This window comes from Phoenix dactylifera, chromosome 16, assembly GCF_051530095.1.
Source record: "Phoenix dactylifera cultivar Ajwa chromosome 16, Ajwa_hap1_PhDact_Kaust_v1.1, whole genome shotgun sequence".
NCBI lineage: Eukaryota > Viridiplantae > Streptophyta > Magnoliopsida > Arecales > Arecaceae > Phoenix > Phoenix dactylifera.
The window spans coordinates 19,080,146-19,219,052 of NC_143205.1; the positions used below are offsets into that span (position 1 = coordinate 19,080,146).

Consider the following 138,907-nt stretch of genomic DNA (forward strand, 5'->3'; position numbering starts at 1 on the left):
TACATCTAGACTGGTTGACTTGGGACAGTCCCAACGACTATATTAACTTAAAGTAATTCTATTAGACCTTATAGAATACTTGTACAAAGCTCCTTCTAGCTTAAGAAATCCTTGTATATTAGTCCAGAAACTTTTAATCGTCTACCAATACCCTCCATCCTGCCTTGACTTCGCTTTGGTCTCCCCCGCTGCTTTTCCTTATCTTTTTTCGTAGTAGTCTTATTTAATTTTAACTACTAAATGAGTATTAAATTGCACCAGTTTACCGCAATATTTGCATTTGATAAGTGATTATCATGAAATAGTAATTGCTGCACACCAACCGCAGCATTTGACTATGATTATTTTCTTTTTTCAAACTTCGATTCTAAGAGAGCTTGCATGATTTGGCGTTCCTAGGTTGTCAACAATCTCTTGCCACGTGACAATGCAAGTGTGTTATTTGAAAACATAAATGAGATTGCGATTGAGCCTTGGTTCTTCGAAATTAAAAAAAAGGTCTGACTAAAAGGAATCATTTTGATCCTTAACCCCCCAAAAAATGATAGAAATAAAGTAAAAGAGGAAAAAAAAATGTCCTTAAATGAATCATATTTCTAGCGGAATCTGAGGCAAATTAGTCGAGATCTTCAAATGACCACCATCAATCTGGCATCTAGTTCGGACCGGTCCCCAGCAGATGAATATAGCAAAGGAGAGTTGTTTTTTTATGATAGTCTCTTTCTCAGCAACTTTGATTGAGTCCTAGGCCTCATGAGTCGTCCATGCCACGATGAGCGTCTTTTTTATATCCTTTTTATTGATGGACCCAACTAGCATTAGTAACATTTTCGAAGCTTCATCGGGATGCTTATTGATTAGACCAGATCCATCGCTCAGCTAGTAAAACCATCCAACCATGAAACCACATGCATAAAGCCGAATAAAATGAATACGCACAAACTCATACATATTGCTTTATGATTGGACTGATCCACTAGCTTAGTAGTGGATTTAGTCCAACCAATAATTAGTATATTAAAGAAATTTTTAGTTAAATCAAAGATCTATCGCTGAGCTGATGAATCGATCCAACCATACACCAACACGGAGAAAGAAGCACTAGGACTTTTTTTTTCCTTCTCTTTTTTATTTCATGTTTGGCAGTGTTTATTTATAGTTGGACTGATTAAGACCAGGTCCAACAAATAATTTATCTCTTGAAATAATTGGACAGCCATGATGGTGGATCTCACAAACCAAGAGTTGGTAACTTAGCAAATGATGGAACCTATTTCCACAGTGTATTTTATCTCGTTAACGATCGGCGGAACACACTTCCATGGCGTAGGGGAATAACTGGACAATGCAACTACTTCAAAAAATTGGGTTCTCAAGGTCACACTGTTAATTCTTCTATCATTTTTATAAAATATTTAATGATGCTCCCAGTATTATTCTCTAAAAGAAAATAATGATGGTGTCGAAGGTTGAAATTTGAAAGCACAACAAAATAAAATAATTGAAAAAAAAAGTGGTGCCTAAGCCTAGCTCTCAACAGACTCATCTTCTTATTTTAAACAGTGGTTCAAATTGTTTTCCACAACCATTACTTTAGGGCTTAGTAGCCGACTGCAGCTCAGCTTTGCATAAAGTTACTTAGACTCGGCCTTATAGCGAAAAAAAAAGAGAGGGGGCGGTGGTAGGATGAGATCAAGACGTAACCGTATATTTTATAGATGAAGACAGGGTTTTCTTTATCTAGTTTTTCTTAAGCCATATATGGATATCGGCTTATTGTCCATAAATCTGATACAAGTATGAATACCGAGTATCAACATGATGTAATAAGTACAGTCATGATTACTTTAATATTTATAAGAGATTAGCCTTTTAGTTAATTTTTCATCCGTTCGAGTATATTTCTTAAATGAGTTATTTACAAAAATTTCATATAAAAATACACATTGTAAATTTTCCAAGTTCTGTTTATATTCATTTAAAACATATATAGGTATTATAAATGTAGCAATTATAAATGTAGCAAGTGAATCTGCCGTTTTCACTACCACAACGGCCTAGGTATTAGTATATCTAATACATAATCCATATGAATTCAAAATGACTATGGACATATTGTTTAAAAAAAGAGCACTTGAATCCATTTTCACCAAATAAATGTGCATACCAATATCAATATACAAAAATCACCCCTATGAATCTTGACATCAACATTATATTTTTCTCCTGGTTTTTCAACCATCTTTCGATTTAGATATTTATTGAAAATAGATCTAATATGTCCATCTAACTTCATAGTGTAATTGCATAATGATATGTATGAGAAAAGTCTTTCGGAATTATGAAAAGAAACTACAACGTGACACGTGACAACAAAACAAATACAATTGAAGTCCACAGCCATAGCCTATATTGAAGGATATCTGCGGCTACAAATTTTTCCAGAAATATTGGCAATTCTTCCAAAGTTTCCATGCTTGAAATTACACTACATATTAAGAAGAGATTCAGAGCCTATTTGGACATGCATTCAATCAGGAACTTTCATTTGGAACAGCCAGAAAGCTATTCAGAGCACTGTACTATTCATATTGGCTTGATGGCCAGTCACAGACATACGATTGAAGTGAACTCGCATACTTATACCATATCTCAAGAGGTATAGCTTCATCCCCTCCATGACCATGGCCTTGTATGACACAAGGCCAAATCCCTTTTTATCTCCATCGGCAGAAGTATATGCACCCCAATCATATAGAAAACTTAAAATTCATGGCCTATTTTGAACATTTGAAATTTTTTTAATGAACAAGTATGTTGCTGAATAGCTTAGCAGGTAAAAACAGAGATACATCTCAAAAAATTGGGTGTGAACCAACGATTAAAGAAGTTTTTCCGAAGATGACAAAACATATTAACTAGCAAAGGTGAGCAAGACCAGAGATGCATATCACAGAGAATGTAACATATCTCGATAGAGCAATTATTATGTAAAAATATCCTCTGAAAGTGTCTTTGGTGTCTTTGGTAATTACACATCAACAATGGCCGTCCCGTAGATACCCCTTAGCTAAATCAGCACCTATTTAAAAAGAAAATGGCAGTAGATTCTAAGGACAAATACAAGCAAAACTGAAATGAAAGATTGGTCAGACTGAATCCAACTACAGCCAAAGTGGCAAGATTAGAAAGGATTTTCCATGGGTACCTGTTGATCTGAAGAGAGGCTTTGAACAAGCAGCTAGCCACGAGCATTTAACAACTGTCACTTGCTGGTGCTGAGTTTAGGAACCAAATATATAGTTAGTAAAACCAGCTGAAACCAGATATACTAGATGTAGTTATTCATTCAACAGGTGTTCTATCTCATCAAAACCGTTAGCTGCCACAATTTCATTCTGATGGCTAATTCCTGTCTGTTTATAAAATGCTTCTTTTTGAGCATCCCATTCTTTCACAATCTCCTTTACCATGTCCCCCACCATTTTGTTATTTTCTGCTATATGCTTGATGTCTTCGATTTCCACCATCTGGCTGGCCTCTTTAAACAAGAAAAGACAAGAAAATAAATATATCAAAGAAAAAGGTACTTGGAGATCTAGAGTAATTTTTTTAAAAAGTAAAAAAAATAAGCTTTTTTAATCAAATAAAAATGATTTGCATTAACACGAACAGATAGCAAGACGATTTGGAACTTTACAAGCCATGTCGCAAAATATAAATAATGTCAGAAGCTTTTAGGATTATGTCATGTGACATGCAGTTTTGATGGTGGAATTGTAGGATGGATAAGGCTGCATGACTATCAGACTGACTAGCAGATGTTGAAGATTTTATGATTGTATGATTAAATAGTAGGTTTTACTCCAATTTCATATGAAGTAATTCTGACAGACAGATCGATCAAATAATAGTTTTGCCCTATTATGTTTTTGCTACAACTAAGGGGCACTTAAATGTGCCTTTCCTATATATATATATGTATACTCATATCATCGATATGGAACCTCCCATGAGGATTTTTTTTAATTTTTCTGGCTTTTCTTTTTTTGGAATTTATTCAGACTTATTTGACTGAAACTCTAAAATTCAAAGCGAAACCGCTGAAATTGTCAAGCTTCATCCAGGGGACTGAAACCAAGTTTTAAAGCTTTGGGCAAATAACAATTAAGCATAATGCTTCGCTATAACAGCTTAGATGTGACAAATCACAAAAGTCACAAGCATGGCACATCCCATGCCAATTCAATCATTACATTCCTTGCATTGCAGCACCACAAAACCTTGTAACCATGGTCTTGGAGAAGCATTGCCAAGCTAGGTAAAAGGAACATATAATTTTGAAGTCAACCTTTGGGAGCTATAGTAGCTCCCGTGGAGGCACATAACCCATTCATCCTTAGAATACCATACTAAAAGGAATCCTAGACAAAATTTTCAATTATAATTGAAAGATGACAATCTAATTTCAACCATAAGTAAAAGATGATAATCCAGAAAAATGGACTCTTTATCCAGATTGAAAAAAGTTAAAGAAGTCAAGTGTGCCTCAGTTAGGCTTATGATTCTTTTTTCACATTGTCAATAAGAGTCATGATCAGTGGTTCAGGATCATTTAAAACTTGCCAGCAGCAATTGCTAGTTAACGAACTAGGCAAATTGCAATATTCACACAATCAAAATTTAAGAACTTTATTTGATATACAAAAACAGTTGATCCTGTAATTTCTTCAGCTACTGTGCTATTAAAGTGTTTAGGAAATCGGTAACGAAATTACCTTTGATAGCCAGTTCTTTCGCTTTCGCATATTCTGTTGACATTTTCTTGAGTGTTTCCAGCTCCAATTTTGTGCCCTGAAAGGGCAAGGGTCCAAAAAATAAGCCACATTGAAGAAAGAGAAGCAATAATTTCCAGATAAACAGCTATACCAAAAATTCTATAACAATATAACATTCCAAAAGGATAAAAAAAGAAGAATCCAAGCTTTTCTATGGTAAGGGACTCAAAGTTGACATGCTAACTTATGTTCAAAAGTTAAACATGGTTATCAAAATCACAATCTCAGATGTATCTGCAATATTCCAATTATATGAAGTTAAACATGAAGATAAGGTTCATAACATAAGTTCAAACTTACAGTATGGCTGAACAAGGAATTAGAGTTTCAAGACAAAACAGCACCTTAAAGAACTTAAGAACCATGGTTGCAAGGCCTTGTTATAACCACCTGTCTCAACTTTGATGAATCTTTGCCAATCATCCACTACTAAAGGGTACCCCTTGTATCACACAAGCTTTTTATGGTCCTAACTAACAACTTCAGTCCATAATCCCTTCAGCTTTCTTTCTCATCTGTGACACAAATCTGAGCACCTCAATCTACTGGCATCACCTTATTCTTTATTTAAATGCCTATACTATCTTTATTGATTCTCCATTTCATTCCTCAACTGGCTGTTTATGGAATAGAGAAAATTTGGTGAATCCTATTATTATTTTTCATTAGCAGATTATCATAGCCAGAAAGAAGCATCTTGCCACCAAGGTGGTAGCCTAGTGGTACTGGGCGGAATTCCTAACCTCATGGTCCCAAGTTCGAGTCGCTGCGGCATCGATTAAAATGTGGCTTTGGCCACTGCTTAGACATGAGGTATAGAAACGCTTCTTGGACCGCTAGTAGCCAGGGTGGTGCCAGGTGTGACGTATTCATACGTGGGACTCGAGCCAGAGCCCAGAGGGATAGCTGAGCCGGGCCCACGAGTGGGGAGGGCATGAGTAAAATCGGTCGGGGTGCCCAACACACGGCCATTTCTACCCGCATCGAACACTCTCCTGGCGGGGACCCAGTGGGGGCTGCTACGCGGGGGTGGGCTTGTCCCTTCCTCCCCCCTTCCCCTTTTGATTAGCAAAAAAAAAAGAAGCATCTTCAAACTTTTCTTTGCAGACTTTATCATAATCACAGAGGAGTCTCAATTTGGAGAAAATAAACATCTTCAATTTCTACTTGTTCTTGCTTACTAGACTTATAGCAGATCACCATGTGAAAGCACACTCCACAAGTTCGATGGTGTCAAGATCTGGCTTTTTGATCATCAGAAAACCCTACAACTAATCAAGAAATTCCAAGCTATCAACTTGTCCTTTTGAATTCTGAGATCCTAAAACTTGTACCCTCAATTACACTCTAACTTGCTGATTATTCAATACTATGAAAATGCTCTGTCATTGGGCTCATCAAGAATAGTGCCATGGCATGCAGGGGGGGAAGCCAGATTTTGTCAACCAACAATCTGAGCAGCAACCCAAACACCAATAAATCTAAAGCTCCTCACAAACAATCCCTAAACATTACTATCATGGTTTGATCATGCCCATTAAACGCTTAATTGCTTCTCTCCCACTGACTGGAATAAAATTGATATTTTGGCTTGTAATCGTCAAGTTACGGGGCGCAATGATGGGGTTTTTTTCAAGAACAAAACCTCCAAATCTGGAATTCATGGGCTGTTTTAATCAGCTGATATTGGTCATGTTTCAGTGAAAGATGAAATAAGAGAAGAAACTTGTCAAGAACATCTTTTTCAATGATAGGGTTTTTCAAGAATGATGGAATCTTGCACAACAGGTTGATGAAGCTCTGACATAATACTAGGCCTCCATGGGCACAAATATTTTGAAAGTTGACAAACAGTAACCCATGAAGGTATGAAGTCAATCAATATGGCAACAATGAAATCCTTATTACTAAGAAAAGTACAGAATCACAGAGATTTTATGATTATACATATACTAGAGTATGCTAAACATGTAAAGCTATAAATAGTCCAATCAACGTTTTAAATTCTGGAAGATGGAGCTACCCCAGTTTTCCCATGAAATAAGACACGCCGCCGTCCCGCCCCTTCCCAACTCTTGGGACACAGGATGTCCCAAGAGGTACCAATCAGGATGCTAGAACAATGGCGGGACGGTCCTATCCCGACACATGGGATGGTACCCCATCTCGGTGTCCAGCGGAACATCCCGCCGGGACTTGAATCCTTGTTTTTAATTATCTCTCATACTCTTCACAGGGTCCATACCATTCAATTTATATAAGCAATAAAAGATATATAAAGAACATTAGAAAACAAACCTTTGCTGATGGATTACAAAATGGGAAAAAGTTCTGATGATATAAAAGTAAACTAAGAGCAGGTTGAAAGTAAAAGTTACCAAAAATGCTACTTTGTGTAGCATAACATTAATAAATTTTTTTTGGGCATGCTCCAAGTCAATAATGTGTTTTGGCTAACCAATGCTATGAGACTGATTCACCTATATCGACTGTGACATAACTATCCCAGGAAACATCAAGCAACAGCAAGAATCGATTTTAAGTGTATCTAGAAGCCATGTTTCTGAAATTTCAAAAATTTGGATGCTTTATTCTTGTCTGGTACATGGGTCCTCAAAACTCCAAATTACCGTGTCGCAATCTGACAAACGAATACACAGTGACAGCTAGGTTCAAACAACTGACAAACTTTTACACTTCAAATCCATAAATAAAAATACTATATACAGTGTATTAGTATAGTCTTCTAACAATCAATAATGGACAGTTGTTAGCAAGATGGCATGCATCGACCAATCAGCTATTCTGGTCCCATGTTTGAATTCTTCTGGGACCTCATTGGATGATGATCAGATTGTTCTTGTCTATAATTATGCTTCAAATATAGACTCTCACTTAGTATTTTACTGAAGAGTAAAATCACTTACAAGGTCCATCCGCAGATAGTCCTCAATATGAGTATTTGCTAGTAATCTGTCATTGCAAAAGAAAGAAATCAGAAGCTGCCTGCTACTACGAATACAATATTAGAGAAAATCTCAGTGATGTGGGGTGTGCGTGTATTAGAGAGAGAGAAGGAGAAGGAGTTACTTTTCACATGCAATTTGTGCACGCCTGTTCTGTAGCTTTGTGATTTCATCAACTCTCTGAGTTACAGAGCCACCAACTATATCAACAAAACCAAATAAAAACATATTGCCATCTAGCATCCTTTTGACTAGAGCAGGTACAATGCCTATCTTATTTTCTTTTGCATCAACAACCAGAGCTTTTAGCCTCTTTAACTCTCCTATTACAAGAAATAGGAATTCAGGTGAAAGGTAAATAAAAGATGCATGAAATTCTCAATCTAAATAATTCAGTTTTACTGGCAAAAAAATAGGATTCGGATTTATGAAAAATTGCTTATGATCATAAAATGTAAGTAAATCATAAGCATAAGAATGACAAGTAAAGGAATCTATCAAAAGACAATATTTATTTTATTTCCTCAAAAAAAAAAAGTAGACAACGTTTATTTGTCTCTACTCTCAAGTAAAAAAAACTTCTTTGTAAGATAGAATAAATCCAAGAATGACTTATGCCTTTTATCTGCCAACACCAAATACATAGGATAGAAGAAATTTTGCAATATAGCATGATACATTTACATTTGAGAATTACAAGAAACATTAGCAATCTCCATAAGATTTAGTTAGGAACAAAATAACTCATCAGCTTAAAGCAATCAACTCTAATTGTTAATGTAACTGAATTTTTTTTTTGTTTGAAAAAAAATCCAAGTATGAAGCATACCAAGAGACAAATAAATCTTGAAGTGAGGTTTGTATGGTTGAATCTCATAAAGACAGTAAAGGCAGTAAAGTCCACCCAATCTCCGCGACAGAAAACCAGTAGAAATCATATGACCTGCATAAGACAGTAAGTACTCACTAAAATCCCGAACAAAGGAGAATTTACAGTAACCTTAGTGTAAAAAAAGAGAACGAAAGACAAAAAAGGTATACTTCCTTCAAGTCTCCAACCATGATATCAATATAATTTTCTGAAACTCGGCCCTGACTCATGATGTTAGGAAATAGCAAGAGAATAGGAGAAGATTGATAACATACTGATGCAATGGGCATAGAGGGATTGCATAAATAAGGCTGAATTGGAAGTTGGTTTGGCTTCATAGATGTAAGAAAACTTCTTAGCCATCCACACCTTCTTCATATCTGCCAGCGTGGTAAAGTTTCCCTGCCAGTTAAAAGCATGAACCCAATTTCTTTTGATTTTACTGAATCAGAACCATTTAGCTGTAAATTTAGGAGGAAAACTGCAAAAATGAGAACAGACTAGGTGAGGACCTCGGTGAACTCATCTAAAAGTTCGTCAATGTCCAGCTTGAAGGGTGTAAGGTCCATATCAATACACCATCAGAACTGTAATCAAAACCTGCAACCCATTTATTGATTATCTACAAAACCTCCAACTCTTCAATAAATATAAACACATAATGAACAATACTTAGAAATTTGATGTAATTAAGTGTCTACAAACTGAGAAACGTTTAAACTATGAAAATACTATATCGTCATTGCTACTCATTATTCATGAGGCCATTATAGCTTCAAGCAAGAGCTCACAAGTAATTTGTCACATACTTTACCAAAAAAACAAAGAAGACTGACACACATGCCATAAATCAGGGAGGGTAGAACAAATGAAATGAGAAGAGTATTTAAAAGAGAGCAGAAAAGATTTTTCTTGCATAGCTTAAAGATAAATACAAGGATAAATTAAAGATAAAGATAAAGATATCGATAAGTTGGTTGATCGGCCAAAGATCCTTTCCTTCAAGTTATATCGCTCTATTTATACATAATATGTCAAGCAGTATGGTAACCACCCATTTCCAACGTTGACAATTGTCCACGTCCAGACTCCACTTTCTTAGTTTCAACTACCAGGACTACCATCCTCCCACTCACCATGACTTGTTAACTGTCCAGTCCTATATTACCTTCAATAACTACCTTTTTGATCTTGTCCTGTGTCACAATCCCTTTCACTAGGTTAATGTGTAGTGAGCCATTGTTCACCATGCACAATCAAGCCGATCCAACATTATCTTCACTCAACTCTCTAATGGCTACTTGGTCTGATGGTCATCTTACTTGGTTTGTTAAGTGACATTCAAGCCGCTTCTTGGTTAACCAGTTTGTTCCTCAAGCAAGACCGAATGGCATCAATGCTTCAGCCTTCAGATATTTGAATTAGGTACTTCGTTCAAGACTTACCTTGATTTGAAATCCCCTTCATTGTATTCTGTCTCAGAGTGCTGCATGTGTCAGGATATGGTGAAAACAAGAAGAGTAAGGAGAAGGAGAAACAGAGAGAGCAAAGAAGGGTGAGAATGAGGGAGAGAAAGCAGAGAGAAGAGAGAGAGAGAGAGAGAGAGAGAGAGAGAGAGAGAGCAGAGAATTAAGCATGAAGAGAGGGAGTCATACATCTCTCTTTGGTTTGATATTTTCCTTTTGTTTTTCTTTCAAGAAATGGAATGAAACAAAGAGTAGTCAAAAATGGAGGTATTCACATCCAGTGGCTAGTCAAAGATGTTTTCCACGGCCATCCAGTGGCTGGTGAACTAGCAAGATCAAATCCGTGATCTGATCATTAGTAGCCTAGTTTGCCTATATGTGTTTGTGTAGAGGTAATATGAGGGCATCCACATAACACTCCCAATATGGTCGGTCTTGACTGGATGATGGGGGGCCGACAATGATGACTTGAACTATTGGAAATGGTCAACTATCTCTAAACTACTCGCTGTAAAACAATTATGTGATTTGAAGATCCTTGGTCTATACATTCAGTGGTTAGAAAATGGCCAGTGCCGCGAATTGGATATTTTTAGCAACACTTTTAGTAAGGAAATTTTTAAGGAGCAGGTGCACGTTCACGATTGGGGGGAGATTCCTATGTACATGCCTTACCCTAGGTAGAAGATCCTGACTACTAAGTACACCTTCAGTGCCAAGCATCTTACCAGTGGATTAGTAGGGTATTGACTACAAAGAATACATATATCAACTAGAAAATCACCCATAAAATGCATATATAAATGAAAGAATTCAATTCAGGATGTCGAGAAGATAAACAACATGAAGTATGATAAACAACGCAAGCTCCTGAAAAAGAATCTAGGTCAAATCATTCATCTGGAAATGACATCGAAGTGCTATCACGGCATAAAAAATCTTGTTGCAATCATTAATATAATACTTGCATACTTAGAATCATGTTGTTCCCTGGCTCTGATGCCCCACTAGTCTTGTGGCAAGTCCATTTGCATGCTTTCACAATTGAAGTAGCTCAAGAACCGATAATCCCCAAAAAGTTTGGCATATTTTAAGATCACTCTTTTCTAAGTTAATTACAGGATCATGCATGTGTGTAAGGTCTGGATTCCCCTTCCAACTAAATGACAGATACCACCACTCACAGCTGCTAATCTGCAAATTATTATTAAAAAAACAGGCATCTTACGGTCAAAAAGAGAGAATAACCAGCAAAACATCGCCAAATAATCATGAATTAAAACAATGTCATCATGATTTTAAAGAGAAACAAAAAGCTGTGCAACACCCAAAAACGGCGTGGTGACCACTAATTCTATAAATTAACCCTGCTAAAAACCACACGAAACAGACAAAGCTCCTCAATAAACCCCAATAATCACGGTACTTCAGACCAAAATCGAAAATCGAGGATTAACAGAGATAAAGAACAATATTGAACTCAAGAACGGCGATTTAAAGGACGGGATCAGGATGCTTACCTGGAGGACACAAAGGTCAGAGGGCTTGGACTGCTTCTTGATTTCGATCCAAAGGGAGAGATTTATGGGGATGGATGGGATCGCGGTCGGATTTCGTGCGACGCGAGGTGTGGAATCAGAGGAAGAAGAATAGGGCAGCGGGGGAAGGTATCCGCCTCCGCGTGGGGTCGCGTTTTTCGTTATGGAGCCGAGACGGAGAATCGGAAAGCCGACCGGTTCTGGGACTTGGTCGATGTGGGTGCACGTGTCAGCAGATTGGGATATGGCTGGTCCGTCTTGTGTTGAGAGCCAAATTTCGGATCCAGTGATGCATCCGTGACCCGACAGCGGGGGGGCGTGGGTATGATCTGGGTTAGATCTCATCCGTGATGCACGCGGGCTGTTGGATCTGGTTTATTTTAGGGAAGATTTCAGAAAAGGGTTTTGGATCAGTTCGCCTGGCTTACGTGGCATCCAACGATTGGTGTTGTACACAGATGATCCGTGAAGTTTGTCGAGTCCCAATCACCGACATTCTCATCGAATTACTGAGAGCAATGATATGGCAGGTAATGTCTCGCATTGTTCTTCTATTTAATGAATCCCTTTATTATTGCTAGTTTTATTACCGATAAAAATAATTAAGGTTATTGGCTGGATATCTAAAAATTTGGGCATTGCCATTTTCTCAAAAAAAAAAAAAAATTAAAAAATGGCTTCTTTCTTAGATTTGTATGGACTGGAAATATATGGAAAATGATTAATCTTGCTATGTATTAATGCACTCTCATAATCTATCATGATTAGAGGCCAGCTATTGCCCAGATGTTTATGTTTATAATCATGTTTGTAATCTATAACAATAAGAGGTTGAATTTTCACTTGAGAGAAGCATAGAAATTAGAAAGATAACCAGTTATCTGATGTTAGATCTCAATTTTGCCGTCCATATCTCTATTTTCCTTAAAATATATATATATATCTTTCGCCAATAGCATAGCCTACCAAACCTCCTGAACATAAGATGTAAATGATGGATGTAGAGAACTATTGATTTAGTTTTTAATGATATAATTGTTATAAAAAACAATAATGGAACAAAAATCTATTTTATTTTCATTGACGATAATATTATTTCAGAGGGCAGATGATGTATCTAAATCTTTAGCATCGGCCAAACGAGTTGCGTGCGCTCATTTGAGGATTGGTGCATAAACATATCATATTCTGAAAATAAATGATTGTGACACGATTTGGCAAAATACCCTAAAAAGAATGTAGGAATTATACTCTGTTCAAGATACGTAGTGCAAAATGAAAAAAAAAAAAAAAAAAAAAAAAAAAAAAGAAGAAAAGATACCACTAATAAAGAGGCCTAAAATGTTGTATACTTTATCAAAGTTAGTTTATTAAAAGTTCTCTTTCATTGCAGAAGTAAGACCAAATCCTCCTCTGTTTTTTTCCTAAGCCGTGCACTAGGATCCAGTAAAGCAAAAGCTAGGTATGTTATCTGATTCCGAGGGCTTGGGGTGTTTTCCAGGATTAAAATTTCTATCTTGCTCCGACCGGTTCACAGAGCAGAGCAGTTTTTAACCTGGAGGGATGCAGCACCGATCTTTCATACATATATACAGTTGAGAAGGAAAAAACAAAATCACCAGCAATTATGTAAATTATGTAAATCTCCAACACTGTGACATTTATGTCTTCACATGATCACATCTCCAAACTGAAGCCGGATCATGAAAAATGACCACCCAAAAGCACCAAAATGACTAACAGTAAGTCACCAGACCAATGATTGTACATTGGAATTAACTAAACAGAGCAAAAATATCCATAGAGCACCCAACGAATTAAAGGGAAAAATAATTGGAAGCAAGAACACAACCGTTCAGTAATGAACAATACAACGCACTCAACGGTATCATTGTGAGGCAGTGCAATGAAGGCAAGCACTGAAGATATTCAGGACATTTCACTGCCCCAAAAGTACTGAGTTTTAGAACTTTACAGTTGGGATTTAGCAGTTAGATCCCATAACACCTACCCCAGTACAGAGCAATGCAGTTCTTTCTCTATATTGCTTGTACTAATTGCTCGTTGCTCGTTTGCAGAGATAAAGGCGGGGGAAACAGAATCATATGCTCGTCTGCAGGTAGTTAATAGTTGCATCTGCTGTGCTGCTCCCCCACAAAACCTTTATAAAGGTAAGTAGCTGAGCTGTTCTCCCACCTAACCTTCAAAACTGCAGTTAAGCTCCACCTCTTCGGTTAATGGCAAGCGTGAAATATATGAGAATCATCGACCCCATGCTAGACCTGTAAGACAATTTCAGAAATTAAATAACAAAATCCAAATGCCTTTTTTCTCATACATGAATCAAGAAGAGGATGATTATTGGGTGATCATATATTCTTCTTATGTCTTTATGGAGGGGCCTCAGCATTCAAATTATCCAAACTTCAAGATCTATTTGATATCAACACCTCTTCATCAACAAAGCAAACAAAAATCATGCATAGGTGTCAATAGTATATATTACATAAATGTGCGCTTCGGCAATTTGAGTTGCACATCATCTATTCTCTGAAAAGAAGATGGGACCATGGGGTACTAATATTCTCAATGGAGCTCAACCAAGGGGACCACAATGGCGGTAGAATGCTTGCAATTAAATACTAACTAGATGCAGTGCTGCAATTGAGTTCTATTTCTCTTGGATGATGTAATGCACCTTAGCCTGTAATTACTTAGGATTTAGATGAAAAGTAACAACCAAGGGGGCCATCACACCTCAAGGGACCACAAGTAGATGGACCAGCAGAAATGATGCCAGCTACAAATCTACTGAATTCCCTTCAAGCAATAATGCCGATGAAGAGTTTGCAAATGTGATGGTATTTACAAGCATGGTAATGAGACGTTGCAGGTGATGCCATGAGTCACCCTCATCAAGTAATGGGAACACTTTTTAAGGTGCATTTAATGAACACACCTTGATACAATCCCACATATAACAATAGAATGTTTTCCAACTCTTACACCTTTTTCCCTTTTTTATTAATTCATTCTGAAAGCTTGGGGTATTTAGATTGTTTGCCTGGGGTATCCTATCAAGATCAAGATATTTGTAGGTCTGGGAATTAAAATTTGTAAGTCCACACAGGCCATAGGGACTGGAGCAGGGAAGCACTTCTGATGCCTGCTGGGGGTGATCATCACAGCAGGGATAGTCTAAGGGCAGTAAAGTTCACTAACTATTCAACCTGGATTTATTTAGTCCAACTGTTCAATCAAATAATTATACACAAGACACCAGTTCCCAAGCATAAAAAAACCATGGTTAGAAAATTAATTCTAAGCAATAATATGGGTAAAGGATCCATGAGTTGAACAGATGAACTATATCAACAATAGAAACTGGTCCTCCACAATAAACAAAAAGCCCATAGTGAATTGATAAATCTGAATTGACCACACAACCTTGGTGCAATGAGAAAAGCCTTAATAGCACTTACATAGTTGCAAAGAAAAGAAGAATTTTCCTCGGGTGGATGGTCGTTAAGCGATTGAATCTTTTATACCTTCCTTCACCAGAATCTGTGAGAACAGGGCTATTAGCTGCAGATGGTGCAGGTACAAGAGCTCTGTTCGGTACCAAGGGCTGCTTCAACTGCTCCAGCTGAGAAGGCACCACTGCAGAAGTGAAAGGTAATCAAGTTAAAAACTTTGACAGCATTGATACTGTTTGATGGTCACATATGTATATCAGCTTTTGTGTCATATCTAATATGTTAGTTAAGGGCTTTTTGATTTGCAGACTAGAATCAATTGGATGTGAGCTCACCAAGATGAAGTGACCCATCAAATATATGCACTAAGATTTGCAATATGGTTACTTAGAATATTTCAAGCTTAAGTGCATGATATATGAAGAATGTTCAAGCTTAAGGTGGTTTGTCAAGAAAGTCATGTGGTTGAGGGCCTTGACGCATGACAGGTCTTGAATTATGGGGGAAATATACGTGCTGCTGGCACCAAGATCATGTGCATTGGAACAGTGTAACTTACTTAGCAGGAATATGCTATACAATGAAAAAGATACACCACCCACCTTTTCCATGCTAATAGCATGAGTCCAACAATGATAAAAAGATTCAAGAAAAACAATACTTAGAGAAAAATTGAACTTGTACCTTTAACTACGATCTTTTTAGATGCATCATCTGTTTCTTGCTCCTCACCCATTCGTCTCTCCATGCGGCATGAACCCTTACGAGAAAGAGCCTTCTGTAGATCACCCCCAGCAAAACATACCGTTGTTAGACATAAATTCTTTCTTATGGTAACAAAGAGGTTGATGGAATAATATCAAAAAGGAAGCACTCACAGTCATTTTTGGACTTCCAGAGCAGCATTTATCAGGCTGCTGTGTAAGACTTTCAATATCCAAAACTACACTTCCTGCTTTATCCATGGCTATAAACTGGTTCTGTAAAAAATGAATGCCATATTCAAAAGATACCCCCGAAGAGCAAAGTGTTAAGGTACTACTAAAACTGTGCAATGGTAATTAGTAGTAAAGGTTTAGCATCAAACTCCTATCTTTTACAATCACACCCTAAATCAATATTTTGCAAACTCTTTTCACATCTTAGTAAAGTCAAATAGTCTACTTCCACAACCACTAATCTAAACCTTATAATCATTTCTTCCAATTACTCAAACAAATATTCCCATTTGCTCCTCTTAGAATCAATGATCCTGAACCCAGCTTGTTTTATTTCAATCTAGCATGATATTCTCAAATGGATTCCTTAGGAAAAAAAAAAATGATATTCTCAAATGGCAAGCTTCTCCCATTCTGTCTCGTCGTTGCCATCCTAGAACCTCTTTAGATTGTTCCCTCATGTTTTTAGATCCCATTAACCGAATTGTGGCCTTGACAACACAAGACCAAACCATCATAACCAGGGCTAAAAAGGGCAAACCAATGCATGAGGCTCCCACCATTGCAAGTCTAGGGAGGGTTTGTACACAACCTTATCCCTGCTTATAGAGAGGTGGTTTTCATTTTTCGAACCCATGACCATGCACCAAAGCTCATCCTCAGCCAGATGTGATATCCTTAATAGCCGGAAACTTCTACTTAGAGTATCGTACCCACTTCAAAGTCTGTCTAAGAACTCACTCCTGTGTTCATTCCATAAATGTTCTTTTGCTAATTCTTTGAGAGATCCACTTCTCTATATTACACCAGAATCCACTTGATGCTCCTCCACTCTCTACTACTTCAGATAGCTAAGCCTCTATCACTTTCTCCTTACTATTGTTCGCATTTTGTTTCTGTTATTGCAGTCCTTTCTAACTACATCCCTCCTTATCCACGTCAACATCATATTTACAAGAGTCTCATAGCCTATAGTTTGTCATGTTACCATTTAGAACATCAATTGGAGAAATTTACTGGCCATAAAGAAGCCATAAATGAATCAATTGAATCGGGTCCTACTCCTATAAGTACAGGTTTTAGTCTTACCTGCATTAAAACCTCATCCATTTTCAGCTTTGCCAAGTAAAAGTTCCCAGGAGTAGAGTCCACCTCAACTGCCACCAAATATGAACAGTTTGATTAAAAGGCTTTGACATAAAAGAAAGCTTTAAAAAAGAATATATAAGCAGCTCGGCAAGAGGCACAAATATTACTTGTATATCAAAACATCTCATTCATTAAAGTTCCTGTATACCAAAGTATAGATCGAATAATGCAATGACTCATTATATTTCTGGACTGATATTTCTGGGTCCTTCACTAGGAGAAGCCTATCAATCCAAATCAACTAATGGATGAACTAAATGCAGAGAAAAATACATATTATTACCAGTGGAGGGCCTAGCTAATCTAAAATCTATGGGTATTTGGTGTAGCGCACCAATGACATCCATCAATAATTAGGAGAACTCCATGAGATTAAAGTGAATGTTATAAGGCTTTATCCGTTAAACATGATCAAATTAAGCTGGTCCATTGTAGATTATATAACAGCTGGAATTAGAATTTGTGTTGACAAATCCATCCAGCTTTTTGAGATCCAGGAGTGCCTCGAAAGAGGGATAAGGATACGAAACAGATAAGCTCGACATACCTCCAAACGTATTCTCTTTCACAAATATTACAGAATTTCAGAAAAAGTTGGCCGCAATTCCTCCACCATCCAGAATCCCATCCTCGGCTTCAAAGCTCTGTAACCTTTTTTTATTTTTTAAGAGAGACAGAGAGAGAGAGAGAAGAAAAGAAAAGAAAAGGTCATCATTTGGATAAAAAAGATATTAGAAAGAAAATGTTTTATAAAAGGAGACGACAATGAGATAGATGAGGAGATCCAACAAAGCAGCGGGGAAAGTTTTTTTTTAATAGAGAAAAGACGAAAGTGACACGGAATGGAGAAAAAAATTGGATTCTTTCTATCCATTATTGGGAAAAAATGAAAAGAAAATAACAGCACTAGCAGAGAATCATCTAAAACAATCGGAATAAAAAAAAATATTTTTTCCATCAAATTTCTTTTGAGATTTTCTTGTAGAAAATAAATGAGGGGAAAAAAAAGCCTTCTGTTTTATTATAGAATGCAGATTGCTGCAAGAAAATATATGGGGAAAAAAATGACGGAGAGAAAAAGAAAGTACGCATGTTCGCTAACTTGGGGGAAGGGAGAGACCGACGAGAGAGACAGAAAAGGTTGAGCGGCTCCCTTCATTACATCTTGGAAGGATAGCGCGGAGAGAAAGAGAGAGATGATGTCTAATGGCAATCAAAGCTCCCCAGAAATCGAAGTCCCTGCGCTCTTTTATTAAAGAAAAAACGATTTTTTATTTAAAACCCAGCGGATTTCCCAAGGAACCACATTTCTCTTCTTTTCTTAAGAGTCTTAAGATAAAAATCATACTTTTTTTTACCAAAAAGAATCTTAAGCTTCAACTAAGAAAATAGATCTGTTCCATAAAAATCATACCTTTTCTCCTCGAAGAAAAAAGATCGGTTGAAACAATAGAATCGGACCAAAATAGAAGAACGGAAGACGAAGGAAATAGCCGTTGGATACGATTTTTTTTTTTTTTTTTGATCCGCTTCGCGGGCGTAGCTTTCTCGAGATGGGCGACAGTTCCCGGGCTTTGCCTTCACAGGAAGGGAGAGAGAGAGAGAGAGAGAGATTTGGACAGAGCACCGCAGCAGAGAGGTCAGGTGTCTCGCCCTGTCGCTCTCTCTCTTTGTTATAAGGGCCCTCTCTCTCTCTCTAGTCTCTCTCTCCTCTTGACAATTATATGGAGGAATTATGATGAGAATTTGAGAATAGATTGAAGTATTGGATTGACCTGGATTCAACTTAAATTTTGGATTACACGTGTCTTCTGTTTTGGTCGAAAGTCTAAACTTGTTCTCCAACTAAAAATAGGTACAAGGTGAATGAATCAGAATCATATGAGAAATGCCAAAATTAACCCATATTGTCGACTTATGGTGACAGATAATTCAATGAAAGATAGGTTGTTGGTCTTTAGGCAATTTAGATTTAGGTTAGGTTGGCTCAAGCTGTCGTTGTGGACACCCCAACCAATGTATACTTAAAATTTGTGCCTGTGGCTAGGTCTTAATCTTGCACGACTTGGGTCAAGGCAGGTTGGTCCCCTTCAAGGATTCCAGCTCGGAATCAACTAATCCTTTCAATCAATCAACATGTATGAAAGGCAAATCTAATTTGTAGCAATAAAAAATATTCTTGCAATAGCTATACCCACTCTAATATTGATACCAGTATATAACATGAATTTTGGCAATATATCCTTGACTAAAGTGTCTCTAACCTACCGAGCCCATCTCACTTTTTTCAATATTGAGCATTTCTTCCCCCCTCATCCATTTTATGTTTTAACCATAAGATCAAATATTCGAATTCTTCTTTTAACATTTATTTATTTCCATTTATATATTAGTTTTAATAAGAATAAAATAATGTATGTTACTTATGCCATAATCTAGCCGTAACTTATTATCCATATGATTTGCATTCCAATTATAAGTCCAAGTCAATTCAAGTTCGACTGGAGTTAGAAACAATAACAGCACTAGGAGACCCACCTATCCCTGGATTATGAGTTGGTAAATGATTGATTTTTTTTCTGATGTTAATTGAATTTTCCTCATAAACATATTTGGCAAGCAGATATTAAAGAGAGATAAGATGCAAAAATTGATAAAAAGCAGGCAATTTAGAGTTCATGGTGCAAATTCTAGTATATAGAGATCCAACTTTGCAGGTAGGTCCCATATAATTCTCTTTTTTTTAAGTAAATAATCTTTAAGATCCACTTATGTAAGATTCCTCACATATTAAGTCATTTCACGGCATAGGACATTTGGAATTTTATTTTAAAGATATAAATAATCCGGTGCTTCACGTGACCCCCAAAAGGCCACCCTTGCCGGTTGGGTGGGTAACACATGAAAGCAAGGGCGGCCACCCCAAACACTTCGATGAGATTCAGAGCACCGTCGGTGAGAGCAGGTGAGTCATTGCCGGAGGCTTTTGGCCTCCCTGCCAACAATGGCAAATAAAAAGCATTGACCCACTTCCTTCACCCACCTCTGCAATTTCCATCAAAAAAAACTACCTCATGCAATGAACCACTTCTTTGTCTTGAAATCAAAATTTTCTATTTGCCTCGGAGTTTTCTCCCACACCAACCACAATTAGGGCATTAACAAGCCGAGCTAAGTCTGGCTCTAATTCGGTCTCGAGCCAAGCTTAAGCTATTCGTGTGCAATTTACTTAGGTTAAAATGTAAGGTTATTTGAGACTTTCATTTATATAATTTTCAATTTTGATTATATTTTACTATTGTAGTTATAATACATTCTATTCTGCATAATATAATATTTATGTTATGCAATAATTTAAATAATATGTAATAGTAATTCAAGTTGAGTTTGAGCGAGCTAAGTCTAGCTTCGGCTACAAAAACTTGGAAGATAGAAAGAGCCTTAGCTTCTTTACATGCACGGTTTGCGAATTTGAGCTTGGGAAATGTTGATTATAAAACCAGTGGGCCTCATTAGCTCTGGGAATTCAAAGGGCCTACAAGCCTCGCATGGTAGAAGACAGATGGATCATTGAATGCCATCAAATAAGTCAATGGCATCAAATAGGCTCATTTGGAAGTTCCTACTGGCTCACAGATGGGGGTAGCCTGGAATCCAAACTCTCGAGCAAATTACGTGTAAATAAATAGTTTCTGCCGATTCTGAATTATTTGGGTACGGTCATTCAGTTGTTTCAAGCTCATAAGACGACCTTTGACCTTTGCCTCTCCGATCATAGTCATTTGTCCTTTTTATTTTTTTAAGTGGAATACATGTTGGAAGAGAAATAATATTAGCCCACTCGTGCTGATGGAGTTTAAATCCAGCTAGTAACATGCAATGACCGTGTCCATGTTTTCATAAGAGATCCACACCTGTATTAGTTAGTATAATAGTTCACTCTTAAGTAACAATAAATAATAAATAAATAAAAGAAGCAGCAGTAGCAATAGCAGCTAATCACTCAACCTATGAGGCAAGACATGTTGTAATAATGAAATAAGCATTCTTTGCCTATTTTTTCAATAATAATCAATTCTCAAACTATTTTTCAGCTCCTACACAATACACCCTTCTTTTATTATTTTGCATTCTTTTTGATATATTTTAGAATATGGTTTCTAATTTCTAAAACTTTCCTATGCCTCCCCTTACAAAACATGTTTAAATACTTATAGATGCATGCTTCCATATTATATACTATTGTAATTACAAGTAAAAAAATAGTGCATTTACGCATACAAGTTACATAGATAAATACTTATATATGGATAATGCACGTGTTCATGGAATGCGATTATAGTTTTAGTTGCTCGTTAAACTACCACGACACTTCTCCTTTAATCGGGCTCGGACCGGTTATGTATAGAATATAAATGAAGTTGAGTTGAGTTGTGGATGATGTGCATGCTCATGATTTCAACCTGCTAGAAGAGCTACCGACTAATTAAATTGTCCCATCTTCATCAGCTGTACATATTTTCGCCACTACTAAGGCCTTACTTGCTCGATAGCAATTTAAGAACAGCATAAGTTCGCATGCTAATTCGAATTTGATGCAGGTTATATTTGGAGTAGTTTACCCTAAATATATGTGGAGTAGTTTTTGGTTTACCCTAAAACATCTGCAATTGGTTTGGGTTAGGTTAGATGGTTGGACCCTATAAGCCAAACCAAACAATCCAGAAATAAAGCTGGCATTTTCTGATCCGACTGACGCATAAGTCTAAGCACACAAGGGCCCAATCCGGGCCATGGCATTGATTGGGTTCAAGCAAACCCAACTCAAATTACACCTAAATGAATGATCATGTAAGTTGTCCTGTATCTAGTTGCAATTCAAATCCATGGTCTTTGGTCCGGGCCAGCCTCCCAAGTTCCAAGGAAGTTTCAATTGCTGTCTGTGACCGCGAGAGCTCGGATTTGTGGTATCGAGATGGCAAAGCATGAGAACGTGGTTGACGTGAGGATCGGAGTCTTGCCGTGAAGGAAGCAGCATCTCTGCTGGCCTTCACATGTTTGGGGTCCATTCATGCCATTTCACGGTCGTACGGTCAGTCGGCCGATGCACTTCAAACTTCAAAACATGAACTGGTTCTGTCGAATTGCGCCGAGAATTTCAAAATATAGCAGTCCAGATTCCAATTTTATCAGCTTTTAAACCTCACACGTCAAGAGCAGTGGAGTTTTCAGCTTCTGGACAGGGGTTGTATCTAGGGATCCTCGGCTGACTGACTAAACGTCTGTCTTATGTGACGAATCATATAATTTTTTTCTGCTGATCTCTCTGTTCAACTTTTTATTATTCATATTTAGTTACTCAAGATTTACACTCACTTTTATTCATTAAAATAAAAATACTCTTTCCTCTTTCTTGTATTCCAGGTAACAATGAAGCTGTTTGATAATTCGCCAGTCTGGTATCACTTGCTTTCACCATTTTATTGTATAAGTCATTGAGGACTTGTTTGGTTCACGAGAAATTTTTTTTCCCACTATTTTTTTTTAAAAAAATAATTTCTGAAAAAATAATTTTGACATGTTTGATTGATCATTAAAAAATAATACATCTCAGAGTATCTTATATTTAGTTGAGCATCTATTTTCTTAGCAAAATTATATGAAATACCTACTGTTGGTGGAAAAATGGACCACCCCACAAATGTAATTATAGCACCTAAATCCATCAGCAAGCTCGAGCTCATCCTAAGTGATCGGGCTCTTCCGCTCTCGAGCTCATCCTAAGTGATCGAGCTCTTCCGCTCTCGAGCTCATCCTAAGTGATCGGGCTCTTCCGCTCTCGAGCTCATAGACCAGAGAGCCGAGACCAGAGAGCCGAGACCAGAGAGCCGAGACCAGAGAGCCGAGACCAGAAGGCCGAGACCAGAGAGCCGAGACCAGAAGGCCGAGACCAGAGAGCCGAGACCAGAGAGCCGAGACCAGAAGGCCGAGACCAGAGAGCCGAGACCAGAAGGCCGAGACCAGAGAGCCGAGACCAGAAGGCCGAGACCAAAGAGCCGAGACCAGAGAGCCGAGACCAGAAGGCCGAGACCAGAAGGCCGAGCACAGCAGGCCGAGCCCATGCCTTAGCCAAATATCCAATTTCCACCTAACCCTCTAAGGGACCTGACAACTCCACTATAACCTGCCACTATCTCCAAGCCATCAAGGCATAAGATCTTCGCAGGTATTCGGCACGACCTGCCATTAATGCACGAGACTCTCTCAAGTCTCCGATGCACTCAGTCATTTAATGAACACGGCCCAAGACGATCTCCGGATCACTGAACCATCAGAACGTATGGCTCTCCCTGACCGCCGGTTCATTCGGTAATAAATGCACTTACCATCCACGGACCCCAGGCCCACCACAGCCGGCGGTTCAACCACTCCAACAGGTCCGATCGACCGTGACAACTCCCTGATTCCGGTCTGATCCGGTCCCGTTCTCCATTACGCCATTAATGGGCCAAATCGTGCCCAATTATTACAAAACAGGACAAACCTCCTGTCACCTCCCAGGTAACAAAAATCCTCCTATAAAAGGAAACCTGGGGGGAAAAGGGAGAGAGGACCAAAAACAAGAGGAAAAACCCGGAGCTGGAGAGAACCCTCCTAGACCGGGGGAAAAAGGAAGAAAACAGCACAGACACAATTGAACACAATATTCTCTGTCTTCTCCACATACTCTCTTCCCTGCTCTCTCCACATACTGGCCCCCTCTGACTTAGGCATCGGAGGGCCGGCGCCGGGGAGCCCGGCCACCGGCTTTTTTGCAGGACAAGACAGGACTGGACGCACCACCCCTCTTCGGACGCTCCCACGCCCCCGCAGCGGAGGACGCAGCCGGCCGGCGCACCGCCGTCCGCCCCCTATAGCAGCGGAGCTCCTCCTTCCCCGGCTTCGCGGCGGCCCCCGGGTCCAATTTCCAGCAACAGTTGGCGCTAGAGGAAGGGCCCGAGTTCGCTGCCATGAAGCTAAGAAGCAAAGGGGCTTCCAATGCCTCTCAACGTCCTCCACCTAACCCGGAGCGTTCCGTCCGAAACTCATCACCTCCGACCGAGTCAGTTCATCAAGTTCGGCCGGAGCAGTTCGATGCCCTGGTACAACAGGTGCAGGCCCTGGCTACCGCTGTCCAAAGCCTGCAGCCCAGGGGCATCCCAACGGCACCGCCTCCTCCGGCTCCAGTTCAACCGGAGCCTCCCACAAGCGGACTTCACCTTCGAGGTCAGGACTCCCAAGTCCAGGCCTCCCTTTGGAGAGAGCACCCAGCCGGAGGCCACGGAGGCGGGCCACAGCCTTCGGAAGCTGAATCGGTTCCAGGACAACCTGCGCTCAAACGAACCGCTGCAGCGATCCTCCAGAACGATGAACTCGACCGGAAGGTCGAGAGGCTGGAACGTCAAATCCAGGCACTCCACGGGAGGAAGTCAGGACATAACGGCGACTTCGAGTTCAATACGAAGTCCCCCTTCTCCCAGCAAATTGATGACGAACCAGTCCCGCCGCGGTTCAAGATGCCCCAGGTGGAGCCTTACAACGGCAGGGCCGACCCCCTCGACCACCTGGAGAGTTATCGGGTCTTAATGGCCCTACAAGGAGCCTCGGAGGCCATGATGTGCAAAGCCTTTCCAGCAACGCTCCGAGGACCGGCCCGGCTTTGGTTCACCGGGCTGAGCAGCTCGGCAGGCAGTTTGCCAGTAATTTTGCCGCTAGCCAGCCCCAGCGGCGGACGTCGGACTCCCTCCTTGACATCAAACAAAAGGAGGGAGAGTCCTTCAAGGAGTACTTGGATCGGTTTACTGCCGCAACATTGGAAGTCCGGGAGCTGGACCAGTCAATCGCCATGTCAGCACTAAAGACTGGAGCCCGGTCTTACAGGTTCCTCTTCTCTATCGAGAAGAACTTCCCTGCGGACCTCACCGAAATGTTGGCTCGAGCTCGCAAGTACGCCAAGGCTGAGGAAGCCATGGCCTCTCGGCGGGAGGAAGCCGAACAACCTGCCAAGATGCAGAAGAAGCACCAGGAGCACTCCCAACTAGAGGTGATCAAAACTCGGGTCGGGCCGGGCTCCACAGCAGAAATTAGGCCCGATGGCTATGCCCAGACCCGGCCCGGCCCGACCGTCGGGCTTAAATTTTTGTCCAGGCCCGACCCGACCTTATAAATCTGGTCCCAGGCCCGACCCGACAGGCCCGACCCGACAGGCCCGACCTGACCTCCCTCCCTCTCTCCCGCTCCCACCCCCCCCACCCTCTCCCTCTCCGAGTTCCGACTCGGAACTTCCGAGCTCTCCCGCTCCCCCCCCCCACCTCTCCCTCTCCGAGTCGGGCTCTCGGCGAAGGAAGGGGGGGCGGCTCTCGGCGAGGGAAGGGGGGGCGGCGGCTCTCGGCGAAGGAAGGGGGGGCGCCGGCTCTCGGCGAAGGGAAGGGGGGGCGGCGGCTCTCGGCGAAGGAAGGGGGGGCGCCGGCTCTCCGCGAAGGAAGGGGGGCGGCGGCTCTCAGCGAAGGGAAGGGGGGGCGGCGGCTCTCGGCGAAGGGAAGGGGGGGCGGCGGCTCTCGGCGAAGGAAGGGGGGGCGCCGGCTCTCAGCCAGGGAAGGGGGGGCGGCGGCTCTCAGCGACGGGAAGGGGGGGCGGCGGCTCTCAGCGAAGGGAAGGGGGGGCGGCGGCTCTCGGCGAAGGAAGGGTGGCGGCGGCTCTTAGCGAAGGGAAGGGGGGGCGGCGGCTCTCAGCGAAGGAAGGGGGGGCGCCGGCTCTCAGCGAAGGAAGGGGGGCGGCGGCGGCTCTCAGCGACGGAAAGGGGGGGGGTTTGGGGGAGGGGGGGGTTGGGTGGGGGGGTTGGTCGCGGCGGCTCTCAGCAAGGGGAGGGGAGGGTTTAGGATTTAGTTTTAGTTTTAGGGTTTATTTTTTTTAAAAAAATATTATCAGTATTTTATAGTCGGGCCGGGCCGAATCGGGCTTTTTTTTTAAGTGTCCAGGCCCGGCCCGATTTTTTTGGTCGGGCCGCTTTTCCTGCCCAGGCCCGACCAACGGGCCCTTTTTCAATGCCCAAGCCCGAAAAATTTCGGGCCGGGCCGGGCGGGCTGGGCGGGCCAGAAGGCCCGTGATCACCTCTACTCCCAACCAAGTAGCAGATTCCCCTGGCATGAGAAAGAGCCTCCTTGGCCCAAGAGCCTAGCTCGCCCGGGGTCTCCCCTCCAAAAATTTCAGACGTACACTCCTCTCACATCCACCCGAGCAGAAATCCTCATGGAGATTGAGGGTCGGGGCTACCTCCGACCTCCATTGAGAATGCGTCCGACAGAGTCGCGGAAGCACTCGAAAAAGTACTGCTGCTTCCACCGAGATCGCGGCCATGATACGGAGGATTGCTACGAGCTTCGTGATGAGATCGAGGCACTTGTCCGCCGAGGTCGGTTGAGTTATTTTGTCCGTGATCATGCCTACAGGAGAGAGCCCGAGGAACAAAATCCAGTGCCGCATAAGGAGCAGAATGACAACTGACCTCTCACGGGCATCATCAATACCATCAGAGGGCGGGCAACTAGAGGCACCAGAAGCTCCGAGCTCGGAAAAAAGAGCTTCCTCAAAGCATCCGTGCACTGTGAAAGTCACATCTCCTTTTCTGATGAAGACCAAAAGGGTGTTGAGCCCTCTTTATGACGACGCTGTAGCTATTTCCCTCATCATTGCAAGGCTTTAAAAAAAGGATTTTAGTACATAATGAAAGCTCGGCTGATGCCTTATTTTGTATGCCTTCCAAAGGATGAGCGCTCCTCTGGCTAGATTCATAGGAGATTCTACCCCAAGAAAGTACTATGAAGCTAAATCCTTTCATGGTCCAGAAGGCTGCCGAGCTCAGAAGGCTGCCAAGCTCCGAAGCCCGAGCTCAGAAGCCCGAATGCAGAACACCTCCCCCAGAAAATCGAGCCAAAGAAAGCTAGTGCCAAGCTAAGTCCTAAGGGACTTCGAAGCTCGGAAGCCATCAAAATACCTCCAAAAGGTACAGGACGCCACTTTGGCTTCAAATAATTTCAATATTTTATCTATTTCCAGGTCGGAGAATCCAAAAAACGACCAAACGTCGCCCCGAATAGGGCGCACGATCGCTAAACGGACGAAGTCCGTCTCCTGTATGCATCTCCAATGATGCTCTGGCTAAGCTCGGGACGCCGATTCGACGACACTTCGACGACATCCAACGCCATTCGACGCCATTCGACGCCATTCGACGACACTTCGACGACATCCAACGCCATCCGACGCCACTTCGACGCCATTCGACGCCATTCAACGCCATTCGACGACACTTCGACGCCATTCGACGCCATTCGACGACACTTCGACGCCATTCGACGACACTTCGACGCCATTCGACGCCTTTCAACGCCATTCGATGCCTTTCAACGCCATTCGACGCCTCCTACGACAACACGCCCCGATCTGAGTGGGGGCACCCTGCTGAGTCGACCACAACCCAAAGAAGGCCGCTGAGTCGACCTGAAGCACTTAACTCCAACTGCATGAGAGGTACCCATTTACTTAATGTTTCTACATTAATGTCTCTACATTGTCTATCCTATTCTTGGATTTCTCTGCCGACGTCCCCAAAGAACGGAGTCCGAGCAGAGAAGCGTCTTCAGTCGCCTCGGCGTAAGGACGCACACGGTACAAGGTACCCATTCATTTAATGTCTTTACATTCTCATTTATCTTTACTTGGATTCTTCTCTGCCGACGTCCCCAAAGAACGGACTCCGAGCAGAAAAAGCGTCTTCAGTCGCCTTGGTGTAAGAACGCTCACAGCACCAGGACGATCGATGACTGAACTACTTCCTTTGCCCGAGCCAAAAAGCAGCTCGGACTCGGAAGTCGGGGGTAGTGTTGGTGGAAAAATGGACCACCCCACAAATGTAATTATAGCACCTAAATCCATCAGCAAGCTCGAGCTCATCCTAAGTGATCGGGCTCTTCCGCTTTCGAGCTCATCCTAAGTGATCGGGCTCTTCCGCTCTCGAGCTCATCCTAAGTGATCGAGCTCTTCCGCTCTCGAGCTCATCCTAAGTGATCGGGCTCTTCCGCTCTCGAGCTCATCCTAAGTGATCGGGCTCTTCCGCTCTCGAGCTCATCCTAAGTGATCGGGCTCTTCCGCTCTCGAGCTCATAGACCAGAGAGCCGAGACCAGAGAGCCGAGACCAGAGAGCCGAGACCAGAAGGCCGAGACCAGAGAGCCGAGACCAGAGAGCCGAGACCAGAAGGCCGAGACCAGAGAGCCGAGACCAGAAGGCCGAGACCAGAAGGCCGAGCACAGCAGGCCGAGCACATGCCTTAGCCAAATATCCAATTTCCACCTAACCCTCTAAGGGACCTGACAACTCCACTATAACCTGCCACTATCTCCAAGCCATCAAGGCATAAGATCTTCGCAGGTATTCGGCACGACCTGCCATTAATGCACGAGATTCTCTCAAGTCTCCGATGCACTCAGTCATTTAATGAACACGGCCCAAGACGATCTCCGGATCACTGAACCATCAGAACGTATGGCTCTCCCTGACCGCCGGTTCATTCGGTAATAAATGCACTTACCATCCACGGACCCCAGGCCCACCACAGCCGGCGGTTCAACCACTCCAACAGGTCCGATCGACCGTGACAACTCCCTGATTCCGGTCTGATCCGGTCCCGTTCTCCATTACGCCATTAATGGGCCAAATCGTGCCCAATTATTACAAAACAGGACAAACCTCCTGTCACCTCCCAGGTAACAAAAATCCTCCTATAAAAGGAAACCTGGGGGGAAAAGGGAGAGAGGACCAAAAACAAGAGGAAAAACCCGGAGCTGGAGAGAACCCTCCTAGACCGGGGGAAAAAGGAAGAAAACAGCACAGACACAATTGAACACAATATTCTCTGTCTTCTCCACATACTCTCTTCCCTGCTCTCTCCACATACTGGCCCCCTCTGACTTAGGCATCGGAGGGCCGGCGCCGGGGAGCCCGGCCACCGGCTTTTTTGCAGGACAGGACAGAACTGGACGCACCACCCCTCTTCGGACGCTCCCACGCCCCCGCAGCGGAGGACGCAGCCGGCCGGCGCACCGCCGTCCGCCCCCTATAGCAGCGGAGCTCCTCCTTCCCCGGCTTCGCGGCGGCCCCCGGGTCCAATTTCCAGCAACACCTACGATACTCTTAATAAAGAAAAAAATCTTGCTCATGAATTTTCATAGCTCATGGGTACTTTGAAAAATAAAAACCTCAATTTCCAACCGTAAAAAAATAGTTTTTCACATCTCTATAAATTTTTATTATTTATAAAATATAAAAAATATTTTTTTATAAAAATACTATTTTTCTATCTTCCTCGTTTAAAAGGTTCAATCAAATAACAGATATTTATTTATTTTTTTATTGACTATACCTTTTTTTTTTCTTTTTTGTCCCGCGAACCAAACGAGTCGTAGGATTAATGGTTGCAGTCGTTTTAAGACACGGTGGTTTTCTTGGGCATTTCGTCAAACACCCTCTGCTCTCTGGTTCCTTGCAGAGTGGTATACCTCTAGGCAATGGTGTACGTCCCCATGACATCAAAGATTGACCAGGATTCCAGAGGCAGCAACAGGCATGGGCGAGACTGTAGAGGAAACACAGCGAAAAGGAGAGTGATGGGATCAACGAGCGAGAATATAGTAGAAAGAGAAACGGAAGTGACCGGATTTGATTCCAAGGATGGAGAGAAGATAGCACAACCTGATAGAAAAAGGGAAGAGAATAAGGAAGTGAAAGCGGCTAGGTTTCGATTGGACGATTTAGTGAATGCTGAAGCGAAATCTAATGGAAGAAGGGAGGAATGAAGAGGGAGAGTTAGAGAATGGCAGAAACGAGAGGTGCCGCCTGGGTTCTTCCGTTAGTGTGAAGGGTCTTGTGACGAGTCGAAAATCTCGGTGGGTACTGGATTCTCCCATGCAAATAACGCTTAGGCGAGGAGCCGAAACCCTGCATCCTCTCTGGAGAAATACTATTTCCTACAGGGAAAAAATTACTTCCATAAAATAACACAATATTTTTTTATAATACATAACAAACAAAGCATTTAATATAAATTAACTATCATTATTATAATATAAGATAAATAAATAATTTAATTATTTTTATTAAAATATTATTTTATTAAAAAACAATTAATTCATACTGTTGTAATATTATACCAATTATTACTTAAAGTTTTACTTTGAATTACTAAAGAAAAAAAAATAAAAAAATAAAAACTATGAATTATTAAATAGAATTAACTAAAAATATAATAGATAAATAATAAAACGAAATAAAATAAATAGATAAATAAAATATAAAACAAAAATATAAATAAAAATGATATAACATATGTTGAATAAATAACATAAGTTGAAGAAATCTAAACTACGCCCTCGAAAAAAATAAAGATATATTAAACCTTTCTCTAAAGCTGCTTTTGTACTATAGAAGTGATAGGCTATTCCATCGGATAAATCTCTTTTTCGTATCTAGCTTGTCAAATAAGTGAAAAGAATAAATGAATGCATCAAATTTTATTACAGTGAGAAACTTGCACCCCACTTTTTTTGCATGTTTAGAGAGGGGATAAAATTTTCCTATTATATGGGATAATAATAGTCCATCCCTTCTCTCCCTTACCTCTTGCAATGGTCGAAGTAATGCCATTCTGAGATGCTTTGGAGGTATTTGGTAGGATAACCCCCTATTTCTAAGATAAATCTCCAATTATCTCATCTATACCAAACACTTTCTAAATTTATATTTTTGATTCAAGGGGTAGAATGGAGGTTTGTATTAATGATCATGAATCATAGAAATATTTGTGCAAATAAGTATAATGCATATAATCTCTAAAACTATCAAAATAATACATTTAACAATAATAACTACAAGTATACAACAGAGAAAGAACTGTATTTTTGTAGTTTCTATGATGTAATTGTTGCTTATCAGCAAAAACGAATCAGTTTAGATAATCCTTTGTAGCTCCAATGAAGAACAGATCAAAGTATTATTGGCTTAACAGAAGTTCTGTCGAACTTCAATATGAATTTTTGGGTACTTATCAGAAGTAGTAACTCACTATCTCGAACCGCTTATGAACCAAATCATACTACTAGGGTGGAGCGTGGCCCATTAACTAGTGTTGCATTTAGATTAGAGTTGGGTTGAGTGGTTTAATAACTAATATGTGGTGCCTCAGTTGGCCCTAGTCTAGTCTAATCTACCTAAATTGCATCATTATTGGTGCAAAAAGGTGGTTTAACATAAAGCTTAAGATTGAGTAGGTGAACCTGAAAAATCAAATCATTCCGCTTAATCCAAAACAAAAAAGCACCAAATCTAGCCATAAGAACCATCCATCCAACTCAATCGAGTCATTTATGCTCGTAGCTGGGTCACACCCTTCTGTCGTCATCCATCATGCCCTCGTTGGTGGGGTCCCACAATACATCACCAGGCTGCCATAACTACTCTGACGTCGTCGGACACGATGGTCGAGATTTGCCTCCAAGTAATGCTACAGCCCCAAATGGGTCAATAGACTAGATAATGTTTATGGCACGACGACCCATGCATTTGCCACGTGTCCACTACTGTGAAGAAATCGTTTTTGTAACATGTTTGGGCCTCGCAGCATTTCTTGTTTGCGGCCACATGCACCGGGAGACGCCGCTACGTCGCCATCCGGACCAAATGGCGAGCCCGACGGCGCCAAAACGACCGATATAGCTGGCGTTCTCCGGAGGGGCCCATAGCGGTGGGCCCCTACATTTCGGACCCCCCAAAAGCGTTGTTTTTTTTTGTTTTTGTTTTTTTTTTTTTTGCTAAAAACGGAAGAACCATACAATATGTGTACAGATACAACCAAAAAAATCAAAAAGCAGTGCATCTTAAAATGCACTTGGTAATTCTGCCTCGTCCACCCAAAGATGTATCCCCGAACGGTGAGCTACAAAAAAAGTCACCCAATCAATAGCAGTGTTGGCCTCTCGAAAAACATGCCTCGCTTGAATAGCCAGCCTATTAGCACAGCCCAGTTCAGGCCACTCTCAGCTTTGCCTCGGGTATCGAGGTATTGAACAACTGGAAGTCTCTAGCAGCAACCATCTTGGAGTTTAGGCCTCTGACCCGAAAGCCGGTACCTCCTCTTACATCGCTCTGTAGAATATAATTATCGAAATTGATCTTCGAGTTTACTTCTAGATGAAAAATATCGTACCGAACTCTCTACGAGCAGACGTAGTCTCTCTTAAACGCACCAAATTTCCCACCCTGACCGAAATTCTAAGCCACAAAACTGGTTTTAAGTGGAACCCGCATGCACCCTGGAAGATGCGACGTGTGAAAAGCTCTCCGGCGTCACTTGGCTTGCTCTTACCAAAAGGACCGTCCTCTATGGTCCCACATGAGGTCTCACTGCGCTTGACACGTATCAGAAGAACCATCCCCCTGGTTGTTTTCTAGACCAGAAAGCAGCTAAGATGTCTAAAACTCCACTTCTTTGACGAGAGAGCTGTCACCTCTCTCTCCCTCCGTCCTTTGATCCCTGCACTGCCTCTCTCCGGTAGGCATGAAGATGAAATGTCCGAGGATATATTTGTCTGAAGAGCTCTTAAGGCTTTTCATACGATCAGGTTTGTCCTTCTGAGATTACATCTGGTTCATTCTTCTTCTTGTTCTGAAATTTCTAGTTGTTATGGCTGCTGCTCTTTTTGACCGTTGGGAGGCATTGGTTCTCTCTCGACCATGGAGATCTGAGGACCCCATCGGATCCCATGCCATCGAGAGAGAAAAGGTCGAGAGAAGGACGGCAATAAAGAAATGGGCTTTCGTACCCGAGGTGGGAGTACTAAAAAAATGTTTTTTCTTTTTAATAGCCAGCAGGATGGGGCAGCCATAGGAAGCGTCTCTGAGCCCAGTTCACGTGAAGCCATTCCAATGCCCACAGATCGACGGATTCGCTCGACCGAGCTCACTCGGTCGTTCTCGTAGCCTTCTGAAGCTCTAATCTCGTTGAAAGACTTTGAGTCTTTCCCTTTCCGGGCGGAGCGAGGAAAAACCATCCCTTTCTCTGATCCATGACGGCTTTCAATCCGTTGGAGAGTAACCTCTTGCCGCATTGAATACCATTTACTTGTTTCTTTACTCTTTTGCTGGTACTGGCATCCATGGAGTCGGAGCCCATTTCTCCAAGGTGTTTGCTTCTCTTTCTCCTCTTGCTTTGTTTCTCTTTTGCTCGCATTTACTCCATTAGAGCTAAATCTAGCGACGCGGAGGCCCTTTTGGCTTTGAAGGCCTCCATTGATCCTTTGGACGCCATCCCGTGGCGACGGGAGGCCTCGCCGGAGTTCTGCAACGGGTGGTATGGAGTAAAGGAGTGTGCTTCCAATGGGAGGGTCACCAAGCTCGTGCTCGAGTTCCTCAACCTCACCGGAACCCTAACGCCGGAGATCCTCTTCCCCCTCGACCAGCTCCGTGTCCTCAGCCTCAAATCCAACTCCCTCTCCGGCGCCATCCCCGACCTCGCCGCTCTCGTCAACCTCAAGTCCCTCTACCTCAACGACAACCGCTTCTCCGGCCGGATCCCGGCCAACCTCGCCGTCCTCCACCGCCTCAAGGTCGTCGTTTTGTCCAACAACCTCCTGTCCGGTCCCATTCCGGTGGCCCTAGCCGGAATCCCCCGGCTCTATACCCTCTTTCTCCAACACAACCACCTCACAGGGGAGATCCCGGCTTTCGACCAGCCGAGCCTCCGCTACCTGAACGTCTCAAATAACAACCTCTCCGGCGAAATTCCAGCCACCAAAGCCCTCTTCCAGTTCAATCTCTCCTCGTTCCAGCACAACCCCAACCTCTGCGGCTCCCAAATCAAACTCCCCTGTTCTCAAAAACTGACATTTCCGCCCTCCAACAGTCCAAAATCCTCCATTTCTTCTACCATCAATGCCTTTCCTCCTATTATCGCTTCCAATAACAAAAAAAGCGGCATCAAAAGACTCATTGGCATCATCGCCGGCTCCATTGCTGGAGTTCTGGTCCTATCTACGTGCTTAGCATTAGTCGTATGCTTGGTGTTCAGAAGAAAACGGCAAATAGTAGCAGGGGGAAGTAGAACTCGGGGAGTCGGAGTAGATAAGTCCATAGAAGAAGGCTGCGGCGGCGGAGGAAGAGAAGTGGAAGGTGGCGGCGGCGGCGGCGGAGGAGGAGGACCGAAGGGGGGGTTCTCGTGGGAGGGGGAGGGGCTCGGAAAGCTGGTGTTTTGCGGCGGGGTGGGGGAGATGTATAGCTTGGAGGACCTCCTGAAGGCGTCGGCGGAGACGCTGGGGAGGGGGACGGTGGGGAGCACGTACAAGGCGGTGATGGAGTCCGGCTTCATTGTGACGGTGAAGCGGCTCAAGGAGACCCAGCCTGGAGTGGAGGAGTTCCGGCGACGGATGGAGGAGCTCGGCCGCCTCCGCCATCCCAATCTTGTGCCTCTCCGGGCATACTTACAGGCCAAGGAGGAGCGCCTCCTTGTCTACGATTACTTCCCCAATGGCAGCCTCTTCTCCCTCGTCCATGGTATGCCTTCTCTCTCTCTCTCTATCTCTTCTTTTTTTCTTTTACGTATAAGCCCCTGAAAAATTCTTCTTCTCTGACCGACTCCCTCTTTTTTATATTGAATACGGGCCAAGACTATACTCACCATTCCCCATCCAACTTGGCTGGAGGCTAGTGGTGACATTGGTTCATTCATTTGCTGCTATGAATCATAGCTCCATGTGATGGGGAATGGAGTAGTGTGGCGAAATACATTTCATTTATCAGTCCCTGCATCAACAACTCCGTCCTTAAATTCTAACTTCCTGCTTAATTCATGGCGGCATTCACGTTAGTTAACGCAACTAATTCCTTTAAAACGTGTATCGTAAATTTAGCGTCAGGGAATTGTTATGTAAGCGCTCTATAAAATATGAAAAAAATGTTGGAGTACTAAACAATGCGACAAACTTTTATGTTTATAAATATAGAATTGTGCAAGGGGTTGTTTTAAAAAAGTCCGCTCTTTCCCTCCGCCCAGCGAGTGGCGTGGCGAGAGAAGGCCCCCGTCTTTCGTTGGGCGGTTCCCCTGTACTTCCTTGTCTCATCCTCTTGGCTGATGTGACTCCATATGAGTGCCATCCCTAACGTACGGTCATGATCAGCGAGACTGTTCAACTGTTCGAGTATCCCTGCATCCCTAGCTCTCCGTTCGTGCCCACAGATCAAATACAACCGAAACGAATCACGAGTAAAATCCCAAGTCCACAAAGTCACAAAAGTGCTTTTGGGTCAAAAGATACTGCTGCCTGTGTCCGGTTATCTGGCCGAGTTAATATCATTCAAAAGGCGTCAAAGAAGGTGGCATTAGATTAGTACTACTTATTTGGCCATGACCCATCTCAACTTTGTTGTTTGAAATAACCCCTCGTCCACTGTCGTTTCTCGTGAACCTTTCAGTGTGGAAGGCCCATGCCTGGACTTTGTCGCTAGTTCACGCATTAGACTTCTCAGAGCGCGTCTTGTCCCTTGCCGCATAACCTTATTTGGCTGCTTCCTCTTTGTTGGTTTGCGCCACTCGCTCTGGTTCGGTCTTCCTCCTGTGACTCTGCTTCCTGCTTCGTTTGGACCTCTGTCGGTCCCGTGAGGACGGCCCACTTCTCATTGCCCACGTCCAAACGAGGTGATGACCTACATGTGAAGCAACATGCTTGAGAAGTCTAGTTTATGGAATGTTTGCAAAAAAAAACTAGTTTATGGAGCCCAAATTATTATATAGGCTTGTGATTGCGCATGTAACAAAGTATGAATTGCTGTGATTCCATATCTGATTTATTTGTTGTTGGTTATAATTCGATAAGTATATGCTGGTTTCAGCTGATATATGACTATTATCTCTCTCCATGAAGAAAAGGCAAGAATGTATCAAATGTAGACACACTTTCAGAATGGGATTTTGTAAGTGTATGCCTGAGGGGGGGGGGGACAAATTTTCTTCCTTCTTTTGCCCTCCCTTTCTTTCTTTTTTTTTTCTCCAGATGCTAAGATGCTAATTGATTGAGTTGATGTTAGTCTTATGTCTTGGTGGTATCTAAGACTTTGTTCCATCGAATCCTCGCTATATAAAACCTCACTTTGATCCAGTTGTCACTGATAAGTATCCAAACTTCTGAGTCAAAAAAAAAAATGGAGTGAAACATGGAGTTCAGACATTTATCAAGAGAGATCACATGATATTGCAAAACTTGGCCCTGCCATTGCTCTCAAGTCTATGATTTTATATGTAATTTACGTGATATGCATGCATTTCTCTAAACAATAACTTTATTGTCTATTTATTCATGATATTATTTTTCTATGATAGAAGGAATGGGAAAGTTAATTTGATGTGTGGCTGTGATTTGATCTGAGCAGGATCCCGGCCCTCCGGCAGCGGTAAGCCCCTGCACTGGACATCGTGCCTGAAGATCGCCGAGGATGTCGCCGCCGGCCTCCTCTACCTCCACCAATCATCGCCGCCCGTCGTCCATGGCAACCTCAAGTCCTCCAACGTCCTGCTTGGTGCCGACTTCGAGTCCTGCCTCACCGACTACGGCCTCGTCCCCTTCCTCCTCCCCTCCACCGACGACGACTACCACCTCCCCGCCTCCTCCTCCCTCTTCTACCGTGCCCCCGAAACCCGCCACCCCCGCTTCCGCTCCTTCACCCCCCACTCCGACGTCTACAGCTTCGGCGTCCTCCTCCTCGAGCTCCTCACCGGCAAAACCCCCTTCCAAGACCTTGTCGAGGAGCACGGCGCTGACATCCCCCGGTGGGTACGCTCTGTGCGCGACGAGGAGAAGGAGTCCGGGGAGGACCCGGTGTCGTCCGGGAACGAGGCGTCGGAGGACAAGCTGGCGGCACTGCTCAACGTCGCAATGGCATGCGCGGCGGTGGACGCAGAGCGGCGGCCGGCGACCAAGGAGGTGCTGAAGATGATCCGGGACGCGCGGTCGGAGGTGATCTTGTCGTCCAACAGCAGCGACCACTCCCCCGGGCGGTGGTCGGATACGGTGCAGGGTTTGCCACGGGAGCGTGGGCCCGAGCATTTGAATTTTGGAGAGCGGGATTGATCGAGTTTTAAAATGATTCTTCTCTTCAACGGCCAAGTTGTAGAATCCCTGGAGTTGCGGTGTAAATCTTGAGATTTTAGAGATTATTCGAGAATGGATTCTTCCTCCCATTTTTATTTTTCCTACCGGAAATCTGGACCCCCCCCCCCCCCCCCCCCCCCCTCTTTTGTTCTTTTCGCTTTCTCTGTGATACTTTCTATGCCTGGATTGATGACTTAACTATTAGTACTTACAAAGGACTCTCAAGGGTGTATGAAATCCCTCCATCTGATACATGGGCCCTCACAACATTTGAAGGGGACTACTGTTGAATCGTGATCCACTGGGGGAACGTGATGGCCCATAATCCTGTTCTTGCAAGGGACAGCCATGTTTGCCGGATAAGGAAATCTACATGCATGTAGTATCTGAAAAAAAGGTGAGGATCATGGACTGATGCTCCAGTATAAGGAACATCGTTGCTGCCGACCAAAAGACAATGAGGCCATGTTGCTCGGAAAGAAGACAATGTGAAGCCGAGCATGAAAACAATAGCAAGGAGGCTGATCATTTCTTAATGAGCAACAAGGGATACATCTATATGGCTTGGAAAAAAAGATGACCATATCAAAATTTGCAGTGCATCGAGAGTGAACGATTGATGAGGATGCAGAAGTTTGCTGCAATAAAGATATCCATGCCCAATCATGCACTATAATAGTGAGAATTACACTAATATAGAGGAAGATTATTGCTGAATGAGTGAAGATGTGTCCCGGAGAACAGGATGAAACGACTAGGATCGCTCCATATCGATGGTGGGAAATGCATCCAAAAGGAACAGAACTTCACTGCTTCAGATTAGCCAGTCTGTTAGTGTTTGCTTAATTCCATGTGAATATGACAAGCAAACGAAGTTGAGAAGTTTTAATATAAACAATCGGGCAGGCCGAGCTGGCTGAACAAAGCAAGTTGGCATTGAACAAAATATTGTGATGCACCGAAAGGAAGAGAAGATTCAAGGAGCCTGGGAGACACGAGCACGAGCTGCAGCTCTTTCTAAAGCCTTTAAGCGGTTGGCTTCCATGCGGGCCCTTTGCTCTTCAGTAATCTGAATCTTGCTAGGCACTGTCACAGTATTTACTGCTGCTTGATTCGGTGGCTCTTCTAGAGATCTAAGCTCTGGGTCTACTTCAGAAGCAGCTATGCCCTGCGAACCTTGAGAAGGTTCCTGTTGCGAGGGGTGATGTGGTTCCTGCAGTTGCAAATGGCAATTTCAAAAGCAGAGCTGTCATGTTCTGGATGATGTGTATAAAGAGATTGCAATTGCCATGCAAGTTGAAATCTACAAATTATGTTTCTCAGTGTCAAGCATATTTCTCATAGTCAAGCATATATAAATACAATAAATTGAGAAAATGCATACATAAATAAATCTCCATTTGGATTCAGCAGATATCAAATGTTAAATCAGTAAAAGTCTTGTAGAAATATAGTTTTCTATTCGAGGAAGTCAAAATCTCCTAATATGAAAATGAAATTTCTGACAAAAAAAATAAAAATCGAAAAATGAGACCATGTGTTCAAGTCCACTGAGATATTAGTTGCTCCAGTTAAGTAGTTATCTAGACAGGTTTAATGCATTTTGGGCTACTAGTTGGGTCAAAAGTTGAACGTACTAGAACTTTCAAGAGCACCATTTGATCAACAATCTAGTATTTGCAAATTTCGGAGTTGCTTTACAAAGCAACCATCAGTAAATAACTCAAAGGAAAGAATAGCGACATTGATTATGGACATGACTGCCCAGATATAGTGTAGGTCTTGTTATGAATATCAAACAGCTAAACAACTTACCTCAGCAGCCTTCTCATAAATCTCATTAAACATATCCTCTTGCATATCATCAGCATCATGATTCTCCAATGGTGGATCTATAGTATCGGCAATTTGGTCCTCCATGGCAGTGTTTTCTGTGGCAATAAATTGTTTGTAGAAGTTAGATTCATGAACGTTTCCATTATCTGCTGTTTATAACTTCTGTCAGACATTAAAAGACAAGCATTAAGAACATGACAGTAATGTCATAATCTGGTGGTTGCAAATAATATGCAATTTAACCTTGTTTGAAGTCTAACCTCTGAATAATTTCAAGACAACAGCTGTTTACACATCAATAGACACATATAATCCGGGTAAATATATATCTTATGCAATTTGACATTGAAATGGGCACAACATGCTGCTCAAGTGGTGATGTTGCCATCAACAATGGCCAAAATTTCCTCTTCTTGATGATAACACAGTATATGATCTGACTAATAACAGCATAGGGAATAGCTGTACATCAGTGGCACGTCCGAAATGCAAATTTTGCAATAACATAGTAATATAAACAAAGGTGCTCAGTGAGAAATGAATACAGTATAACTTCAAATGGAGAATTCATACTTGGATAAGGTTACATGGTACATACCTACTTCGCACTCCAAAGGAACTTGTTCAACTGGTGGTTCGTGCAGCTTTGTGGGGTCTCCTCCTTTGGCAACTCTCTCTCTCAATTCTGCAATGCATCTCTTGATAAAAAAAGAAAATGAAAAAATGGTATAAGTAAGAGAAAATCATGCAATACTACTATTTAGCAGGTGAGGGGCACATGTCACAGCCTCCCAGATTTTGCCCTATAATAGCAGAGATGGTACATGAATAGGCTTGCAAGCTGTAGTTGAAACCTAAAAAGACCAATCAAGAGGGCAGATGGGAGAAGAATAAAAATGACAGGTTGAATGGATTCACTAATTTATTCAGATTCAAGATCCCTGCAAAAAAAGGAGAAAAATACGCACGTGCAGACCTCGCATAAAAAGCCACTAAAGCAGTTCCTAGACCAACTTTGTAAATTATTGATAAAGAAACCTACAAAGACAATGCAGCTAGAACTCTTAAATAAACCTTATACTCAGCAAATATGACTAAAGATAACAAACAATCAAAAATCCCAATTTAAAGTAGATCGTGCGAGTTGATGCCAGCTGCTATCAAATTGCACATATCAATTAGGAAAAAAAAAAAGGAGAGAGAAGCTTGCACTTTGCAGATGCAATGAATAGAAACTAAAGTTTAATTATTTGATGAAAAATATTTGCACATATCCTCTTAGAGACTTACCTATGACAACTTGCAATTATTAGATATCTGAATATCTATTTTTAGTGCCAAAGGTGTAAACCAGTAACTATATAGCAGCACAAACTTAAATTGAATTGAGAAATCACATGCTTTTACAATCAAAAATAATTAATTATAACAAATTAACACACGATAAACTCGCATGAATTTTTGATGTTTGTTTTATCTTTCTACACTCAACCGAGCAGTCTTTTATCCCCATCCAAACACTGGTCCAGATTGATGCAATTAAGATGACAGAAACTTGAAACTATTGTTTTCTATCAGGGGAGAAAATGATTACAATATCAATGTTAGCAATAAAAAAATTATCACATGACATACAGTTGATATGACCTTCACACAAAAAAATTAACAATTAGTTTCATACTTGTAAACACAATTAAAATATAAAACCATCCTGGTAAATCATGAAAAAAGTGGAGCAAGTCAATGTTGAAACATCATAGAGATCTCTTAGATGACCTTGCAATAGGAAAAGATAATACATATTTTATTTTGAGTGAAAAAAATAAAGGACAAGGTACACATAAAAGATAAGAAGTTGCAACTAAGACCAGCAATAACTAACCTACAGGAATAATTTACTAATACCCGGCTAAAGAGGGTAACTTACTAACTTTGTTCAAAAAGCAGCAATAAGCATGTGGAACGGTTCCAAATGAAGATTTTTACAAGTAATTTCAACTCCAATGTTAAGGCAAATACAGAGCATGGCCTTGGTACCAGAACTAGTTAGGCTTTTTCTTGCCTATGCAAACCATATGCCCCCAGTTAGCTTCCATAGCAATGTGACAGAAATATCACCGACGCACAGCACCAGGAGACATAGTCATGCATCATAATTGTACTCTAAAATCTTTGTAAATCCTTCATCTAAGTGTAACCAAAAAAATATTTACATCTTCCTAGAACTTACCCTAACTCGCTTGGTGGCACCAACTTGCTCAACTTTGTGCACAAATTGATCAAAGGAGTAGTACGGGATCAAACGAGCATGCCATTCTGCATACAAATTAATCAAATTACCCAGATCGCTGACCTGTGCAAGCAAGGCAAATACTCATTCATCATTGGAGGACTGAAGAAAAAGACCAAATGGACAAAAATTCATAAGTTCGAAGTAAATTCACAGTCATAACCATTAAAACGAGTTGTAGCCATTTATACAAGTAGCCCAATGGTATACCTTTGCCCAAAAAACAAATAACCATGAGTTAACAGTTCTGATCTAGCAATCAAGAACTGAAAGGCTTAAGAAATCGAAGTCGGAGGTAAAGAGAAATTTAGCAATCTCAATCAGAGGAAAAAACATAATGAATAACCTCGAACTAGAATAGGCTTTTTTTGGATAAAAAGTTGGGCTTTACCAACAGAGAAAAAAAATTATCTGCTAGAATGAAATAAAACGAAAGGGAATCTGATATGGGATAATAAAGAACCCACTAATTTGAACTCGGAGAGGGCATCACTATCCATACATCCAAAACTATAACAAACAAGCATAAATTAGCGACAAAAGAAAACCGATAAGAGAGTACGAGACGCAGACTAGCAGATTTCATAAAAGAAGAAGGAGATTCAGAAAGGATTTCGAAAAAGTCGGCGAATATCTAAGTTTTAAGTCAAAGGAAAGATGGGAGCTTTACCTCATGACCGCGACCATGGTACTTAAAGGAACGAGGGAAATGGCGGAGGACGTAGCCGAGGCCGTCTTCAGAGAGAAGAAGATCCGGCGTGACCTTGGGTCTCGTCCTCGGGGCCTTCTTGGCGGCGGATGAAGCAGCGGCAGTGGCCTTCCCCGAGGCTGGCTGCTGAGGGAATTTGGATGAAGAGGAGAAGGGTGTCCCAGGGTTAGGGTTAGGGTTGGGATTCGTCGCAGAAAAAGAAGAAGGGCAGTCTCGCGACCAGTGGCCGGGCCTCCCGCACTTGAAGCATCCCGTCGCCGCCCCGGCCGCCGCTCCGCCTCCCGCCGCCCCAGTCGTCTGCATCTCTCCCCCTCTCTCTCTCTCTCTCTCTCTGGCTTTTATGGCGGGAAACAAACGCGCGCGCGCCGATGTTTCAGTTTTATAACAACGGTGGCGCGGATTTACAATTAGGCCAAAAAAATTTTGCGCTAAAACTTATAATGGTTTGATTCGTGGGTTTTGAGGCGGAATAGACCGAAGCAAATTCTGAAGTTCCAAGAAACTCCTCTGAGTTATTATAATTTTCTAGATAATTCGCATATTTATTGGATTTGGCATTAAAATCCACTGTTAATTATGTAAAAATCTAAATCTATTATCAATTTAGCACTTATCTCAAAATAATTTGGGATTGAGAGTGCAAAAGAGCCCAGCAGTGCTGCTTGAGTCAGATCCAAGCTCAACTCGACTCAACTATTTTTAAACTTCAAGTTGGGCTCGAGTAGTAAAATATTTGGCTCGAAAGTTCGCGAGTTTAATTAAGTATGTATTGTTAATAGTATTATATTTTTATAATATATAATTTATTAATTTAATATTTTTAAAATATAATATTATGTTATATTCTATTTTAAGTATATTTTTTAAATTATGACTAAGGTTCGAATTTGAGCACAAGTATGACTTGATTGATTTTCGCGTCGAATCGAGTTAATCTCAGATATTACTTTTGTTGATTGAGTCTAATTCAAGCTTGGATGTTAAGGTTCGATTTATCTGAAGTCGAGTTTGAATTCAAATATTTTGAATTGAGTCGAGCTCGAGCCTCTAACTACCCGGTTTGATTTTGCTCGAGTTGCGCCTTTATTTGCAATCATTTTTGAGAAGATCTTAGTTTTTCGTACAATTAATAATTGAGCATTTTTTGTGATAAAAAATTATTTACACATGAGTTTTTTGAAAATATTAACGGAGGGCTTGTGTCTAGCGCTAGTATTAAATTAAAATAGATCAATGGATAGATCTTCACTGCTTCTTCAGAAGCAAATCTGCAGCAGATACTAGCGAACTAAAATACGTGCACGATCTTACCAAGTTCAGAGGATTTCCTCAAAGTCGGCATACTTGGCGACTTCATAACATGGCAATTAATCGGAATATTTGCCGACTTCAGAACAACTCACCGGATTCGGCCGCCGACTTTAGAAGAGCCCTTCGTCCCAAATAAAGAAACGAACGTCGGGAACCACGGGGAGAAGCGAACTCCCCCCATTCCATGAATTCCAGCAACACCCGACGCCTCGTGGACGAAATCCTCCGCCGCAACGCGAGCAACCCGGCCCTCGCATGGCGCCTCTTCAAGCACCGGCTCTCCTCCCCCTCCGCCCCCGCCCCCTCCCCCTCTTCCGTTTTCTCCCTCTCCCGCGCCCTCGCCCACGCCCGCCTCCTCCCCGAGCTTGACCACCTCCACCATCTCCTCCTTCGCCTGCCCCCCTCCGCTGCTCCCCTCTGCCTCGCCGCTATCTCCCTCGCCTCCTCCACTGCCGGCATCCTCGACCACGCCCTCTCCCAGCTCCATTCCCTCCGCTCCCACTTCCCTTCCCACCCTCCCCCCATCCGCTTGTATAATTCCCTCCTAGACTCCTCCCTCAAAGCCAACCGCCCCGACCTCGTGGAGACCCTCTACAAGGACATGCTCCTCGCCGGAGTCTCCCCGGACGCCTACACCTTCAATCTCCTGATGTGTTCTTTGTGCGACTCAGGCCGGTTGGATGAGGCCCGCTTGTTGTTCGATAGAATGACGGTGAAGGGCTGCCAGCCGAATGAGTTCAGTTTCGGGATTTTAATTCGAGGGTACTGCAAAGCGGGATTCAGTCTCCGAGCCGTGGAGCTTTTGGATGTGATGGAGAGAGTTGGGTGCTCACCTAATTTGGTAATCTATAACACGTTGATTTCTGGCTTTTGCCGGGAGGGCAGGATTGGAGAAGCTGAGAGCTTGGTGGAGAGGATGAGGAAAGAAGGCCTTTTTCCTAATGTGGTTACTTTCAATGCCAGGATATCAGCACTTTGTAAGACGGGGAAGGTCTTAGAAGCTTATAGAATTTTCAGAGATATGCAGAATGATGAGTTGGGATTGCCAAAGCCTAATCAGATTACTTTTAATATAATGCTAAATGGATTTTGCAATGGCGGCATGGTGGACGAAGCCAGGGCTTTAGTCGAGTCAATGAAAGAGAATGGATTTTTTGCACAGTTGGAGAATTATAATATATGGCTGTCGGGCTTGGTGAAGAATGGGAGGTTGCTTGAGGCTCAGATGCTGTTGGAAGAGATGGTTCGGAAGGGCCTTAAACCCAATTTGTACTCTTATAATATTGTTATCAACGGGTTGTGTAAAGAGGGGATGTTTTTTGGTGCTGAGTCAGTTATTAGTTTGATGAGAAACGATGGAGTTTCTCCTGATACAGTGACTTATAGTACTTTGCTCCATTGGTATTGCACTAAAGGGAAGGCCTCTGGGGCCAGCAGGATTCTTCGTGAGATGGTTAGCAATGGATGTTTCCCAAACTCCTTCACTTGCAATATCTTGTTGCAAAGTCTTTGGAAAGAGGGAAGGATTTCAGAGGCGGAGATATTGTTGCAGAAGATGAATGAGAAAGGATATGGCTTAGACATTGTGAGCTGCAATATTGTTATTGACGGTCTGTGTGAAAATGGGAAATTGGATAAGGCGATGGAAATTGTTGATGGTATGTGGCAACACGGAAGTGCAGCCCTAGGTGAACTTGGAAATGCATTCCTTGGTCTAGTAGATGATGGAAACGATAGCAAGAATTGCTTGCCTGATCTCATCACTTATTCAACTCTTATTAGCGGTTTGTGTAATGCTGGCAGACTGGATGAAGCTAAGAACAAGTTTGTTGAAATGACTGGGAAAAACATCGCTCCAGATTCAGTTATCTATGACACTTTCATGCATGCATTCTGTAAGCATGGGAAGATGTCCTCAGCTTTTAAAGTTTTAAGAGACATGGAGAAGAAAGGTTGCAAACCGAATACAAGAACATACAACTTGTTAATCTGGGGTTTGGGGAGTAAGCAGCAATTAAATGAAATCCAAAACTTGATAAACGAAATGCAAGAAAAAGGGATTCCTCCAGATGTAATTACTTACAATAACCTGATTCGGTCTCTATGTGATGGAGAAATGGCAAGAAAAGCTGCTTCACTTTTAGAAGAGATGTCAAAGAACGGCATCATGCCTAATATAACTTCATTCAGCTTGCTTATCAAGGCTTTTTGTAAGACTTCTGTTTTTGATGCAGCTCAAGCCATCTTCCATGGTGCTCTGACTACATGTGGCCAGAAGGAAGTGCTTTATAGTTTAATGTGCAATGAGTTTTCCATGAACGGAAAATTATTGGAGGCTAAGGAACTGCTTCAAATTGCTTTCGAAAGGGGATTTTCCATTGAGCGCTTCCCATACAAACATCTTGTTGAGGAACTGTGTAAGGAACAGAGGGTAGATGATGCTCAGAGCTTGCTCATTTCTATGATTAGTAAAGGTTATCTATTTGATCCTGCAGCATTCATGCCAGTGATTGATGCACTCGGTAAGAAGGGAAATAAACATGAGGCTGATAAACTCTCAGAGCAGATGATGGACATGGCAGAACGTCATGATAAGTCAAAATTTGTCACTTCCCATACTCAACATAGTGAGATGGAACCTAGACATAAAAAATCAAAGCAAGATACTTCCTTTGGAAGTGACTGGCGCAATCTGCTGCACAGGTATACCCATATTGGTATTCTTACTTTGTTTCACTTCTTTTGTTTAACTTTTTTAGAGTTTTGTATATCATTTGGTTTATACACATGTATATTTCCAATTTCTCTGATATTTTTTTTCTGCAAGATGAAACTTGAGTAGTTCATTTTGGGATTATATTATTAGACAGTAGAAAATAAACTGCTATCAATGTCTATCAATATTCAGAGATGATGGAAGTGGGATAGCTATGAAAGTTCTGAAGCGAGTGCAAAAAGGTTGGGGTCAAGGAAGTATACCTAGCCCACGGCCACAGAATGTCGACCCCTTTGATGTATGGGAAAGCACTGGCTGATTCTATTAGGTGAAGCGGAAGCTCATCCTTGAACTGCTGATTGTCACCTGAAGTATCTGTTCATGTGCCTAAATTGATTCCCTGGTGATTGGAAGCGTGCTGGGTGATTCCTCAAATATTATTTGAGATGTAGCCTGAAACCTCGGCTCTCAGATTGCCCAAATTGATAGGTTCCAGACATGGTCATGACATGCAGTTAGTTTTTTCAGGTTTTTGCAGTAATCTTACTTCTATATTTCCTATTATTTATGAGAAATGACTATACCATTGTATAGCCTACTTCTGTCTTTTTTCACTTATTTTATGATGATTTTCTGTTATATATCTGACAGGTTTGAAGTCTCTTTCTTCAAGGAGCCTCTAAGATTGTTATATGCCTTCCATTCATAACAAAATCAGTCCATACGGTGAGTCTTGGCTCAACAGTAAGGTTGCTCCATTTTAACCTGGAGGTCATGGGTTCAAAACATGGAACAGCCCCTCCACTTGCATGGATATAGCTGCATGCTTCTGACCCTCTCCAGAGTCTGCAATAGTAGGAGCCTCATACATTGGGCCACCCTTTTTCTTATTCATAACAGAACTAGTTGGCTTTAAGACATCACAGCATAATGCAGCATGATGATACTTTATTGCTCATGACGACTTTTTATCTGGTTTTGCACAGTACAGTTCTAGGGCTTATATCTTTTCACCTGAACACCTCTAATATTGTGGTTTTGCACTTTTTTTTTTTTTTTCTTTGCAGCCCCAGAGGATATTTATGTCATGTTACTAAGTTGTTAAAAGCTCAAGACCAAAGTTTACAGTCTTAATTAAGCATGGTGAATTTGGTAGTATCCTATTTCTTGGACTGCTCGTTTAATTTTTTGTCTTTTTGTATTAATTTATTTTGCCCTTTCATTAACCTTAATTGCTTAAATCTTATGTTCATATGAAGGGATTTATTTTGCTTTTGTTCTTTTCACTATGCTACTGTTGGAAACACTTGTGTGCTTCACCTCAACCATGACTGCATACTCCAAAAGGTTTTATTAATATGATGCTTCTGTATAGATGAGGGTACGACCTTGGATATGTTGGATAGATGATTCAAATATTTTGTTCTTTCTTTGAATCTCAGTTGGGTTTGCATTGGGTTTATTTTGGAAGAGTAAAAAACATTACTTCAGAGTCGGTGGGTTAACTTTGCTTTGTAATTCTCTTAAACAGAGTCCATACCTTGATAATTTTGCAAAATTATTATGTGTTGGTCTTTTTGTTTGTAATTTTGTTACTTGGTGACCATGATTCAAATTGCTTTCATATTTATCAAACTTTACTTTTAAAAAATAGCAATTCCTTTTTTAAAAAAATAAAGAAAATGCAGAACTCTAATAGATTTATTAGGTTTTATTCATGAGTTTGTATTTCAATTTCATCGGGCAAATCATCAAGTTGAGGCTTTTAATATTTAACTGTATTTTTTCTGCATTCAGAGTTAATCCAAAACCGTATTATTCAATCAAAGATGAGCCACTTGGTGGCTTGAAGTCCATTAGCTAATAGAGGCTACTTCAGTGCACTTTGTTTGACTATGGCTAGAATTCTCTGTATGTTGCAGCATGCAGCTGGAGTTTCACAGTTTTTTTCCCCAGTAACTACTAGAGTTTCACATTTCAGTTTGGAAAAAGGTCTCTATAACATGATAATAGTAATTTTGCTTGGATTTGTTACTCAAGGAATAGAGGCTTAAGGACTTCCTCATTGTCTGTGTCGAGAATTGTCCAGCATCGAAATCAGAGATGTATCATCATGCTTGCACTCACGCTCACGGAGGTGATTATTACAGCTTGATGTCTTAATCCTTCAGTACTCAATAACTTCGATCATATAGAGTCTTCTTTGTCTTACATCTTTTAAACGGTCATGTATTTTGCTGCTTTGCAGGTAGATTTTCTCACAGTGCCCTGACTTCTGCAAGTATTCTGCCTGGTGAGGATGAAAACCACCTGAATGAAGCAGCATGCTAATCAGATATGTGGGTCACAAAAGATTCGTAGCTTATGCTCCTCATGGTATCCTATCAAAGATCCCTTTAATATCATGTTGCTAAAAAGTCTAATCTGGACATATTTGTTATCAGTTATGGAAATCGAAAGAAAAAAAAAATCATGCTAATAATTATATATTTGTTAATTCAATCTTTTCTCTCTTTTTTGAGAAATGCAATGGGGATGCCAAGGCTGGTTGGCAGCTAAATCATTTGAAAATAGATTGTCATCCAGCACAAGATTTCGATTTACCATGTTAACTTGATTCCATAAGCAAAAGATGGTTTCTACTATATATACCAGAGCATATTTACTCCCTAAGATCACAGTTCTCTGTATCTGGCATTACATCCTGCTTGCTATATCCAAACAAGAAAGTGACATATCATAGACTGGAATGTATCAGATTTTGCTCCTTCCTTTTGCTAGAATTTCAGTCCAAATAGAAATCCAGCGATCGTATAATTCCATCTGAAACAGAACTGAAATGCCAACCCATGACTTCACATACTGGCTGTAATGATGCTATCCGTTTCTTCTAAAAGTTACCTGAACCCCTTTATTTGGCTATATACATTATACAGTGCTCTCACATGCATCCAGTTTCATCTTTGCTAAAATCCTACCGAGCAATCAAGAAGCCTTTACTAAGTATAATGTAATCATGTCGTGCTGGCTTGCACTGCTGGTATGATGATGGTCATTCAACATCTTTCTCACCTAATATTTTCAATCACTAGCTACAGATTTCGTCTGTTTATATAAGACTCTTTGTTTTTATATCTTGTTTGGTTCACGTAAGGCCTGTCATATGTCTACAAATTGACAGTTTTTATACTAACGGGTGCAGCAAGCCTGGTTTTAATGTCTGAGACTCCTTGATGCATTTGAGCACAAATGAATGATGAACCTGTAACAGTAAATTTGAACGCTGTAACATGCCTTTTCTCAAGATTACATAGTTTTCTTCTCTCTAACCTCTGTTTTTATATAGGTGTTATCTACAAACATGTATATCTGACTGTACTACTTGCTATAAGTGTCCTCTAAGTATATCTTTTTTAAATCCTTCGTCATATCACTTTAATACTGACAACCTATTATGCCTTCACTCACATCTGATGTTGCAAATCATTCTATCTATATAGCTAACAGAGACCACTTTAGTTGTTCAAGGACCAATCAAATTTCTTGTAGACCATCTTGATAGGGCCTCCATCATTCAAGAGATGCATTAGTAAACCTGCTTTACTTGCATCCAGGTAATCCAAGACCCACTTCAAGATCTCTTTATCTTGTCCAAAATCAACACTGTACCTGTAGGGATAGTCTTAGCTAGATCAGTAATACAACATAGAAAACATATTAGCTGATTGCTTTGAATCTTACCATTTGATGATTCCTGTAAGATGAACAATTCTGTTCTCCAGATCCACCTCTGCTCCACCACCATGGAAGAACTCCCTTGCAGCATGTCTCAGTTCTGCTTCAATCCCTTGGGTAGAAAAGAATCGCACAGTAGGGCTTGACCATGTCCCGTCACACAATCCGAAGTGGATCAATGGGTTCAGTTTTGGTGGTACTAGCTGAATGTATTGAGATAGGAACTAAGCTGAGTTTAGGAGCTAAAGATTCCATTTTCTTCACTGCTGTGGTGAAATGATGGAAAGCAAGCAAAAGCCAGTACCTCCAAGCGCCGGTCTCCAGTGCTAAATGGCTTGCTAATCGAGTAAGGTTGCCGCCTGTTTGATCTTAGGATTCCATCTTTGATGGAGGAGAGGGAGTAGGGACAGCCACCAATCATATAGTGAAAGTCAATGAAGAAGGCAGACCTTCTGTCAATAATGCCCTGCCGGTTGACCCTCACAATGGCATGGGTGATCATGGCATTATACAAGTTCATGAAGAAGGTCAATTTCTCATTCCCTGACAGGGTAAAGACATCAACTCGTTGCAGGTCTTGGATCATATTCACATATCTGTTAGTATGATAACAAAGCACCAGCTGAGTAAATGACAAAATCAATTGTGTCCTAAGAAATTGGTGAAGTTTAGTTTCATCAGTGGTATAATCTTGCAACTGTGATTCTGGTTAAGGTTCGGGGGGAATTCATACCTTCTGAACTCCTCACTCACACTGATGCGGGCATAATCAAGATGGCGCCTATCATCAGAGGCATAGGCCTCTAGTATGGCAGTCATCAGTTTGGTGAGCCTACGCACCACTTCAATAGCTGGCTTAGGCTCATTGTCATTGGTAGAGCCTCTAAAATTGAAGCAATTGGGGATAATGGGATCATGCTCAAGAAAACGATAAAATTGATGGCTTGCATCTTCAAACTCGTTCTCTCTGTAAAATTTCAATTATTAGGCATAAACAAATTTTTTGGTTTTACCTACTTATTTTGTTATGACATACAAGTCAGGAGCAATAAGCCATGTGAACTGGATCTCCATGCAATGAAGTAAGAGAGTGTGTATTGGTCAGTGAATGAAAGTGGAGACTCACCGGAACACATGGTGGATGAAATGTTTCCTTGCAAGCTCTTTTGCAACTTCAACACCCTACAGAGAAGAGTATTGTCTTCATTATTTTAAAATGCAATCAAATTTTAAGAATCGTGCTATTTGATTTACAGAGTTGTACTGTATTCTACTAGTCTCTAGTCAAAGACCCAAGAGATCCTACTTGTGGGATACGACTTAAAAACATGTAGCATTACTTTTCCACACAGAGAGAGAAGCTGCTATGAAACTCTTGACCAAGCACCGGCCCGTGGACATGCCAAAGAACATAGAACTTTTCAGCTACTCGAACATTATCCATAGTCATCAAATAGCCTAGGTGATTAGGAGACTGAGCAGGTGACAAAATTTGTAGAAGAATTCCAAAATAATTTATACATTCATATATTTCAATTATTGATTAAAACTTGCATTTTTCTTACTAAACCATGATAAGTATCCATGTCACATTATTTAAAGATACATCGATAACAATTAATGCATGAGTTCTAGTTAAAATATAACACATTAGCAAGACATTATTTGTTCTACACAAAATATAAACAACTTAAACAACACTACAAGACTACGAGGCAATCCATCTACATAATGCAAATATGCGTATATATAAACAATTTAAACAACAAAAAAAGTAAACACTTAGTAGCCCATATATTTAAAATTATCACCGGAGATTCTTAACAACCCTAAGCAGATATATGTAATTCAAGCCATCAACAAACATTTAATCACAAAAAGCCAGAACAGACTAAGTCGATCATATATGAACATAACAAATTTGCACATAATCATGAAATTAATGCATTCATCATTGAACACAACCACCGACTGCCCTTAGCAGATTTATGCAATATGACATAAAATGCTATATATCCATTTATAAAAAAGATATGAAATGCTAAAAACATATGATAAGTATGCACGAGTGTCTTAAGTTTTTAACAGCCTTACTTAGAAAATAAATGATGATGCTGATGAATTAGAATTTCTATCTGTTGTTCTGCCATTAAAATTTTATCATAACAGCTTGGGATCATATTATTGTCATCAGGCCCTATATAAATGTTCTCTTCTTCCTTCAAAAGCCTTTGTCATATTTATATTTCCACAATTTTATATGATCAAGGCATAAGATCCAAATATTCTTTTATTCAACAACTCATCAATATACATAAGTGAAGGATGACACTACTTTTCCTCCAGCAAAACTAAAGATTAAACCTTTAGGCCCATGATTGATAAATAACACCTAGGATACATTTTATAAGCCATATAAAATACTCAAATCAAAGTACACTATTTTTCCTACCCAACAGTATTCCGAATTTAATCAATTCTGCTGATAAATTCCCAAATTATGGCCAAGAGATATTGAAGGGTCCCTTCTCTATCCACGGCTCTACGCTCATAGCTCCATGCTGTGCTCAGAGCTAGAGAGAGCACCAAGGGGTCGACAATGACTTAGAGGTTGACAAGGTGCGGAATATCACCAGAGATTGGCGTTTTCCTCTCCCGTGCTTCTTCTCCGCCGCCAACACCCGCCGGCCAACCAGCTCCTTTGCCGGCAGCAGTCAAGAAGCAGGTCAGGGCTCGTGGACTGATTCCGTGTAGACATTCTATGTGGATCGACGAGCTCCCCGAATCCTCCTAGGGTTCGCGTCTCTCTCCCGAGTCCCTAATCTCTCTCCGTCTCGAGCTCCAGTCTCTTCTCCCATGGCGGCGGCCGCAACGGCGGCCCCTCGTGGCCGGCAACCGCAGGGATGGGGGGTCGACGACGAGAACCTGGTCTTCGAGACGAGCCCCGGGGTGGAGGCCATCACGAGCTTCGACCAGATGGGGATCCGCGACGACCTCCTCCGGGGGATCTACGCCTACGGCTTCGAGAAACGCTCCGCCATTCCTATTATCCAGGGCAGCGACGTCATCGACGGTCCGCACAGAGCATTTATGCGGAATCGGCCCGCACAGAGCATTTATGCGGAATCGGCCCGCACAGAGCATTTATGCGGAATCGGCCCGCATAGTGCATTCTATGCGGAATCTGTCCGCATAGTGCATTCTATGCGGCAACGGCCGCATACCGCATATAATTTTTATGCGGCCCGTTGTGGCATATATTATTTTTATGCGGACGATTTCCGCATGAAATATGTTATGCGGATATGTGCCACATATACTATGTATGCGGGCTGTTTCCGCATATAATATTTTATGCAAACAGCGTGCGCATATAATATTTATGCGGACCGTTCCCGCATAATAACTATCTAGGCCTATGCGGACAGTTTCCGCATAATAACTATCTAGATCTATGCGGACTGTTTCCGCATAATAACTACGTAGAACAATGCGGACCGTTTCCGCATAGACGCCTTATGCGGACAATCCCGCTTCCTTGGGTGTACTAGTCGCCGCTCGATCAAGATCAGACGGTTTACGTTTACGATAGGCCCCAAGGTGTGCAAGATGGCTTCTCCTCGCCCCCGCCCCGCCACCTCCACCAACGCCGAGCCTTTCATTCGCCACTTCACCGCTCCGCCGAGCCCCAAGGACGCCTCGACACCTCTCTCCGCCGTCGATCTGGACCCATGGCGCACACTCCCTCCGAAGGTAAAGTTAGGCTACCGTTCAGGATTTGGGGAGGGGGTACACGACATGGACCCGAGGTCGAGGAGGAGAACACGAAGGAGAAGCGGAGCAGGACGAAGACGAGAGGGGGCACAACGGAAGAACAACCTTTAATTTTGCGTTATTGACTTAATAAAATTAAGATTATAGTATTTAACGTATTATTTTATTCATTGGCCGGACTACGACTAGGATATGTCAGCAGCTACGTCAACGGGATAGACATAAAAATTATAATATTTTTTATATAAACAAAAGTCGGCTCCTGTGACGATGTGTTAGGATAAGAAAAATGTTGCAAAACCCCGAGATAAGAACAAAAAAGACAAAATTTTAAAAAAAACATATGAAAGTTTTTAATTTCAAAATCATAAATTTATTTCTTTTATACTTAGAAATAACAAACTTCGGACTTTAGATTTTTTTTTAATGGTAAAAACAATAAATTAAATACTCGCTAATAAATGCTGTCGATTTCTTGGGTTTTGTTTAACTTAAACCCATCTCTTTGATGCAACTTAATGAAAGAAACCGCATCCACGCGATGTCGATCGAACGGTCATATTTAATCGCTAAAATTTATCACATCGGTAAACTCGTACCTTTTTCCGGCCACAGTCGAGGTGGTGGATAATCGTCTCCACCAATTCGCTTCCTGCGAAACATTTCTTGACGAACGTCATCTTAAACAATCGATCTCTAATCGTCACCTTCCGCCTCAAAACCCTTACGATCTCCACCATCTCGTCCGTCCGTTCTCGTCCCGGCACCATATCCTCGTCGTCCAACCCGTAGATCGGCGCCCTCGGCGCCGTCTCCGGGCACCGCTCCCTGGCCATCTCCCTCACCGTCCGATCGAACTCCGCGCTATTCCGCAGCGCGTTGAGGGCTTCCAGCCCGCCCAACAGCTTCTCGTTCACGAAGATCTTGGGCACCGCGGCGATTCCCGTCCGTTGGATCAGCTCCTTCTCTCTTGATGGGAAGACGTCGATGTTGATCTCGATATAGGCTACTGATTTCTCCCGTAAGAACGATCGGACGGCCCCGCAGTCGCGGCAGCTGGACCGCGAGAAGAAGGCTATCCGCCCCTTGATTTCCCGACGATCCTGGCCATCGATCGGGACATCCTTATCGTCGAGCTCCTCTTTTGGCCGCACGATCACTTTGAGATCGGAGAGGTGAAACTCCTCCGGCGCGGCGGGCCGAGGGGTCGCTAGCCCCGGCGGCGGTGCCGGTTGCGGCAAGGGGGAAGGTGGGCAGATGATCTTTTGACTCCACTGCTCCTCGCTGTCGATTTGATCATCTCCGGCGAGCTTCCCCTCGGAATCTTCTTCGTGCTCTGCTTGATTGGTGATTTTTTCGCCGGAATCTTGCGTCAGAGAGTTGGAATCGTAACGATTACCTTCCTCGCCGGAGGAATCTTTGTTTTCCGGTGGGACTCTGGCGGCAGCGCCTCCCATATCCGGGTGCTTTTCATCGAGGTCGATTTCCTTGCCTCGTTCGCTGGGGTCGGGGTGGGATTCAACGGAGAGAGGGATATTTACCGGTTCCTCTTCCCCCATTAATACTCGAACTAAGATATAGAATAAAAATAAAAATTAAAAACGCGAAGGTTTCAGAAAGGAAACAACAAAGTGTTCGGAGAAGAGAGAGTGGAGGGTAGAGAAGAAGAGATCGTTTTTATTTGATGGAAAGAAACGAAAGGGAAGTGATTTGGTTTTGAAGCTCCGGAGAAGCGTTCAAGCAAGCAGAAGTGGTCAGACGTTTACTAGGCCTTCACTTCTCGTTATCCGTTGTGTATTGCGTTCGAACTCGGGAAGGAGGTCATGAAGGGGTGCGTGCCTAAATGACATTAATTATCCTCGGAAGCTATTAGATATTTTCTTGGATGCGTGTGTATTGGTGTAAATTAGTGCAAGTGGAGGGGGGAATTTTTTTGGGTGCACGCGGGAGGTGGGGCCGTTGGTCATTTTCAGTATATCACATTGTTTGTCGTGGGAGCAGCGATTGTACACCCACGAGCCGTGCAAGACGGATAAGAGGAGGATTTCATGCAGGAGGTCCGAGCGCACGCATTCAGGACAGAAGGCAAACCTGTGGCGTTTCATGATGTCCAGGGACCCTAAGGGCCGGGGCCCACATGCTCTGTCATGGGTGAGTGGGTCGGTGCCGTGGGATGTGGGTGCAATAAGTATTCCGTTGGTTTTTATTCTCTCCTCTTAGTGTCATGGTGCTCAGTAGACCTGCTCAAAATTGCCTCTGTCCATTTCCTCTTACACCGCCTTCATGTCGTTGACCGGATTTGAGCCTGGCTAATTCTGGTTATGTATGGGACCGAGCCCAACCCAAATCCTGAAATGGCTCGCCCAATAAGCAGGTCTAGTGCTCGGCAACGGTAATTCGTTTGGAGGAGACTTTAACACCTAAATACTGCATCCGAAAAGCAGCCAGGTTCGAATACAGTCTCTGAGCAATCATTCTTTCCGGCCTGTAATGAAAGCCATGAAAGAAGGTAGCAAGTACACTTGGCAAAGTTAATTCCCTGATTAGCGAGGCAACAGTAGCTGTGAAAAACCTGGCGTCTAGCATCAGCGTCCTGAAGTGAAGCGCTAGTTACTAAGAGCACAGCATCAGCATAAACCATACGACACGGCATAGTACCGGAGTTCCTTACCGGACCGGCTGTCTATGCTCTCTTGGTATTTTCAACAAACAAATAAGAACCAGATAAAAAATTATAAACAAGAAATGCTCTCTCGGTATGTTTCTTCGTTAAATGGGTCAAGTTTGATTTTTATCTTTATTTCTCTTTTCATTGAGTGAGTGAACTCAAATGCATTTTTTGAGTATGTGATAAGAGAGTCCTTATGAAAGAGAAATGAGAGAGTTTTATCAATCAATTTTGTTGATTTTCACCGACTGCTTCTGTTTTATCCATCAATTTTGTTGATTTTAGTTTAAAGAGAGTGCCTTCCATAGCATATTCTTAATCAAGTATCATCTATAATAATTTATTTTACTTGCTCTGCATAAGTGTGCCAAGAAAAAAAAATGTTTGTTAAATAAACAAGAAAAAAAAATTAAAAGATTTTTGATGCTAGGCACTAAAGACAACACTAATTTATTTTTCACTCTGTACTCGTAGGGATAATGCATCACACCCTTTGCATTCTAAAATTTTGTTGAAGTCACGATGTCTAGGATTCTTTAGTTGATGCTGGGATATATAATATCGCGGAAAGTAGTTTTTGTATGTTTGGTTGATCATGAGAAAGTGACACGTTATAGAATAACTCAGTGCATCTACTTTTTTTTTGAAAAGTTGTACAAAATAACATGTGATGCTCTTAATAAAAAAAATCTTACTTCATTTTATCCAAAAAAAATTATATGCATTCTTGGAAAGAAAATACTCCAATCCTAGTTAATGGGAGTTGAACTTTTTCATATCTTACATGATTTTTTTTATAAAATATAAAATTTTTATTCTTATAAGAAAAACAATTTTTTATTTGTCTTATTCGAAAACTTGAAACCCCCCCCCCCCCCCCCCAAAAAAAAAAGTTTTCAGTTCTTGTGGAGAACTTATTCCTATTTGTTTATCCAAGATGTACATAGATGTAAAACAGATGAAGAAATTTTTTTTGGCTATCAACCTTTTTTCTTTTTCTGTTTTTCTTTTTTTTTTTTCCCTGAACGAGATATTTTCCGTCCTTCTACAAAGGAATAAAGAATTCCTTCCGACGTGGAGATTTTCCTCTTTTGTCAATGAAAGCTTGAAAAAGAAACGAAAAACAAAAGGAATCCAAAACTGAAACATACCAATAGGCCACTGGGTGAAACTTTCCTTCTGGAAAAATCTTCCCATGCTTCCATCAAAATATAGAAAAAGATAACAAAAAAAAATAAAAGAAAAGGGAGGTGGGAGATTCTACGGAAACTAGGAGTTGCTGCCTAGTATTCTTTAATATCTAGTTACTAAATACATACAAAGGGCATTTACCGACCAAATTGACACGCATCTCAAAGCAATCCGCACTCTTCTAGAAGCCCACGGCTATCGCATGCGAAACCGACCCAGTAATTGACTACCACATGCATACAAAGAGCCGCATGGGATCTCTTTCGTCCCCAAAGGCGGAGATTGACAGAAGGAAAATCGGACGGCGACTCACTCGGCATCCGCATACGGGAATCTCGTATACAAAACCCACCACCGCCATCGCTATAAAACCCTAATATCCCTTCATCTTCTCTCGAAGGCTCGAAGTACCTCTAATAAACGACGAGCTCCCGGAATCCTCCTAGGGTTCGCGTCTCTACCCCGAGTCCCTAATCTCTCTCCGTCTCGAGCTCCAGTCTCTTCTCCCATGGCGGCGGCCGCAACGGCGGCCCCTCGGGGCCGGCAACCGCAGGGCCGGGGGGTCGACGATGAGAACCTGGTCTTCGAGACGAGCGCCGGGGTGGAGGCCATCACGAGCTTCGACCAGATGGGGATCCGCGACGACCTCCTCCGGGGGATCTACGCCTACGGCTTCGAGAAACCCTCCGCCATTCAGCAGCGGGCCGTGATTCCTATTATCCAGGGCCGCGACGTCATCGCCCAGGCACAGTCCGGTACGGGAAAGACCTCCATGATCGCCCTCTCCGTCTGCCAGATGGTCGACACCACCTCGAGAGAGTATGATACTTTATTTCATATTTTCTTCATATTTTTGTGGTTGATTTCATTTTTTTGGTAGATTGATTTTTTTTTTGGCTGCTCTTTGTCTGGAAATTGCTGTCCTGATTCTTCATCCGTTTAATTTGTGTTATTAAGTGCTAGGTTTCTTTATGAACCCTAGGTATTGCTTCGAAGAAGCTCTTCTGATCTCGAGATCATTGCATCTTGAGCAAGATCGCTTACATACTTATTAAAAATCACAAAAATCTCCTCGCAATGCACCTCCAAAACTGCCCGCATAGAGCTCCTCTTCATATTTTAGATGCATATTAAGCTGGCAAAGAAAGGATGTTATAGCACAAGTGCAACAGTTAAACCTTACCTCAGTTTTCTGGGTAAGCAGGTCGGTTTGAGGTCTGAGAGCTTGAGAGAGCTTAAGCAGCCTCTAAGTTCCTGAAATTCTTCATGTACACGGCAATAAGAATTAGATATGCTGTGAAGATGTGCATGTCTGCCATATTTTTTTCTCGAATAGCAAGAAAACTGAAGGGCGGTCATGTAGTAGGATATTTTATATATTGTTGCAGCAATCCAGTTTGACTTCGTGCTATCCGGTCTCCTATCAGACCAGATTTGGATGATCAGAGTATGGGCTTTGTATGGAAAAAAATTGGGTTTCCTTATAAAAGAGAGTTTTTTCTTAATGGCTGAAGTCACCTTGTCGGTTTAACTTTCCAAAGCTTGACAAAGCAAAATAGGACTATTGAATTAAGCATGCTGGAAAAATAAGGTTCATATTCTTTTGTATTCGTTCGATTGATCATTGTTAGGATAAGGTAATGTGCTTTTCCAAGCATCCTATATTATTACTATAGAATATACTGATATCATTTTTGGTCTTGAAAATGAAGCATAATGTCATTTAGCAATTAACCAACAATTTCATTAACATGTCAAAGTTAAAAACAATGGGTGATTCATTCAGGAGCAAATTTGAAAATTATAGGAAAGAAATATGCACAATAACCTTAACAGTCGTTCAGAATCTACATATTTTAGGTTATTTTTCCAAATTTTATCATGGGAGAGGAAGCTTTATAAGCCCATGGTGATGAAATGAAGAGTAAATATTATCTAAAAGTTCGAGAGGAGACATGCGAACATTCAATTATTGCCAATGAACTTATTATTGGAATAAACAGCTGGTGGCTGATGCCCCGTGGTTTCTTGGAAATTGTTGGACATAGCAGCTTTTTGTTGCATAGTGCCTTTTGCGGATTATGGCAGCAATTTAGCTGGTCAGAGGTTCTCCCCTTCATTCCCTGCTACCTATTGGCACAGCTTCCCCTTTCCACCATCAAACACCACTTGGTTTCATCTCCTTCCCTCTTTCTGCCATCTTCCTTTCTATTTGCCCCATTTTCTATTGTTGACACAGACTTACAGTAAAGTGTCACCTTCCTTCTGGTTATGAAGTTACGCCCGAGCATACATTGCAATAATCCTTGATATTCTGTCGCATTCTCAGAAACTCATTGCCTCAAAATAGATGATACTTCCTCAGCCTCACTTGTTCTTTACTCATTGATAGACTTAAAGGACAACACTATATCAATTTGACTTACTGTCAAAACCAGATATCAACCCATTCAATTGCTATGAAGCTCTAATTTAATCCTTAGTTAGTGATCATTTGTTGGATGGTTGAGATGAGAACATTGATGTGCTAGGTTTTAAATACTAAAAAAAATCTGCAGAGCAGTAGCTGTGATGTGTTTATGGCACTATAAACAGTTATCATTTGGATGATTTGTGTTTGTCTATTGAGCTATTTTTTTAATTGACAGACTCTTCATATTCGGTTTTCCATGGCTACTGAAATGGAAGTGAAAGTATGCATCTTTTCATCCCTTTTGGATTGTATTTACATCTGTGTGCTCAGGATGATGCAATAAGACATCGAGGACACATAAACCTGTATTCTAGTTAACATCAACACTTTCTGCTTAAAGCATCAATATCTCCCTTAATCACACCCAAACACTTGTAATAATCACTGACTTCCCTTTTTTTTCCTTGCCTATGCTGTATTTGGAACTTTTGACCTGTGTTCGCAGGATATTTAAGATATAAGCAGCTTTGTCCAACTACCTGAACAGGCCTTTATTGGCATTTTTTTGTGTCTGAGCAAAGCCATACATGATGGTAATAACAATCATGATAATGATTTTTATATGCAGGTTTACTTGAGCCATTACTACTGGAACTAGTTTACCAACACCCTCGTTCTTTTTTATGAATATTTTATAGCTGGATTGTCATGACAAGTTCAACCATTGTAGAAAGCCTTAGATAATGATGGGCTAAAATTATCGAGACAAAAAAAATAGTGCACAAATTGCAGATTTAATGGGAAAGGAAGTTAAATTGAGACCTTAGCCAAAAGTGATGGTGGATAGCGGCAACTGTATGATCAATTTTCCATGTTATGCAGTGAGATGATGGAATTACGTGGACATATCTAATGCGAAGGGTTGGTGGATGACGTGGCTAGGTGCTTATGAGATCTTATATGAATCACACATTTCATGTGGGTTCAAAAGGAAAACTTTACAAGGTGGCAAGAAGGCCCACAAAGTTGTATGGGGATGAAAAGGAGTGTCCAGCAAATAGAATGGATGTAGAAGAAACCATAATGCTGAGATGGATGCTAGGTGAAACTAGAAAGGATGGAGTTTGGAGCAATCATTTTGAGAGGTCTGATACAATGATAGAGGATTTATATGATGGTATGAACATGTGATGAAAATCCAAGGAGGCTTTGACAAGGATGTCCTTGGATCTGTTAAGGGTCTAGACAAGGAGGGAAGATTGAAGCTAGCACTGATGGCGGTTATGGGAAAAGATTATTGAAAGGCTTGCCGTAACAACCGAGTCTGCCCTTTATAGAAATTATTTGCATTATGTTAGTATCATGACTAGTTGGTTTAAATGTTTCATCACATCAAATATTTTATCCCAATGAATGATCATGAACATGGATTTGTGGATGTCTGCATGCATGTATAAATATATGAGCAGGATATATGCTAGTTGTGTTTAGTATTTATGGAGCAGAGGATCTTGTACTGTTCAGAGGAAAAAAATCAATATCTCAACTGCCGTATGTCAACTCAAATTTCTTTCTTGTTTTTAATTTATTCTTTGTTTCTTTCACTTCTGGCGCCACATAACACCCCTAGTAATGTTTTTGGATGCTTCTCCATCTTGGCAATAAGCTCCTGGTTTTGGTTGATTATGGCTGGTTAGCTTGAAATTGGTGTTTTCTTCTCTAGAGTTCAGGCATTGATCCTGTCACCAACAAGAGAACTTGCTGCCCAGACTGAGAAAGTTATATTGGCTATTGGTGATTACATAAATGTACAAGCCCATGCATGCATTGGTGGGAAGAGTATAGGTGAGGATATCAGAAAACTAGAGTATGGAGTTCACGTGGTTTCAGGGACACCAGGCAGAGTCTGTGATATGATCAAGCGAAGGACCTTACGCACAAGAGCTATCAAGCTCTTAGTCCTTGTGAGTATATCATTTATTTCTTCTTAGAGAGTTTGTATTTAATATATTGTTGTTGCAAATAATGCTGTGTTATTGTAACAGGATGAGTCTGATGAGATGTTGAGCAGAGGTTTCAAGGACCAGATATATGATGTATACAGATATCTACCTCCAGAACTTCAGGTATGATCAGAATTCAAAGTTTTTATGTCCTTGTTTTGTGCTTTTTTTTCCTATTTGATCTTTCCTAAGTGGTTGGTTCTTGCATGTCGTGGCTTACCGACCAAATTTATTTGATTCTCCATCTTGGTAGCGTATGCGATATCGTGCTTAGCCTCTAGATTTTGAGACAAGGGAACAATGGTGTTCCTTGATCCCTCTTACTTATCTACCTGTTTGCTTCCTATCTTTGGCCCTCCTTACCCATGTGGCATTTATCATGCGTGAGTTTCCAAACAGGTGCATGATCTACGCTTCTGATCAAGCTATCCTCCAACTTTTGAAAGATAAAATATGAACTTGATGTTTTAGTAGATTTTGTGCTTCTTAATGCAATAACAACTGTTTGTAATATGTAAGAAATACTTTTTAGGTTGTTCTGATTTCTGCAACACTTCCTCATGAAATATTGGAGATTACCAGCAAGTTTATGACTGATCCCGTTAGAATACTTGTCAAGCGTGATGAGCTGACGCTGGAGGTAATTATTTGCTGGATTTTTTTTTCTTTTAAACAATTTTCACTGGTTGTTTTGAATATTGAACTCTTTTCCATTTTTTGTACATGTAGGGTATCAAACAATTCTTTGTTGCTGTTGAGAGAGAGGAGTGGAAGTTCGATACATTGTGTGATTTATATGACACCCTCACAATTACCCAAGCTGTTATTTTCTGCAACACAAAAAGAAAGGTGACCTTATTTCAGCAGATATACTTTCTTCTTCTCTTGACAGTTTGCAGCTATGAGTATAATCTATTAATTTGGTTCCAAATTTTGAATAAATTTCAAAATTTTGTCCCAATTTTTAACTTGTAACATTCAGATTTTTGACAATTGCGATTAAACTAGAATGTTCTTTTATACTAGCAAATAACATGATGATTATGCAGAATTTCCATCATCCTTTCACCATCCTTGTTTTTTTCCAGTATAATTCAAGAGATTTCTGAACCAAAATAATCTATTTGGTCTGTGGAGAACGTATATTTATGAACTAACCATTCGTCTACCTACGTATTGAAAAAAAATGATACCTTCCGACTTCCGCTTATTAGCTTCTTTTCCTTCTTTTTTTAATATCATTTAAGCCCCTTCATGTCATTTCTTCTTGGCCATTCTTTTGAAATTACTCCTTTGACTTTTCATTATTTGCCGTCTCAAAAGAGGATAAAGGAGAAGTGCCTCACCCCCGTGAATGGAACTAAATCAACATAGAGGGCTTTGGATGATATAGAAAAAGATTGAGACATAGGAAACTTGGAAGAAGGTTAAGCATGCATCTTATGGTGACCTATATAATTGGTTTGACTTGAGAAAACACAATATTTAAGATGGAGTTCTAAAACTAAAAGTTGATGGGGTAGGTGAATGATGTAGGTTGAAATATATGTCGTTCTTTCGGTCGGTAAGAAGGTTTTTTTTAATAAGTTTGAAGGGGAAGATGTAGACAATTGACAATAGTTAACATGTAAAAGGAAGAGGTACAATTATTTGTGAAACATAAAAGAGTAGCAAAATCAGGTTTTTTTTAGTAGTGCAAATGCTATTCTGCTCCAAGAGTCAAATAATAGCATATTGCATAATCAAGCAAATCTGGAAATATAGGGATTTTACATATATAACACACCCGAAACAGTGGGAGTTTACTGGCTGATGTTGACTGTTGCATTTCAGATATTAACATTCTTATTTTCATAACATAACAAGTTTCTCAACACTTGAAATTCCTTCCATCTTATCAAGCAATTGCAGAGGGTCTTATGTTCCAGGTAAATAAAAGGCAAAAGGAACCATTCATAAGAAGTGCCATATTAATATATAGATTGGAAGAATGCGGTGATACTTAACAGTTTTTAACTCTTCCAATTCATACTGCTGAGATTCTTAATTTTGTGAAAGAACATTTATTGATAAATTAGCGAATAGACCAAGAAAAGAATGGAGGTCTACTCTTCTACCTAAAATGACTAATCTCAGAGGTGGAGGAAATTAAATAAAAGAGAAATCCTTATAAGAAGTGCCACATCTTGACCAGCCAAGTTACTGATAATAAGCCACAGAAGCTAAGACCATAGGCAATGGACTAGGTACAATTAAGAAACAATGATTCATCTTCTTGTTGCAACTAATGAAGCTAAGACCAGCCAAGTTTCTCAGCACTTCTTATTCAAAATATTAATGAGAGATCTGGTTCTTCAGAGTTGTACTCAAATAAACCCCGGACCTTTCAGCAAAGAAAAAAAAAACCAGACCTCCTACTTCAGGCAACTAAGGACTGGCCTTGGGTTTCTTAGTCACTGGCAGATGTTGACATGAATGTATAGCTAGTTTAGACTTAAAATCCACAGGAACACGAGTTTAGATGGAATTCCCAAATCCTTCTGACCTCTATTTTCCTCTTCTTTTCTTCACTATAAGGTTAGAGTCACTTCTTAAAATATTAAAAAAAATCCTTGCTTAGGATGGTAAACCATATTCAGGGTTTTGAGTTAAATTTCTGCATGCAACCTTTTTCATAAGGTCAGGTTTAATATTGTCTAGAAAGCAGACTGGTGCTTAAATTTCTCTTGGGAAACAACGTTTTACCACAAGTAACACTCATAATTATGTCTCTAAATCAACATTTTTTCTTATTTTTTTTCACAGAACTTCAATTCAGATAAAATTATGTTTTTTTTTCTTTATTACATCAGCTGATTGTTGTTTTTGACAGGTTGATTGGTTGACTGAAAAAATGCGCAGCAATAACTTCACAGTATCTGCTATGCATGGGGACATGCCTCAAAAGGAGCGAGATGCCATCATGGCAGAGTTCAGGTCAGGTGCGACCCGTGTGCTGATTACAACAGATGTATGGGCTCGCGGGCTTGATGTTCAGCAGGCAAGTTTTATAAACATACTTTGAGTTGGTGTGTTGTTCTATGACTTGGCTGTGTGACTGATTTAAAAACATCCATATTGGCAAAGTAGCAATCCAGACATGCAATTCATGTTTCGAAAAAATGAATTAGATTATATATAAATTCTCGAGAGAATAGTGGGATTTCTCTCGTATTTTTTCCCTTCTGTTATCACCTTTTTAAAAAGAGCGATCGGATAGGATCTGGGTTCAAATTTAAGAGGAAGACAGGGTCCTAGAAACTTGCCTTCCTAAAAAATAGGTATTAGAATCCATTTATTTATTTTTTCATTTTCTTAGGAGTCTGCATTTTGTTTCCCCATCCTTAAATTAGCAATTGGAGGATTTTAAGTGGGTGGAATTATTTGAGTAGTGATTAGAATTTTAAATAAGGTTTAGTTATATATTATAGGAATGTAGAAAGGCATATTCAATAGAAAAAAATGACAGTCAGAATCAGAGTGTGATATTCTTCAAATTTGATTCTATTGTTTTTAAATATAAATTTTCTAGAGGGTGAGCCTTGGCATAATGATAAGGTTGTTCTATTGTGACATGGAGGTCTCGGGTTTGAAACACGAAAATAGCAGGGTAAGGTTGCATACATCTGAGCCTCCTCGGACCTCTCAATGGCGGGAATCTCGTGCAATGGGCTGCCCCCTTTTTATGTTTTTAGTATAAATTTTCTGTACATCACATAGGACGATCTGGCTCTTAGATTTTTTCTTGTCTTGTTTCATATAGATTCATATTCCTTCGCAGCTACTGCACTTATACCATACTTGACCACAAGTTTCTTATTCTGCAGGTTTCTCTAGTGATAAATTACGACCTTCCAAACAATCGAGAACTTTACATACATCGGATCGGTCGCTCAGGGCGTTTTGGGCGTAAGGTATAACTTCTCTTTCAGTCCCTTTATTAGAGGAGAAGCTCGGTGTTTGGTGTCTTAGGCTTTTTTTCTGAATTTCAACATATGAAGTTCAGTTTTTTTGTGTACGGATTTGACATCACATTTCCTTGCTATTATGTTACGTTCTGCATCATTCTGCTTCTCAACTTTCATGGAGATGCCATTGGCTGCACATGACCTATGTTAGCCTCGTGGCTTATGAAGGAATGGAGGCACTGGTTTTAGTATCTGGTTAACCTCTCATTAGCAGCTCGGTTCTTGGCTGTTTTTGTTGAATAGCTCCAGTCACTAATGCTACATTTGGTTCAGACATGAGTGTTGGAATGGAATGGGAATTCCAGGTTTGGTGCCATTCCTGTTTTTAGTATGGCACTAGATCTAGGAATCTGTTTCCTTTGGTATCACGTAGCACTCTTAAATTGGACGAATGGCCCTTCCATGAGGATATGCATGAAGTATATTTTTGGAAAATAATCCGATTAGTAATATTTGTGCTAATAGTATATTTGATATGAGTTAACTCTTGATAATTATAATATAAAATATAAATATAAATAATTAAATTAAATTAAATTAAAAATTATTATTATATTAAAAATAATAAAAAATATTAAGTAGCATTATAATATTAGATTAACTGTTACTTAAAGATTTATCGTGTGTTATATTAACCTATGTCACATGGATACTTGTGTGTGGCTCCAACAATGAGTGAGATATTTTTCCGGACCATATATACATTAGACACTTGGATACTTGGCCTTCTTATTGTTTTCCAACTTTTTCATGGACATGGATAATTTGCTCTTTCGGTAATAAGTTCAAACACCATGTTTTTTTTTTCACTTTATTGGAGGTGGTCAAGGATGTAGATATTGAAATAACTTTTTTAAAAAATATGAAGAAATAAAATTCAAATTTTATTAAATAAAAATGAAACAAAATATTCATAATATAATAATAAAAATAAAATAGTATTAGACAGATGTAAATCGTAATGTTCAAAGAAAATATTTGAATTATAAAATAGAAAAAATATCATTCTCATGTTTATCAGGCTAAATTAAATGTTATAAGTGAATTGATATTCCTTTTGCGTACATTCCACCTAGACAGTGGATCGAGAGTATTGATTCCCATTCCTTGCTTTCCATTCCCTTTTCATTATATTTCCAATTCCAGCTCTTTTTGATTCCTGCTCACCAAACATAGGATGAGCCTCTTTCCCTTCGCTCCATGTGTTGCAGTTAAGAGTCTCTTTGCTGGTTTATTTGACCATAATTTAGACTGAACCGTTGATCTTAAAATAATCACTCTATATGGGCAGGGTGTGGCGATAAACTTTGTGCGCAAGGATGACATCAGGATATTAAGAGACATCGAACAGTATTATAGTACTCAGATTGATGAAATGCCAATGAATGTTGCTGATCTTATTTGACAAACCTGATGATAAGATGCAGTTTACAGCTGTGGAAGTTACTGAAGGGATACACTGGGAAGCAGTCTCTTGGTGGATTTCTTTTTTTCTGTGTTCTGGTGACGGTAAGCTCTGCCTTTTTCCTGTAATCAAAGCTTGATGGTTGCTGGTGTCTGGGAGCAGCATGATCACAATTGACTTTGCTTTTGGAAATATGTTGAGATGTCCGTGTTTGGATGGACAGGGCATGTAATTTCAAGCTGATGACTTCATTACTGACAATCTGAGTGTATGTTGATATTCTACTGTTGATGATGTGTTATTGTCAAATGTTCCAGTATTTGATAGATGAGGTGTATGACGGTCATGTGCCTAATTATTAATTTAACTGGTGTATCTGTTTGCATGGTTAGTTGTGCCTGCTGAGTTTAGTCCACTAAATTTACATTTAATCTTTGATCTGATCAACAGCTCAACTGACCGATTACAAGATCGACATTGAAATAGCTTACACTTTCAACGGCCGGTTGGTTCCCAGGCTAACTCAGTCTGCAGTATAGTTCCATGCTTCAGGACTTCCCCTTGTGTGTCTATATTTTGTTGTTGTAGGAGGCCGGTACCTCATCTCTGTCGTGGTTCACAGTGAGGGATCAGTACAACAAAGAGGCAAGCTATGAGGTTTCAGACTTCCAGTACATATCCTTGATGATATTAGCTGCATATGTTGGAACTTGTAAACCATCAAACCAGCATTTTACCTGCCTCCCTGTTCATGGGAAATTATTCAGAACGTAGATGCCGACGGTATGGGGTGCTGAAGCTGGTAACTGGATTTAAATCTGGCTGGTAGATATCAGGGAGAAGATTCAGGAAGAAGAATTATGGTCTGATGCATTCTGTATTCACTTATGTTCGCGTATCTGAATAAAAGCCACATGACGTTTGATCAGATTCTATGCTTCTGTACAAAACCTTCTAGATAGCAGTCATTTCAATCAACCAGGTCATAGTCTCGTAGGTTGAAATTTGCATGTAGTTCTTTTCATCGGGCCCCATTGCGATATCTGTCAAAAGTCATTACAGGTCCCTTGCTTTTTCTCATGATTAGCCACAAATGTTTCTTATCGTTCTATTCCACGCCGATCCTGCACAGGAGATGGACCAATTGGTTAGGAGGCAGCCCCCCTTATGTTACAATCTCTGAGTGGTGGATCTCTAAAGCTTCTGCATCAAAAAAGTGCCACCCTATCAAAGATCGTCAGCTATGTAGCACTAGGTTTCATCTTTAAGCATCAGTGTCGTCAGGGTATTGCTCATCCTATGACTTCTTCAAGAGGCCACTGCTCATGAGATCAAAATTTTAATTAATTATCAAAGAATAGCCGTATGATGGTTGCATTTCATTAATCTTGGAAGAGCAACGCGGGTTATAAAACCATGCGCAAAGGAAACATCGCACGTTCCTTCCAGCTCACTTAAAAATTTAAAAAATCATGGAATTAAAAAAGAATACCCCAACCATGAGAAGCCTTTGAATTCAACGTCAATACGTCATTTGAATAAACTAAAGCTTGATGTTATGTTTCTTGCTGCTTTTCTTGTCTAGTTGCAAATCCTTCTCGAGGTCATGAATTTTCAAATTTAAATACTCGATCTGCCGCCCATTGGTTGCGTTATGCTCTTAGTTTTTTATCCCCTCTTTTCTTTTTTTGGCACAGAACCACTCTTTTCTTAATCTGGAATTTTCTAGAGTATTGTAAATTATTACCCCGTATCATTGCTTTAACGAAGTCTCCTGAAATCATGATTTAGAAGCAGGAAGAAACCATGACTCAAATTTCCTGAATCTCCGGTGACTCTTTTTATAATAATTGTGAGGCTCCACAAATCCATCAAGAAAACAGTAATCTGAAACGGTTGTTCAATCGTCCACCGACAACATAGTTACTTCAATATGAGAGATGAAACTGCCGATGACTCAATTAACACTTTCGCTGCTTCCCCTATACAGTTTACAGAAACATCTACGTGGAGGAACATACCCCAGTCATAACCATATGAAGTCAAAACTCCGTAGAAGAGCATTAGGAGTGCTAGCACGAAAACAGTATCTTTGGCTTCTACGATGGAGTTCCACGCATGAACCATCCGTTAGTTAGAAAGTCTCTATGCAATCTAACTAATCCCACAACACCTAGAGGAAGAAAAGAAAAAAGAAGAAAAGAAAGTGTCATGATCTATTTGTCTCTGTAACATAGTTAACAAATCAAAGATTGAGACCTCAGACATGCTTTTCTTCTTCCTTTTTTATTATGGTACCTAAGCGTATCTTTGTGCACTCGGTCACCACATGACAAGTTTGCAGTAGAGCTCTCCCCTCGCTCCAAGTGTCAAATCCTCGTCTCTCCGCCCTTGGATTCCTTATGCTCTGTCCCATTTCACCACCTTCCCTTGGGCCTCTCACTCTCCAGGCCTGCCATGCAGCATTATATAAGTCCCCACAACCATCAGAGCAGCCCTCCAAATCGACGCGCTCTCCATTCTTCCCATAGTTCCCGTCTCTTTTGGTTTAATAGCCAGGGCAGCCATGTTTCCCTCCAAGGCTTCGTGCGATCCTCCTTTCGAAGAGCTCTACAAAGCTTTGTTGAATAACTCCATCGCGCAGTGCTCCCAAGTCCAAGTCCATGAAGTCGTGGGGGAGTGCGAGCTTCCGATGATAGACCTGAGCGGACTCAGGAGCGGCGACGAAGACGAGCGGCGTGCTTGTGCTGCGGCAATCGCAAAGGCCTCCTCGGAGTGGGGCTTCTTTCAGGTGCTGAGCCATGGAATCAGCACCGAGCTCTTAGGGGAGATGAGGAGAGAACAAATGAAGCTGTTTGGGATGCCTTTCGAGAAAAAAACCAGCTCTGGGCTCTTGAATAACTCTTACCGGTGGGGAACTCCAACTGCCATGTCTCTCAGCCAGTTCGCATGGTCAGAGGCCTTCCATGTCCCTCTTGAAAAGATCTCGGAGGAGGATGGTCGCAGCGGGGAGTTCGACTCCCTCAGGTATTCGTATTTCCCTCTGATACCGCATTTAAATCCTACTGCAATGTCCAAAATGCCCATCATTTGACATCTTCCCGTAAAAGGTAGCGGCGATGCTATCATAGTATCATGGCTGACGAAACTTTGTTCTGCCAGGGCGGCGATGGAGAAGCTTGCCGGGGCCATGTCCGAGCTTGCTCGGATGCTTGCGGGAGTTCTAGCCGAGAATCTGGGCTGTCCTGGGGAGTGCTTCATAGAGAACTGCAGCGAGAGGACATGCTTCCTTCGATTGAACCGGTATCCACCATGCCCATTCTCACCAGAGACCTACGGTTTGATGCCCCACACCGACAGCGACTTCCTCACCATCCTTCATCAAGATGAGGTTGGCGGCCTGCAATTGATGAAGGATTCCAAATGGGTTGCTGTCAGGCCGAATCCGGATGCTCTCATAGTCAACATTGGAGATCTCTTTCAGGTATCTGAACTGGGCAACTCTCTACATCTGTTTACAGCACAAACAGTCAGCAAATGCTTTTATTTTCACTGAAGTTCAAAAAAAACACGTGTACTCCAAAAACTATTACGATTTCCAATGGAAAATAAGGACAACCATATGCCGACTTTTTTTCTTAAAAAGTACTGAGGGCTTGGACCGCTTGGTCAATCATTTCGGCTGGGTATCGATCCGCAGCCACTGCCACCTTGTACAGAAGTAAGCCGTGGCCCATGAAATCATATCAAAAGATGGTTATGATCAATGAACTCAATTATTGCGGAAGTAGAAGTAGCCGCCACCCCCCCAAAAAAAAAAAAAAACCAAGGGCACAAAGTCTAAAGTGCCCAAGCTTTTTCATTTCTTTATGCTTGCTTTGGTGTGGTAGTTTTGATGTGGTTCAACTGAACTAAATGCTCTAATCATTAATATGGATATGGTTTGTGGCAGGCGTGGAGCAATGACATCTACAAGAGCGTGGAGCACAAAGTGATGGCTAATGGGAGGTTGGAGAGGTACTCCATAGCCTATTTCCTCTGCCCATCATATGAGTCTACCATAGGGAGCTACGAAGAGCCGTCGCCTTACAAAAAGTTCACTTTCGGGGAGTTTAGAGAGCAGGTGAAGATGGATGTCAAGAAAACTGGATATAAAGTTGGGCTTTCAAGGTTTCTCATCTAGGCCATTTCTGATCACTCTCTTGCACCTGTACAGATAACTACTACACTTTTTGCCGTACAAATTTCTTCAAAAAAAAATAAAAATCGTGCGCATTAGAAAGAGAGGAAGGACTGTGAGGATAATGACGAAGAAGAACAACTCCATTCTTTAAGACGAATAATTTGTACGTCTGTGTATCAAATACAGTCCATAAGTTTGATCATTAACCATCTTGCTTTTCAATTTGATTGCAAAGATGAAGCATACTATCCCTGTAATAACTACAGTGTTTCAGCATCTTTTAACTCAGAGAGACTTCAAATTTTTGTATCTAGAGTTCCATGTCAAATTTATGAATATTGGATCGTGTATAACTGTTGGTGAGGCCACCATAAGAGGACAGGAGCCAGACAAGACAAAGTTAATCAAATTGGATGTATTTGGACGATTAGAAAAAAGCTAAGATGCAGGGGGGGCTCCATGGCCGGATGGGTTAATTAACCTTGAAAATGGCAATAAAGATTTGGATGTGGTCCATGTGGGGACTGGAATTCGTTGTGCTAAGAACCTGCTCTAATGAAACTTCACATCAGCTGAGTTGTTTATATAGCAATCAGGTGTGAGTTATTGTGGTTTGTAGGTTAAATCTACCTGTTAAAAAATGCTTGTCCTTTGAACTTCCAATACAGCTCTATGTTGAAGACTTGTTTGTATCGCAATGAAAAGTTCGACACAATGAGTTAATAGAAGCAGATAGATTTAGTTTTTTTTTGGTTAAAAAAAAAATCTGCTAGCTTTTGATCAAGAGCTGTGTTTACAGGTTCTTCCACTTGGAGCATGCTTGCTGGTCATTTATTTTAAGATCACAGAAGCAATTTCAGGCTTAAAATGTTTTTATCTCATTAAAATAGAGTTCCTTTACAGATCATTGTTCTCGCATTAAATCATCCATCTTGTCAAACCACAGCTTAGTTTTTCATGTATGATTTTGGATTAAAATCTATTACTCAACCCGGCTACCTTTTCATTCGAGAATTAGACCTCCTCCATAAGTGGTGAAGAAAATGTTAAGGACCTTAGCTATGTGTTTGTGACACCTCCTACAATGATATCAGGTAGCTTTTAAATAAGTGGGTCGATCGAGCTCTATCTCTACTTTCCTTTTAAATAAAAAGTATATGGGGAAGCTAATCATCTAAATCAAGGGAGAGTAATAAGTGATTGGCAGACAAATAAGACACGCATATCATTATAAAGAAGAAAATGAAAATGAGAAGAATCAAAGTAAAAGAAAGAAAAGCTTGCAAACCCAACAAAAGATATGGAGGCAAGAGATTCTATACAACACTGGCCCAACCTTGAATGGCCAACAATCATTTTGGTCCAGGTTATGACATCTTAATTTCTCTGAAATACAGTGAAATAACTTTCGATAAGAATCTGGCGCATCATTCATAAAGTACATATTAATTAGTGTATTTCCTACAAATATACAAAACTTCAATCCTACTTGAACAATTTGGTTATGAAGGTGTCTCCCATAATTTATATAGGGCAAAGAAGCAGTAGCAGAAATAATGGCTGCAAATGTATACTCATCTGGGTTTGGGCCCTCCATATAGAGACATTGTTCATAATGAGTAGACATTTTCGTGGTCTTTTCTCCATCGCCGATATCAGAATGCCCGGCGACAATGACTGAATTCTAAGAGACCAAGTCAGGTGTCTCAATCCTCTCAAAAACAGATGGTGCAGTTTTTATGTCCCCACAGCTGGTGTACATGTCGAGCAGGCATTCTGTGACTGGATATCTGGTAAAAATTCAGACTTGATCATCCAGGCCTGGGTAATTCGCCCTCTGTTTTGATCCCATGTTCTCCCATAAGCACTCAAAACTGGGGAAGACGCGCTCTGGTTTGGCACTAAACCAGTCCCCAACATGCGGCTGAAGACTTGCAAGCCTCTCTCGAGACTACCATGAGAATTATAGAGTTCCAAGCAATGACATCTCTCTTTTACCCATTTTACTGAAGACCCGGTCAGCAGCTAGTTTGAACACACATATGTTGTTTGAAAAGCCACAAGTTGTGACCCGGGAACAGATGGGTCCTGGAGGGAAGATGAGGCTTGGACGAGGCAAGAGAGTGTGGAAGCATTGGGTTTGAGGCTCTCAAAGTCCATTTTTTGGAACAAATGGAAAAAAGAACGGCAATGTAGGAGATGATGTTTCTCGTTGGCATTGTGTCGACGACCTTTTGGGTGTCGCCGAGTGAGCCTCACTTGGCGCATAGGGAGAGGTTGTTGCGAAGGAACGGGCGCGAGGTTGATGGTATGAATCGAGGATGAGGGCGTGGAGCTGGCAAGCGTTCCGCAGGGTGTTTGGAGAGGTGCGCAGTTGGTGGAGAGACGGCAGGATTAGGCTGAATTTTCAATAGAAACGAAGTTTTTATGATTTGGGTTATGGATTCTTTGTTCGGATATTTTTATAAAATTGAGCTGAAAATGTGGTAGGATTTATAAATTGGACCAATCCTTTGTCAACCAAACACCATCCAGTTTAAATTCTATAAGAACAAAAATATCTATAAAGATTTTTTTCTTTCTACAACCCAAAGGCTAGGATTTATGCTGGGATTAGAGTCATTAGACACACACTTAGGACTCGTTTGGTTTGCGGGAAGCATTTTCCTTCCTAGGAATATGATTCCTGGGAAACAAATTCCTAGGAAGAGGATGCCTAGGAAAGTATTTTTGGTATGTTTGGTTGACCATGGGAAAGTGACAAATTTCCAAGGTGCTTATGTTTGGTTGGCCATCCACTTTCCTAGGAAAGTTATATATAATTTCTATTATGCCCTTAATAAAAATTAGATTTTTAATGCCTCTTTAATGCTTCTTTAATGCTGAAGGGACTTTTTGGGAAAAAGTAAAAATGGAGTGATTCCTGCCTCATGGGAAAGTAACTTTCCCATGTTTCTCATGGGAAAGACTTTCCCATGAAATGTGGGAATCACATTCCCATGGGAATATAACTTTCCCTTCTCTCTCCTTTGAAAACTCCAACCAAACAAGAGGCATCTCATTACTTTCCCGTTGACCACACTTTCCCCCCTTCTTTTCCCACGAACCAAACGAGCCCTTAGAAAATGGAAGTTAGATGGGCCAAGAGGTTTGATTCCTACAGAATTTTCAACCCATTTCTGTAGGAAATTCCAAACAGACCCTTAAAAAATCTAGTAGAATTGGGTTGGATTTTCCATAGATCATGGATTAAATAGTGCCCATATCAATCCAATCTCTCTCCAGCCCAAATTTTGTAGGAAGCCCAAAAATATCTCTATAGATCTTTTTTCTTTTATCCTACAGTCCAACAGGCCCGTAGATGGATTTAGGCCAAAACTAGAACGAGGCTTTGGAAGAAAACAAGCCGGGTATATTAACCGGCCCGATTCATATAGAAAACCCAGCCCAATTTTATTGGATTTTCCAAATACACCTAGTATGTTTAGCTCATAGGTACATCCTAATTTTGGTCTAAATCCTATCTATAGATTTGCTGGACTGCAAGATAAAAAAGTATCTATTGAAGTTTGTTTTTTTCCTCATAGAATTTGGACTGGATAAGGATTGGGTTGATGTGGACCTTACTTAAATATACTATATAATCCATAATTCAATAGAAAATTCAGTCCAATAGATAAGCCTTACAGCTAAGGGGCCTTCCCAACTATAATAAAAAGGATCGGAGGATGAGATCTTGGAAAAAGAGGGAGAGAGTTCTTCTGTAAATTGAAAAGGAAGGAATCCAACACCTTGACCTTGGGTAACTAGAGCAAGCTTCACAAAGGAAGTTTGTAACCGTGCACCAATTTTATTTATTGGAAGGTTATGTTGTGGAAGATTTTAAGCCTGTTATTATAACTTACTTTTGGATCTTGGTGCAGGATGCTTCATATGAAGTCAGCAAGGTTCTGCCGACTTCATTTGGTAGATGCATCCTCATAAAACAGTATTGTAACAGAAGTTCTTGGTCTAATCCTAAGGACTTATTTAGTTCGCGGAAAGCAGCGGAGGAAAAGTATGGTTAGCAAAAAAATGGAGAAATGCTTCTCCTTTAGTTGGAATTTTCAAAGAAGAGAAATGACAAAGTAGCTTTTCTATGAAAATAAGATTCCCAATATTTCATGGAAAACAAAAATCTATGTGGGATGTGGGAAAGTCACTTTTCTATCTACCGAAAATCGAGATCATTTTTTCCCCCAAAAGCATCCTTAAGCTTTAAAATAAAATAAATAAGATCTTTTCTTTTATTAAGAGCATAACATGTATTTTATACAACTTTTTCAAAAAAGTAGATGCTCTATCAAACATAAGTTGCTCTAAAATGTGTTACTTTTTTATGGTCAACCAAACATGTAAAAATCACTTTTTCAGGTATCATATACCTAGGCCTCTGCTTCCCAAGAAAAATATTTTAGTGAAGAAAAAATCTTTCCATAAACCAAACGAGTCCTAAATTACCTGTTTGCTAAATTATGAACTTCATATAAAATTGGCCATGACACTTGCTGAATTTACTCTATACAGAATATCTATATCTATATCTGTTTTTATATCTACATCTATACACATATGCATGCACACACTCATAAAGAAATAATAATAGGTCATTGATTGAAAATAAATTATTCTAAATCTCTAAGTTATAGCATTCATGCAAAGTTAACCACCCCCCCCCCCCCCCCCCCCCCCAAAAAAAAAAGCTGACTTGTTTTACGTGAAATTTGCTTAAGGAAAATTATCCATAATTTTTCAAAAGAAATTGTTCATTTTCATTGGATCCCAATTTAAAAGAATTATATAAAGGCAAGCTGTAACATGAATGAAAATTAGAAAATTGTACCCATACCCTTATTTGAATGCATAGTTTTGGCTTGCTGGATAAGTACATACCATGCCTCTTTTTTTTTTTTTTTTTGATATTTGGTAGGTAGTATATAGTGATATATATACAAAAATGTTCTTACAAGTGGCAATGGAAATAGTAATATAATATTTTGCAAAGTCCCCCCCCCCCCCCCCTAAAATTATATTTTTTAAAAAATGGATCTGATTCAAAATTTGCAAAGTGAAATTAAATTTTATGTTTGATTTTTCTTTTTTTTTTTGGAACAATAGGGCAAGTACGAAGTATAAATAACAATTTTTATCTTGACTATTACAATAGAAACTATCATGCTCTCCCCTTTTAGCCATTTCCATTTTTATAAATTTTAAATATATCTATAATTCCCCACTCCATGTAACATTGTAACTAGGCCTCTTTCAAGGATTATTTGTAAATTATGTACCAAAAAGGAAGAATTATTTTTAAATTTAGAAATAGAAAATTGATAATTAAATTAGAGATAACCATATTCGGCGTCCGACATGCCGCATTAGGGGAAGCTGGATACAACAAGGTACCTCTGCCTTTCCAGTCTTCCAACTCGAAAATCCTCTTCCAACCCTCAAACCGGGTCACGGCACCCAGCCAGCTTCGACAAAGACAAGGAGCCACCCTTTCCCTTTCCTGGAAAACTAGACCTCCCGACGAGCCCCCGGGGACCGATGTCCGATCGCGTCGCCGACCACGTCGGAAACCTCGTCAGGCGGCTGTCTCGCCTCCTCAACCGCAAGATCGCCGACGTCCTCATGCTCCTCTTCAACCACAAGGTAAAACCCTAACCCCATAACCTAAAAATTCTCAGATTGAACGAGCTTCGATTCTAATGTCGGGTGGATGATGGGAGAATTCGTCGGTGGCTTTTTTTTTTTTTAGACGGCGGGGTCGCTCGGAGCCGTCGCCGGGTTCGCCATCGCTGTGGTCTTCGCATGGAAGTTCCTGCGGTCGCCGCCGGGAAGACCGAGAAGGAATGCTCAGAAGCGGAGGATTACTCCGTCGGCGAGTCAGCCGGCGGGTGGAGTTGGTTCCAGCTCGGAAGGGGTCGCGCCAGTGCTGGAAATGAAGGAGCCTGATGAGTTCGAGGCGATTGGTGCTCCAGTTCAGGTAAATTTTGTGCCTTTTTGTTCAAAAGATTGAGATTCGTGCTTCTTGGCTTGGCGAATGCTTACCCCTTTTCCTTTTGGCCAACGTTTGCAGCTCAGTCTCGGAGAGATTGTGAAGAAGAAATTGAGTGGCTGCCGAATGGTATACAATTTGAACAAAGTATTCCTGATGTCTGTAATGTTTTAATATGTCTCAATAACAATAATCATAATTTTATCTCATATGAAATTGAGTGGCCGCCGAAAGGTATACAATCTGAACAAAGTATTCCTGATGTTTGTGATGTTTTAATATATCTCAATAACAATTGTCATAATTTTCCTTCATATCTGCTGAATTTTTATGTGATTTGTAGTACAAGCTTCTGAAACTCAGCTGTTAACTGGATTTAGTATGGCGTGCGGTTTATGGCCTTTAATCTTTGTTTCAGATCCGTTTCCTTTGACTTCATCTTGTGGCTTTAAGTCGACAGTAGATGGTGCACCTTTGCTCATCCCCATTGTTCTCATAGAGGAAAACCTGTATACTTAATTTCCAGTTGTTTGGCATTTTTTCTTGATTTTAGAACTTCTTTGCATATGTGTCAACTGTGTTAACTCAATTCATCAACCTTATATAACATTTTGTCTGATTTTAATGCCTTACATTCTGCATCCTTATCAGTTCTGACTGATGCTGCTTCATTTTTTTTGGAATAAATGCTCTTGTATGGTTCCCTTTAACAACATGCGGGGAAAAAGGAAAACCTTTCAACCTTCTTTTAACCTTGCCATCTTTTATCCCTATAAAATATTAATTTATCTAAGTTATCTCTAGGTATCCTTTCCCTCACCCTAGCTGACCTGTTTTTCTTTTCTTGCACTCTTCCAGCCCATTGTATGAATCATCTTAGACTGCATGTGTAGCCTTACTAACTTCTCACATTCTTCTTCTTATTTGTATTTTTACAGCCCTTTATGCCATTACTTCTTTGCCATTCCTGAACCAGGATTTTTTTCTTTTCTTAATTTTGTATTTCACAGTTCCACTGCTGATTGCTTTAAATGTATGTTACTTTCCTTTACGTACTTTAAGAACATTAGAGATTCATACGGTCTGTATAATATGATTTTGATTCCACAACCTATGCAGTCTAGTTCTGAAGTTTCTGGTCCACATTTTTATGGTTTATCTGTAATGCCAGGATCTTATTCTTGGGCACTTTGTGATTTGTTTTCTTTACTTGATTCAAATTCAGATTCCCATAGCTACTAGCATATAACATGGTCAAAATTTATTCGTACATCACTATAACTTTGATCCTCTTTTTTAGCTGACTGAATGAACAGTCTTCTCTTTTATGAATAAGTATTTTATGTAGATGATCGTTTTCCCTTTTGTGATTGTACAGTATAAGAATAAATAACAACAATAAAGAATAAAACCTGTTATAACTAAGGTTGGTTTTGGATGAAAACTGGTGTTGGGATTTTGGATTTAGATTAGGTGTTTGGCACATCAGAATCCCACATAGGTCTTTTAACATGCATGTATATGAATGCATATGTTGATGTTTGCTTGTTTCGTCAAAATGAAGGAAAATTGGGGATCCAAAACATGCCTTCCACTTGCAATGGACAAATAAATACCTGTCTTTTGTTTCATGCTCATACCTACTCATATACGCACTTGTATGTGTAAATGTGCAACACTAAATTAGTCATTTTGATATTAAATTAGTCACATGAGGTCATTGGGTGTTCCACGTGCAGGCTATGTTTGTTGGTTGGGATCTGTGTGCAGATCCTTGGGTGGACTATTGATTTTTTTCGCCAAACCCATCTGTGCAGAGTGATTGCAATGACAATTGCCGTTGAGTGGAATGAGGCAACCATTGTGCAAAAGCTTAATTAAGCACTTTTGAATGCTTAATTAAATATGCATCCACCCACCAAGCCAGTGGTGGTATTTGAAGGGTAGTGGTGAATGCATATGCCTTGGCTTGGTGGATGCTTGGGGCCAGAATATTGTACCCAGGCTCATGATAATCTGCAAAATGATCTCATAATTGAGTCCATTGAAATTGCATTTTCTCTAATACACCAACATATTTTGCAGCCTTGAACATTGTATATATATGTGTTAATGCCATCCAAAGTGCATTCCTTCTTGCCCTCCTTATTGACCTCCTTCGTTTCCAATTTTTTGATCACTCATCCTTTCTAGGAGAGCATTTCTTAGAAAATTAACTATAACTCATCAAACGTCTCAGGAAGAACCACATTAATTAATCAGACTCTTCTAATTGAATATTATGGCTATCTTAGAGAATTACTGCATTCAGCTCAGTGCTTGTGCTTCTCGTTTTCGTATGGCTAGGAAAGATGCATGATATTATTGCTTTGAGCGTTGTATCTTCATCCTACCCTATCACGTTTCTTTAATGGATGTATATGTTTGTTTTTGTCAGTTATTTGCAGGGTGTGCTTATGACATTTATACGTAGACTATTACCATCTCTTCTGAGAAAGGAGCTTTTACTACCTTCTATATGAAGCATTTTGGGTTTCCTTTTTTCCTTTTTTCTTATGCAGATGACCTGCCAGCTACTTGGTGTGATCCTGGAGGAAAAAAGTCCAGAAGAGCTTCAGGTTTACAGTTGATTGTACCTCAAGCTGCTCAATCTGTTTTTTTTTTTTCCTTTTTTTTTCAAAAAAAAAAACCCTAGTCCGAGTGAATTGACTTTATGCATATTGTTCTTGCAGAAACATGCTACTGTTAGGCCCTCTGTGGTGGAAATTCTTCTGGAAATCATGAAATATTGTGATCTTTATTTGATGGAAACAGTTCTTGATGATGAAAGTGAGGTATGCATTCATTGAACTTCTAATTTGTAAACTTCAATCTCTCTGATTAATGAATATTTTGGTAGCTTAAAGATAGCTGTAATTTCTATGATGGAATGCTTTCTCATTAAATTTAAGTCCACTTCAATTGCCCTGTAACCTCGTTTGTTGTCTCATCATTATATCATCTACTAAAACTCTGTGGCAGGCATCTTGCTTCTTTTCTTCTGATATAATTCATTTCACTCTGAATATACTATTATTCTACAAACATAAACTGCTGAATATCACTGATGGTGTCCTTTTCCCCGCTGCTTTGCTAATCAAGCTTTGATCATGTTGAAATCATCATCTTATGATCATACCATCTTTGAGATTAACTTATCAAGATATAACTGTTAATTTTTATTTCACTTATTGTTCTGCTAGTCAAGTTTTAATCATGATGAACTTTTGTTTGTTAACAACTTCATAAATCATCAAACGCTGTCTTTGAGAATAACATTTTTTAGCCAAGTGAACTCCATCAGGATCTCTTGAATATATGACAGCAGGCCTGCGTGAAATACATGCAAGGTCTGGCACAATTTAGGGCAAATTTAATTTTTAGATGGTTCTACATGACATGGACAAACTGTATCAAGGCACTGCAGAAACAATGGTAGAAGTATTTTGCATGGCTTTATTGCTTCATTTGTTATGTTTTTAACCTTGCTCTTTTTTTGAAAAATCTCTTTTCTATTATTTCTTTAGTTATTAACTAATATTAAAAACTGCCACTGTCTTATTCTTTATCCAAAAAAAACTGATGTAATCAGCGATGACTGATGACCTAAGTATTTGACATTTCATTTCCATGGAAGATTTTGTTTGTTATATCTTTGGACTGCAGTTTACTTTACTAGTGCGGTCAAACACATGATTTTAGCATGGTCAAACTTTGATGTGCGTAAAACTGTAAATGGTTCTAATTTAAATTTGTCATTCTTGTGTATAATGAGAAAAAGCCTGGTTGCAGGAAAGGGTTCTTTCAGCCTTGGAGAGTGCTGGGCTTTTCCAATCTGGTGGCTTGATCAAGGACAAGGTACATATGATTCATTTTGGAACTTTTGATCCACATTTCCCTTCCTGGATTTTTGGTCCTCTTTGCTCCTTGTGGTTTTCTGGGGGTGTTAGAAGCTTTTGGGCAGTTGAGGAATTTCTTGGGGAAATTTGCCCGCGTGGGGCTGAGAGCAAGGGGGGGTAACTCTATAGGTGATGAGCATATAAGAATGTTGGCTGAAGGTTGAGATGATCTCTTGGGCATTTTACATTGGAGGTTCATTGGATAAGAACAGAATTGGAGGTAACTTATGCCAGAAAAGAGATGAAAATGGTAAGGAACTAGGGGATAGAGGGAGCAAGATTCAGTTATGAAAAGTGCTATCAAGACTTTGTAAGAATAAGACTTAATGTGTTCTCTCTTCAATAATCTAGATCCATGAAGTTGTTGAAACAAGGTTCATTTGAAATAATTCGATGGTAGAGTTGTTAGCTGGCTGAGATCGACCCCACTGTTTTTAACTATTGCACTCATTTATCTGTTGCCCGGGGTTGTGTATCACCCTGCAGACTGCCTAGAATGTGAGCCTTCCCCTTCCCTCCGTTTCTTTCATATTATTCTTTTGCCTCTATCTTCTCATGTTCTCTTCCTTTTCATGCATAAATAAAGCTGTGATCTTTGAGGTCAGGATTTGAATCTATTAATTTTCTGGTATTCTCCAGCTGTATTAAAAATCGCTGCTTGATATGGTTTGCTTATTGTGAAAGTTTCCTGTAACCTCTAAGAATCGGATAGTATTGCTTGCTCTGTAGAATCCTTTTTTTTTTCTGTCATATGCCGGTTCACTATTCTTGATGCTTTCCTTGATTAAAAATTTTCCAGGTCCTCTTTTGTAGCACTGAGAGTGGGCGAACCTCTTTTGTTCGACAGTTGGAGGCAGATTGGCATATTGATACCAATCTTGATATAATCTCTCAACTATCTGTATGATCCTTTCTTTATTTTATTGTTTTATTAATAGCTTATATTTCCTCGTTTTGCTGCTGATATTTTGAGGACCATATCCTCCCATTCAGCGCTTCATCAGACACCAACTATTTATCTCATCAATGGAACCTGGACAAATAGCAGCAAATGTGTTCACTTCTACAAGTTTGGAGCAGTACTTCTCTTAGCTGGGATGAAAAGCAAAGGGCTATACGGTATCTTTTTTTTTTTTTGTCCTTGGTAGTGGCGAACAGTCACCACATTTACCTGTTGTTTTGGCATCAGTGTTTCAATTTATTTGGGCTCGCAGAGATGTAGAGTGATCAATGATTCCGTTTAACGCATGTGGCTGCAACGCTGCCTATGATGTAATTTTTTTTTCTTATTATGTACATGCTGAACTTTGGAAAAACAGTGATGATGTCGTCTAAACTGATGCTGTATTCTGATCTTCTCAAGAGCCTTCAGGGAATATTTGTAGGAAAACGAGTATCCACTTTTTTTCGTGTTTTTAACCCTGTGGTACAATGGAGTGATTTTGCCTTATTTAAGGGATTTAAGACATATAATTTAGAATAATAATCTTGTTTGTATTTTAATTTTATAGTTCAAATGAATTTTGTTTTACACTATCTGCATTGATTTATAATAAATAAATATAAAAATAATTATCTATTTGGATAATAATAACAATATGTATTATATTTAAATTATTTATATATTTGTATTTCAAGTTTATTCGAGCTTAGTTCAAACGAGCTAAACTTGAACCAAATTTTGAATCAAGCTCGAGCTAGTTCGTGAATGGCTTGTTCATCTGCGAGCCCTAGGTTTAGAATTTGTTCCACCAAATTTTTTCTCTTTTCCGCTCCTCCAATATCTCATTTGTTATCATCTCCTAGCTCTCCTCCATATCCGCCAGTCTTAGAGTCCCAATTTACCTGCAAGTCCGATATGAAGGATCTGATTGAGTTGGAAGATGGACTTTCTTCGGAGGTATTGTTCCAAGTTTTGTCTTGTGTCAGGAGGCCTTGGTTATATCTTCTATGCCCAAGAAGTTGATGGGTTATGGCTTTTGATAACCCATGCAGCCTTTGGTCTCGTGCCAGGTATATGGTCTGCATTGAGGAGTGTTGATTTTTTTTTTGAATGAGGTTCTGGATCGCTATAAAATATATCTGATTAGAATTACTTTGTTGTGGGACCCGACTTGCCGTTGAAGTTTCAAAGATTGCAAACGAACATCCGAAAAAGCGGATGACCTTTTTAATTTTTACCCAGATGTATATCATTGTGCTTTTGTAGCAGTATTTGCTTGATTCATATCTTAACTCTTGGGAGAGGCTTTGAAATTATAACTTTGAAGCTGTTTGCTATAGTGATCCATGCGGACAGGGCAACGTCTGAGGAATCCAAAAATCAAATATAATTCATCACGACCACTTTGTCCTAAATTCAGGTTACTCATCATGATTTATAATATCGGAATTTTCCAAAAACTAAATTTTATTCAAAACCATCTGTTTTGAAAAGATTCATTATACATAAATTATATAAATAGCTAAGTATTAAAAGGGTATAATGTTAACAGTATTGTGAAATGGATAGTAGGTTGTTTCATCACCATAGACATGAAACTATTTAAAAGAGTAGAAATACCATAAATATAAGAAATAAATTTACTAAATTTAACTTCCCTGCCTGAAAAACCATACTAAATTTAAGGATAGCCTTACAAAAAACTACAATATTGATTTTTATATTTTGTAATCATATCGACAAGTATATTCAAAAATATTTTAGTTAAATTTTGATTTGCACCTCCTACTCTACCACTGCATTGTTGCAAAATTGTGGTTTCAAAAATATCTCAACCCATCAATTACGTTTTTATTCTTTAAAATTTATTCGGCAAAGAATAATGATTTAATATAAAATATCTTATATTAATAAATAATGGAATTGTTGTCGATGTCAGCTGAAGTTTCTATCTATTTAACAGTGCATGCAACATTATCCATTTTACTCTTCCTCGTTGCCTGATAAATTTTCTCTTAGCCTCATTTATTTTAAAACCATTCTTATTAAAAATGACATCCTCGTTAAAAGTTAAAACCCTCCATCCGAGCCTCCCTCTCTCTCTCCCGCAACTCGGATCGCGTACTCGCGTTACTCGATCCCGCCCTGCACGAGAACTCGTCCGCTTTCTCGAAAGCGAGGTTTGTGGAAAAGCCCGCTAAATCCCCTCCGTCGCCATAAAAAAAATTACAAAAGAAGAAGAAGAAGAACCTCTCTTGGCTCTCCATCTACAGTCGCATATTGGTGCATTCTTCGACGGATCTCCTCTTCCACTGCTCTCCGATCAAAAACTCGATCGGTTGTTTTTTTGGTTCTTAATTTGGTCCAACTATGATCAGAGAATGGCGGAGGATGCCGGACTGCCGGCGAAGTCCGCGCCCAATTCGAAGAAAGAGGGCGCAACGGTTGTGGTGGCAAAGAAGCAGCGCGGGGGATTCGTCTCTTGCTTGTGGAAAGGGATTTTTGGGACCAGAGAAGATTTCGAGAAGAGATTGTTGTACCTCTCCAAATAGGCGGCCTCGATCCACGCGAGGTTAAAAAGAAGGCCTCAGACGTCGAGGAAGATGGTCAGGAATACAATTGTTCTCTCGGTCATTCTAGAGGTTGGATTCCTCTTGCTGCTTCTTGGACTCTATTGAGCTTGTTTAAAGTTCGAAACTTTATGTTAGCTAACTGGTTCTTTTCTGGTTGTTCTTCTGATCGTTTTACTGAAAATTCCTTCTTCTCAATTGGGGGAAAGTATTTATATATTATCTTTTGTTACTTCCGCCCTTTATTTGGATATCTCATTGTCACTTAAACCAATAACTTGTATTTAAGAGCTTCCCTCAGAGGCTCTTTGCGTATGCTTTGTGTATGTATGAACTATTGCACGCTTTTTCCCCAACTATGTATATCATCAATGTCACTTAATCTTATTCTTTGCTCGTATATTGTTTAAAGCCTATACTATAGTAAAAGCTAGGTAGTAGCACCCTTTCTTTGCAGTCTCGTTATCTTTCACAAGTATGCTATCTTCTTTATCCGATATGCTTTCTTTCTAACGTTTGCTAGCCTATACTCATCATGTTTTCTTATTTACTCTTAAAAAAAAGATATCATATTTTCTTATTTAAGCTTACCTTCTTACAGAACATCAGAGCTACTAGATTCTTTCTCCTCTTCCGATTCATTAGATGCATCGTAGTAGTAACTCCTTTGGTGGTTCTCCTTGTGGCATCAGCAATTTTGCCATCTGCATGGGTCAACAGCAACCAGCGGACCGCCATGGCTTGGACTTTGTCGTTAGCCCAATTTATTGCTTCTTGATCCTAAATAGACTGGTATTATTAACCTGGCAGTCCTGTCTATATTTGGACTCTGGACGTGAACATCAACTGCAAATGTACATGGACATATGACATCTTGTGAAGTGAAATCAGTTCTTTATTAATTGCTGGTCTTGTGTGTTAATTTGCTATTTCACCATTAAAATATGTAGTTAATGTGAAAAAATTGGTGATATATGCTGATTTAGTGTATTTTCTATTGCTTATTCAGATTTGGGACATTCTTGTTATGGCTTGATTACTCTTCATACTTGGTTTTGAAAATTGCAAAACCTTCTTATTGTCTTTGAATATAGTTGGCTAGTGGGTTATCAAAATACATTTTCAATTTGAACTAGGTTCTTATGATGGTTGATATTCTTACCAGGTGGTGGCAGTGGCTTATGCTATCATGACGACAAGATCAGTGGATTTAAGTTGGTAGATGAGGGTGATCAGAGTGTTGCCTATTTTTGTTTTACCTGGCTTATTAGCTGTAATCTATTCAACACTTGTAAGCTTCACAAAAAGGCGTAAATATCTTGAACTTTAAACCGGCATGGACTTTCCCATTTATCAATTGTTCTTCAAATTTTATTTTTACTTGCATTTCGTTGAACTAATTTAAGCCATGCTTTGCAGGTTTATGCTTAACCAACTTTTATCTATTTTCTCTATAGTGTACTCATATTTTACTCCTTTTTTCAGTAAGGGTTATATTTCACCAGTTTAATGACTTCAGTTTGAGAAAGTTATCTATTCCTATTAGACAATTCTTTGGATGTCAGATGGTAGGGACACCATGAAGTCCAAAACCACAATTGTCGTGATGAATAAGCAGATAAGTTTATGAATTGCTTCACAACAAAAGGGCCTGAATATGAGTACTTTTTGCAGATTAAGTGCAAAAGTTTTCATTGGTAATGCATTTGTAAAAATGCTTTTGAAGCAAGTTCCTAAAAATTCCACTTTCAAGCGTAAAGAACACTGATCGATCTATTAGCATGAGCAATTTACTTGGGACACTTTAGGAGGTACTTCAAGATGAAAGACAAGCCTAATCGAGAAAAATCAACCTTCCTGGCATATATTCTCTCCTTCTGATATGGTTTCGTACAATGCTTTTCTTAATTATGACTTCCATAATATGCTTATCAAGCAATCTTTGTACCGATTCCATTCCCAGACATAAAAAACTACCTTATCAACAAAAAGTGAGTATTGTGAAATTCAAGAAAAGCACCTAAAGAAAGGTAAACTGATGCGAGTGATGTAACCCTTCTAGGTAAATATTATTTCCTTCTGATATTTTACTAGCTTCTATCATTTTGGCTATTAGCACAACAATTTTTGTCCATGAATTTTCTAGAATGTCAGGCTTTATTTTTTGGTTAAAGCTGTTGAATTTTGGAAGTTATTACTTGTGAGAATGAACAATTAATAAATGTATGTTCAGTACCTTATCCACTTCTATGTCTATGTGTCATGCTGCTTTTGATGTTTTTTTAAATATTAGTTTATTTTAAACTTATGTACCAAAGGACAAGGAAAAAGCAAATCAAAAGTGGTGTTTGCATTCATCTTGATTTAGCATCAAATTATTAATGTAAAAGGTGCTGCCACATAAACAGGTAACATTTGAAGTCCCATACAGATCTCTTTTCAACTGTTAGTCTATGTTTTCTGGCATAATTAGATTTTTTCCCCCTTTTTTCAAAAAACTATTTCTGACTTCTAGTATTTTCTAAAGAGCAGCTGGTAACACTTAGAAACATAACTTTGAAAGCTCTTCTTGGTGCCTAAGGTGGCACTAGTGCTAGCTGATAACCAACTGCAAATGTTCTCATGTTAAAGGTTATGACAAATGATGCTGATGTCCATGAGATCTTAATGATTAAACTTTTATACAGTCAAAAAAAAAAGTTCTAGCCAGACAAGCACCTTTTTAGGAGTAGATCAGAAAATTTTGATTCTAATGGCCAAATTTTTTTAATATTTATGTGGTTCCATTTTCTTTTGTCAATGAAGATTCATGTTTGTCTAAATTCTTTTGATAAATCAGATATTGGCCCCTAATTGGATTATCAGTTTTTGGAATGAGAATAGGGAAACTTTCTCTTTTCATTATAAAAGAACTTACAGAAGACCAAAACCTGGTCTCCTTGATAACATGTCTACAAATTGCAAAAACATATGTCAAGATTCATGCAGATCTTAACCTCTATATATACTTAGTTCACAAGCCTATCAGAAATCTGGTTAGTGTAGCACTCTTCCCCTTACTGTCGAAGGAGAATGATATCGGTGGGAAACCAGCTAGCCTAATAATGTCCTACTTTTCTCAGCAACCTGGATTGTCTTATGCTCTGGTCTACTTTTAAGAACATTCTTGTTGCAAAGTTTGATTGTTGGAACTTTGGTTACGCCATCAGATGCACTGCTATATTCCATAAATATTAGAAATTTTGCCAAGTGGATCCTGACTACAGTTCTATGATGCTAGTTGCTTTGTGGGTTTCAAAGAGGATCATGGATCAGAGAACAGGATAATGAGCAAGAAAAAAGTAGAGTACAACATTTGGCATATACCTAACCGACAAGAGGTTCTTTCTTGGGAAAATGCTTCTCATTCTTTAATGCAAAAAGATTTTACCTTAATAAATAGAATTAATCTGACATTCATTCCCTAAAATCAATGTCATCAAGAGTGGGGCCTGTGCTGCAATACAGTAAGACTCAAGACTCTGTTAACGAAATATCTTTCTGCGTATAGCTGGTCTTGTTAATCTTCGTGGAATCAAACATCGAGATTAGCAAGTTAAATGAATCAGTACATCTGTGAAGTTTGAGGAGAATAGAGATCACAGAGGGGATGCTAGGAAAATATAGGTTGTAATAAACTTTGGATATTGGCTGCATGGGTTGATTTGTTGAAATTCTCTGTATTTTTCCTTAATGTTTATGCAGAGAAGAAGAATTCAATTTAGAATAATAACGACTTTCCAAAACATAAAGTTTCATGGTTGGTTCACATGAAGTGGATACACAAAATCTTCAACTGGCCTTAACTATCCGAGTTTGCCTTCATGTCCCATGCTTTGCCACTCACCGGTTCTTTCTATCTAGAGCTACATACATTGTGCTGGACTCTTTTTTGTCACTTCTATCTCAGTTTTCCTTGATGTCCACTTCTTACACTCTATGGTTTTGATAGAAAAGAGAATGCTACACCTCTCCATGCCCACCACTGTCCTTGATACATATGATGAAACCAGTTGATTCTGTCGGTTACAGTTAATCCAATGTGCTTAAATTTTATGCTGTTTCACTTTATTGCCTTCTTGTGTGGTACAATTTGTTATAGTGCTGACTACTTTTCCGTGAGCTCTTCTCTTAATTTGAATGGTGAGATAGGACTTGGCTTGTGAATAGATATTAGATAGCATTATTTGATGTGTAATGGTTTTGATGTACCTGCATACATCATGACATGGTCATTTGTGTAAGGACTAAGGAGCATCTCTTTTTCAGTTTCTATTCACATTATGCTCTATATCGCAACTTACAGAGTTTAAGCTGTTCATAATGGAACATGAGTATTCATGGTTAAAGCAGATATTATTACTTTTGGTAACTTTTAGTAATCCATCCTTTAAAAAAAAAAAAGAAAAAAAAAAGAAAACATAGTCTAAAATGTAAAATGATGCTGATTTAGCTTTCATTCAAGACTCTTTTTGCCAAGTTTATATGATGCATGTTTTGACCGGTTCTTGGTTGTTGAAATGTAGGGGTAAAACACTTTAGATTTTTCTGCATGGGCCGTAGTTGTTAATATTATGTTCAAAAACCCATACCTCATTTTGCTCTGCAGCTGATCACAAGGACCAGAAAATGCTCGAAAGGCTCTTTGCTGAAAGGCAAGCGAAACTCGATGAGCTGAAAGAGAGGACAAACTATTACACAACACAGCAGCTTATCCAGGTGCATTCTGCAATTTTCCCTCTCTCTCTCAATACCTTTATCTTTCTGTTGTTCTGCATACTTTTGTGCATTGAACCTTGTGAAGGCATGCTTTTGGGTATGCAAATGACTATTTGCTGACTGTGGACCTCTGTGGACCCAGAGATATGACCTTGATCCTGCCAAAAAGGCTGCAGCAGCAACTGTTCTGGCTTCTAAGGCGGGCTCAGATTCTGGCTTAAAAGTCTATATGGGAGACAAATCTAATATTAACACTTCTTTGGGTAAAAATAGTGATGTTGAGCTGGTGCAATCTACTGGGCTTCGTAATAGGAAGCCATCACATGGCAGAAGCCATAGCACTGGGAGTGGCACATAGCCTCATTTTATTGATGAAGCCTTCGACCAATATGGTGCTGATGCCGAAGAAGTTTCTGCTTCAAATCAGAGAGTTGTGGAGCACTATAAAGGTTCGGGCCCTATTGACAGGGGATGGCTTGCTCGAATTGCTGCCCTGCTTGTGGGAGAGGATCTCACACAGTGCTATGTGCTCATATATGGCAACTGCCACATGCATAATGGTGGGTAGAATATATATATATATTTTTTCATTTCTTCGACTGTAAATCGCAGAGAATTGACTCCCTGTTTAAATATATTTACAGGGCTGGCCACAGGAAGTAGGAACTTCCATGCATAACATATTACCGCCCACACTGCCATTCATTGAATGGTCTGCAACTACCTGAGGAGCATGAAGTTACTCCAAGTTCTGGCATGTCCACTCCCACCTCTCCAATTGATGGTAGTAGCGGTAATTACAATGCAAACAACACGATCTCTATTTCCGGGAATGCGGTCGGGCGTAGTTTAGCAACTGTTGAAGATCTGCCTGGTGGGGAGACTGATGATGAGAAAGAACTTGACCCTCATGCTACTTGATTCTTGTGCGAATAAGGTAGCTGGTGAACACGGTGCTATTTGTAATATGGCTTGTATCGGACAAATTTTTTGTGGTTCATTGGAATGATTGGTTTGCAGATGTAAAGTTAGTAATTCCTGTTGGATGATTCAGTAATTGCAATTGTTGGTGGGCTTGCAGCTGAAGTATTTGTTGGTACCGGACCGTCTTGAGTCTTGAGAATATATTTGTGCTGTTTGTATATCAAGTGTGTATTGCAGACTTGAATTACATGTTTGTTAGGTTTATAGTCCGACGTCAAGCATCGGATTATACATCAATTGCTGATGGTAGGCAGAAAGGTAAAGGTTACAATGGAGCAGTGGTTAAAAAGAACCCAACTCTGAACACACAAAGTGGCATAGTGGGGTTGCCATATTGTCTGTACAGATTTGCAGTCTAGTGAAGTATTGGATATTTTATTTTCGAAGTTAGTGAAGTATTGGATATTGACCCTTCTGAGATGAGATTAAAGAACAAGGCGTAATTAGTCCGCAACTGGGTCCTACACAACACTTTAATAATGGACAAGCATCACTAAGTGGTAGAATGCTCCACAAGCTGACAGGAAGGTATTGCATCCATGGCCGCATGCAACCATGATACAAAGTTGATGTTTATCTCAAATTTTTCCATCATTCCTTTTGCCCCCGAAGTATGAAATCTAAAATGTTTCTTGCAAAACAACTTTCAAAGATTTCGTATCAGAAACCATCGACAGGGCCATCGATCCGATGGTTAGAGATGCCCAGTGTATGTGGTGTGATGCAAACAAGATAGAATAGCATCACCATCTTGCACTTTGGTGTTATCTGCCGACCATCAATTTGTTAGAAACCGTCACATAACTTTGTGGGAAGAACAGCAAAGTTGCCTTTAGTTATGGGCCACCTTCAACTCGACATATATATGCCCATAGATCCCCTACAATCTAAGAATTGCGTCCAATGCAAACCCCCGGGTACAAATCGTATCTATTTGCTAAAATATACTCAGAATTTCTCATGTGAAATGTTTCAGATCGACCTGGCTTTGCATGCCTGCTTATCGGCAAACTTCGTCGCACTCAGAAAAGATGACATTGCACTAATTTGAGAGCATAAGAATGTGACATCCGAGCAATCCTTCTTGAGTTCTATTTTTCGAAAAGAATCTAAGATTTCGCCTCATACCAAAGTAGAACCAAAATCTAAGCTTTAGATGATATATGATATGAAGTATGAACACTCTTAAGAAAATATCCTTGTCCATTCTTTATACCTCCTTAAATATCTTATATAAGGAAAAAAAATTGCAAAACTGTGCATCAAATGAGAACAACAAAACTAATTTGGCTGTACAGAACCCGTGCGGGCGTGTGTTTAGTTCCATATCAGTTATTCACCAAGAAAATTTTGGATACTTATACAAGACTAAGAAATTCAAAAAAATATCTTCCGACCAGCCATTTTGGATAAGATTCTAAGTTGTGATAAATAGTATGAGAGCGGATTCGGTCTATAACTTACGTGAACTATGGAACACTGTAATACGGATTCATTAGGGCTGACCAAAGGTCGATCGTGGTGCTTGTGATAGATTTGAATGGATTTAAGCTTTTGGCCTGACGAGGACGTCAAAACTTAAATGGAAGGAGTACATGAGGATCCGATTATTTGCTAAGTATATTTTAGGTATTTATATAGAATAAAAAAAAAAAATCTTACGCGTAGTTAAGCCAAGGGCGACATGCTTGCACAGGATGTCCCTCCGTGCATTTGTGAGGCGAAAGAAGCCACTTAACACGCCTTGCCACGTGGGTAGCCGCTTTCCCTCTAATCTTTTATGTAGACCCCACATTAATACGTTAGCCTGGGTCCACACAAGAAGCTGAGGAAAAGATGTAGCCAACTGCGGGTGGGATGCGCAGCGACTCGGAGATCAGAATCCACCCACCTGGAAGAAATCTGATGCAGTGTGGGTTGCAGAGGAGCCGCTGGCTTCGAGAGCAGGACGAGAAAAAAAAAAAAAAAAAGGAAAACTTTGGGGAGCGAGCGAGCGAGGCGCCCTCGGGAGCAAAAAACGGCCAACGGGAGCGGCCCGCTATAATGACAGCCACAAGACCGAACCGTTTTCTCTTTCTCTAGGTGGCATCGCATGCAAACATACGTCTTAATCTACGGCCACCCGTATATTGTTTCCAAGCGTACGGAAAAAATTCCTCCTCGAGGTACACCTTTTGTTTTAATCTAAATTGATATCAATAATAATCGTTCGGAGAGTTTAAAGAACGCTGAATCGATTAAGAAGAAACAGAGCAACCCAGTAGATTTTGAGGAAGCCAAGGTGGGTGTTTTTTTTTCTTTCTTTTCACTTTGTTCTTGCTGTCTCTTTTTATTTTAAAGACCTGGGAGGATTTGTTAATTTGTTGTTTGATTTATTGGGGTAGTAAAAGTTCTGTTCTTTTGCGGTATTGTTCACTTTTTTAGATAAAATTCCTGGGCATCTGAAATGGGGATTAAGGTTTTCTCAGCTGGTTTGATTTTCTTGGATTTGATCTGTTGTTTGGTGGGAGAAAGTTAAGTTCTTGATTTGATTCAAATCTGAAGTTCCCAGAGACCATCTATCTATATAATCCTTTCCCTTTCTTCTATTCTGTTTGTTTTTTTCTCCTCTGTGGGGTTTGGGATAGAGTTTTATGATATGCAATTTTGTTAGGTGTTGTGTTCTGTGATTGAATCTCTGCAATCAAAATTGGGTTTTGGGGATTTTTTTCCTTCTTTTTTCTCTTTCTTCATTTTGGATGAGTTTTAGATTGATGGATGAATTCCAAGAGAAATGTTGCGACGTAGGGAGCAATAGTGCCACTTTGGAAATCCGAAGGGAACATTACCGATACCCTCATCAGTTCCCAAGCTCTTCGTTTGCAGCCTTCTTCCATTAAAAGATACATCTTGGATTTCCCCAAATTTTTTTTTTTTAAAAAAAAGGGTTCTTTCAACCATGTTACTAATCTTTCAACCATGTTTTATAGGAGAAGCAGTTTGCCTTGTTTTAATAAGATGACCAACTCATTCTAAATTTCTTAGATAGAATTCTGAATTCATCTTTAGATCACCTGTGCCAAAGGCTTGCTCTTTTAATTCTAATCATTACTTTGCCAGTCTCAATTCTTTCTTTCATGGTGTTGTCTACGGTTGTGGCTGTAGAACATAATCTTTATTCAGTCTCTGATTCAATTGGCGCTTTTCCTACATGAAACAAAGTTTCGATACCTTCCTCTTTTTTTTTTATTGCTCTTGTATTAATTAATGTTTCAGATACAAAGTCCCATAACAGAGCCGCAACTGTTAATTCTATATAATAGATGAGGTTCGATTCCTTCCTCTTTCTGAGCTGTTCCCTCTGGTTTCCTTGTTAAGTTTTCTGTGGTCTATGCAGGAAAGTGATACCTTTCCTTCTTTTAAAGCTTAGGCAATCCTCAATGGTAGCTGGCCTTATGATTTGCCTTGAATGCATTAGAGGATCCTATAGTTCATCATCTTGCAACTTTGGATTTTATATGGTCGGATTACCTTATTGCATAGCTCTTTGCGTAGTGTGGAGTGAACTCTATTTTAAACAAAATCCAGAAGGTGCTTCTCTTCAATCCTTTTCAGTTTTGCTGTCAAAAATGAACAATCAGCTCATTACCTTGTTAGTAGGACTGCTAATCCATCTACGAATTGTTCGTTCTGTGAGTTTCGTAGTCTCGGGCAAAAAGAGGGGCAATGGAGGACATGATCTACAAGGGGAGCATCCTTCGGATTAAGAAGTGTGCATTTGATCTCCTTTCATTGGAGGAGGATCTGGTAGATGATGATGAGGACTCATGGGAGCTGATGGGAAGAGATCTCCGGCTTAAATCGACCTTTTTGTACTGTGATCTCAACCATGTCATCTCAAATGCTCGTGACGAGCACAAGAAGACTCTCACTGACCTTGGCAATAAGTTGTTCTACTTCATGGAAGAGGTACGCACGCTAGCTTCTCTTTTTCCCTGTTTCACACCTATTTTCAGTGTTAAAACAATTGAGATGGGTTATATGAATGCCATTCAGGCGTTCTCTCTCTGAAGGTTGAAGGGTGAAAGAACTGCCTTTTGATCTCTTTGGTTTCTCAAGTAGCAACCAGAATTCGCATATAATATCGATAAGGTTAACGATAGCAAGAAACAACAGTAGTAGAGTGCTAGCTCAGCCTGACCCAACTGCAAACTAGGTATTTAGGTCTTGGTGCACATAGGAAGCTGAGGATGTCGAATTTTATTTTCTCAAATGTGGTTTTGTTTTGCACCAAGTTTGGACATACTTTATTAACTCAATGATGTTAGTCCTTTCTGGAGGGAAAAAAAAAAACACCATTAGCCATTCTGATCACAACACTACTATTGATTCTTAAAATTGGCAGGCAATTCTAGTTCCATGGAAAGTTCTAGCTTGAAACAACCTCTCACAAGCACTACTTCACTGCAAGTCAAAAATAGCAGCCTGGTCCAGTCAGCAACATAACCAACAAAACAGGCCAAATCTAAATTGACTTTCCTCTATTACGATAGTTGGTAGCCTTTTGCTCAACCCTTTTTCAGTAAAAAAAAAATCACATCATTTTGATCGACTTTAAGAAACCAAAAATATGTTGCACATATAATGTTGCTAAAGGGTGCCGCAATTGGTAAAAGTCATTGGAGGTTGATACTAATGACCACCTGCCCTCACCTAATTTTTAGCCACACTTCCTCCCATCCCAGTTCTCGAAAACAAGAAAAAAAACTAATGATACAATATTTAGTTAATTCAGTGAATAATTTGATATACCTTGTGTTTTAAATGTCCAATTAAGTTTTCTCTGTTTTTGTGATGGCAGCTGGATCAGGCAGTGAAGAGCAGAAGCATCTCTCTAATACAGATCCGCTACAATGATGCAGCTCATGTGCTGCAGGAAGTGATCATGTCACTTCATTAGATCCAAAGTGGACTTCAAAACAGAACCGTTATCCGAGGAAGTGAAAAAGAGAAATGACCTCCCAAGTAGTTTCCCCTTTTCCTTTCTTTATTTTCTCTTTTCTCTGTAGAAAAATGAAAAAAAAAGGCTTATGTCTTCGGCGCCGGTACGTTCACTATATGAGTATATGGTGACTGCATTAAGGAAAGCAAATGATCTCGCTCTCTGAAGGCTTGGTAGCCTAGCCATTCTTAACCATCTGAGCTTGGACTACTGTTTCTGATCAAGCTCATGCAGCCGCAGAGCCTGATATCAAAATACATACCAAACAATGCATCCGAACGCCCTCGTAGTCATGGAGGTAGTACTAAAAACCTCACCGACCATAAAACAGAGACGAGAGCAGGCAGGTGGCAGGCATGGAACCCAGCTAAGAAACCTCTGTTCTATTCTACTCAAGCAAGCAAAAGGGAGTGGAATTTGTTGCATAGTTCATCAGATTTTCTTTCTGAACATTTTGAGTCAGCACCCGCAATTATGGCTACGGAGGGATTGCTTTGAAAACATTGTTTCTACTCTAGAATAATGTTTTTTATACTCTAGCTATTTCATGTTCATTTAAAAATATGATTGCAGAATCGCAGGAGCCATGATTCAAATATTGCATCCTCGTTAGACAGTCCTAGTCCAAATAAAAGACAGAAGACACTGCGTGATCCAAACTTTGCAGCAACATGTTGATTGTCATCCATTTATGGCTGACTATTTTTTTTTATCACAATTTCATATTTATTCTGATTAATTCAGCATGGAGAATAATTGGATTCTAAAATAGCACTTTTCCAATCCCATGAGCAATCCTGGAAAAGAATGTGATGGCAAAGTAAATGAATTGATAACATGCAAGCACCAAAAAATTCATTTGAAGGTTCCTTTCCCTTTTTGAAGGATGGACATACAGGCTTCGTACCAGAAACCATACGTGCGAAGTCAGGTTACACTCAAGAAGAGAGCCTTTTATTACCTGGTGCTTGGGTTGGTATGATGTATTTCTTCATTTTGGAATGGGATTCTTCCTCTTGGAAGATATTTTTACATAATAGAGTAAGCTCCCACCACTTTGCTGCATTTACAGAAGGCTCTCGCTAGGGATTCACGCCACTTGGTGCACCATAAGTAACATCCTTCAAAAAAAAAAAAAAAAGAACACCAGACAGTCATAAGGGATTGATGTTAGCACTTTCTCTGAAGTAGCAGAATGCCCTGCTTTTAAAGCTTAACCAAACCCCACCACAACCCCCCCAACCCAAAAAAATAAAAAAGAAAAATCATGGACATCCCAGTTGAAAAAAAAAGCAAAGAAAGCAACATGGAAGTCTTGCAATACAATTAAGCAAAATAAATATATAAGAAATAAATAAATAAGTAAAAGGCCCAGAAGGGCAGTCATGACTAGCTAGCATTTGATTCTTGGAAATACAGCTGGAAACAAATTAGATTTACCATTCCATTACCTGGGGTGGATAACTAACAAGAAATTCTAGTTAATATATGAATTTATAACATTAAACACCACGCTCGCTGTATTGCTTATGCAAGAATCACATTCTCCACCATAAAGCTGCATCCAAATTTTAATGCCCATGCATAAAAATAATGAGGCAATAATAGAATGAAACCCCATTTGATTTCACCACCTTGCCATAAATCCGCATCAAACTTTCAACATTTATGGAAGTACATGGTAGCGGCACCCGTGAATACAGCACTAAGATAGCTAGTTAACTCAACAAACAACAGCATTCCCCTAGATTATTGAGAGGGCAATTGAGTAGCACTTCGATAATAATCATAAGTTGGAATTGTTCAAGCTCTGCTTGGTAGGAAAGAGGAAATGAATAGGTTTAAGTATGGTAATGATGCAAATGGACATCAAATTAGATGTACTCTTACAGGTATAAAAACATAGGAACAAGGACATCAGGATCTTCTTTGGGAGTGGCCATCCTCAGGCCTTTATCCTCTCCCCTTGTGTCATTTGATTTATTGACTTGGTGGTGATTTTCATCATTGTTTGCTCAAAAATACAACACCACCTAAATAAAAGCCGGGGAACATAGTAGACCAACAAGCAAAATGGGCTGAGAGGACATCTATAGCAGTCTGCAACCAAGCTCTGATTACCGGAAATGGCCAGCTACTTGGAAAGTAAATTTTCAGGAGTTATCTCATGAAGGTTGAAATCACAAAACAGATCTCTGTTCTTGCCAAACTATCACCAGTATTGGTCTTCTATGAAATATGTGACAGTGTGAGATCTGTTGGCATTACCGCAGGTTACGTAATAAGGGAGAGGACATAATAGGTAGGGGAAAGGACACCACCACCTACCTTGAGAATGATATGATCCAACTTTTCGAGTGCCAAAAACATATAAAAGAAGAACATCAAATTTAAGAAGCGTCAAAATCTTACCTTCTCATTAAAAGAGACAACAGATTTGAGGAGTTCCTCATTGACCAACACTGGCAAATGAGGCAATGGACTCATTATCCCAGGAACCTGATTCATTGTTGGAGGCAACTCGCTCATTCTGTACAAAATAACATTCATAATTATACAAATAATTATTAACATATTTGGGCAGATATAAACAAGTAACTATAACAAGTTCAGTAAAATTTTCAAAAACACTGGCTCGAATCATACCTACGCAAAATAGATGTGAAGTTGTTTCTTGTGTGGAGAAATAACTCGATGTTCTCCTGTATCTGCAAGATCGGGATGACTTTTAATAGAAAGCACAAACTAAACATGACATCTGTTAGGAGATCTTCACTTGGTTCAGATATATTAGATCAGAAAATAGGATAAGAAAAAAAAAAGCTTATAGAAAAGCATTTGAATAAACTGCTTCTATGATATTGCATGTTTAGATCCCAAAGTATAAATTCTGATAAAATGCCACAATGAATCATAGTAGACTAGATTTTAGATCCATAACATTAGCATGCAAAGCAATTCATGTGAGATAAGATTGTTTTACAATACTGTGTAAAATGAGCAATTGGTGGTTGATGGTTGTGCTTTACCAGGAACCAGGTTTATTGCTCAAGTCTTTTCAGTTTGAGAATAGCAGTGGACATAGACGACAAGGATACATTACACAGAGAAAGATGAAAATGAGATTTTTTTTACTAAGAATTCGTGTTCTTTTATTTTACCATGTCCCTTTTTTTGTATTCTATTGCTTGATTTGCACTATGTATATGCTTTACCATATAATCATGTTTGTTTTCGCACTCTCATTTCTCTCTTCTGGCTGACTCACTTTCTGATTGGTATGTTCATTTTGTTTTGGCACCATTAGTAAGTAATTATGAGAAATCTCAACCTAATGTGATTAGTTTGTACAGCAAAATTGTTGCATGTTTAAGATCAATAACTTTATTTGTTCGGTTTCTTCTATCCATATATAAAAGTAACTATGGTTACTAAAATCCAGATTGAATTTTTAGTCTTTAAATCATAATTCCATGCTTAGTGAAATATGGTGGAGCAAACCTACATAAAACATGTTATATGTATTGGGTGCAAAGAAATTATGCAATGGCTAAAGGTTAACTTTTCATTTAAGCAAATGGGTAATATGAGGGTTCCTCAGCTGAAGTTTTAAAACTTGGCTTTCCCCATGTTTTGAGACCAGACGAATTTAAGTTCACTTTTGCATCGAGTCAGCCTTCTCAGTCTCTCTCTCACTGAGCTATTCACTGTTTCCCATTCTAACATCTCATTCATGGCACCAACTTTATTCAAAATTTATCTCTCTAAATAAATGAAGGCATGTATATATTCTACTAATGCTTTCCAAATGGCCCTTAACCACAAATGCATCACAAACTCCAAAAACTTGTGGATTGTTGCATGCTTTACCTATCCTCCATTCAAGAATCCCCCTCCAATTAGTTTCCTAGCTTGGCTCCCACGTTGGAATGCCTTGCACCACTGTAAGACCTTAACCTTGAATGCTTATTTACTTGCCACAACTCCCAAATGTACTGGCATAGCTTGCATAGAGAACCAAAATGATATAAATATCAGAAATCGTTGTATCCTACCCAAGAACATGCATATCCATGCCATGGAGGAAAGCTCCTGTATCTCAAGAAATGGTTGTATCCTAAACCTCTAATATTTCCCTAAAGAACTCCATAATTAAAGATTTTTCCTTTCTACTTTGCTGAATTTTTCATATTTACATGCCATGGAGGAAAGCTCTTGTACCTAAAATCACGTGCTCCCACATTCAAGCTCATTTATGTGCACTTCTTTATGTAGCACTCAATGGTGTATGGCTGAGCCAATTAGAACAACATGTAGGCATAGGCCTTGGTGTCCGATTAAGTCTTTCAAAGGCTTTACAAGTTTTGGAAATATGTTTAGTAGGATCTTCTAATCTACATTTTCTTCATTCAAAAATAAGCATCTAAAAGTCATGCAGGTGCAAAACCTAGACCTTTGCAACAGTAGTAGGAGTAATTGCACAATTGTTTCAGAAAGTGATAAACACTCACAAACTCATTTTTCTAATGGCATGAAGAAGCATAAACCCAATCTAAGAACTAAACTAGACAAAGAGGACAGTTAAATCACAAACCTTGAATGTTGAAAGATTTGCTGAAATCTGGCATAACATTTGAACATTTTCATCCAGAAGATGTCGAATTGCACCATCTAAAGCAGGGCCTATTCAACAACAGCAACAACAACAACAACAAAAGAAGATAAGCAGGGTGCAAAGGACTTCTATGATGTAAATGTTTCAGTTATTCGGTAACAGATAAAAAAAGGAATAGCTAGAACCATACTAAAAGATGGCAAAATGAAATCAATTACATTCATTCCCATCTCATGGTAAAAAGCTTGGCAAAACATTCTTCCGGTTACAATCACATACTTGGAAACAATGACAGGTCGATAACTAGCATATCAAGATATATCGTTGCCAGAGGAGACTTGCCCCAAACAATACATATACAATGAGCAATTAATCAAATTAAACGAACAGCAAGAGAACCCAAATGAACTTAATCTGTATAAACATGATTCTTTACAGGTATTTAATGTGTTTAGCCAGCCAGGAATAAAGCTAAAGAATATTAATTCTCCAACTTAACATATCATGATAAGAAAACATCTTTTTGATCTCAAGGTAACAACTTGTGACAAAAGTATCATATCATGTCTGCTGATCTAGCCAATGGTGTAGTAGAATATTGGTATTTAACATATCATTATTCACCAGAACAAGGGCTCGAATATTATGTTATAATACGTATATCACCTTTTTTTTATATGCATACTTGCCCCCTCTTTAGAAAAGCTTATCAAGAGAGAAACAAAAAGTATAAATATGAGACGGGGAGGTGCTTTTCTATCACAAAAAAATAGATATATAAGTAAATAACAATATCAATGGAGGAACAAATAAAATACCATAAATTATCTCATATTAAACATGGTAAACCAAACCGTTGATTAATTCTGCATATGCAGGGAACAAAGGAATTCCACCAAACCGGCAACAAAATAAAATTCATAAAAATTCAAACACCCCAGCATTGTTTTAAGGAGTTGTCTTCTCTGACCCTGAGGCTTCAGCACCAGTATATTTATCTACTTTCTCCAAACATATCCTCCAGAACAATTCATTACCATAAGTACATATTTTGACTGGTGTGATAGTCTTTCTGATTTGTATAGCCTTTGCTTTTAACATCTTAACTTATTTTGCTTAAGAAATTTGCATGCATATTCATTTGGCAGTGTATTTCGAGCCTGTTTGGATGCCCTGATATATTATCCATGGATAAGTTCTTCGAACAGCTGAAGTGAAGAGAGAATTAATGACAAGAAAGAAGAATTTGATGGAGCGAGGGAGCTCCAATATCACACAATTCCGCAAAAAATAAGGATTTTGTGGTCCTCTTAAAAGGTGATTTTTTATATTCATGGTTTCTTAGGATTGTGAGTTCGAACATTTCCGTACATGAAAAAGTTCCATCTCTTTCTATATCTTCCACTGATAAGCTGTTCCCACCACCTGCCATATATGGATAAATTCCATGGACTATTTATCGGAGCGTCCAAAGAGGCCCTTCCTTTGGTCCATTGTCCTATTTGTCTTTGGGATAAACGTGCCCTCCTACATAAGAAGCTATCATCTTAACTCTTCATCTATACTCTTCGCAAGACAAGAAAAATTTTGGAGGGCCACTCATGGTCGCATATGCTTATTTAGTACATAAATATATATTTCCCAACCTGCCAACTAGCCATGTAGGTTTAGGGCAGGCCCCTCTTTTGCCTAGATTTGCCTTGACCAGGAATTCAATGCCAAATCTGGGGGTTTGATATTACGCTGATAGCAAGTCATAAAATCTGCTCAAACCTATATTTGGTGGGAAAAGGCTTGGATGCTGATGTTGATCCTGATGATGACTATATGCACCTATATGTGTCCTGCATGTATTATTCATGTTCAGATAGCAAAATAACAATTTGAATCCATTTAACATCAAACATGATTGCTGTACTTGGAACTACAAATTGCACAAACTCCTTCAAAACGAAGCATCAATGCTATCATCAGAGCTTGCTTGCTATACAACATGAGAACCATATATATCTGAGTAACTTCATAAAACTTGTTAATGTAACAATCAAGGTTTTAAATCTCGTGGTATGTGGGTGTCCCAGTTTCTCTATAGAACGGGATGCCCCACTGCGCAGTCCCAGTCATACATCTCGGTAGATATCCTTTGTCTCTCTCCCCTCATTTCCTTTCTTTCTCTTTCTTCTCTCTTTGTGTCCTTCCTTTCCCTTTTTTCCTTCTACCTCCCTTTCTTTCCTTTCCTTTTTCTTATCCCTTCCTTTATTTCTTTGTTTCTATTTCTTTTTCTTTTCTTTCCTTTCTTCCTTCTTTCCTTCCTTTCTTTTTCTTCTCCCTTCTTTCTTTCTTTCCTTTTTCTTCTTCTTCTTTCCTTCCACTTTTCCTTTTCTTCATCTTTCTTTCCTTTCTTTCTTTTCTCTTTCTACGTGGATGGGTTTCAGAGTCCGTACCTCGTCCGGTCCCATTTTCTCACAGGAATGGGACGAGACACCCCCCGTCCTGCCCAAGCTTAAAATCTTGGTGACAATCAAACCATTTGTTAACTAGGCAACATCTACAGTTGAAACATGAAGCCAAGAAAAAAATGGCTAGAGAAGCCTTATTCCAGCCAAAAAGCAGTAAGGTATTATCATAATTATTCCACAGAAAGGGGTGGTATCAGTTATTCTCAAGAGAAAGAAGTCATTCCACCCAATCATTTGGATTCTGGCCTGTCATATTAAGGTAACCTAATAAAATTCAGATTCAACCCATGGCTAACAAAATTACGGGAGAATCAGAATATTTATCACATGTTCTACTCTCCCTCAACCAAACACAGGGTAAAGGGTTTATTCAAGTTCCTAGCTATACTTTGAGGTTACCTGTATATGGAGATAATGCACACAGAATGGAATGTTAAATGAGTGCTTGTATGATCAATTCAGTCCTCTATTGTCAGGAAACACAATAAAGTTGATAATGTGCATAAATAAATTCCAGATCTGGACAGAACTGGATATTCTTCTTTGATGGCGGTCAAAAAGGCAAGAAAAAGAGAAAGGAGGAGAAGAGTTGGAATAATATAGATAGGTGAGATAACAGAAGGGAAAAACCTGTATATACCTACTATTATTCAACTTAACTCATAATCGTACAAAATTCATCTCTCCACAGGCTCACATCTACAGACACTAAAACGATGTGTCTGATTATTGGACTCCCAACTGATCTCTAATGTACTTGAGCTCTAACATAGCCTGACTCAAGATGTAACTTCTAATAACCTAAAACTCCAGAACTTAGTGTTCTATGGCGCTAAGATAACATAGGAATGTCATATGAACAGTTATACAGCATGGTGTAACTCTCTCATTGGAGCTCTTGTGACAGTTGATACCTAACACGACATGCTGCCAGTGAGAGGAGAAATAGAAGAGTTGTTTATCGGGTATGTGATATTTTGCCATAAGACTTTTATGTTACTTTAGCAATTTCCCTGAGTGCCTTCCTAAGACATATAGCCAAAAATTATAAAATTATATTTCAACAAACTCAACACAAAATGCCATCATGATTAATTTGAAATACAATCCTAGACCAACAGAAGCTAAAGGTTTAACTCATAGAAGCTAGTCTTACTCATAATAGGGAGGCCACCACACTAGAAAATTAGTCCTGATAATTAGTACAAAAATTGCAACAAAATATAAATACGTAACCTGGTCTCAAAAGACACAGATGAAATACTGTCAGGACTTGATAAGAATAGCAAACTAAGGGAAAACAAAACCCAAAGTCGAAAATAACTAAATCAAACTTAACTTGGACCTAAATTACATTATTGGTTAACATTCAGGAGTTTCAAAATTCAATGGCGTTTATATATGAGATACCTAAATTGGCTTAAAAGGTGATTTGAGATATTCCGACAATCTTGGGGTTGTCAGACCAACAGCCTCTTCAAATTTCTCACCTTCTGCCTTCCTCCACTTACTAAATTGAAGGCTTCAAGTTATACTTCCCACCCAATTCTGCTAGTATCGAGTAGAGACGGTGCTTTGCATTCAAACACTGGAAGTTGGTGGTTGATTAAATTGAAATTGCAATTGTTCTGCAGCAAGCAGAATTAAATTCAAAAAGTAGCTTGAATTTACTGATGGAAGATATGAAACCTTTGCTGAAGTTCATTGATACAGAAAGAATTAATTGGCTGTCATCTGCATGCTTAATTTCCAATAAATTCTTAACAAGGGTAAACTGTCATTATGCTCTGTGAGTTGCACTTCCCATTTACAATGATAGCATCATTTGTCATGTGGAAATGAATCGACCTAATCAAAGATTCTAAAAAGGCATTAAATGAATTATCAATAAGCATGGAAGTTTAGAACAAGAGGAAAAGTAAACATGAAAGGTGAAACCTAATAGTATATAAAAGAGCAACTTGGCAAAATCCACATAACAATTGAACAACCCACCTTCATGGGAAAAATGATCAAAGTGGTTCACATTATGATGCATCATCAGCGAATAGGGGGGCATGTTGTCTGATGGAACCATATGAACTTTTGCTGTTGAGGAAGACGCCACCATTTTTTCCTGAACTCATTATTAAGAGATTGAGTTTGTAAACGAAGATTGTCTTCTAAATATTTAAAAAATTATCAAGTAATTTAAAGATAGAAACATAGTATACAGTGCAAAAAAAATCTATTCATGATATTATAAAACTATCATGAATACAAGGATTTTAGGAGAGAACATGAGAAATGAAAAGCCAAAGTATGGCATTATCATATAACCATACACTGAAGTTATGAAGCCATTTAAATACAAACTAAGATTCTGTCTTGATATAATTCAGAACTAATCATCATATATAATTATGGCAATCTAATACATGAGTCCCTGAGCTAAAGTTGTCAATCGATAGTCATAATATAGAAGGATATCAACAGGAATTTCATAATGATTGGTACAAAGAAGTTCGCCAGTAAAAAATGTTACCTTAGTGTCTTTTATTTTCTTTCCTGCGTAATGTTCTTCAAGATTCCGCCGTTTACCATTTTGCTTATTCTACAAAGATACCAATATATCAGTATTTGTATAGAAATAAATTAAATGCAAGTTGGTTTCACATATAAAGCAGTTTATAATAGTAATCATCAGACAAGGTAAGAATTAGTGCAGACTTAACTTACTACTATCAAATCTAAGAATTTCTATACAAGATGATGAGAAATCAACTTCGATAAAGCACATAAAGATTATGAGCCTACATAAGAGATTAATGGATATAATTTATTACATCATGATGAGATTAATACCAAGGTTGTATGATTTACAGTTCTGTCAATTTTATTAAGTAATTTTGCTGAATATGCACACTTTTGATATTGCTCCGGCCAAGGTTCGCTGTCACAGTACCGGACCTTGTACCAATGCCACACTAGCACAGTGTTGGTACAGTATGGTATAGTATGGAATTTTATTGGTGTACCGACACTCGGTATGCCACTTGTACCAGGTACTAGTACCGAACCTGTACGATACGGTATGCCCCGTACCATCCTACCACCCGGTTCAAGCCGGTACGGCAAACTTTGGCTTCCGTTGTCATATAATAAATTCATAAGCAATCCATTACCCTATGCATTTGGCCCCTAAGCTATTTTTGAGCATTCAAAACATAGAAGACCTTGATTTTCCATCTAGTTAACTCTAAGAGTTATAGGAAACAAATACATGTGCTGTCAAATTCAAAGGACATGACGAACCCAATGGGGGTTGGCTTATTGTTGACTATAATCTTAAATTACAAGCATAGAAGGGGCATTTTGTTCTTTAAGTCATATGATGCCATCTAAACCCACAAAGTCCTTAAAGATCTACAATTCATCCGGTACATAAATTATTTGTGTTAGGCATGAAAAGAGTAGGAGACTTTTGGAGAAAGTGAACAATCTCCCAAGGCATAAAACCAAATTTATACTTTTGCAAATGCAAGGATTCAGATTCTATGCGAAGCACTAAAGGATTGAAATATAGGATCCACGAACCAAGTACAACATAAAAATCCATGTATAAATTTAAATATAGACAAATACCTGTGCAGATGGCATAATGGACATGTTGGAGTTTACTAATGCCATATGCATGTGCAATAAAATAAGCTAGGATGCAAACTTCTCTGAGTACCTATGCACCTAACCCCTCCCAAAAAGAGGGTAACAAAAGACAATGCTTTTCTTTCTTGAAAAACCTGAACTCAAATATGGATCATATAACATACATTGCTTCAAGGATGTTTGAGCTAACCAGCTGAAAAGAAACAGAGAGCAATTGTTGGGTCTTAATTGGGCCTTATTCAGCCTAAACAGCCCAAATATAAACTAGAAAATTTCTGTTGTTTGTTATAACCAGTATTCTAAACCCAGTAACTAGACCGAACAACCATTGTGGGAAAGTCACGGGTTTTCAATTCAACCACAAGTCAACTGCTATCAAACCGACCAACCCCAACTCCCCATAATATTGATGACTCCAACCAAGAACTTGCTACAAGCACATCAACAGCATCTTGCAGATTTGCCACATGCTCAATCCCTATTCTATATAGAAGAAGAGAAGGCCTATAAGCAGCTTCCTGGGACAGACTTGTTTGATGTTTAAGCTGCCACTTTATGAGAAATTTCGTTTCTTCTTAAAAAAACACCGCAGACAACCACATATCACAAAATTAGCATATACTATGATACAACACTCGATCTCTAGATTCAAGCCCATTTTTGATTCTTTAAAATTATTGAGTTATTAATAAGCTCTAAATCGTATGTTTAATAGAACAATTTTTGCTCCCTTTAAGGATTTAGTATAGAAGAGCATATTAAATAATAACGACTCAAAAAAGACCACTCATGAGTCTCTGGGTAAAGCCAAGAATATCAAACAATGACTGTAAATCAGCATCAACAAGTCCCAATGATGTTAATTTTTTTTAGATCAAATAAGTAATGCAAGAATCAAAAACAAGATAAATAGAAGTATCAACAATGTAGCATCCATGATAACAAAGTAAGTCTAGATAATTATGGATATCTGAATAACAGAGGTGTTGAAGAACTTACACTCATCCAACGGCACCTCAATGCAACATCCCTTATAGTCTTCTCTGGAAGCATAGCTGCTATCTTTATATACTTCATAAAATTTGGTTCATGAGCATATCTGAAATGGTTAAAAGAAAAACTAATTCTTGGACTAAAAACTAAAGGAGAAAATAAGCAGCAGAAAGGGATGATTACATTCACTACATGTTGTAAGGCATTCTAGATGGTTTCAAAAAGCAAGAGAACACTAATCACCGAAATAGATGAGCATTAGCTATTAAGAGAAACAAATCATATGACTGAATAATTCAAGTGCTTGTACTAAACTGTCTGTCAGAATGAAACTTTAAAAAATAAAATAAGTAGCAAAACTGACATATTTCAATTTCTGCAAGCTTTCAAGAATGAAACACTACCAGAATGCTGAATCTGCTTGATAACAGTTGATTAAAGAAAGATCCAAAACTCATCTTGTCAGATTTCAAGTACATGTTATAAATCAAAGTTTTTCTAGTATTTCAAATATTGTATCTCCAACATTTGCCTTACTTACACCATACACTTCACTGAATGCTCCAAACAACCAAATCCTTCAATGGAATTATCTTTTTCACAAACTACCAATATTAGCATTGGAATTAATGAACTGCAACATTAAGATCGCAGGTAGCTAGGATTTGAGCATCAGCACAAAAAGGATATGAAAAGTAGAAAGCAAAAAAAGAAAACAAAAACATTCATTACGTACTTGGTAAGACCTTCATTCAACTTAACTGCTTCTTGAGCAGACCAATCTGACCCTGACACAGTACCAGGCTTGAACCTGTGCACATGATCATGATGAACATTGCTTGAAGAGCTCCCAGCTGCACTTATTGCGGGTATATTGTTAATCATGCTGGGGTTACCAGAGAGGAACATCTCACATGTGCTGCTGTTCATGCCTGAACTGCTCATGCCCCCAGAAATCATCTCAGTGGTACTATTTCTTGCCCCTGACTGGAAAGAGAGCATGAGTCGATCGCAAAAGGAGGACGGAATGGTCCCTTGACGAAAGCCCATATTTGAATCAGTTGCCATTTATATCCTAAAACCACTAAGTTACGTCGCACTATCCAGATTACACTATGTTTTGCCCTAAGAAACCTCAACTAATTGCTGCTCCTTTCCTTTTTGGAACAGTCTGCGCCCTTAAGCTTCCTATTTTCACTACTAGACAACCTCAAAAATCTTTTAGCAGACCAAAAATCCTGATCGAAACAGAATTCTCTCAGAAAAACCACGAATTCAATGAATATTTAGGGATAACTTCTTAGGCAACCATTCTTTGACAACCTAGGAAGCTCCACAGCATCCAAAATCAAAGATATCAACCATGCAACGATTCCAGCACCCTCCCCCCTGCAACAAAATCGCACAGTCAGAATCAAAAGCAAGACCTCTCTTTACCTGCCCTGCGTGTACCCAAAAATCACAAACTTTTCAGCTCAAGAACACACGATTCATCAGACCACGATCTCCATGTCCAAAGACCATGCCCTAGGACTCCCCCTTCTACAAATCCCCCAGACCATCCAAAATTCCCATTCCACAGCACGCCAGACGACCCCAAAGTCCCAACGAAGCAAAAAATGGAAAAAAAAATAATAAAAAAAAAAGCTTTTTTATAATTCTTTAAAGATGCATACCGAAACCCTTTCACCCACCAATCTCAAGAACCCACTTGCAACAATCCTCCCACCATCCAAACCCCAAGAAACGCACCCCCAAGAACCAAACCAAAATAAAAATATCTCAATGATAAACCAAAAAAAAAAAAATCGACAAAGATCACCGCTTTCAGAGACTCTCCTGGTTCTGCCACGTTCTTCTTCGTCCTCCGAGGCACGGAGAACGAAAACCCTCCTAGCAAGATTCGGACCCTTTCGATCCTTTCCCTCTGCGCTCTTCCCTTCTGGCCAATGGGACGAGAGCGAAGGTCCACCCCTTTTCCGAGGGGCGGCGATAAATAATAATGGAATCTTTGGAACTCAACGCACCGAAACGAATCCCAACACCGCCATTAGATACCTCGATCCTTCTCTCCTCCCTCTCCTAAGCCGTCTTTCATCAAATTTCTCTCAATTTTTTTCTCCCTTTCTTCTCCTTTCCCCCTCTCTCTCTCTCTCTCTCTCTCTGAGAGCTCTGCAACTGGCGTAGTGCCCATCCCGTTCCACTTCCACATAGCCCGCTCTAGTTGGCCTTATCACGCAATCGACCCTGACTTCGACTCTAATTACCGGGATGCCAATGGGCGGCAAAGCGTTCGCCATAGCGCCGCCAGCTGGTGAGTGGATTCAAACGATACCGGCCGCTGGATCTCACCCTCTCCTATCCCTCTTGGACGGCTGAGATCGTTTTATGCTTCTGAATTCCGGCTCAGGCTAACCCGCGGATAACAGGACTCATTAAATTCCCCTCAGCCAAAACAGGATTTTAGGATGACGGATGGCAACGGGTCGAGATTCGTCCGCCAATATCCATGTCCACTCCGTCGTTAAAAATTTTATACCCGGTCGAATCAACTCGGATAAGCAACTCATCATACAAATATTTTAAAATAATTATAATTTTAGATTAACTTAAGAAATTCAACAAGAAACTCATCAAGCAAATATTTTAAAAATAATCCGCAAGTGAATTCTTGATCTTCTTAAACACAAAACCATCTCTATAAATCTAAGCACAGAGTTATATAAATCAAGTATTTTTTTAATATAATGAAAATGTATAGAATGTAGAAGTATTTTCTTTTATATCTGTTTTCATTGGCAATTCAAAACAGCATGTGAGTCTAATCCAATATATCTATACTATCTAAAGGTATATCTTAGTATAGCACAGTGAATCCAACCTGCTTTCTTAGTTTAATTAGCATACCTTAGATACATAGAAAATTAACAGAATATAAAATTTACAAGGTATACTAAAGTTTTCCTATTTCATATTGTGTCCATGCCTAGAATATGAAATCAACTCACATTGTACAACTATCTACCTATCTAACCTATTATCTACCTATCTGATTTAGTTATTTTTATTTAGAACCAAACTATTTAAATGGATTGGGTAAAATATGTCTCATTCAGATCGGATCGGACGGGTCGGCTATAATTGTCACCCCGTGCCATCAAGTTTTGGAAGTTGGGATTGCTTTACAAGGGCAGAAGCGGTATTGGTTGGGGTAAGCTCACAGGAAGGTGACCGGAATCCGAGAACAACAATCTAACTAATAACGGGTTAGGAGCTCTTCTAATTATTTTACTCCGGCCCCAATTTCCTGAAAGGTACTCCGGATCTTCTGCAACGCGTGTCGCCCTCGAGCTGGGGTTGTATCTGCGCTCAAGAAGGATTCACCTCTCTCTCTCTCTCTCTCCTTTTTTTTTTTTTTTTTTATAATGGATGATCTAACGATGCATTCGGACAGAACCGGTCCAACTCTGATTACTAAAGCGGTTGTCTAAAACTCCAGCCTAAAAAAGACTAATTACAAAAAAAAATTTAAAAATAAAATTTAAAAAAATTTATGAATTCGATTTAAACCGAACTACTGCAGAAAAAGCCAAAAAAATAAAAAGTCGTTAGGCTCCCAAATACTTTGTGCCGGTGGGTGCAAGGTGAATCTTTCTTTGGCACAAAATATGCAACCCCGCCCCGTACCCGGATTGTAGGGCAATACACGTGGGTCCCACTAAGGCGTGAGGAAGCATCATCCAACGGTCAGGGGTTCGTACGTCGGGAGATTTAAGCTTCGCCGTACTGGAGTACTCGCACCGAAGCCCGGGTGGCATTTTTAATTGCCCAATTCGGTGAAGTGTGATTAAATAATATGGTAAAAGGCGAACAAAACGACAAGTGCTACGTGGCGAGAGGGGAGTGGATGTAAATGGCGGCAGAAAGGTGGAGGGGGTGCGGCCAAAAAGGCTAGTGACCGTGACATAATATTCCATATGGCCAGTGTGTTTTTCTCGAAGGGAACCGTACTTCGGTGCAACTCCCAAAACAAGTGGAAAAAGGACTTCCCTCTCTCTCTCTCCCCCTTGCTCGTCTTCCAGAAATAGGGACCTAGATTTAAGACAAAGACCTCTGATGCCCCTCAAGGGGCGAGCCTGATGCCAAAGGGGGAACACACAACGGCGCACTTTTTTTTGAGTATGGGTAGCCATGGCACCAAGCAACCATACAGAGGTTCATGCTATCTCATGTAGATCAGATTAAAAATGAATACCAAAAATAAAAACAAGAAAAAGATGCTGAAAAAAAAATTTAAAAAATAATTTTATTCAAAAAAATAACAAAACAATAATTTCAATTTCTTTGAAAAAAAAATGGCGTCTCTTCAAGAGAACTCTCTCATTCTTTACAAAATCTCTAAAATTCTTTCAACTTCCTTCAAGCAACTCTCTCTATATATATTTATTAAAAAAAAAAGAGCACTTGCACTGCAAGACAAAAACATCGCCATCTCCCACTAGAGGACAAAAGTATTATTATCGCAAGCTAAAAATTAAACTTAAATATATAGACTCCAAGACTCGATTTAACTTAACTTTAACCAGAACTAAAATGAGAAACCATCCCAACTAAATTTGGAATAAGAAATGATGATAAGCTAGGAATAGAATAATGGCAAGCAATAGAACTTCGGACAACCATTGGTCCATGTTCTTAGGTGTGGGGCCTAGCATGACATGGGTTCTTGTTGATCTCTCAAGGAAGAGGTTGTGGACTTGTGAGCCATGGTTCCATTCCACACCATTGTCATATATTCTCTGAGGTGAAAGATTCCTCGACTGATCCACTACTTGTATGTGATAAATCAACTTCCACCTCTTTATTCAGTAGGGAGAAGCAATCAAGTTCCATTAAAGGATTAAAGTAAGGAATTGCTGCTAATGCATGAGATCTAAGTTCTCTTTACTCCTCCAAAAGAGCACACTAACCGGTAGATGTGTGATCCATGAAAACCAAGCTTCTGATTTTACCGTCACTATTTCTTCTGGTGTTGTGAAGTGAAAGCCTTGGAAAACAATTGCATGGCTAAATGTGACAATGAGTTACATGCCCAGATATGGGCTAGAATTAGCTACGTAGCACCTTTTGTTTAATATAATTGGATGAGTTGTTTCCCACTTTAGCTCATGACTCTGTTCACATCCATAATCGCCGAGCATGGTTGCATTGTTTGATGGATCTCTGAACACTGCAAGCAGTTTTGCCCACCAACTGAGTGACCGTGGTCCACGAACAATTATTACATTATCCACAATTGAGAACAATGAATCCAAATTCAACTACTAAAAAGTTCCAGGCCAACAAGCTCCATTCCTACTAAAATAACAAGTGCAGCACACCTCAAACCATTTACAATAAGAAAACTTGAAGGCGTCCACGTAGGAAATCAAACTGCTGCATCATTGAAAGCACTTCGAAAAGCTGTTGAATGCACTTCAAACATCTGAACACTCCATTATGCAACCATTCTTTTTTTATTATTATTGAGAAGGAATGGATGGAAAGGAAGAGTTCCAACTCCCAAAGTGGCATAGGCACATTAAACCTTAGAAGGAAACCCCACCAGGAGCAAACAAGACCGCAGAACAAAGCCAAACTGAAGAGTAAAGACTGGAATGAAATCAAATCCACCTTCGAGGCAACTTCCTCATCTATCCCTTTCCAACCTACACTTCCATTAGCAGTGGCCACGGGGAGCCACGTGAGCATCACAACCACAGGCCCCACCAAGAAACAATAGCAGAGCAACACATCTCAAATTCAGTTCACCATAAGATTCCTGGGCAAAGCAGGTCTAAAAAGTCCACAAGGAAAGCAAACATCTAGCATCTATCTGCTTAATATTCGTTCAAAACCACCAAGGATGCTAACCAATCCACACGCGTGATTTCGTAGCAAAATATCTTACAGAAGATTATGCCAAAGGCATGACCAAGTCAAGCAGCTGCACCACCATTAGGATGCAAGGAAAAGCACAAGCAATAGACACCACGAAATCCAAAGTTCCATGGTGTCAGCATGTTGGAAGGATACTTGAGTCCAAAACTAACTTCTGATCCAACAAAAAAAAAATAAAAAAGCACCGCCACGCATTGGAAGCAAAAAGAACCTTTTATGTAAGGGTTTAAACTCGAGCCCAAACACAAGGAGACACGCTGACCTAAGCCACTGAAATGCCTCACAGGGGGGGAATAGTGGGGAAAAGACTTCAATAATACTGGTGCCAAAAAAGGGATTGAAAGTTAGAAAACTAGTTACTCTAGAATCCTCCTTACAAGTTTGTTTTCAAAATGTTCAAAACAACAAGCAATTCAAGTAACGCAAACAAAACTGATGATTTCAAGTCCAACATTGCAAAAACTAATACAAAATGTAAAGCTGAAATAAAAACCCATCTAGTTAACAGCTGAATCTCAGGCTTAAATGATACCAATCTTGTTTGCAACATCCAGCGCATCATAATCTGGTGTCAATCTCACGTAGGCCTTCTTCGTCCCATCAGGCCTGTTTCAGATTAAAGAACATCAGAAGGGCCATCATTAACTAATTCACAAACCGTTTAGCATGAAAATATGTATAGACAGGCAGCATGAAGAACATAGAAGCCTACTCACCTGATCAGGGTATTAACTTTCTTTGCCTGAATGTCATACATCTTCTTTACAGCAGCCTTAATCTTTTTCTTGTCTGCACGGATATCAACAATGAAAACAAGCGTGTTGTTGTCTTCAATCTTCTTCATGGCAGATTCAGTGGTGAGGGGATACTTGAGAATTTGATAGTGGTCTAGCTTGTTTCTGGGAGGGGCACTGATTCTGGGGTACTTTGGATTTCTCTCCTTCTTCAATGTCTTAGGACGATGAAAAGTTACAGAAGTACGTATCTTTTTGGCCTTCCTTTTCAGGGATGAAGCCCCAGACTTCACAGCCTTGGCAACCTTCAGAGCCTGAGCTTTGCCATCAGGCTTCTTTGCAGCAGCTGTGAAAAGATAATTGCAGTTGTGCAAAAAGAGAAAATCATATGCTTGAAACTTGATTATACTTGCAACAGAGGTTTAAATGATAGAAACTGCAACTAACAAAGGTACAAAGATACAAGCTAATGATGATTTCCAATAACAATTTTCATGAGGCTTGCAACCCTACTGTACCAGAGTGAGAAATTTACAGAACCTGGCTCCACTGTTTTTCAATTTCCAAGCGAGATTGCAAATTTTACTAAATATACTCTATCAAGTCAGAACATTAAGTCTTCAAGTCAGATGGAAATCAAATAGGTGAAATAATTTTCTTGCGTCCTTTTAGAATGAAGAGATGACAATACAAAATGAAGTTGGTTAGATTTTCAATCAAGGAACTCCCTCCCCGCTCCCTGTCTCCAGTGCATTGCTTTATAAACTTATAATAATGCTGTAACCAAGTTAAGACATGATTTTATAGCAATGCTCTTAACAGGAAGAAAAATCAATCAAGTGGATGATGTTAGCTCATAAAATCTGCATCAAAGAAATTCTCCAAAGCTCCTTCTCAAAAATATGCAAGAAAATATTGACTTTGCAGATAAAGTAGCTTTTTCATCCTTGCCTAAAGGAACTACCCGATCAAATTAAAGTATAGGGAAAATTAAAAATAAAGAAATAGTAAATGATGTTGGAGCAATACAGTTGCTTTAAGAACTCCTTTGCAATCTTTTTGACAATTCAATTAAGCCGCATACTGTTTTTTTTTCTTTTTGTTCCTTGAGCCATCTATTGTCAAACTCTTCTTTTAAAAAACTGGGGTCAGGTCTTCAACACATTTGTAATAATTGTGTAAAATAGAAAACATATTTAACACTAAAAAAGATGACAATGGGTGCAATAAACATGCATATGATATTTCTTGCCAATTATAAGAATAAATATTAACATCTATTACCATCCTGGATTCCACGTAAACAAATATGGGTGTTACTATTAGCCTCCCTCAGAGTTCATACAGGATATGATGACTATATATGATTGTAAATTTAAAACCAATATCGACATTCAAGGAACAAATTTTAATAAAAATGTAGAAAACAGATAGCATGCAATATGTGAACATTTATTACAATTTGAGCCCATAAAATAGCCCACAGAAGAAAACACAGAGAGAAAAACAGAGTTGACCTAAGTCAAAGTAATCAACCTCTTTAATGACAAAGTTTTATGTTTCAAAAACCTTAATCAACAAAATTCAATTCAGGTAGATGGGACAAGCTACATGAATCTGGTTATACTTCGTCAAAATTTGAAAACAAGTATAATTGCCATTTCAATCAATGTCAACCGTTTTGAATTGTTCTCCATTTCTAGCCAACCCAAGTTAGGCAAGAGAGACACCTCGAACAAAAACTAGAAGCCCGGTCTTCAAGTAATAAGGAAATCTAGAGACAGCAAAAGAATAACTGCAGGTATAAAATTATTCCATGTATTTTAAAATCTCTTTAAAATCAAGATATTCTACTTGGAATGCCAAAAAATTCTACAAGTATCAAAACTAAATGTGTCTCACTTCCATAGCCAGGTAGAAACATTTTGGTATGTACACAAAAGAACAGTAACACAAGTCCATGATCCAAATGTTTAGAAACTAATTCTCACTTAGAGTAGTCATGAACCTACGCCTTCCAATCTATACACGAAAATAACCTTGACTGAGTTCAATATATTGCAGAGTTGACAGTAGACATTAACTAAATAGGCTTATCTCATCCGCATAGAGTCCGCTTGGAGAACTAAAGTGGCATTAACATTTGTTAAAATTTTCAATGACAGGGAATCAGCACATTATTCCGCATCAGCCCCTATATATAAGTTAAAAATACCCATCAGCCTCTGAATATAATTTAAAAATTATCTAGCCAAGGCACTTAGGACAATAACAGGTACTGCTCAAACAAACCTCCAATATTAGTTGTCAAGAACCAAAAGATACCTGAAAAGGAAGAGTCCTACATATCACCAAGGCACCCCACTAATAGAATTCCTTGGTACAACAAATACCCAACTCAATTTGAAATAACTAGGTTCTTCAAGGTAGTTTTTTGACAAATGGGTAAAAGTTATTTGATGTTTGGCAATTTTTATTACAGACATTGCGGACAGTCCACAAATTATACTGACACAAATTTTGTCATATAACGATATTTTACTCAGCATGCATCTATTTTTCCTTTATATTATAATTCTCAGTTACATAATTTTATTTCTATATTATCCCCATGGTCCCCACTTTTTGATTTTTGTTTTAATAAACTGAACAGAATCCTTACCTTTGAAATATCTTATGCGACGCAACTACACAATTATAAAATAGGCAAACAACAGCAACAATTAAAGAACAAATGCAGTAGGGGCAGCTATAAGTAACATGGCTAAAATAACCTGTGCAGCAACACATATGTGCATTATCTGATTTGTTTTATATCATACCTTTAACTGGTGGGGCCATTTAGTAATGCAGAATAGCTTCAGTAAGTGAACTGACTGCACATAACAAAGCAAATGAACATCAGCAATATGATATAGACAATTCAAAAAACTCCGGGATGGCTAGATCTGATAGTTATAAACTTTACCCAAAACATTTGTTCCCAGGAAAAATTAAACATGCATAAAACATTGCTAGCTTTCACTAACAGTTAGAGAGAAAAGAGTATGACAATAAATACAACCATTCAGTATTTACTCATTTATATCCAGCACAATCAAATTGGTTCATAGCCATTTTAAAAAAAACAGATTGGCAAACAAGAGGTACTTGTGGAAGTAAGGCAGAAGCATTCTCTCAGAAGTTCTGAACATTAGTATCACCTACCTAGCTGTGGTAAGACAGACAGCTTGCTTTCAATAAAGAAAGCCCCATACAACAATATTTATGCATTGTAAATATCTGGCTAAGGATCCAGCAAGCCATAAATGCAAAAGACTCCTTCAGACATAAAAATGCCCAATAATACCAATAAGCACGAATGCCAAGAATAAATTTGTTGCAAGCACCCAATTAACATATGCTAATTTCATGAATCCGCGAAAATGGTAATTAGAAATAGGAGGTCAGCCTTGTGGATGGGAGAGGGCCGCATAACCAACCATTCCCCAAGCAAGGTTTGATTCCCTATAAGGGGTGAGCTAGGCGACTTAAAAAAGGCATTCCAATGCACGAAGCTCCCATTGCAAGGTCTGAGAAGGGTTAAATGTACACAACCTTCTACCAATGCTCGGTGAGGCTGTTTTCTTGTTTCAAACCCATAACAACCAAGTCACAATGGGAAAACCTTGCTGTTGCATTACAGCCCACTCTCAGGTAGGCGACTAAGCCTCAACTAAGCCTAATCCAGCTTAGATGGCAACTATTATGGAGTACACAGCTGGGCATGGAGCAAAAAAATATGAGTCCCAAGCATGCAGCGAGGTAATTAGTTAGCTCACCTGCCATACAAACAGACATGCAGACAGGTGCACTGCTGCAGCCAGAGTATCAAAAACTTTCAAAACCCCCTTTCAACCATTAAGAAGACAATTAGCAAGGAGAAACTTGTAACATATAATTCACTTCAATGGAAGTCTAACAGCTGCACGTATATCAAGAATATTGCTTCAGATCCTAATCCATAAATATTATCCCTTTGAGAACGCATTTAGCTTAGACAGCAAACAGCATACATTAAAATCCATTTCATAATATTTCCCACTAACAGTTCTATTTTTTAGTTATTAAAAAAAGTTAGAAAACAACTTACTCCAACATCTATGGAGGAATACGAGTACACCTCTAAAGGCGTTGCTATTAAATCTCACTACTAAATTACAGCAAAATTACTGACATTATAAACTGAATTAGATTCTTCAAAGATCTCAACAACATAAAGACAATATACATCACCAAGAATCACGCCATTTCAAAGGGATAGCAACGGGAGCTAACAGTGAAACAAGACTCGAACACGTCTTATCGGAAACTAAAGGCATCAATCGACAAAGGAGAGAAACCGCTTTAAACGGAAAACCCTGGAGATCGAGATCTAGGGTTTTGAAATCGAAGAAGAGAAAGGGTGAGGATCGGGAGGGCACTCACCGTTACCGAGGAGTCCTTTCTGCGGCTCCTTCGCTCACGCGGCCGCGCAGCCAACAAAACCTAAGCTCTAGAGCGGGGAGGAGATGGAGGGCACATCGGAAGTGTATCTATACCGTCTCGCGGGAGGATCTGGACCGTCTATTTTAGAAATGGAGTGCTATGATCCGGTTGGTTCCTGATACCACATTGTTGATCGATTGGACGGGTCTGATCATAGAATTGATGGCATTTGGGTCCGACCAGAAACATCCGTGTCGACTCGAATTGCGACTATGTGCTGGATTTGGGCTTAATCGGCGACTAATATCTTGGGCTCATGATGGGCCCAAAATAACAACTCAGCAAGCATAGTCCAAAACTGCCTGTTTAGAGTTCTACGACTACAAGTAAAATACTCCCAAAGTTACAATTTACATTGAATCAAAACAAAAACAAAAATGGGTTGAATTGTTTTGAGAAAAATATTATTAAATACAAGTAGAAAATATATATTATGTAATACCAACTAGGGTATTGACTATTTTAGAATAAAGAATTAAATATGAAATTCGAATGAAGGCTTCGGATAAATAAATCAATATTATAAATTTGAAAGCTCTGAATGTTAACTAAATAAGTAACCAGATTGACAGAAAAATTCAACACATTGAAAAGGAAATAAATCAAACCATGACAATATACAACGACCTATAACAGAAGAATTGCTTGCTGACTAGATTAGACTACTCCAACATCGTCGATCTTAGCCTTTGTTGTGGGATTGAAACCAATTCCATTTTGGATTCTACTGTGGATTAGATGTGGGTTGGTCTCAGGAAACTAGGAGTCATTAAAGGATCCAAGTATGTGAACTGAACCAAGTTTAAATTTAACTAAAAGAAGCTTGCATAAAGGAAAAAGGACCAGCACTAAATTCTTATTTTGATTGCCATAAAAAAAAAAAAAATCGTGTTTTGAGTCTTGCATAATTTTGCTTTGAAAATATCTGAACGATATACGTGCCAACTTTACAGCACTTAACTATGTCTTGTTTTTACTATTGCATTGAGAGTTACTTCATGCATTACTAAATGCAAAATAGATAGAAAACTTGTTTCTGTCTTTTGTTGAATCTCTTTTACGACTCGATAGATAATTTTATAAGATCGATTAGGAGAAATTGAATCAAATTTTACCATTTTTACTTCTACAGTACTACGACATGGCATGATTAGAAAAGAGATTCAAGAATCAGTTTCTTTTTATAATGACTAAAAATGAATTACTTATATTGACTTTTTGACCCCATATTGTAGGATAAATCTTGAAAAATAATTGCATAAAATACTATTACTTTTCCATTGACTAACTTTTATACCAATTAGTCATTACCCGACAATTATATGCTTGAGAGGGGCCCATGATTGAAAAAAACTTCACCTAGTGGACTGGGTCTTAACGAACTAGTCAACATGAGCTTTTTATTAAAATCGAATCTGCGGATGGACCAATCATTAACTTCTCTTATAAAAAAATCAGGACATGGTTATATGCCATCCGAATTATTGTTGGATAAACTAATCTTTCAGATGAAAGGGATGGGAATGCCAAGATAAATTTTGAGAAAGCTAGCTGTCATCTGGTCGATGCAAAGACCGCAATCCAAAGAAAAAGGAAGACATAATTTTCCTGGGGAGGTGATTTTTCTTATCTCATTTTTTTGGAGTCTCACTATCTTTAGATGCATCAATTGAAATGATTCTTCCCTTCCGCCATTAACTCATTCCTAGTTGTAACCTTATATGAAAAAAATATTTACAAGAAAAAAAAACTTATATGAAAAAAAAATCCCTTCCACCAACATCCAAACAGCCTCTTAGTAGACTTGAAAGATATCTGGATTTTAATTTATCCTACAAGCTCATTTTAATTTTGTTTTTTTCTGGGTGTTCATTTTAGTGTGTGGAAAATATAATCCAAATACCCTTTATCTTTTATATTTCTCAATGACAGGCTTGATGGTAATTCTTTTGGGCTGTTTTAAATGCTGAAAAAACCATGTTTAATTATGTTAAAGTAGTAGTGCTTTGTGCCAGAAGGCAGTCTGCTCCCTAGTGACAACGAGTTATGTTGAGTCCAATATTTAGTTAGGAAGGCTCTAACATGGAGAAGTGGATCCTCGGACAAGCTTATCCGCTTAATGAAATCATAAATAGCTGAAAAAAAATATTTTGAGAAGTTGTGCAATCTAACCATCACAGCTGGTGTTCATCAGCTTAGCGATATGGACGGATACGAAGAAGAACTCAGGCAGCAAAAATGCAAAAGTGTTTAATAAAGATTGCCAAATGAGAAATTCTGATACATCCAAAAACACACATCATAAATTAATCACCTTGTATAAAAGAAATTAGCATCCCAGTTTGATGGGATTTTGATCTTTGCCTCCTTTATTCCTCACTTCTATGTCCATCTTATCATATAAGCTTCTTTGAATTGAGCTTCCACTAATCATTCAGGGACATGAACGGCTGAACACCCTTTGAGCATCTCTGACTTGAAGTCAGATGCTTCATTCTTATTACTGCCGGAGTTTACGCTTCCATAAAACTTGGCCGCTCATTTGATGCTTGGAGACTGAAATGTCAAACCTATTGTCAGTTGTTGAAATGTCAACACTTTATTCTCCTTGTTTTGCGAAAGCATCGACGATTCCAAAGGTATTAAAGTAGACTTCTATTCTGTGAATAAAGAAATTCCTAGGTTACTAACCACATGTTTAAGCTGGATTAATTCCAGGGGACAAGAACTGGATGCATATGCTAGGGTTATCTTTCAGATGAGGCCAGATCCAATGAAAGATTGAAACAAAATCCCAAATCTTGTCTTTAGACTAGAGTAAATGAACTTGGTAGGCGAGATTGAGATCTATAGAATCTCGAGGTAGACAGATGTATTTTTCTCCCTTTGACTATCTATCCTAATATGTATATATTGAAGTGGTGTATAACAGTAAAAGAGTACTATGTATGTAGCCCAACACCTCCTTGTACTAGTTCCCTCTACCATCTATGAGAATTGAAATTATTTTTGATGTTTTGCTTTGATACATGGATCAAAAAAGAATAATGCATTCTAGCTAGAAGGATTGGGGTAGGTCAATGCATGCATGGGTAGTGTCTCCACATGCATCCACTGCCTTATGCATGCATGAATTAATCATTATATAAGTTGTTTTTACAAGAGTGCACCACCAAGCACCAATATATCCTGTAGGAAACTGAAAATAAAGTGGTATTCAAGGCAGTTCTTAAACATATGATCTCACTATTTTGCATGCATGTTTTAGTTTCCAAGTGATGAAGATAACCTAGAAAGAAAGATTCAATTACATGGGCAACTGCAAAATCTTCAAAGCTAAAGAGATATTTTCTTTGTTTTTTCATTTCTTATTTGAATGTAAGGATGAAAAAGATCCATTACCTAATTCATCAAGAATATAAGGAAACATTTGAGATCAAAAGAAGAAAAAAAATGCATGACACATTGCTTCTCCAATCAAGAATTTTCATCTCGATCAAGAATATGTCCCAATACATGTAAAAATAAATTAAGATAAACCAATAAAATTACTGAGATAGCTGTTATATTGAGATTTAAACGAATATTACTAATATTTGTCAATCAACCTGCAAGCATGGCAAATGCCTCGTATTGGCAATTGAAAATTGCAATCTGATCTTTAGAACAAAGCAAGCCTCTTCCTATATTTATTTTAAATCAATATCGTAGATCCTTGCAAAAAAAAAAATCCTACATAGCATTTATTATATGATCGTGGCCAGTCGTTTCTGTAGATTTTATTTACCAAGTAATCCATCTTGATGCACTATTATTGGCACGAGCGGCTGTGATTTGTGCAGCCATGTGATAAACGCTGGATAAAAGTCCTCGTTCGTCGGATCATGATTCTTCATCCGGCCAACCATAGACGGATACGTGGCTGCCACCCATCCCGCCCCTGGTCTCACACGACGACTAACAATGTCACGCAAATCCTCGCAACCGTTCTCTTTATACTTACAACCTTCCCATGTCCAGTGGTCCCCACGTTATTTTATTCCAAAATGGAGGCTGTCAAGTCCCAACTTGTCAAACCTTGTTTCCCCACGCCATCCGTACAATATATTTTGTTTAGATCTTGTGGGTCCCGGTACTGGACCCACCCGGTCTGACAAGGGTTCAGCCAGACCGCCGAAAGTTCTCCATGTAGACCGGAACAGAGTCCTGCCAGACCGGACAACCGACCGCATATCCTGGCCCCGCCTGGCGCCAGCGAAGAAGATCTCCCCCCGTATCTTTCCACCAAACCGGTTGCGCTTTTCCCACTCGGCCGGCGGCCCTCTTGCTTTATTGTGTTTTTCCATTTACTTTTCTTTAAGGGAAAAAGAATGTCCAGCTTTTCAGAATATCTTCCCCCTCTTGCTCACCTGCGATCTTGGCAGCGGTCAAAATTCCCTTCCGTGGCTATTTATTCCCACTACTTTTTAATATTTTTATTAAAAATAAATAATAATATCACGGAAGGAAGCTAATAATTTTGATCACCTCTTATCTTACAATAAGAATTTTATATTTTTTCTGAATTACATTAAAATGTAGTAATCAAACATAAATTTATTTTTATAAAAAAAATCATTAGTAAAATAATAATAAATAATTTTATATTTATATTTTGAGAGCTCAATGGATCAAGTTAGCTCGTCCTCTAAATCATCCGAGTCAACTTCAAGCTGGCAGGCAAACAGCTCCCATGTTCTACTGCCTTTAATTAATTTATAATATAGAGGGTGATTTAATTTTCTCATTGGGAGGGTTGGAACATGGAGGTGAGAGGGACGGAGATCTCCCTTGGTAATGACCCAAGATCTTCTTCACCTTCCCTTCCTACCGCTTCGTTTCTTAAATTAGATCGGATCCCGCCCGATGTCCCTCCATCCGATATATTTAATTCGGAAAGGGTACAATATCTAGATGGATACGATGACGCAATAATACCAAGGCGGGACAGGGATTGGTATCGATGCCCGAAGGTCAGTCATGCCGTGGACTTCTCCCCTCCCTCTCTAAACCGGCAATTTATGATGGGTTCGGGTTGTATCTTTCGCGCGAAAGAATGATTAATCTTTTTTAGCAATATGCACCGTCGGATCGAGTTCCGTACAGTTTTGCACATATCGTAAAGCGTCTATTGTCTGATTCAACGGTGGATTCGTGCGAAGGATGGTGAATCCTTCTTTGGCGCGAAAGATACAACTCCTGTCCATTTATAACCCGTATCTCGGGCTCCCCCTTTCCGGGTCCGTCAGGGGGATATGCGAGGGTGAGTACTCGGATAGCAAATCCCAAGTGGGGCCGCCGTGCGGAATAGAGGGACGGTCTCTGGGCGTGCAATCGACGGTCGATTTGGTGTCATTCCCTCTGGTCTCGGTTCTAGAGCTCCCTCGGATTCTCGGTGGGATGCTGGAGATTTGCTTCTTTTATTCGCTGTCTCTCTTCCTTTTTATTCTCGTCTTATCGTCGCGGTGGGGTGGGGGGGGGGGTTCTATATCTTCCGTTCGTCTCCCAAATATTATATCCTTCTTCCGCCTCTTCTCGGCGCCTGCGTCTTCTTCCGTGGCTGCTATTCCGGATAGAGGGCGGGATAGTAATGTCGTTGTCCAGAGAGCGTGAGGAAGCGGGGCGGGAGCTCCACGTTCTGGCGGTCGACGATAGCTCCGTCGACCTGGCGGTGATCGCCATGCTTCTTAGGAGCTCTAAACACAGAGGTATTGTTATAGTCTTTGTTTGATGTTTTAAAAGTTATTCTTCTGAAATTATCGCAAAGAAATTTGGATATATTTTGGTCGAGGTTTGAGGAATTAATGGAATAAATTTGGATATGGCAGTGACGACTGTGGACAGCGGCAAAAGAGCATTGGAGCTCTTGGACTTGGTATGTTTGTTATTTCATAATTCTGTCGTATTATTACTGATTATTATTATCATTATTCTATGTTATGGCAACCACATGATGGAATAAGGAAAGATTATTTTATAAGCTTGATAGATTGTAGTAATTTTTCTTTTTTCTTTTGCGGTGGCAGGAGCCAAATGTTAATATGATAATTACGGATTACTGGATGCCGGAAATGACAGGTTATGATCTCCTCAAGAAGATTAAGGTTAGAATTCTCGTCTCCATTTTTTTTTGAGAGATAGAAAATGATGAGGATATTATTTTAGACTGCATACGTTTCATATTTACATTTTTGCCATGGGAACTCTATGGGTGTAGGAATCGTCTGCGCTGAAGGAAATCCCGGTGGTCATCATGTCATCTGAGAACGTTCCCAATAGAATCAACCGGTAGGGGCCTTTTACTTTCTTAAGGCGTGCAAGGGCAATTATGTCTTTTGAAATTTAGATTAATTTTTTTTTATTTTAATTCTGGTGCTAGGTGTTTGGAGGAGGGGGCAGAGGATTTTTTGCTCAAGCCCGTCCGGCCGTCGGATGTGTCTCGGGTGTGCAGTCGCGTGATCTGATCAATGGCCTTTTGTGTTCGTGGATGATTGGATGGATAAACCCCTTGAGTTTTTTTTTTTAGTTGTTCCTTTGAACATAAGCCTCTTTCTTCTCCTCTTTCTTCTCCTTTTTCTTCAGATATGACAGGAAAAGATACATGTTCACTTTGGTTTTATTTTTTTTATATTTTTTTTAAGCGTTGGTAATTTTAGCTGTGGCTTAATGTCAGGTATTTCTCTTGATGTGAAGGTGAAGTTTTCCGTTTTTTTTTTCTCTTCTCTATTGGATAATGACATCAAGTGATCTCTGATTCATCGGTATAATTTGAAACATCGATTGCTTTTGATGTCTTGAGATATTTTTAACTTGATGCATGATTCCTTAACTCATTTTGCTTGTTAAATGTTTGACGCCTTATAATTTTCTGATCTTCCAACTCCTAGTCTAGGAATTTGGTAGTAAAGCAATTTACTCCACTGTTTTGTTGAGAAAAGTCTCGCTTAGCCTATGGAGAGAGGTTAGCATCTTGAGATCATGAATAAAGACCAAACCATTCAGAAGGCAGGATCACAAATCTCTGGTCAGAACTTTCCATTCGAACCTAAAGATTTTCCATCTAGAATGCCTATTTTGTCATGGTTTCTTATTGTCGATTCGATGACCGAATCTATTGAGATCTTCCGTAGAGGAAGGGCAGCCATCGTTGGGTCATCTACTGGGTCCCAGCTCAACTGTCTCGTGATTTGTGTGGATACTGGACCTTGGGACGGTGGGGCTCTCTTCCAAGCCAGAGGTCGTCATGTCTTCGGCCTTCTCCTTTGTGGAAGGGGGAGACCTTGGAGCTCCATGGACCCCCATGCCTTTAAGGATCTGCCCCGCCGGGTTTTTTTTTTTGTGTGTGTGTGTGTGTGTGTGTGTGTGTGTAAAAGCTGCAATTTAAATTACCTCACAAGAAAGTAAAAAATGCAAATGAGGGCTACATGTCCAAAAAAAAAAAAAAAAAAAACTCTCCATATAAGTGTCGGGCAATGAAGGAGATGATCCAGTCTGTAACTTTATTCGTCTTTCGAAATACGTACTATCTAAAAATTGCCCATCTTTTGGAGTAACCTTATCTATCTATGCTTTGGATTCAATCAATCACCAAGGAAGAGTCCGCCTCAAATAAGAAATATCCTCTCAAGCTATCCGAAGCTCTATCTCAACAATAGTGAGACTTGACGTGCGGCCATCACTAACTGCTATCAACCTGCCCCATCGTTTTTTATGGCAGGCGCTTTGCAGTGTCACTTCAAAGAAGAGAAGTGCCGTGATAAAACCTTGCATGGTTTCATGGTCGTTACTCGGTGTTATTCACAACGAGAGCTGTCATGCTCTTGCATTCACAGTAACTATATCCAGGGGATTGTCTCCTTGTGTGGAATTCAACTTTCAAACGTGGAGCTTCGGTGGAGGAATCCATCTGAACGATGTCATCAAATATTTCACACGTCAACAAGGAATAGAACTGCAAAAATGGTGACTTCTAGGAGATTTGTTGCTCTTGCATTTCATTAACTGTATCCAAGGGATTGTCTCATTGTGTGGAAATCAACTTTCACACGTGTCTTTGCAACAAGGAATGGAACTGCGAAATCAAAAATGGTGACTTCTAGGAGATTTGTTGCATGGATTTAGGTCTACTGGTGGGAACTTCATGAATCAAAAATTGTGGTTTTGGATGATAGCACAAGCGCTTTTTTATTTTCTTTAAAACAAAAAAAAGATTTCAACAATTTTATATTTATATTCATGAAAGTAGAAGAGTTCTTCCTAATGGATAGTTTCAGGAATATTGCCTCTCCTTCTTATAGCTTGTTTGAATGAATTAGATTTTGTCAAATTTGGGCTAGTTTAAATTAGTTTGATTTATGACTTAAATGTGGTTAGGGTTAGATAGAGTTCAAATTTTACCCAATCCAAAAATGCATTGGAAACGAAAGTGAGCAAAGAATGAGAATTTTATTTTTCTTTTTAGGATAAGCTGGTTATATTTAGGAGATATGGGAGACAAGCTCCCACGAGCACAAGATAGAAACCAATAATTTTTGGGTTTTTCTAAGTATCATTTTTCCTTTTTCTTTTATCCATGACAAGATGGATCAAGGTATTTTCATGTGAATGTGGCTAAGGCTGAAATATAGGTTGGATTTGTGGCTTTAATGATCTTCCATGAAGGATCTTCTGTTGTTTTTTAACTAGCAACATGCTGCATTCCTTTTGACACTGTACATTGGGGATAGCGACATGCTGTGCTAACCAAAGAAAGTTCTGAATCAGGTTGAAAAGAGAAAATCTATTCCAAAACCATTTATTTTGTATGACTTTTGATATGGAATACTCAAACTTTTGAATACACTCAATTTTCGAGGAAACCTAATTTTGGCTTCACTTATTTGTTATTCTAGCAAATAGACACCAACAAGGCATGTTTGATAAAATACCAATGGCAAATAAAACAAGATAATAAATTATTTATTATATCTTTATTTTATTTTTATCTAAATAACCTAAATATTACAATATATATATATATATATATAATGAAATAAATAATGGAAATAAAAATAAAAAACATATTGGAATAAAGTTAAAAATGTAAAGCATGCAATAAAAATAAAATGAAGTAAGAAAAGTAAAATATAGTTCACTTGTAAAATGATAAAAATTAAAAATAATAGGAGAGCTTATAAGTAATATAAAAGTACAAAATTTTATCATGAAACAAGCCATGGAGTAAAAATTATAAACATACAAAAATATAAATATGGAAAAAATACAAAATAATATAACAAAATGTAGATAAAACTAATGTGCAACAAAAATTTAGAAATTATGTACCCAATTATTGAAATATTGATTTAATTATTTTGTTTAGATCCGAGCAAGTTGGCAGCACAGTTGGAAATTATCCATATGAAGATAAAGAGGTGAGCAATAGGAAAAGCAATAAGAATGTCATAAAGATCTCTGGAGCGTTTGGGCGCGCGTGAATTCATCTACCAATAAGATTGCATTCATAAGGTAAGGATCATCAATGGAATAAGCCTGGTATACTTGAAGATGCACGTATTTCTAGCTCCCCTAATACTTAGAGTCAAAAGGATAAGATTTATAGACTTTATTTTTTCACAAATCAACCATAAGTGGTCTCCACTACAATCTCATACAATGTTTACTACATGTAACACAAACATTAATTGCCGGATCAATGCATCTCCACCCCTATATCTCCACCTGGCCTCTCAACCTGAAGACTATGAACAGTTTTCTTTGACCTTCTTCTCTTGCAACTCTAAGCCATTCCCTCTTCCTTTCTCCACAAAATGTGTGGTAAGCAAATTACCAATGTCCATATCCATGTCTTCCATTTACATTGAAAAAAAAAAAGAGGCAAACTAGGTGTTGGTTGGCTCTTCTCAAACTGGAACTTTATCAATGGATATTACCAGCATATCCATTATTTTGAACCAAGGTTAGCAGCTGCCTGTTGCCCCGTACCAGGCATGCTGTATCGTATTAGTACTGAAATGATATTTGGTACAGGAGTATGCCGAGTATCATCGAACCAATACCATATTGACTATACTAATGCTATACAAGTATGGTACTAGTATGTTATCTAGTGTAACTTGAACTACTATAAGAGTTTGGCCTATTCATTAGCCTATAACTAATGTTTCTAAATAATTTTCGGCTCGAAAGAGTCCAAGTAGTCCTTTTTTTTTTATATATAACTAACTAGCGTATAGCCCGCGCCATGTATGGGGTACCTTTTCTTAATTTAGAAAATATACCATTGCTAAAATATTTTTTTATTAATTATGCAGTTATTTAGAAAATAGCCTATTTTTTCATTTATATATAAAAAATATTTATTTTATTACTAAGTACTTTGGTTAGTTTTAATAAAATATAATTTTGCTGAGATGTTAATATATTATTGAACAATACTAATCTTTTAAGAATATCATTAGCAAAAAGATAATATTATTTTTACTAAGATATTATAAGTCTATTAGTATTATTAGTGTTATTAATATTATTAATTTTACTATTCTTAGTTTCAATTAATGTATTAAAATATTGTTGATTTTATAAATGTTTATAGGTCGGGCTGGCTGCCATCCTGCCACCCCTACTTCCTCCTCACTGCTGCTCATCTTTCCTTCTCCTCTCCACCCTCTCTCACAGAATAAAAACCCCTCCTATTTCAAGTGGGCAAAGGATTGCGTCAGGGTTGCCCCCTCTCCCCATTATTGTTTATTTTATATGCAGATGCACTCTCTAGGATCCTGCGGCATGCAGTGTTCACCCAGGAGCTGGAGGTTTACAGGCCTATGCCGGATGCCACACCGATCTCCCATTTACTATTTGCCGATGATTGTTTTCTGTTAGTCCGGGCGACGAGATAGGCAGCACGGATTGTACGGAGGATTTTTTGGGATTATTGCTCTGTGTCTGGTCAACGGGTCAACTCATCCAAGTCAGCAATTTGCTTTAGCTCGAAGACCAAACCGGATGTGAAGACCTCCATACTGGAGATTTTGGGGGTGGGAGAGCAGGAGGGTATGTTGAGGTATTTGGGAGTGTCGATCTCAGGTCAGCGTCTACGTAGCAGTAATTGCTCTTCCCTAGAGATCAGCATCAGGCACTGGTTGGAGGGGTGGCAGATACATTCACTTTCTATGATGGGCAGGATTATCTTGGTACGGTCAGTTCTCTCCTCGATCCCGATTTACCTATTATCTACCTCTTTTATACCGGTTGCGACAGTGAGGAATATTGAGCAGATCTTCAGAAACTTTATTTGGGGGAGGAACGGAGTCGGAAGGGGCATCCATCTCATGGCATGGGAGGTGGTATGTCAACCGACGAGATTTGGTAGCTTGGGGGTGCAGTCCTTGGTGGCGAGACGGGAGGATCTAGCGGCACGGCACGCCGCTAGAGTTGTGTTAGAGCCTGATGGCATGTGGTCCTCACTGATGAGGGCCAAGTATGGCGGTCTGGTGCCTGGGGCCCGTGCGGGGCGTCGCCATTCACCGATCTGGAGGGAGATTTGCGCTAGAGCAGGGTTGGTGCTTCCCGCGATTAGATGGGCTATTGGTGATGGGCGATCCATTGATGTGTTAGAGGATCGCTGGGTGACGGAGCAGCCTATGAGTAGACTCCCGGTCATGGTGGATACGTCGAGGTTAGTCGGTCTCAGGGTCAGAGATTTGATGGAGCCCGGAGGGGGGCGTTGGAGGGTTGAGTTGATTAGAGAGGCTTTTGGGGAGCAGTTGGCAGAGATGATCCTGGCTCTACCTATTCCGGCCCGGGAGGGGTCGGATAGACTAGTCTGGATGCCGACAGGGCGATCGCAGGTGCGAGCCAGGGACATTTCCATGTTGTTGAGCCGAGAGCCAGCCCGACAGATAGAGGGAGGATGGATTTGGACGATGCGGATTCACCCGCGTGTCGCGCTCTTCATATGGAAGGTGGCATGGGGCTGGCTACTGACCAGGAGTGTGTTAGCACGGTGTGGGGTGAGGATTACTCAGTGTTATGAGGAGTGCACGGAGACTGTGGAGACGGTTGATCATGTGATCCTGCAGTGCCCCAGAGCTAGGGGAATCTGGAGCTGATCACCATCTTTGTTGCCCTATTCAGTCGAGTTGACACAGGATTGGATTCATTGGTTGAGAGTTTTCATGCGGAGGCCCAGTACTGTTGAGGCCGGGATTTGGTGGGCTTATTTGGCTCATTCTATCTGGTTGGACAGGAATGCTGGTATCTTTGAGGGCAGACGGTTACCCCCGAGGGTGGTGGTGGACAGAGCTATGCATCTTGCCAGGGAGGTTACCACTACTACCGTTAGGTCTTCTTCTGAGATGGCCAGGAACATCTGGGGTACTCTTTCCGCTGTCACAGCGCCCAGGTTCGCCCTAGTTTCTTGGGTACCCCCACCCCTTGGTCATCTCAAAGTGAACTTTGATGGTAGTATGTCGGTGGATGGGGTGTCTGGAGGAGTTGGTTTTGTCATCAGAGACCATCTGGGTGGTTTGATAGCAGCTGGTGGCCGCTGTGCGCCGGGACCCACTGCTGTCGGTGCGGAGCTGCGGGCAGCCTGTGAGGGGATATCCTATGCGAGGCGGGTACTTCGTGCTGAGCATATATGCCTTGAGGGGGACTCCTCTGTGGTGATCGAGTGGATTCGGGGAGTGGACAGATATGGTGATGGTCATCCTCTCATCAGTGAGATTCGGAGATTGGCGCAGGAGTCGAGTGATTTCCGGACGTTACATGTTTTCCGGGAGGCAAACAGTGCAGCAGACTGGGTTGCCTCTTTTGTTGCCCGGCATTCTGGGGAGGTCACATAGACATCTGTAGGAGATATTCCTCCTATCCTGTATGCTTTACTTTCTTTTGATATGGCTGGATGTACTCAAGTTAGAGCTATATGAAATGCCGCTTTTATCAAAAAAAAAAAAAAAAAAAAGAAAAGAAAAAGAGGAGAAGAAGAAGAAGAAGAAGAAGAAGAAGAGGGAAGGAAGGAGATCCCGGGAAAATCAACGCGGAGCTTTTCTTTGCCCCAAAATTTTTTTCGTGTGGAAATAAATACAATGATACACGTGGCAGATGACTGTGTATATATGCAGAGAGATCTACCAACACAAATTAAATGCTATATTTTTTCAAATTATCTAAGCTCCAAATTCGATCCTATTAAAACCCCAAAACTGAGCACCATTCAATTCTGAAACTGGCAACGGCCGAGGGTTATTATTGCTATCATAAAGGCACGAGGCCCACCATCTTTTTCGTGACCTCGTAAATAGCATTGACTTTATGTAAACTGGGCTGCAGGAAGCACACTTTGGGCCACATCTGCCTTTACTATTCTTTTTTTCCGCATAATTACCTACCTCGTTAGGCCTCTGAATGGGTACCACGCGTAGAATTAAATTCTGTTTGGAAAATTTTGGAAAGGCTAAAAAATACTTTCTAATTTTTTAAAAATATTTTTAAATAAAAAATTTATTTTTATATACACTATGTACAGATGGCAGGTAGAGGGCTTTGCCAAAGCCTCTATTTTAATATATATATATATATATATATATATTAATATTAGATTAGATTAGGTATATTAGACGATCTAAGCCCCAGGTACGTTCAAGATTTTATGGGCCGCTCTCTTGCGGGCTAAATCGTATTACCAAACTTTTCCTGCGAGCGACGCGTCAAACACCAGAAACAGCTATCTGATCGAAATCAGACGATGTGCATGGAAATAAATCAGCGCCCGATCGTACGGTCACCAACTTACGACACATCAAATACGTTGCACCGTGATTCGTGCGCACACTAAAAGCCCCGAGAAGGGCCCACTCCGTTTCCCTCTGACACCACCCCCCCCCCCCCCCCCCCCCCCCCCCCCCCCCGAGTCCCGAGAATCAGAGTTCTCCGACGACCACCCCGGACGACGCCTCTCGCTACCGGGATCCGAGACCCAGGCGTCGTTTCCTCCGCCAGTCTCCATCTCCGTCTCTCTCTCGCCCCCCCTTTCTCTTCAGAGTTCCCGCTAGGGAGCTTTCTGAGATCTCTAGATCTCAGATCTCAGGCAAGATTTATTCTCTCCCTCCCTTTCTTCGTCTTTTCGCCTTTCTATATCTTCGTGTTGATTTCAGTTTCGATTACTAGGGTTTCCTTGAAATCGTTCTTTCTTTTGGAAGGTTTTGGTATTAGGTGTTAGTGCAGTTGGTCTTGAATTATGTCGCTTCATTAGATGATCTAAATTTGAGTTCCATCCAGAAAAAAACACAAGAATGGATCTAAATTCTTGGTGTTCTCTTAGATCTAGCGGCATCGTTGCGCCTGTAAGCGATGATCCTAGTGCAAATTCTCTCTTTTTATACAATTTGGTGAAAATTGAATTCCATTTTTGTGTTTCTATCCTGAGAATGGATCTATGGAAAATTGAATTTGACATTACTTAATTCGTTTTTTTCTAGGTGCGTAATTCGTTGAGAAGATCTACAATTGCTTATTGTGAGGGCGCTCATTCCTTCGAAATGGTACGGAGTAACCTTCTATTCTCTCACGTTCTTCGATGGATAGGGTAAAATTATAATTGCAAAGTTTTGATTATAAATGCAGTGATGATTAAAGTTGGCACATTAAGTTTGTCTTTTCAGGATCGAGCCTTTTAAATAATTGAAAATTTGTTCTCGCCCTAAAATTAATAAGTAATCGTCCACAAATTTCTGTTCTGAGAATCTTTTCTATGGTGAACAGGTGGTTCTTGCAGCTTCTATCATAACTAAGTCTGGAAAAGGCGAGTTTCATATTGCCTTGAATTTCTGTTTGCCTGTTATTCTGCTTTGACTTTGGTATTTCCCATTATTTTATTTGAATATATTTCACTCTGCTAAATAATGGAAGATCTCAACTGCCTTGCTAGAACTCGATAAAATAAGAAAAAAACCAAAATAGTCAATAAGGTTGGTACCTTTGGCTCCACAATGCACAAATTGAAGGGATAAAGAGATATAGCAGGGAAAAAAACGTATCCAAGGTAAAGTGGTGAATGTTCTTTTTTTTTTTTGGGAAAAAAAAAGAAGACAACTCATGGAATTTCTGACTTTATAACTTTAATGGTTATTTCCATTTTAACAGAAATCACTCTACTGGGTAAATGCTAAAGAAACTAGAAGCAAAAATGTTTCCCTTGAATAGCATCTAATATTTCTTTATAATGATAAACTTTTTAGGATTTTATGATAATCGCTTATGGTAGGTTGATTTACTTACCGTTTCTTAGTATTGATATTACACTGTTATGGTTGTTCTGAAGAACATTATCATTGAACTGGGCTCCCCCCCTCCCCCGAGATAGGATTTGCTCTCGCTTATGACATTATACACGATTAGCTTCTCTTGTCATCATCATCATTTTTTTTTAATTACATTTCTTTGGTACCATCTCATCATAAACTGAGATTATTGCCATATGACTTTCATTTCTTTTTGACTTAATTGCAGTACTTGTTTCGAGGCAATTTATGGATATGTCTCGAATAAGAGTAGAAGGATTGCTTGCAGCATTTCCAAAGTTGGTGGGAACAGGAAAACAACATACCTATGTCGAAACTGAGAACGTGCGCTATGTTTACCAACCTATCGACGTTCTTTATCTGCTTCTTGTTACAAACAAACAAAGTAATATTCTTGAAGACTTGGAGACACTGAGACTACTATCCAAACTTGTATCCTTTAAGATATCTGATCTTCTGATCGTAGCACAATTATAGATTGATAATAGTTCACATTGTGCTATTCCATGCTTGGTGCCATTGGGGCTACGGTAGAACCGCACCAATTTCATATGCATGTAAACTGGTTTTTTGATGTTGATGTGGGTTCTTTATCAGTATTTCTCATAATACTTGCCTATAAACTTTATGTTGGAAGGTTGTGAAATTCTTTCTTGGCAAATTTAAAATCTAATGCATGTTGGTGGTGGAACATGCCTTAGTTTTCTAGATTCATCAGTGCTCACGTGCTGAAGTCCAATTTGGTTATAATGGGGTATTATTTTCTGGAAGTATTTAAAATTGAATTACCCTAATAATTGGAGCATAATATAGTATCTTTTTTTGCTTCAAATGATTGACAGGCTAATGATTGTTGACTATGGTCATGATTTTACCTTTTCTTCCCACCCACTATACATGTTTTATCATCGCTTATGAAATTTTCAGTATATCTCATACATATTTATTATTTGTAAACTCATAATGTTGGTTTCCTTAAGCTGTTTTAAGGTACCTGAATATTCACATTCTTTAGACGAGGAGGGTATATGCAAGATGGCTTTTGAGCTGGTATTTGCTTTTGATGAAGCCATCTCTCTGGGGCATAAGGAAAATGTGACAGTTGCACAGGTTAAACAATACTGTGAGATGGAGAGTCATGAAGAAAGATTGCATATTATGGCCAAGGAGGATAAGATCAGGGAAGCTAATAAACATATGGCTGAAAGTGCTAGGGAGATTGATAGAAAGAAAGTAAGATTTGCTGTTTTCTCTCTCCCTCTCTCTCTCTCTCTCTCTTTTTGGTTAGCAAAGTCTATCAGCATGTGAAACAAAATTATTTTCAAATAATACTAGCTCAAGATTCATAATGATGAAATTATGCTTTTGAGTCATATATAAGAGAATGCTTTAATTGCTGGACCTGTATTATATGGTACAGTTTTTCTGAGAAGTGCCAGTTGAATGAAATGACCACAATGCTCAAGGTTGTTCTTGATTCCTGTATTTACCTACCTTGCTTATTCAGCTATAGAATTTTACTAGTGGAGGTGCTTGGATTGAAGTTCTTTGCTTCTATCACAATTTCCAAAATCCTTTTATCGGATTACAAGGATGACTGTCTGCATAATTGGCCATTCCATATGTATAAAATCTAATCCTTATGTCTCTTCTTTGATTATCCTCATGGTTATTCATAAGTCAACTATGATTTCAGTTGTTCTTTTAGTTGGAAATTTATGAACCAGGTATCTGAAGGCTAAGATATGTTCTGACACTCTTGACATAGATAATAGTCAAATGACCGTATACTTTTATGATGTAGTTCAACGTGAGAGCTCCGATAAGGATAATGTCAGATTCATCCATATAGATATTAGCTAGCAAAGAAGCAGCTTGTGTTCCATTTGATTAATCGTTGTGTCACCATTTTGATTATCCTCATAATTATTTATAAGTCAAAACCAAGGTTCGTCGTATCAGTACTGAACTCCATGCTGATGCTACACTAGCACTATGTTGGTACAGTAGGGTATAGAATCTTTTCGACGTACCGAGTATCGATATGCCACATATACTGGGTACCGATACTGAAATGGTACGGTACAGTATGTCCTGTACCGCCCGGTTCGGGCCAGTAACCGGGCGGTACGACAAACCATGATCAAAACTATCATTTGAGTTATTTTTTTAGCTGGAATTTTTATGTGTATGGTTGGCTAGGATGAGCTTAAGATATGTTCCAACACTTTTGTCCAAAGTTCGCCAAACTAGTCTTGGAGGGCATACTACCTGGTACGGGTTTGTATCGTGCCATTTTAAGGCGTAGCAACATAGCGAGAGTCGAAGAGGAAGGGGGAGAGGGAGGAGAGAGAGAAAAAGAGAGTGAGGAAGGGAGATAGAGAGGAAAAGAGAGGGAGGGAGAGGGCTCGAAAGCCCTCGTCGTTAGAGGTGGGGGAGTTGAGAGAGAGAGAGGGTTCAAAACCCTAACCCTAATCCCACACGTGCGCATAAGAGAGAGAAAAAAGGAGGGACGTATATCGGTGACGTCAGCACAGGGAGGACGAGCATTGTTGAGGATCGCGAGCATGGGGGGAGGGGAGGCAAACTAAATAGACATGTCTAACCATGCCACTAGCCATTTGGTTGGTTCGCTACTCTTGAATGGACCGGTTCAGTAGACCTTGCTCTTGACATTAGATAAAATCAAAGGACTGTAGACTTTTATGATGTAACTCTAATTGAGGGCTCCAAAAAGGATAGTGTTAGATTCATCTATGCGGATATTGGCTGAGAAAAGATTAGTTTATCTTCCATTTAATTAAGTACAGAATCGTAAATGGCATCATACATACTAATAACTTGCTGAAGGTTTAACCACCTACTATCTCATAGAGAACAACTTCCAAATCTATTATAGGAAGTGGAAGGTTGTACATCCACTAGTTAGGACGGCTTCCAAATCTGGTTTAGGATGCAGGTTATTTCTAGTAAGCCACTATGCTGCAAGTTTTCTGTAGGTGGTCATTTCTCTCTTGACTTTCCTTAAAATAATTTGGTCAAGGGTGTGATAGGAAGGAACGCAAAACCATACTTTGATATACATTCACTTTGTTATTTTCGTTGCCATTTGTACATTTGTAATTGTAACTTTGAGAGAGTTTTCATGTATAATAGTGTTCAGCAACATTGACTTACCTATTACATTTATAACTTTTTCTATATTTGCTTGTGTACATTAATTTGCAGAATGAGAAAAACAAAGGCAACAAAGGAGGGTTTACGTCGTCTATTTCTGGTCCTCTAAGACTTGATAGCAGCTTTAGTGATATGAATATCTCCAGTAGTGGAACTGGTTTTGGAAGTGGTTCTGGATTTGGATTGAGCACTGATATGGATTCCCTCTCTAGCAAGCCCAAAGGTATGCTTTAATGCCTCTGAGACTCATATGAACAACCTTAGCATGCACTATAATAATTTATAATATTCAATATTTATTGTAAAGGTGGCTGGTTATAGGCTCAAATAGCGCTTTGTTTTGACTCTGATTTGTGGGTGCCATCTAGTGCCATTTGTGAAGTCTTTTGGGGTTGGTACCAGGGACCTGGGTTCAAGGGTTGATCTCACCTGGGTTCAATTTTTTTTTGGAAAGAATATTTCTACTATTTGTGGCTGAAGTATTTGTTTTATTTTCTTTTTGCATATTTCTTGGTTGTTTTGTTGTCTATTCTTTTGGTTTTCGATAATGTTATTATTGGTAATGAGTGTTTCAGATGGATAATTCTTTAATCCCCCGAATGGATATATTTGACATCAACTAGTAACCCGATTCTGTGTTAGAAATGTTAAACCCTATTAAAATGTGTGTGCAAATGGTCTACTTTCAGAATCCGAAAAAAAAGATAATGAGCGATATGGTGCTGCATCACAAGCTTATTAGTATCCATGTATTCTATGTTTGAGTTAATGCAACATCATCTCATTGTATGGATTCAAGTTTCCATAAGTCGAATACCATCTTATTCATGCATGACTTATTATATGAAATATTGAAATTATTAAAAAGAGCAGCTTGGTGCACAAGGCTCCTGCCATTGCAGGGTTTGAGGAGGTTAATATGTACCAAGACTTCCACCGCACGTAGAGAGGTTATTTCATGTTTTGAGCTTGTGACCTCTAGGCCACATTGAAGCAACCTTACTAGGGGCGCAAACGAGTCGAGGAGCTCGCAAGCTGCTCGAGCTCGACTCGGGTCCAAGTTTGACTAAATTCGACCATTACCGAGCTTGAGTAGCTTGAATTGCTTTTTTTAGTTGAGCACGAATAATAAAATACTCAGATCGAAGACTCATAAGCCTAGTCAAGTATATATTTTTAAGAATACTATTATTTTTTATATATAATATATATTATTATTTTAATATTTTAAATATAATATTTATATTTGTAATTTGACCTAACTTCTAACTTTTAACCATATTTTTAATTATGACCAAGGCTCAAGTTCGAGCTTGAGTATAGCTTGGTTGGTATTGGAGTCGAGTTGATCTCGAGCATTGCTTTTTTCTGATTGAGTCAATTTCAAGCTTGGATATTGAGTCTCAATCAATCTCGGCTCATTTTTGAGCCTGAATATTTTGAATCGATTCGAATTCAGCTTGATTGCCCCACTAAACCTTACTGCTGTACTATGACTCACCGTCATATGAAATATTGATATCATACTATGTGCTATTCTGTTCTGCAGA

The 138,907-nt window shown here is 39.6% G+C and overlaps 15 protein-coding genes and 1 pseudogene across 36 annotated transcripts in view; 10 read left to right on the top strand and 6 right to left on the bottom strand.

The window, feature by feature from the left end:
* Positions 1–2,753: 2,753 nt before the first annotated feature.
* On the bottom strand, positions 2,754–11,881 carry LOC103717432 (Small nuclear RNA activating complex (SNAPc), subunit SNAP43 protein). 5 transcript variants are annotated; one of them, XM_089927788.1, is made up of 10 exons: positions 11,662–11,850; positions 11,114–11,335; positions 9,188–9,275; positions 8,951–9,055; positions 8,634–8,747; positions 7,929–8,127; positions 7,766–7,811; positions 4,779–4,854; positions 3,209–3,541; positions 2,754–3,082 (listed from the first exon to the last, which is right to left on the bottom strand). In XM_089927788.1, exons 4-9 carry the CDS (start codon positions 9,051–9,053, stop codon positions 3,342–3,344), a joined length of 738 nt encoding a protein of 245 aa, XP_089783914.1. In that variant the 5' UTR covers positions 9,054–9,055; positions 9,188–9,275; positions 11,114–11,335; positions 11,662–11,850; the 3' UTR covers positions 2,754–3,082; positions 3,209–3,341. The 5 variants fall into 5 exon arrangements, with proteins under 5 accessions (XP_089783914.1, XP_089783913.1, XP_008804062.1 ...); XM_089927787.1 differs by having other exon boundaries at positions 8,951–9,077; XM_008805840.6 differs by lacking the exon at positions 11,114–11,335 and having other exon boundaries at positions 8,951–9,105; positions 11,662–11,881.
* A 1,406-nt stretch (positions 11,882–13,287) lies between these two features.
* On the bottom strand, positions 13,288–18,934 carry LOC103717405 (uncharacterized). 4 transcript variants are annotated; one of them, XM_008805783.6, is made up of 7 exons: positions 18,657–18,934; positions 17,790–17,893; positions 17,183–17,250; positions 16,034–16,135; positions 15,840–15,933; positions 15,162–15,339; positions 13,288–13,961 (listed from the first exon to the last, which is right to left on the bottom strand). In XM_008805783.6, exons 3-7 carry the CDS (start codon positions 17,201–17,203, stop codon positions 13,895–13,897), a joined length of 462 nt encoding a protein of 153 aa, XP_008804005.1. In that variant the 5' UTR covers positions 17,204–17,250; positions 17,790–17,893; positions 18,657–18,934; the 3' UTR covers positions 13,288–13,894. The 4 variants fall into 4 exon arrangements, with proteins under 4 accessions (XP_008804005.1, XP_088569222.1, XP_089783916.1 ...); XM_088713096.2 differs by having other exon boundaries at positions 17,790–17,886; positions 18,657–18,925; XM_089927790.1 differs by lacking the exon at positions 18,657–18,934 and adding an exon at positions 18,363–18,636.
* A 14,400-nt stretch (positions 18,935–33,334) lies between these two features.
* On the top strand, positions 33,335–38,319 carry LOC120104244 (inactive leucine-rich repeat receptor-like serine/threonine-protein kinase At1g60630). The gene is made up of 2 exons (XM_039115085.3): positions 33,335–34,880; positions 36,753–38,319. Exons 1-2 carry the CDS (start codon positions 33,488–33,490, stop codon positions 37,448–37,450), a joined length of 2,091 nt encoding a protein of 696 aa, XP_038971013.3. The 5' UTR covers positions 33,335–33,487; the 3' UTR covers positions 37,451–38,319.
* On the bottom strand, positions 38,268–42,717 carry LOC103718719 (zinc knuckle (CCHC-type) family protein). The gene is made up of 5 exons (XM_008807660.5): positions 42,268–42,717; positions 41,538–41,660; positions 39,906–40,005; positions 39,287–39,402; positions 38,268–38,684 (listed from the first exon to the last, which is right to left on the bottom strand). The coding sequence occupies exons 1-5, from the start codon at positions 42,607–42,609 to the stop codon at positions 38,448–38,450; spliced, it is 918 nt and encodes a 305-aa protein (XP_008805882.4). The 5' UTR covers positions 42,610–42,717; the 3' UTR covers positions 38,268–38,447.
* Positions 42,718–43,766: 1,049 nt separating this feature from the next.
* Positions 43,767–48,835, top strand: LOC103717390 (Pentatricopeptide repeat (PPR) superfamily protein). Of its 5 annotated transcripts, none has more exons than XM_088712548.2 (6): positions 43,767–46,320; positions 46,526–46,861; positions 46,985–47,059; positions 47,401–47,485; positions 48,374–48,470; positions 48,582–48,835. In XM_088712548.2, the coding sequence occupies exons 1-2, from the start codon at positions 43,802–43,804 to the stop codon at positions 46,650–46,652; spliced, it is 2,646 nt and encodes an 881-aa protein (XP_088568674.2). In that variant the 5' UTR covers positions 43,767–43,801; the 3' UTR covers positions 46,653–46,861; positions 46,985–47,059; positions 47,401–47,485; positions 48,374–48,470; positions 48,582–48,835. The 5 variants fall into 5 exon arrangements, with proteins under 5 accessions (XP_088568674.2, XP_088568673.2, XP_088568675.2 ...); XM_088712547.2 differs by having other exon boundaries at positions 43,768–46,320; positions 48,256–48,470; XM_088712549.2 differs by having other exon boundaries at positions 43,768–46,320; positions 48,380–48,470.
* A 752-nt stretch (positions 48,836–49,587) lies between these two features.
* LOC103717380 (uncharacterized) lies at positions 49,588–55,657 on the bottom strand. Of its 2 annotated transcripts, none has more exons than XM_088712552.2 (6): positions 54,442–55,657; positions 51,195–51,250; positions 50,802–51,035; positions 50,373–50,664; positions 50,075–50,271; positions 49,588–50,002 (listed from the first exon to the last, which is right to left on the bottom strand). In XM_088712552.2, exons 1-6 carry the CDS (start codon positions 55,399–55,401, stop codon positions 49,849–49,851), a joined length of 1,893 nt encoding a protein of 630 aa, XP_088568678.2. In that variant the 5' UTR covers positions 55,402–55,657; the 3' UTR covers positions 49,588–49,848. The 2 variants fall into 2 exon arrangements, with proteins under 2 accessions (XP_088568678.2, XP_088568677.2); XM_088712551.2 differs by having other exon boundaries at positions 50,075–50,292; positions 54,442–55,638.
* Positions 55,658–58,086: 2,429 nt separating this feature from the next.
* Positions 58,087–67,920, top strand: LOC103717373 (eukaryotic initiation factor 4A-3). Its single transcript, XM_008805731.5, has 8 exons — positions 58,087–58,520; positions 61,838–62,078; positions 62,160–62,240; positions 62,650–62,757; positions 62,847–62,966; positions 64,990–65,157; positions 65,984–66,070; positions 67,416–67,920. Exons 1-8 carry the CDS (start codon positions 58,210–58,212, stop codon positions 67,527–67,529), a joined length of 1,230 nt encoding a protein of 409 aa, XP_008803953.1. The 5' UTR covers positions 58,087–58,209; the 3' UTR covers positions 67,530–67,920.
* Positions 67,921–69,950: 2,030 nt separating this feature from the next.
* On the top strand, positions 69,951–71,850 carry LOC103717366 (gibberellin 2-beta-dioxygenase 6). The gene is made up of 3 exons (XM_017845365.5): positions 69,951–70,556; positions 70,692–71,013; positions 71,482–71,850. The coding sequence occupies exons 1-3, from the start codon at positions 70,096–70,098 to the stop codon at positions 71,710–71,712; spliced, it is 1,014 nt and encodes a 337-aa protein (XP_017700854.3). The 5' UTR covers positions 69,951–70,095; the 3' UTR covers positions 71,713–71,850.
* A 5,316-nt stretch (positions 71,851–77,166) lies between these two features.
* LOC103717360 (ubiquitin-conjugating enzyme E2 enzyme activator PEX22-like) lies at positions 77,167–83,026 on the top strand. Its single transcript, XM_008805709.5, has 8 exons — positions 77,167–77,406; positions 77,513–77,740; positions 77,834–77,881; positions 80,314–80,370; positions 80,485–80,586; positions 81,584–81,649; positions 82,490–82,591; positions 82,684–83,026. The coding sequence occupies exons 1-8, from the start codon at positions 77,302–77,304 to the stop codon at positions 82,780–82,782; spliced, it is 807 nt and encodes a 268-aa protein (XP_008803931.1). The 5' UTR covers positions 77,167–77,301; the 3' UTR covers positions 82,783–83,026.
* A 1,981-nt stretch (positions 83,027–85,007) lies between these two features.
* Positions 85,008–90,773, top strand: LOC103717352 (uncharacterized protein At2g24330-like; annotated as a pseudogene). Its single transcript, XR_016398708.1, has 5 exons — positions 85,008–85,275; positions 86,369–86,494; positions 89,852–89,961; positions 90,104–90,521; positions 90,606–90,773. The product of XR_016398708.1 is annotated as an uncharacterized protein At2g24330-like (transcript).
* A 2,026-nt stretch (positions 90,774–92,799) lies between these two features.
* LOC103717329 (photosynthetic NDH subunit of lumenal location 3, chloroplastic-like) lies at positions 92,800–96,465 on the top strand. Of its 6 annotated transcripts, none has more exons than XM_008805659.6 (3): positions 92,800–93,226; positions 94,630–94,893; positions 95,786–96,465. In XM_008805659.6, the coding sequence occupies exons 2-3, from the start codon at positions 94,651–94,653 to the stop codon at positions 95,882–95,884; spliced, it is 342 nt and encodes a 113-aa protein (XP_008803881.1). In that variant the 5' UTR covers positions 92,800–93,226; positions 94,630–94,650; the 3' UTR covers positions 95,885–96,465. The 6 variants fall into 6 exon arrangements, with proteins under 6 accessions (XP_008803881.1, XP_088569226.1, XP_008803889.1 ...); XM_088713100.2 differs by having other exon boundaries at positions 92,800–93,110; positions 94,585–94,893; XM_008805667.5 differs by having other exon boundaries at positions 92,800–93,110.
* Positions 96,466–96,736: 271 nt separating this feature from the next.
* LOC103717312 (uncharacterized) lies at positions 96,737–109,837 on the bottom strand. Its single transcript, XM_008805649.6, has 9 exons — positions 109,461–109,837; positions 108,375–109,027; positions 107,645–107,744; positions 105,525–105,593; positions 104,996–105,116; positions 100,521–100,609; positions 98,573–98,634; positions 98,339–98,456; positions 96,737–97,047 (listed from the first exon to the last, which is right to left on the bottom strand). Exons 2-9 carry the CDS (start codon positions 108,704–108,706, stop codon positions 97,009–97,011), a joined length of 930 nt encoding a protein of 309 aa, XP_008803871.1. The 5' UTR covers positions 108,707–109,027; positions 109,461–109,837; the 3' UTR covers positions 96,737–97,008.
* A 4,078-nt stretch (positions 109,838–113,915) lies between these two features.
* Positions 113,916–118,883, bottom strand: LOC103717303 (large ribosomal subunit protein uL23). Its single transcript, XM_008805631.5, has 4 exons — positions 118,780–118,883; positions 117,135–117,188; positions 114,295–114,658; positions 113,916–114,184 (listed from the first exon to the last, which is right to left on the bottom strand). Exons 2-4 carry the CDS (start codon positions 117,151–117,153, stop codon positions 114,100–114,102), a joined length of 468 nt encoding a protein of 155 aa, XP_008803853.1. The 5' UTR covers positions 117,154–117,188; positions 118,780–118,883; the 3' UTR covers positions 113,916–114,099.
* Positions 118,884–124,116: 5,233 nt separating this feature from the next.
* Positions 124,117–125,673, top strand: LOC103717294 (two-component response regulator ORR5-like). Of its 2 annotated transcripts, XM_008805620.6 has the most exons (5): positions 124,117–124,586; positions 124,707–124,753; positions 124,905–124,982; positions 125,096–125,166; positions 125,258–125,673. In XM_008805620.6, the coding sequence occupies exons 1-5, from the start codon at positions 124,469–124,471 to the stop codon at positions 125,340–125,342; spliced, it is 399 nt and encodes a 132-aa protein (XP_008803842.2). In that variant the 5' UTR covers positions 124,117–124,468; the 3' UTR covers positions 125,343–125,673. The 2 variants fall into 2 exon arrangements, with proteins under 2 accessions (XP_008803842.2, XP_089784081.1); XM_089927955.1 differs by lacking the exon at positions 125,258–125,673 and having other exon boundaries at positions 124,340–124,586; positions 125,096–125,170.
* Positions 125,674–131,345: 5,672 nt separating this feature from the next.
* On the top strand, positions 131,346–131,723 carry LOC149751154 (uncharacterized). The gene has a single exon (XM_089927690.1). The coding sequence runs from the start codon at positions 131,346–131,348 to the stop codon at positions 131,721–131,723; it is 378 nt and encodes a 125-aa protein (XP_089783816.1).
* A 1,060-nt stretch (positions 131,724–132,783) lies between these two features.
* The window catches only part of LOC103717273 (coatomer subunit delta-1-like), a 12,385-nt gene continuing 6,261 nt past the window's right edge, over positions 132,784–138,907 (top strand). The window contains exons 1-7 of one of the 3 annotated variants that reach the window (XM_088712424.1): positions 132,816–132,967; positions 133,080–133,223; positions 133,359–133,421; positions 133,642–133,681; positions 134,389–134,612; positions 135,171–135,413; positions 137,409–137,580. In XM_088712424.1, the coding sequence (XP_088568550.1) occupies positions 133,173–133,223; positions 133,359–133,421; positions 133,642–133,681; positions 134,389–134,612; positions 135,171–135,413; positions 137,409–137,580 (793 nt within the window). In that variant the 5' untranslated portion in view covers positions 132,816–132,967; positions 133,080–133,172. Of the gene's footprint in view, positions 132,968–133,079; positions 133,224–133,358; positions 133,422–133,641; positions 133,682–134,388; positions 134,613–135,170; positions 135,414–137,408; positions 137,581–138,907 lie in introns of all 3 variants that reach the window. The other 2 variants (XM_088712425.1, XM_039115088.2) reach the window with 2 other exon arrangements.

Coding starts and splice junctions, on each gene's coding strand:
- LOC103717366 (XM_017845365.5), top strand. CDS start 70,096: ATGTTTCCCTCCAAGGCTTCGTGCGATCCTCCTTTCGAAGAGCTCTAC. Junction 70,557..70,691: donor GGGGAGTTCGACTCCCTCAG/GTATTCGTATTT, acceptor TTGTTCTGCCAG/GGCGGCGATGGAGAAGCTTG. Junction 71,014..71,481: donor ACATTGGAGATCTCTTTCAG/GTATCTGAACTG, acceptor GGTTTGTGGCAG/GCGTGGAGCAATGACATCTA.
- LOC103717294 (XM_008805620.6), top strand. CDS start 124,469: ATGTCGTTGTCCAGAGAGCGTGAGGAAGCGGGGCGGGAGCTCCACGTT. Junction 124,587..124,706: donor TAGGAGCTCTAAACACAGAG/GTATTGTTATAG, acceptor TGGATATGGCAG/TGACGACTGTGGACAGCGGC. Junction 124,983..125,095: donor ATCTCCTCAAGAAGATTAAG/GTTAGAATTCTC, acceptor CTATGGGTGTAG/GAATCGTCTGCGCTGAAGGA.
- LOC103718719 (XM_008807660.5), bottom strand. CDS start 42,609: ATGCAGACGACTGGGGCGGCGGGAGGCGGAGCGGCGGCCGGGGCGGCG. Junction 41,661..42,267: donor ACCATGGTCGCGGTCATGAG/GTAAAGCTCCCA, acceptor TTGCTTGCACAG/GTCAGCGATCTGGGTAATTT. Junction 40,006..41,537: donor GTGCCACCAAGCGAGTTAGG/GTAAGTTCTAGG, acceptor TTTTTTATCAAG/AGATGCATTGCAGAATTGAG.
- LOC103717303 (XM_008805631.5), bottom strand. Junction 114,185..114,294: donor AAAGTTAATACCCTGATCAG/GTGAGTAGGCTT, acceptor AATCTGAAACAG/GCCTGATGGGACGAAGAAGG.
- LOC103717329 (XM_008805659.6), top strand. CDS start 94,651: ATGGAGGACATGATCTACAAGGGGAGCATCCTTCGGATTAAGAAGTGT. Junction 94,894..95,785: donor TGTTCTACTTCATGGAAGAG/GTACGCACGCTA, acceptor TTGTGATGGCAG/CTGGATCAGGCAGTGAAGAG.
- LOC103717380 (XM_088712551.2), bottom strand. CDS start 55,401: ATGGGGGAAGAGGAACCGGTAAATATCCCTCTCTCCGTTGAATCCCAC. Junction 51,251..54,441: donor TCGACTGTGGCCGGAAAAAG/GTACGAGTTTAC, acceptor TCTTCTCTGTAG/GGTGTTGAAGTTGCAAAAGA. Junction 50,293..50,372: donor CTGGAGACCGGCGCTTGGAG/GTACTGGCTTTT, acceptor AACTCAGCTTAG/TTCCTATCTCAATACATTCA.
- LOC103717373 (XM_008805731.5), top strand. CDS start 58,210: ATGGCGGCGGCCGCAACGGCGGCCCCTCGGGGCCGGCAACCGCAGGGC. Junction 62,079..62,159: donor CTATCAAGCTCTTAGTCCTT/GTGAGTATATCA, acceptor TTATTGTAACAG/GATGAGTCTGATGAGATGTT. Junction 62,758..62,846: donor GTGATGAGCTGACGCTGGAG/GTAATTATTTGC, acceptor TTGTACATGTAG/GGTATCAAACAATTCTTTGT.
- LOC103717312 (XM_008805649.6), bottom strand. CDS start 108,706: ATGGCAACTGATTCAAATATGGGCTTTCGTCAAGGGACCATTCCGTCC. Junction 107,745..108,374: donor TTGAATGAAGGTCTTACCAA/GTACGTAATGAA, acceptor TAACCATTTCAG/ATATGCTCATGAACCAAATT. Junction 98,635..100,520: donor CAAATCTTTCAACATTCAAG/GTTTGTGATTTA, acceptor CCGATCTTGCAG/ATACAGGAGAACATCGAGTT.
- LOC120104244 (XM_039115085.3), top strand. CDS start 33,488: ATGGAGTCGGAGCCCATTTCTCCAAGGTGTTTGCTTCTCTTTCTCCTC. Junction 34,881..36,752: donor CCTCTTCTCCCTCGTCCATG/GTATGCCTTCTC, acceptor TGATCTGAGCAG/GATCCCGGCCCTCCGGCAGC.
- LOC103717390 (XM_088712548.2), top strand. CDS start 43,802: ATGAATTCCAGCAACACCCGACGCCTCGTGGACGAAATCCTCCGCCGC. Junction 46,321..46,525: donor TGGCGCAATCTGCTGCACAG/GTATACCCATAT, acceptor ATCAATATTCAG/AGATGATGGAAGTGGGATAG.
- LOC149751154 (XM_089927690.1), top strand. CDS start 131,346: ATGTCGGTGGATGGGGTGTCTGGAGGAGTTGGTTTTGTCATCAGAGAC.
- LOC103717432 (XM_008805823.6), bottom strand. CDS start 9,244: ATGGACCTTACACCCTTCAAGCTGGACATTGACGAACTTTTAGATGAG. Junction 9,078..9,187: donor TTTTAGATGAGTTCACCGAG/GTCCTCACCTAG, acceptor TTTAACTGGCAG/GGAAACTTTACCACGCTGGC. Junction 8,748..8,950: donor CCTCTATGCCCATTGCATCA/GTATGTTATCAA, acceptor TGTCTTATGCAG/GTCATATGATTTCTACTGGT.
- LOC103717360 (XM_008805709.5), top strand. CDS start 77,302: ATGTCCGATCGCGTCGCCGACCACGTCGGAAACCTCGTCAGGCGGCTG. Junction 77,741..77,833: donor CGATTGGTGCTCCAGTTCAG/GTAAATTTTGTG, acceptor CAACGTTTGCAG/CTCAGTCTCGGAGAGATTGT. Junction 80,371..80,484: donor AAAGTCCAGAAGAGCTTCAG/GTTTACAGTTGA, acceptor TTGTTCTTGCAG/AAACATGCTACTGTTAGGCC.
- LOC103717405 (XM_008805783.6), bottom strand. CDS start 17,203: ATGGATGAGGTTTTAATGCAG. Junction 15,340..15,839: donor TAAAAAGATCGTAGTTAAAG/GTACAAGTTCAA, acceptor TCACTTCTGCAG/TGGTGCCTTCTCAGCTGGAG. Junction 13,962..15,161: donor CTTCTTTTCTTTGCAACTAT/GTAAGTGCTATT, acceptor ATTGTCTTACAG/GTCTAGCATGGGGTCGATGA.